General features: G+C 34.3%; 2 protein-coding genes across 2 annotated transcripts; one reads left to right on the top strand and one right to left on the bottom strand.

Annotated features, from left to right (window-relative positions):
* Positions 1 to 27,087: 27,087 nt before the first annotated feature.
* Positions 27,088 to 68,524, bottom strand: LOC138857524 (nucleolin-like). The gene is made up of 5 exons (XM_070110313.1): positions 68,517 to 68,524; positions 45,174 to 45,321; positions 42,757 to 42,795; positions 27,948 to 28,152; positions 27,088 to 27,290 (listed from the first exon to the last, which is right to left on the bottom strand). The coding sequence occupies exons 1-5, from the start codon at positions 68,522 to 68,524 to the stop codon at positions 27,088 to 27,090; spliced, it is 603 nt and encodes a 200-aa protein (XP_069966414.1).
* Positions 46,113 to 133,895, top strand: LOC106621586 (chondroadherin). The gene is made up of 3 exons (XM_036362446.2): positions 46,113 to 46,741; positions 126,408 to 126,856; positions 132,522 to 133,895. Exons 2-3 carry the CDS (start codon positions 126,740 to 126,742, stop codon positions 133,683 to 133,685), a joined length of 1,281 nt encoding a protein of 426 aa, XP_036218339.2. The 5' UTR covers positions 46,113 to 46,741; positions 126,408 to 126,739; the 3' UTR covers positions 133,686 to 133,895.
* The last annotated feature ends 10,284 nt before the right edge of the window (positions 133,896 to 144,179 follow it).

Below are 144,179 nucleotides of genomic sequence, written 5' to 3'. Positions count from 1 at the left end.
TGCGCAAAACGTCAAGCAGAAGATCGGAATTATTGATATTAGGGATATGAGACCAAAGTCTAGACCAACTCCATTCATTTTCAGCACTAAACCATTACCATAATAAGGTTTGTTAGAATAGCGTAAATTATTATATGTAGTATAATATAATTTATTTCACATATGTTTGGCATTAAACTAAAGTATATCCAATATTATATAATATAAGACGTTCAGTTTTTTTGCCAAAATATCTTACATATTGACCGATTTATACGGTATAAGGTAAAATCTCTTATCTGGGAAATAGGTGTAGTGTATTTTATCAATTTTTGGCATTACTTCATGCTTTTAACAGAAACAGATGCTATCTGAGTTTCATTAAGGAACCCCACATATCATAACCAATATATATGAAGTAAAGTCAGCCGGATATTTGAAAATCCTGATATTAGTTATTTGAGTGCTGGGGCAAGTTTTTACGCTATTTTTTCCATTTTAGGTACAGAGATGTACCGTTAGGAGAAAAATACACTAACTGAATTAAATTAAATTAACTCACATATTGGCCGATATATGCTCCTATAAATCCCGCTCGTGTCGAACTTAATGTCTCTGATGCATTTAATTATTGAAGGTCATGATCATTTATATAATATATACACAATCCTATATCTATCTCGATTAGGTTTAGGTGATGCAAATAACCGATACTTGAACAAAACTATTATTTTCTTGAATATTAAAAATTTTGTCAAAATCTTAACCCTTCGATCTTAATCTGACAAGTATATCTAAGAAGTTTGCGTGAAAATTAAATGTCGAGCGGTGAAGCCGCTCTTCTTAAAAATACGCTCATGCCTCCGAAAGTATTTGCCGGATCAATTAAACATTTTTGAGGAATATTTGAAAATATTGTACACTGTTAGATAACTGAATTAAACTTTTTTTTGAAATACAAAACTGTATATAATTCCTTAATGAAGGCTTTTCTAAGGTAAAATTGTGTGTAATAATCTAAAAATCAGTTACTTACTTAACTTCCCCCACAGCATAGTTTTTTAAAATTTAACTCATAAAAAAGTTATAGCTCAGCCAGTCAGACAGACAACACTAATGATAACAACTGACACAAATATAATAGTAGTAGTACCTGATTTATGGTCATTGAATTTGCTGCCACAATTTTTTATCCACTCTATCCAACCATTGAAATCCAAACCGTACTGTCAGTAACCTTCTTTCACAAACTCCAGAATTGCTCGCACTGACTCATCTTATTACGGAGACTAAAATATGTTGATTTTGTAGTTTTCTTCTTGTTCTGCTCACAGCACTTCACCCAAATATTTATTGTAATTTCTCTGGTTCTCATTGTTATTGTATGTTGTTATATTTTTGTTGTGAAAAATCATTTGCAATACTTGCCGCTCGCGTGCGTGCTCAAAATGCTTTTCTTCAACCAGCTTTTTGCTGTTTTACTTGCTTCTGCCATTATTTGTCTTTTGTTTTTGGTCTTAGCAATCGTCTTGCGAGTGACTTTTTTTTGGGCGCGTTATAATGCAATTAAATATAATTGCAAGTCCAATTTATTTAATTATGCCATTGAAGGTAGAAAGTTATGCTTTTTCCACTTTTATTTTGATTCACTGCCAATTAGGTGAAGTGTACTTCTGGTGAGAGAAAAAATAATATTTTTGACTTCCTCGTTATTTTCAGCATATTTTAATTAGATAATACTGTTATTGTGATTTAAGTTCATCGCCCGCAACAAATTGTCTAAATTCGCCACAACAAAAAATTCGATTAAAACAACAAGTTTTAGGTAAAAATTTCAATGAGAAGAAGTTAAGCTGTTGAGGCAGGTAAGTACACTGAGCACTCTAAAGAGTAAGTGGAAAAGTTTTGCATTTGCAACACATATACCTACACATGTTTGCCTGCGATCGAAGTCATCTGCTGACGTCAGCGGAGGAAGTATTTATTTTTGCTCCTACATATTGTTCTCATTTTACACATACATATATATACATATTCATGCATGTGTAAGTAAATCAAATTGAACTACGTCAAGTAATAATAAAAAGTAACGTCTTGAAAAGTTTTGACATGCATGAGAGTTGCCACTCTGTGGCAGCAGCAATACCTTTGTGCAACTTGACAAATGGTAAGAGTACTTGCAACAAAAAGTTGCTACACTTATATTAACCTTAAGGAGTTTACGTTAAGAAATGATAAGGCAAGCATTGCTTAATTGGGATTTAAAAGAAGATTAAAAGTTTTAGTTGCTCATACGCAGTGTCACCCTTAAAAGGATTGGCGTAAATGTTGCATAGTGGAAATTATTAACCAAAAGTGGCAAGGAAACTAATTTTTGAAACAATTATGCATTTATGTGAAGCCTCCATAAAACGGGTCTGATGTTATAACGCAATTTCTATTCAATAATTTATTCACTTAACCACTTCTAAGCAACTAAATTAAAATTTTTGTTTGGGCCACTAATTTTGAGGGAACGTGAACCTATTTCTTAATTTCGTTTATATATACATAGGTTCATATATTCAACTTCCACCTTATGTGCACTTTCAATTTCAGTCTTAACTTGAACCTCAATTTCGATATTATTTTCAATCGAAAACTTAATTTTAGTCTTATACTTAATCGCATTCTCAACCTCAATCTCAATTTTAATTTCATTCTTAATCTCAATCTCAGTATTAATCTCAGTCTCAATCTCAATCTTAGTCTTATTCTCAATTTCACTCTCAATCTCAATTTTAATATCGATTTCAATCTCAATCTCAATTTCATACCCGATCTCAATCTCAGTCTTACCCTCAATCACAATCTTTATCTCAGTCTTACTGTCAATCTCAATTTCCATCTCAATTTCAGTATCAATCTCAGTCTCTCCCTCAATCTCAATATTAATCACAATATCAATCTCAATCTCAGTCTCAGTCTCACCCTCAATCTCAATCTCAGTCTCAGTCTCACCCTCAATCTCAATCTAAATCTCAGTCTTACTCTCAATCTCAATCTCAATCTTAATTTCAATCTCAATTTCAATTTCATACTCGATCTCAATCTCAATCTCAATCTCTATCTCAATCTCAATTTCAATCTCATTCTCAATCTCAATCTCAATCTCAATCTCAATCTCAACTTCAACCTCAAATGAAGCACTTTTTTCTAACTGTTGCAACTTCGTGCAGTTAAAATGCTTTTCAATTATTACTAACGGTATGTGTTTAAAAGCAAATTTGGTAAACAAAAATATTTAGTTTCCCATTTCATTTTGATGCCAAAAACATGCTTTCTTTGTGGCCATCTATTTATACAACCACATTGCTTTTGTTTTAGGAGAAACATTTTTGCAAGCAGCACTTCGCTTACGTGAAAATTTATTGTTTCGTTAAGTCGACTTTTTCGGTCAACATGTTTGATAAATATGTGCTTTTGTTGGCCATTTGTTTGTCGTTGCTCGTACGCATCGAGAACATCCGTTATGTGACACACAACCAACTACAACTACAACAACTGCGGCAACTGCAATTTCGGAATAAGTTTTCAAGCAATTTAATCATTTTTAAAGCTTTTACTTCTTGCGTTGCACGTTGTTTGTTTTGGTTGCTCTTACTTTTAGCGTTGTTGCTGTTATTGTTGTTGCAACCACTTGGGCCAAAGTCAAAGAAATAGGAGATAAATATTTTATTTAATCACAGTTGTTGTTTCTACGGTTATTTCGGACAAAAAGGTAAAAAGCGTGATTTTGTTGTTGCTGTTGTAATAATATGTGTGTGAAGCTGAGTGAGCGTTCATGTACACCGTTGCATATATGTATATAGGCACCTGCACTCAGGTTTATAAATATATGCCATGCACTCCAGCATTCACTCTCGGATTCACCGATTCACTTTCAAACTCAATTTCTTGCCCACTTGCCGGCTCATTGCTCGCTACTGCTGCATGCCACATATTAACTGTACTCGGAGTGCTTAGCTTTTGCCACGGGCAGTCAAGCGTATAATATCCTGACAACACTTGAGCTGAGGCAATTGTAGCAGTCGCCTACCAGTTCAAGCGACAGTCGATACTAAGTAGTTGCAGTTGTGGTTGTTGTTGTTGCACAAGCATATGTAGGCTATCAAATAGTTTCCATTGCAGTGAACTTCATCGCCACAGGTCACTAGCAAGAACTCTTGATATATATTTGATACATTCTCGGCCACACATACTTATTCGTTCTCTCCGTCTCTCTCGTTCTAATGCCTATTTGTCATGTTTATACTTTTGGCTGCGTATACGCTATGTTGGCCCGCTTTGTATTTTTTGTATATTCTTTTAATTGGTAAAACACAGTGGCCAATAAATAAAATTAGGTTTCATCCCGAAAATAAATCTTCTGGCGCTTTTACACTATCGAATTTGATGTCCAAGCACTTTTCGTACAGACGGTGCATTAGTGTGCATATATATATTAATTTGAATGTTGGAAAAGTGGCAGTGCGACAGCTTGTTTACATTGCTTGCTTGCTATGCAAAATACATTAGTTGCTGCTTTTACTTAATTTTATTGAGGCGTGAGTGTGTGCTTTCATTGAAAATTTACTTAGAAAATCTCCTCCTTTCGAACATTCTCTCTGCTCTTATTTGTGCGTTCTTTCATTCATGTGAGTATGGCATCAATTAAAATAATTAAACATCGAAAAACTATTTTAATTGCAAATGCAAATTGCCAAGTGTTTAAATTATTTAGAAATGTTATTGCATTCGTAGTACTATACTCATATATATTATAATTGGATAAAAATAATTTGTATAAAATTAAGACATCGTGATTCTGGGCACTTTTCGGAGGTCGGTACTCTAGATGTGCGTAGTTGTACCATTTTCACGCCCACAAAATGCCATCAAAAACTTATAAAGCTTCACATATATCACAATTTTAAATTCCATATGATTCTTTTACTTTACAGTATTTAAATCGAGAGTTAATAGCTTAATCGAAATAAAGCTTTGCATAAAGAGTGGCTTTAAGAGACTCCACTTCACTTCTAAAAATTGTCCAAATCGGCTTCCTTTATTCTCTAGCGCACTTTAGTTATATATCAAAGGTAAATGCTCAGCTTAAACCCTTCCCTCGCCTAAATACACCTTTTAAAGTGATTTTCTACTTTCTGGTTGACTTTAAACTGTTTATGTTGAACAATAAGTTTGATATTTTAATGAATTTAATTGAGTATGTTTTCTTAAGCATAAAGTAGTCTAGCGCTAAATGCGAAAAAATCGCACTAGCCCCCATAGACCCCATAGCTCAATTATGATTATTATCGATTTTTATCGTCCTCCTGGTTGACTTATATACAATATATAAAATTTCGCCCCTATGGATGTATATCAGATTATGAAAGCAAAAATAAGCAAAAAGAGGTGAGCTCTTGTTACACTAACTCTCTAAGAAGAAAACAACTTCCCCATTAAAGAGATAGGGCAAGGCAATAGCTTCAGTTTTTTGAAATGCCGAAGGACCAAAAGTAGTGAGCGGCAAATAAATACTAAATAAATGCCGAGCATAGCGAATATAACCGTACTTGCGCTGGGCCATCGAGAGGCGATAGTGAATGCCAACATCTGCTGTTGCGCACGCAATACAATAAATTCGTATAAAAACATATGTACATATATACAATACTACGTACATATTATCGCCATTTGCCGATATGTTTCATTCATATTCGCATATGAATATTAAGAATAGTCGAGACTAAAGTGGTGAGTCGGAGGTCCATTTAGGGAATGTGTCTGCATGTGCGCTTTCCAAAAATGGCCACAGCAATATGTGCCACTAACCGTTTACGATGAAAGCGCACTTAACGGCTTGGCTGGGCCTGTGGGCTCTCATCAATGCTCATCAACGGCATAAAATTGAGCAGCAGAAAATTGAATTTTTATGAGTAGAAATTGCCAAAAAATTGCCGCTCGCACACATGAGTACACACACACATATGTATAGACATAACGGTGGTGCACTGCCGGCTAGTGGCCATAAAAGTGAAATGAGTTTTCCTCAAGTGTGAATAGGCATATTCATTATTGGCTATTAGGCGTGCAAAAGTGCCGCAAATGTGAGACTATTTTTCGGACCATAGTTTTCGTTTATTTATTTATTTTTTTTTTGGAGCGCAAATTTTTTCAATTGCTGGAGAGCGTGACTCAATGAGAGCTGAGACGGTGCAAATTTAGTTTATTGCTTGGGGCCGTTAGTCCTGGGTTTAATTTATTAAATTGGCTCTCGATGGTGCGGTGACAGCTGCGTCTGAGTGTCTGCGAAAAGGGTATTTTTGTTATCTATCACATACATATATATATATATATATATATTAAATAAAAATATTTTTAGTAAAACACACTTTCTACTTGAGTTTTATTTATTGCATCTCAAAGATGCGCTATTTTGATTTCGTGTACACCTTTCGTCGACACTATAAGCATGTTAACTCAGCGGGGAAAAATATGTATGCTGTAGGATTTTTACGAAATAATTTCCTTTCTGATTTGTTTAGAAAAGAAGTACTCACATGATTTTAAAATGGCTTCTTGGAGAGCAACTGGTTTTGAAAAAGCTTTTTAATTTAAATGGTTTTCCGTAATTGTTCCTATCGAAATTTGATCTTACATCTCTTTTAGTGGAAGTTATGTGCTCAGAGCATACTTAATTTAGATCAAACATAATTTTTTTAATAGAAACGAGTTCATTTTCAGAAAAAAACAGATATTAATAACTGTAAAGTTTAAATCTTCATGTTTCATATGGCGTGTTCTAACAAGGTCACACTCCTAAATTAGCGAAGTTTCACACCTCAAACTCTGATTCTAGACTTTGTTATGAAATAATGTAGTAACACATACATATATATTGATATTATTGTATACTATATTGTTGGCTTAACTTAGAATAAATACCATTTTTATTATATTACCGCTCAAATTAATTTAGAACAAATACCGTTTTTTATTATATTACCGCTCAAATGTTAGTATACTAAATACGCTTCAACATTTATTTATTTGAAATTTTATTTTAAATCTCATTTTATTTACTTATAGTAAATTATAAAAGGGTGTGCTATATTTAATATAAATATTCCATCTGATCAAATTTAACCCGAACTGCGTTGAAAATGTTTACAGAAGTATCTATTTACATTATCACGAACACAAGCTTGTATTGCCTCATGAGCCTATTTTGAAGGCGACAGATAAAGAATAGTATTAAAATACGTGAAAATATAGGTTTTTCTCAGTCCGGCTTATATTTGCTCAGATGGCATAAGTTTGATATTAACTAAACAATTAAGTTGAAGGTAGTATTATAAGTAGAATATTTTTTCAAATGAGTTCCAAGCATTTCCAAAGTGTATTCAAGTACATAGAAACTATATTATACAAATATATAGCTTGATTGCCACCATTTTGTATTCATTTTAATACAAATTTTATTGTTTAAAATTTCTAGAAATGTGGCAACCCTTTATTAAAATATTCATAAATTTTTATCTTTGAAACTAAAATTCAAGCCAATAGTCGTTTAAATGAGTTATAGTGACATGTGCGATAGTTTGCTTCAGGCGCGATCGGTCAAACTTTCAACTGTAGAGTATATTGGTAGAGCTCGCGTTTTTATATTGAAGGATTATTTATTTTAAATTGGATATTTGTATTTTAAAGAGTTGCCTCCTGTCTGAAAAAAAAAATTCACTTTAATTGTAAGTAAATTATAGATATTAAATTTGAGAAATATATCTCGAACATTTATTTTAACAAATATTTTCAGAGCAGTTGACATATTTTTAAAAAAGCGAATTTAACTAATATACTTTTTAATTCCACGCTTCTGTTGACTTAAATTAAGTTTTACAACTCTACAAGTTTATGAAACCAGGCGTACACGTTATTTGGAGAAATGGTTGTATTTATAAAGAGATCAAAAAAACAAATTTTTATGCAAGCTATGATAAATTAGCTTTTCATACTTTTTATAGACAAAAGCGATAATTTTCAACATCCATTAAAATATCACTATATTCATGCTTACGAAAAATTAATATCAGTTGTATAATCGCTGGCCATTTTCGGCTAATTAAGCTGTAATTAGCACACGCTTTATTAAGTAGCCTCAAATATACTATGTCTGTGTATGTATATATATGTGTGTGTGTGTTTAAAATAACAAAAAGCGCCAATAAATATTGCAAAGAAAAGCAAATTTGAAATTATTAACTATCAGGAAAGCCAGCAAAGGCCACACATACACACACACACACACACAAACCGAAACTTAAACGTATACATTAAAGGCGAACACAAACGGCAACTTAACCGCTTTTATGCATTTGCAAGTTATATTGAGCGCAAAATGTGCTAATAAGCCATCCGGTTTATGAGATACACAGCAAGCCTTCTCTATAACCAGGAACAATGGAGCGCGTATAAAGAAAATGTTAAAAACACAGAACTAAAGAGATGGCGGAATGAAGGGGTAGTGAGTAAAGCGGCATGTTGGCTGGTCTTAAAAGTCTTCAATTGCATAATTAAGAAAAAGAATTGAATGCATAACAAATTCTTGTGTGGAATATAGTGGAGAATGCATAGAAAAAGTAGATTAAGAGTGATAAAGCGGATAAAAAATGCAGGCTAGATTAAACTTAGAGAAGGCAAGACAATAGTGTACGCTGGAAAGCCACTAGAAAAGTGTTTGCTTGTTTGCATATGTATGAGTGTGTGTGTATCAGTGTTTGTATTTGTTTTTGTGTGGGGGGAATTAACATAGAAAATGCATTGCGATTGAATATTCATGTCGTGTTTGGTTTATTATACGCCTTTGTTTGACGAGCTTATGTTCATTCTGCTTTCTACACATGTGTTACATAATAGTTCTTTATGAAAAATCATTTTTTCTTTGTGTATAAAGATCTCTCATAAATTTAAGAATCTTTTGTAATGAAGTTTATCTTATATATGGAATCAGAACTTATTAATAGTGCTATTAGTAGACCTGGGTATTTTAAGACCATGTAGATTACGAATTAAAGTTAGAGCAGCTAATGTATCATAATTAAAATATAATAGTTTTGTAATAATCAGCTTTTCGGTTAACCTATTTCATGCCCTCAACTTCATTTTTAGCTCATTTTGTATTAACTTTTCCAGTCTCGTTCAAGGTAATATAAAATTGGTTGGAATGAAATGCTTAAATATTCGAAGATCAGCATTTAGATTAAAGATAGCAGTTGGATAAAAAATAACATCAAATTTAGTAGTAGAAGGTAGCAGCTACGAAATGAAAAAAGACAAGATTTGAGAATTGCATTTCATAGTTCTTTTAAAACTTTCTTATATGAGATTTGGTTTTCTTGAGAGACTTGAATGAGACTTCTTCCTCTTATCTCAATTGATACTTATACTTAAGCAAACAAACTTTAAAAGCAGTTTGCTTTCATAACATTTCGTTTTTTATATCGAGATTATATAAATATATCTGTGATCTATTAGAGTTTCGCCATGGGAAATTAAAAAGCATCTTGCAGGTTTAGCGCTTCTAGTAACATGAAAACTATCATGCAAACGGAATATCGAAAATATAAAATTTCTCATTTACTTCATTTACAAATCGCAAATCCAAGTAAATACTTAGAAAAACAAAATTACATGAGATCATAGACATCTCAATTAAAAGATAGCAGAAAAACAGTATGTTACGAAAATTTATATATTTTTTGTAATAATTAATAGAACAGTGGATAAATTTAACCATTTTAAACACTGAAAAATATTACATGAACCAAATCCTAACGCAAACCCGATTTTGATTAACAATTCGACTTATCAAATAAGCAATACATAATTTAAATATAGGCGAAATATAATAATAAAATAGTATGCTATTTCTTATTTTATAATTATTTGACCTCAGCACCATCTAGCGGGCGAAAGCTCCAAAGAAACATTCTTCTTGTATCAAACAAATTTGATTCGAAATTTCCAACTAGCACAGTTCAGCAGTTTTTTAGTATAAACTCTTACTCTTATATACATATATATATTTATATTTTGAAAAAAAAAGTCAGAAAATAAAGCTAAAAATCCCGCGAAGTGCCTCAAGAGATCGACTGCCACGGCGGCCATATTAAAAAAAAAAATTTAAAAAAATCGGATTTTCATATTTTAATATCTACTTAATAAACGTGCCGAGTTTCATTATCATACATTTATTTTTTCCGTTTCAAATATGCCTCTAAAAATTGGCCTAAATTAAGCCGTTTACATGTATCGCCCCACATAAGTGAAAAGATAATCGATTTTTTGTTTGACCAGCTCTAATATTTATATATTGCATATATTGTAAATCGCTGTTTATACAATTCATATATTGTTTTCATTGTATTATTATGGATTGTCTAGTTTAATCACATATAGCTCTTACCAGAAGTAAATTATTATATACGCTGTCGCTACAGAGAGAAAATTCTATTCACCACTTCTCTACTCTCCTTTAAAAAAATTATTAATAAGAGTAACAACCAAGTTTTACAGTATAATTTGAGTCAAGTATTATTCGACACATTTTAAATTATGAAATTTAATTGTTCTATTCGTCACTCTTCAAAAAAACTCTTATATATTACGAACTCCTTGAAAGGCAGAGAGTGTTATTCAAATACGCCACATACTGTGATGTTGTCTAATTATATCTTCGTACCCATTACAGCTTGTCTAAGCAGCCTTCCAAATAATAATTGCTCTTCTCATTAAGAAAAAAATTTAATTTCCTTGCTTAAGTGTTCAAATTTGCAAAAAAAATCTCAAAACCTGCAATTATTAACATTCAATATTACAATATAATAAATTATGTTGCACACATAAAATGTTTAATCTTCGCCTTTATTATTTATTTCAAATTCCTGCTCTTGCCACATTGCCACGCTGCTGCAAGTGTAATGGACTGCAAGTCCTTTACTAGCTGATGGCCTCTAAATTTTTATTGCATATAACTTTTTATTAGCTGCAATACATTGCCACAACAGCAGCAACAACACACTAGCACATAAAATGGCGGATTAGTGCAACGGCGACGGCTTCATCAGCATTTGCGTTTATTTGAATGCGCGAATTATGCCGTTGTTGCAACGAATTTGTGAAAAAGTTCTCTGCCTTCATTTTACAGCGTCTGCAGCATTCGGGGCGGCCTGTGTCGCGCATATAAAGCAGCTCATTTGCAGTAATTCTTTTCGTTTCGTTTTCACAAGCGAGACTCTTTGTTTGTCTATAATAAGCGTAGTATTTCAGTTTTATTTTATTTTATACCTTGTTGTTGTTGCCTTTTTACAAAATATAATATAAAATTATACTCTGCACATATACTTCGTTTTGCGTACGTTTTATGAGGCCGACGCGTGACGAGCGATTCGATGACAAGCGCGCAATACGTGCATTTGTTACTCATACGCCGTGTCGCACTTGATACTCAGCCAAAATTTAACTGTGTATATTTGCTTTAAATAAATTTTCTTTGTTTTCTTAGTGTTTTTTTTGTCATGTCAATTGTCATACGATACTTCCACAATACTCTTTTCTATTATCGCCTCTTTCGCCTCATTCGCTACTTGGCTGGCTCTCGCTCATATGATTAGCATAATCGAATGATGCGCCGTGCGGCAGGTACGCTACGCAAAATGCGCATTATGCGCTGTCATTTTCCCTAAACTCATTTTTCCACATTTCTTCGAAGCTGAGGACACTACCCCAGCTGCATATGTGTGTTTATAGTTGTAGTTGTTTGTGTGGGTACGATATATTTGTAAGCTGTGATGCAATGAGTTGCGACTTCGTTGTAGAATCAATTTATATCGTAACGCCTGATTAACTGCATAGCAATAGAAGCAGAACAAGAGTGAAAAGTATACTCACGTTTCAACCAATCAAGGTGCTTGGAACGTGTATTCAGTTGCAAATATTTGTATAATATTTTTATGCAACTTCACGGAGGTATCTCAGATGTGAGGAATATTTAAAATTCGGAGTTCAAATGGAACAACAAATATTTGCCGAAAGTAATTTTATTTTTTAAATACAACTCAAACTATAAAACTATAGGGACTTAATAATGCCTATCTTTATAGATATTTTATAAGGAGTTTGCCACCAATTTGAAAATTAACAACAAAGTTTTGGAGAAACATGACAATATCGACATCAAACTAAAAAGCTTTAGGAATGCTAACAATTGAACATAATTTCTGAGAAGAAATACCCCTCTTTTAAGCCTAAGATTTTTTGTTAAGCTCGGATGATTAGAAAGTAAGAAGGTTGCCACCTGCCTGCATTTTTTTGATTTTCTATAACATTAAATTTTTAGGACTAATGACTAATGGAGATAAATTTAGGGTTATATATATATAAATGATCAGCACTGCCTCGGATCACTGTCGAAAATATCGACAAATATGTGAGGTCTAGCATTTAAATGCGGGGAGAATATTTTTGTGATAAGAGGTATTTCCCGGCTGTATTTACATGCTGATCATCATTTATATGCGTAACGTAACGAGTTTCAGAGGGGCACTTTTATACAACGGTGACACAACTTCGCATATCTACTTCCCTTAACCAAAAAAGGTCTCACCGTGAATTGAAAACTGTTATCGATGCGTGCACAAGGCTCTTGCAGCTAACTTCGTTTGCATTCAACTTTTATTACTTTTATTTAACAATAAGTAGCAGATTGTTTAAATTTATTTCAAAGAAATAACGGTTAAATATCTCCTTTCATCACTTTGTCTATGAACCATAGAGCAGAAATTGAGGTAATAAATAGATAGAGTTCCTGAGTCTTGTTTTTTGTTGTTATTGTTTTTGTACCTTCTTCTATGTAAATTCATGTATCAGCTTGAGCGCATTTCCATTTTGCCATTAAGTGTTTGGCTGTAATTTCGGCACTTTGCAGCAATTCAGTTCGATTATCTCGTTAACAAAGCGTTGCTGTGTTTTTTTTCCTTTTGCATTTCTGGTATTTACACCTATGAGGTAAGCAAGGTGCTCGTTTTGTTTTGTCGTTGTTTCGACCATTTTGCTTTCATTTACTTCATTCAATTTTCCTTCTCTTTAGATTCTCCCTTTCAAGTGGCTTTTCTTTCAAACTTCTTTCAGATTTCCTTGGCATTGTTCGCATTTTTTCGGTTTTCAATCACAAATTCCCAATTGGCAGCATTGAATACGATTACTTTTCGTCACGCAAGTGTGACATGTCGCTTTTTTGTCTCCGCTTGCTTAGCGATAACAATGGGTTTTGGGTTATACAATGGCAAAGCGAGATCTCTTTCATAAAAGTTGACGTATTTACATACATACATATATATACATACATGGTTGTAGCAAATGACGAACAGCTTTCACTTTCATTCAGGTAAATAACTATTCAAGCGTATTTTCGACTTATTATGTACGAAAGTGTGAAATTGAAGCCGGTAAGGGACGAGTAAAGTACCTCAGGGCTTCGCTCGTTAAAGTGAGTATATTATTTTTTTTCTCACTTAACATCTCTTACGTTTTACTTCAATACATTTTAATTGACGTCGATGACAGATTCGTATTAAAATTTTTTTTATTTTTCGAAAATGAAAGTGTAAAAAGCCGCGAATGGGCCCGCTAACTCTTTGTTACTTTCGGCTATTCTCAAAATTCCAAAACCTGCACAGATGTGAGTCCATCGAAAACATGAAAGTAAGTTTTCTGTAAGAATTAATGCCAAGCTCTATGAAGCTCTATATTAACTATTTTAGAATGACATTAAATGTTTGCTCTTGTAGAATTTTCGACCGTGAATGAGAAGGCGTTCACACTGGCTTACTTTAAGCGTTTCTTTACCATTATTTGGCTGAGGACTAAATATTTAAGCTGACGACAACGAAAACCAAATTTCTTAAATTTTTAATAAAAAGCTGAAATTGGCGGAGGGCAACACTTTTGAAAGTAATTCGTACAAAAGCTTCCTATAGTATCAAAAATCATTTAATTCGCACTTCTAGATATACGTTGTTTTAACTAATTAAACAAAGTCCAATAGTTGCGCTAGCTGGCAACAACATTCAAAGTGCTCTTCAATATGAACAGCATAACATTTTTTGTACATAAATGTTGGAATATATGGCAACCTTTTTTACAAAATAATCAACTTTTGTAGATATTTACGTTTGAATTATAAATATGTGGCAGCCTAGCAAATAAAAAATATCTTGAATGTGCAATTCATGTATGATGATTATGAATTATAGTGTTTTTGTGGGTAAAATGTTTTAAATATACTTTTTTTAAAATGTGGCATCTTTATTTTAGTTAGTATCTTTATTTTTTAATATAAGCTCTACTAAATGCACTTTATTCAATACTTTACAATTTTATTAAAATTTGGTGTGTTATATATTTTTTATAATTAGGTGGCAACAACATTATTACGAAATTGTTTCTAGTATAAATTGTCATTTAATGGCACTTACATATCTGTCTCTTGAGGTATGCTTAATATTAAAAAAAATATTTTTCAGCAATGTGGCAACATTATTAAAAGAAAAATTCTTAAACTTTTTTTTTGTCATTCATATCGTTATTGTAACTGAAGTGTTTTAGTAAATCTTATAACTCCGAATTTTTTATATTTCTGCATCCATAAATACACATAAATATACAATACGAATATTCAATATGGCAACATTATCATGAGCTTTTAAAATGAAATGTCCCAAATTTTTCTTTTGACTCAAGAAATTCAGAATCATAAGTATAATCAACAAAAAAATATATGATAAAATCTTTGCTTTTACTAAAATTTTCAGTTAGGTGGCAGCATTACTTCATATAAAGCATCTATGTTTCAGAATTTTGAATATTTTTACGCTTCCTAATAATACTGTGAAATTTTCATGAAGCCGTATGTAGTTTCATAAATATAACTTCGAAATAATTGACAACACTCTCCTTAAATGTAAATATAATATATATACTTGTATGTGCAATTATTAAATTTGCTCCAAAACCCGTAAAAATCTAATACTCTTAATATATTTAAATTCAGTTCTCAGCTACTAACAGCATTTACACTGAACAAAAAAAAAAACCACCACTTCTAAAAAAGTGAGGTTAACACAGAGCACCTGCTCACAGTGCCTTAATCTGCTGCTGCAGTAGCGCAAAACCGTTGTGGGACATTTCAGTCGGAATAAATACCACAAGTAATGCATGGAGAGAGAGAGGGGAGTAGTAGGAATTTGTATAGCAACAACAATAAGCAAGACGTAGCGATAAACAAAAACGAAAACGTAAACTGAAGGAAAGCAAGAAGGTGAAGAGCAGCTGCAAGCGACGCAACTGTGCCGTCAATGCCTCAGCTACAATACAATCCGAACCCAGCTCAGCACACAGCTCTGAAGAAGACCACTGCATAGCTGAGCTCTGGCAGCGGTGACAATTTAATACCGCAAAGCGTCTGAAATTCAACTGACATTTTTCCCAACACCCAACGAATACCTTGCGAGCTACCGCAACACCTACAGCTCTAGAGTTTAAGCACGCTGTTAGGTTTGAGTGTGTGCGTGTGAGTGTGTATGCGAGCAGGTGTGTGTGCCGGTCAAGCCAATGACTTGAACTGCCAGAGTTTGATAGGTGAGCGTCAAAATTTCACTTCATATGATCTAGGCGTCCTTGCGCCCGAAGTGACGTGCATGTAAGCATATGTGTATACGGTATGTGTATGTGTATATATGTATTAGAGGCTCGTTTAGAATTGAGTTGTTTTGGCAGTATATAAATAGTTTTGTGTGCAAGTTCTTATTTTGGCCGCTGACCTTAAATCACCTCTATACAGACACGATCAAACATACATAAAGTTTTTTTTTCGATTTTTTCAGAATTTATAGCCATGCAGATGTTGCTCGTTCTCACGTATGGTAATATAAGCTTATTCACCCACATACATATATGAATTTGTATGCGCGCTCAATTGCCTAGATAATGGTAACCCTCACACTTTTGGTCAACTGCTGGCGATTTTTTTTTGGCGGAAAAGAAAGTGGTGGCCAACACTTTCAGACATGAGATTAAACGTGGAGTTACGGAAGACTCACTTCCTACCTTCGATTATTTTTTTTCTTCTTGCTTTATTTTATTGCTTTCGCATTTTTCTTTTTCGCTTACGTAAGAAAATTTTACACCTGACGTTTTTCCATTTGAATGAATTAAGCATTTTGGATTAATTCTAGATTATTTAGCAGGGCTTATTACAGGTGACATTTAGAAGCTTTTTTGCGAATACTTTTTATTTCTTTAACCTAAAATTTTTATACATTGAACAGGGTAAATTAATTTTGCGACGAAATGTGTAACAACCAGAAGGAAAAATTGTGTTAAAAGAGTTGTCTAGAAGAGTTCCGGTCTTCACCATGGTGACTTTTGTTTACTTTTGAATTATCTAGGATTATAAATAATTTTGGAAATTGTCGCAAACATTACAAGAGAATACTCTCTGAGTATAGTACCTTTTGATCATTGATATTTCCTCTCGTATTTATTGAGAATGGATAGCTACGGTATTTTCGGAGAATTGTGCCGTGAGAAGTTTTTTCAGTCGTTCTGTGCATCTTTAGTTTATTTGTAGAGGGATCGAGATTTAGTCCTCCAACTGTTCCAAAGGGGCGATGTTCTCCTAGCAGCTAAACAGTTTTCTCTTTCTCTATGTGTCTCTCTCTCTCTCTCTATCTCTCATCCACTTAACTTTGCTAGTATGCTCAAAGAGTAGGGTTTGACGTACTATTATGAAGCACTAATGAACAAGCGGGGAAAAATGGGAAGCAGTATTCCAGAAACTAATATTGTCATGACTACTAAATGTTGCTTTGATCTGTGAGTGAGTAAAGAGATATATTGGTTATAGGATTTCTTAATCACAAGGATGCTGATGGACTGTCCAATATTGAGCGACCTTAAAGTATCTCAAGGGAAACGTTCGCTCTGAAGTATTAGAAGAAAGCGAGCAACAGAAAACTACACTAAGAGAGATAGGAAAGATTAGGTGAGGTTAAGAGGTCGATCCTAATACGAATCTCACTTGAACAACTTAGAACGTCGCTTTATTGTGGTACTTAAAACACTTATATAATTGATCATAAATAAAATGCTTGATAGATATTAGCTTGATAAAAACAATACACCGTTGCCATGAATTTTTGACCGCCTAAAGATTTTTCTCCAAAATTACCATATTTGACCATAACAACAACAGAAATAAGGATAGTGCGTTAAAACGACACTGCAGTTGGATCTTGGGGTTCCGAATCTCACACAGTTCTCATAAGAATCACACAGTATGGTAGCTTCTGCGATGTAAAAAGCGCCGAACTTAGAGTAGAAAGCAATATGAATTTTAGATATTTTCAAATAATGAGGCAGTAAAGCCCAAGTGGCAATTCAAAATTCTCGTCATCAATCCCATCACAATGCTTTAAATCACTTAAGATGCCGATACCGTTAGACTCTCTTGTTTTTTAACATTTTATTAAGCGAAGCAATTTCAAGCTGCACATTATATGTGTACTTAACGCTTAACTTCGATGTGCATGTATGTGTACCGATGGAACCGTCGCCATTGCTGCCGGGAGGCTCAAAAATGCCGGCATTTGCTATTCGCACACTCATTGAAACTTATTAGTTTACATACATGCACACACGCACACAGCGGTACATACTAACACACGCTCAGATAACCGTTATGTTGCTTATGACCGCTTTTATTTTATTACCCGGCATTAAATTGTCTTCATAGCGAAAACGTGACGCGAATACATCAATGTCGCGACCGCCGCTTATGAAGCTGTCATATTTGCACACATACATACACACGCTTGTATTTGCTAGTATGTGAAAATTGGCATGTATCACTTGTAAGCGAGATGGCGTTGTCCTGTAAGCTGTTGATGCCGAGTACTTAGCGAAAGCTGTCAAATCAATTGAAATAGCCAGCGTTGGTAGCTTTCGAAGCCGATTTCAACGGCGAAACGTGCGATGAGCAGAAGGTGAAGGGAATCATTGCTTGGCGCTGATGGTTGCGATGAAAAATTTTTAATTGAAATTGACTGTCGTGACGTGAATTAGTCAAGCTTGAGTGCTCATTTCCTAGTTATTGTTTTCCCGATAAGGAAGTGGCGTTTATGGGCTTGGTCTTCGTTTAGGTGAAGAGGTTGTGTAGAAGGGTTGACCTTGTTAATGACATATTATTTAGTATTTTATTTTTTTTTGCCTGCTTAACTTTTAAAGTTGGATAGTACTAAATGCAGCTTTGTGGGTACTTTAAATATAGTTGTTTGTTAAAAAAAAGCCAACAAAAATCATATTTTGAAAAATAGTTTTCAGAGTGAAAACTTGTAAATATTTGTTCGCTTAACGATACTAGGAAGATTTTATTTTAAAGGATTTCCTCTTTATTAATTGAACAAGTATAATAGTTTTCTAAAATTAAACTAAAAATTCAAAAATGTTAAATATGAACTTGAATCTTTCTCTTTCCAGTCGCTTGCTTAGTTGATCACCTTGCTTGGGTACATCACACCTATCCGTTACTAAGTTTGCGAACAATTTGTTTGGTATTAAAATAAGGTCAATTAACTTATGACGCGTTCTCCGAAGCGGATTTATCAGTTTCGAAAACAAAGAAAAGTTACAGGAAGCCACATCTGACAAGTATGGTGGCTGAGAGACGACTCACGTTTCATGTTTGACCAAAAAGTCGTTCACAATCATACTAGAATATAACGGCGCATTCACGTCTTTAGGTACGAGTGTAGCAATGACCAGACCAGTCTGAGTAATTTTTGATCTTGACTGTAAACCAATTAACTTCACCTGTACGCTATGAAATATCAGCTACTTGAGATTTGTTCTCGCTCCTGACAGTGATCGCCTTATTGCCGTGACATATTGATGAATACTGATGATACCTCACTCCTTTTGCCTAAATTTCTATCAAAAAAGTATATTTTAGCTGTGTTTTGAACCTTATAAGAGTAATTATGCAATAAGAAGGTGCCTGATCTATATTGATATTTAAAAATTTAAGACCTTTACGCTTGGAATATCAAAGTTTGATTGTCTTCATCAACTGTGTTACGTGACGAATCGCTTCAAAGGAGGAAACGGTGTAGAGCAACAACAGCAAGTGCACATGTTTAAATTTCTTCGTTGTTTGATTTGAAGCTAGTTCCGTCGGTGGTAAGTTATGCTGTTTAGAACTTTACTTTTAAGCATGTTTCAGGTTTTCCAACTGCTACTGCCCAAACCGTTTCCGTAGCTGTCTGTAAGCAAGCAGTGGATTGTCTAGAGTATATATATTTTACTTTAAAGTGCTTGAATTTCCAATGCTCATATATTTTCTAGTCTTGGGTCGACACACAGTAATTACAGAAACTTATAAAGTTGCCTTTCGCAAGCTCTAGTCTTCAATTGGTACTTGTGTGGTGTGTATTAACAGGTATCATAATATACTCCATGCTTAGAAAATCTAAATGGATCTCATTAAAGAGAACCAGTCCAACGGGACTATGTGGGACTTAATTGTTAAGTAATTATTCACTGATAGATCACATTCTTAGGATGAAGTCTGAGCGTGACTTAGTCTTAAAAAATTCGACGGAGAGAGGAACTATGACTAAATTAAACCACTGTTCGGTGAGCAGATGTAAAATTTGTTGCTTAAAGGATACAAAATTTTCAAAATTTTAAATTAAATTCAACGAAACGAAAAAATAGTTGCAATTAAGTTTGCTTGCATAAAACTTTTTTTCATGACAAAATGGTGAAGGAGAGAATGCAAAAGCAAAAATTATTTGCATAAAAAAAAAAGGTTTGATACTATCGACATTTGACGGACAGCTTCATTAACCAGCTGATTGACGACTTCATACTTTGCACAGCCGATTGCACTTATTGTGCCAAATGAGAAATAAGCAGAGAGGACAATACGCTAGGGACGAGGAGCTGCTCATTGACGCTGCTGATTATTGATTCGATGATTAAATGAATGAATACTCGAATTTATTTCGATTATGAATTGCCAATTGTCTGCTGCAGGTATTGGATTTTTACAGTAATTTATTACTCACGCTTCACTCACACCTATTTTTTTTTTCTCTCTGAATGTGTGTTAGTGTGTGAGTGCGATTGTTTGTTGGCAAATTGTGGCGCAGCGAGCGAGTGAATGCGAAAAATGCAAACTTTTTAATGAACACTTCAATTTATGAGTGGCGAGTGGCGCATAAATTACGCAGGACGGAGGGAATAGTAAAAGTGGGAATAAAGAAGGAAGGTAATAAAACAATACCAACAACAAATATCACTAGATTATTGTTCTTGGTCTAAGTAATGGAGAATTGCTTTGGATATAAAATTTATGATACGAATATGCTCTCATCATCGTCTCTTTGATTTGCACTATTTCTCACTCTCATATCTGTAATTCAATTTTCTTTGCATTTTATTATATTTTAGTACATTGTGTTTGATTGTTTACATACTGTTTCGAATTTATAAATTATTTTATCAATTATATTTGTGGTGTTCACTTAGATAACTGTATTTTGTTCATGTTATTTATTGTGTTGCTGTTGCCAACTTTATCTACCACAAATCACTCACACTCACAAACACAGGCGGCCACACTCGCATACCTGCCTTTAGTTTCGAAATCAACAAGTTTTCTGTGGGTCATCATTAAAAGTTTCTTAATGATTTAGAATAAATTTTTCTGTCGATTGCAACTTCTGAATTTGTGGAGTGTTTGGGAAAAATTGTGAGGTTATGTGCATGAATGGCATGTGTAAAAATTTACTGGTTACTTTTATTGGTGCAGAAGTGCACTTAGAGGAAATGCTGGGATTTTGTTAAATTAAAAAATTACAAAATAAAATTGATCGACTGCAACGAAATTGCGTGACGTAACAGAATTTCGTCACGATTACGGTATATGCACTATAGCGAGTGTTGAAGCGGGTTGAACATTTTTTCCCGATAGAACGCTATAATATTAAGGTGGCTTTAAAAAAAAGAGGTGGAAGGTTGCCAGCTGTTCGAAAATGTAGAGTCAAAAAGGCATTTAAAGTTAGTAGGATAAAGGTGTTATAAAAACTGTAGATTTTATCGAAAAGTTAGAAGTATTATATACGTTCATATGAAGAGGGCTGCCAACTGATAAATAATATTTGTAATTAAAAATTTAGAATATTGGCGTGTTATTACAATATGGGTACATAATAGAACATTTAAAATTTTTTTATGTAGGCTTGCCATACATTAAATTATTTTTATTCGTTTAAGCAAAAACACTGCCTGTATAAAAGTAAAGAGATTTAAAAGTGTTGTTTCGAAAATTTGGTTTAAGCAAGTGTTTTGAGGTAAAGGTATAGAAAAGAGTTAAATTAAAGAGATTAATGAAAGAAAATATTTTTGAGTAGGGTAGCCACATGTTCACAAATTTTTATTCAAATAAATTATTTGAAAAAGTAGGAATACAAACTAAATTTCAAATAAAAGTTAGAGAGGAGTTGTCACCTGTTTTAAGGACATTCCAAAGAACTTGAAAAATAAACAAATTATTACAATATAGGGTCATACTAACGAAAAAAATTGTTAATATTAAACGTTTGAAAAGCTTAGAATGCACCAAGAGAAGTTTTACTTCGGTTGAGCTTATCTCGACCACAATTTAATTTCTTGTTTTATTCCAAGTTTTTGTAAGTATAATATATACTTATAGAATAGGAGCACACTGGGCCTAATGATGGTCTAAGTGCGGACGCCTATGGTCCAGCGCTCATGCGCCTCTCTTTTCAACCAACCAACCAACCATAATATATATAAAGTTGTCAAGTCATGCACTCCTAACCTCTAAAACTAAAAATCAGCTCTCTTAGCGCTGATTCAAAATATGCACACAATAATATATTTATTTCGCTCAGTGCACTGCCATCCAGTAATTTGTGAATTTATTCAATGTTTTGAATTTTAGCAATTTGCGAGTGTTTCCCCCTGAATATATGGCATAGAAAACAAGTTAACTAACAATTGTAGCAAAAACTCTCCAGAGCCACATTTCAACAACAACAACAATAACAGCAACAACAAATAGTGAATAAACTCAACTGAGCAGCGCAAGGGAAATGCAACACAACGTAGTTGAATGCAACAAAGTGTGCAAAGTGCAATATGCAACGTGCAACATGAGGCATACAAGCTCCAATGAATAAAAGTGTCTACCTTTAAGTAAATACGTAGCTACGAATATATACTTATATACGGAAGGAAACTGGGCAAGTTAGGCGATTTATGGAACTAGTCTCTAGTTGGTCCATTTTTGTTGCAATGAACATTGTTTTTGATTGGGGTCATTGGAGTATCCATATAAACAAGTGGTTGCTTTAGAAATCCTCTATAGGAGAGTTTATAAATAGTTCCAAAGTAATACAAAATTCGACTTTCCTTAAATAAAACTTTAGTCACTTGGCAGCCACAGCCTAAAAATCGATAGATCTTTAGGCTCTAGTTCGAAGATTTGACCAGACTGCTAACATGTGATTTATTAGCAAACCTTAACTAGAATTTTTGGGTTCTTACACACCGACATTTTAGCATATCATATTTGTCGATTTTCAATTGATCCTTAAGTTTATCTTTAACTTCTGATACCTTTCTTTCTGTGTACTTTTTAGGATCCATAATCGCTTCTATCACCGCTCGATTTATAGCCTTAATTCTTCTATTTCGATTAGTTGTGTGAAACATAATCACTATAATGGGCGGAAAGTTCTTATGGGATGTTCTTTCTCACAGTCAAATTAACAATTAATTTCCGGACCCAAAGCAAGTGTTTCGGAAGAAAAATACGTGACAGTGTCTGTCGAAGATTGCGAAGAGTATAGTATTTTCTTCAGTAAAATTCCATTTATGGACTTCTCAGCTGACTTAGAATTGTTCATTGAAGAAGTGTTCCATATCTGATTCAAAATATAACAGTTCTGAAGCTAAAACATAGATGCAGACTACTGGTTTTTCACACCGGGGAGAGAGTTCCATTCCTCCAACAACCATCCTAACATATACATATCTATGTAGATGTGTTTATATATTTAGATATCTAATAGCATTTAGGTGTTGATGTGTGTCAACAGTTTAATTGCTTTTCGACTACTTTTCATGTTGTTATTGTTGATTTTAGTTTTCGTTTTTGTTTTTGTTTTTATACGCTGACCGTTCGGGTTGTTCCAACAGTTACTTTACTGCTTTGTTACCCATTATTGTTATTACGCTTTCAAATGCCACACACTCGTATTTGCCTATGTTGTTGTTTTTGTTTTTGATTTTCTTTTGTATTTTCGCTTACTCTTTTGTTTTGATGTTATTCTGTCTGTTATTAGCAGAACTGCAAATTGGTGCAAAAAGTCAGTAACTAACTGCAGAGATACTCGAACGCACCTAAAAACAATACACTTTTAGTTTGGGTAAATTCCTAGGAAAACAAACCGGTTATTTGCGAAATTTGTGGTGGCGAGCAAAGTTAATAGACAAATTTGAAAAAATATACATATCTGTGTGGGCATGCATATATATATGGTACGTACTTACATACATACATACATATATACTATTTGCTGTGGTCTATGGTTGTGAATATGAAGTGAAGTAGAGTTGCTAGTAGTCCTTTTTTGATTCTCATTGCGGCTAATTATTTTTCTAATTTAAGTAATAATTAGATTGTATATTTAGAATAATTAAATATTTGATAAGCGCACTACTTCGCCATCGTGCTTTTTAAGACCGCAGGACTATTTTTGTGGGGTTATATAAAGCTGCTTGTCCGATACGATTGACGCTTTTGAGGAGAATATTCGGCGTGTTATGGCTGACAGACGGCCCCAACTGTTTTATTCGAGTCCGCCGCGGTTGTCACTTGCCCTTAATTATTTATAAATCAAAATGGTAATCATATTTACAATAAAGCTAAATTCTTGATCGTTATCTTCTTTTTGAAAATTACATATTTAAAACTAATATCCTTTATAGTTATCATATACGATAAATAATCACTTGACAAAGTTTTGGTCTGAAATCCAAACTATGACAGGCGTCAAATATGTTTTAGAATAAAGTAAAGTAAAAGTAAAAGTTCTTCTTGATTGATTTTAAACTATTTACAAATATTTGTTTTGAAATGCCTTATGTAAGAACGCTAACTGTACTCTTCATAACAGCCCGTTGTCGAATTATAGTTGGAGGAATATTTTTCTCAGAATAAGGAAGATAATAGGTTAAAAGAACGGCGTTCTAGAGAAAATGCGTATACGTTTTTCAATAATACATATAGGGTTTTGGAACGAATTCGATGAGCCCAATTTTCCAGTACTTTTCCCACTAAATCAGGTGGTATGTCATGAATAGCACGTTCAATATTGACTTCTAAAGCTTGAAGAGAGACTGGTTTATTGCCAAAGACCAATGACTTCAAATAACGCCACTAGAATTAGTCTAATGGTGTTAAATCGATGAAATGCCCGATATTTTTAAATCTAAGAAATGAAAAATTCTTGAAAAGACAGATGATTTGTTTATAGTTGGCTTAATTTTGAACTAAAAGCGATACTTATAAACGCATTATTCCATTTGAATCATTTAAACAAGATTAAATTTTGTATTTTATGCAAAACACCATGAATTTAATAAAATACGATTTCATCGAAAATAAGATAAACAGGTAAAATGAAACCGTTTCTATCAAAATGTATTCAAAAATTTCGACTAATGAAATTTCACAAATATGAGCATTGAAAATTCCAAAAGCGCAACGCCGAATTCATATCAAAATCCCAGCGATTTCATTTCATTGCATTTTCGCGTTCGCATTGTGTTCGCCCGATTGATGGGCGATTTAAATTTCGCATTTGTCGGCGCATTAGTTTTCATTTCATTATAGTGCGTATTTATTTTCAAATATTCAGCATCATCAATAATTCGCGCACAGCAACACCGCTGCTCGCCCTCACCTCGGCGCCCTTTAAGCCGCTTACCGCCGCTACAATCGGAATGCAATTCATTAATTTGCAAAGGAAACGCTTTTCAATGCTTTAGCCGTCACGCTGTCGCAATTATTACTCATAATATAATTTACCGTATTTATGAAATTTTGTTAAAATGTAAATTAAAATACAAAATAAACTGAATAATCATGAAACCGAATTCAATATTTCGAATTACATAAACAAAAAAAGTTGGAAAATTAATCAAATTTCAGTTATTTGCGCTTCGTAACGGACTTTCATCAAATTCGTTTGATAGTCACACAAATTGAGTGGCAGTGTTGCCATAGTTGTGTATTGTTTGAAATTGTGATGATTTCGATATTGGCAATGAAGCGTTCAGTAAAGGAATGAAAGCACTAATGTTTGTATTTTTATATCCTCGCAACATGTTGCAATAGAATATGATAGTTTTGTTCACCTAACGGTTGTTTGTAACACCTAAAATTATTCGGGAAAGAAATATATTTAAATGATCAGAATGTTGAGACAAGTTTAGGGTGACTGTTTGTCCGTCCGTCTACTAAATAAATACGTCATAAGTACTCATCCAAAAGGACGCAGAAAAATTACCCGACCTATTTCAATTTCGTTTGGTTAACTTTGCAAGGCCCCAGATACAGAATATGTGGACCTCAGCGCTTCTAGCTGATTTTTTACTGCAAATATCGCTAAACCTCTGAGATATTTTATTGAAATTCAGAGATAATTGTGTGCTTAAAATATGTAAAATCGGGTCAACACTTCTCTTAGTCCTCATATACCAAATATAACAATTACGAACTTCCGGTTAGCGGATTTAAAATTCACAGTAAATCACTTTTTAATGGTTTCGGTATTCTATGTCTACATAATTCATACACACATCCACACAATCATTATGCACATGATCTGTGGGTCTCTGCAGTGAGACTTGTTTACAGTCGACCGTCGTAAGTTTTTTCAAAGCTCATTACAATTCATCATAAGGGTGAATAGAAGACATGTGTACGTGAGTTAAATGTTAAGCAACTCTTACCGGATCGAACAAGATATAACACATTGTTAACCGCAAGTAACTGCCTTGAAAACTTTTTAAGCTCAAGCTTTGATCTAGCTAATATAGCTATTGCGACCGATTATTTTTTTAACTATAAATAAAAGCACGTTTTATCATTAGTTCAAACCATTTCACATGAGCTTTTAAGCTTTACGGCTCCGCCGTTTTAAAAATATGCGCTCTTTAATGAAGACATGTAAACCGGCAGTCAATGGCAGAAAGAACTTTAAAGTATTAAACCTTTTAACAAATAGCAGACATTCAACAGTATCTGTATATTTTCATAAAAATGGAAAAAAAAACGGCGAAGTTTTTATAGCGCATAAAGTTGTAAGTGCTTTCGTTTCAATTCAGCGTTTATGCTCTCTCAATTTTCTTTTCATTTTTAAATACATTATTTACATAATAATTCACTTTCTTGGTGAGACGGTTTTACCACCACAAAAACAACAACAACAAAAATAAATACATCAGCAGCAGCAACATATGCAAGTTGATTATATGCCAGCAGCATTGTTATTGTTTGTTATTTTACTCGCTGATGACCCTTGAAGCTGGTAATTTAATTTCAGCATTTCAATTAAGTGCCAATGACAGTCAACAATGTGGACATCAACCAACATAATAAGCATGTGCGAAAAACACCAACAACAATAATAACATGAATATGTACGAATGTTGAAGTACTCTTTGCCAGTTGCAGCTGTATGTCAGCAACAAAATGTATATTTGCAGTGAAGTCGGAAAAGTGGGAAATGCTAATGAGTAGATGCGCATATTTTCGAGCATTAGGGTAGCCCTCGTGAATGTTGATAACCAAGACAAGCTGTTAACCGCTAATAGAAAGTAACAGTTATAAAAGCCTGTCGAGAAATTACAATATAGGTATGCTCAAAATATTTATAGGTCTCGTGTGGAGGCGTACTCAATTATGACTTTAATCAGTATTTTATTAGAAATAAAATATTTATCTGTATCTTTATTCTCATGATTATTGTTATCCTTATTTTTATCCCTATCCTTATCCTTATCCTTATCCTTGTCCTTATCCTTATCCTTATCCGTATCCTTATCCTTATCCTTGTCCTTATATTTATCCTTATCTTATCCTTTTTTGAGATATCGATCGGGAATTTTGCACTCCTCCCTACCTCCCAAGAAGCTGCTTATTTGTCGGAACTGCCGATATCGGACCACTATAGTATATAGCTGCCATACAAACTGGTCGATTAAAATCCAAATGAAGATCGTTTTGTACCCTTTCATGATAAAAAAAATGCACCCGTGCAGGGTATTATAACATCGGTGAAAAAATGTAGCACCACCCTAATGGTAAAAACTACTGCTGCATTATAAAGTGTGCGTTGCATTTAAGCATTTCCAGCCGCCAGCAAGTTGGAACTGAAGCGGCTGACATCAGTTTATCCTACTATTGTTTGAAGCTTTTGTTGTTATTATTGTTGTTGTTAAGGCTATTGTGCGAGCCACTTACTAGCCTCGGTATATAAATGCGTACAACCCAACACTGAACTGTTGCGTATGATATTAAAACTGACAACTGCTCACGCACACACACACATATATATATATAAGTATTAATGTATGTTTGTATGCATGTATGTGTATAGCTCACCAACACATCTACAATGATACGCATACATTAACCAATTATTGTACAGTTCCGTATGTCATTCAACAGGCAATCTCATTCATTCGCCACACATACACAGATACACACTCTCACACATGTACATATTCACCGAACATCACTGCTTCGTCTGCCTTGACGAAGGCGCTGGCGAAATAATTCCAACCACATGCAGCGTCGTCAGCCAAAATGTCCCCCGTAGCCATCTGTTTGACGCTCTTTATGTCCAGCTGTCCGTCCGAATCTGCTGGTTCGTCTGTTTGGCACTCATTTGTTGTTTGTTGTTGTTGTGGTTGTTGTTGGTATTGAGTTAATAACTTGTAATGCGAGTAAGTGGCCTTTATACAGGCCACTTTACAACACCCGCATGCGACAGCAACAAATATCACAACAACAACAGCAACAAGAATAGCAACAACAGCCCAAATACATTAACAACAAAGTTGCTTGAATTGCGATTCTTCAGCAGCAATTGTTGTTGGTTGGTCTGTTTATAAACCTGCGCTTGTGTGCGTGTGTGTCTTTACGCACATACATACATACATATTTGAGTGCGTATAATTTGTAAGCGTGTTTATGGTCATTGTTCCTCCGTGTTTCAACCGTTTAACGCAATAAATACTCACATTACTTGTGTGTACGCTTATCGTAACGGTACTTTCTTGCTTCGTCTTTTATATGTATAACTTTCTGCTTTCACCTTATATACGTCTTCATTAAGTCCAAGCGACACATTATTGTCGTGGCAGCTTCACAGAGTGGATTCGTGAGAAATTTATTTAATATAATGCTTACCGTTATTTCACTCGTGGGTAGGCCATGAGACTTCAGAAAAAATATTAACGATTCTAAAGGTAAGTGTTATTCATTCCAGAAAATATAGTTTATGCGTAATTCTCTAGGCTATCAATATTCTTCGATTTAGAAATATTAGTTAGATTAATAAATTTCATTTTATTGTAACGGTATATAAATAAGTACATTTCCGGGCATTATGTTTTGGTCGAATGTTTCAGAAATGAGTACCAAACGAAAGTTCAATAATATTTCTTCTGTCGTTAGTATATGAGAGAAACTACTCCAAATAATTTGTTAAGATTCCAAACTTATGTTACTTATATAAAAAAAAAGATAAGATTACTTTGTAAAACTATATCTAAGTCGCTATAGAATAAGCAGTAGCTTATACGAAATAAGAGAGTTTTTCTCTACACCTTGGTCGACAGTCTGATATCATTTAGTGTACATAAGAGTTTAAAAATTGTGGCCGGTTAGAAACTCGGCGAGTAATCACATTATATGATTCAGAAAATATACCTAGTTTTCTCAAAATGTATAAAATGAGGGGCTTATCAGCTCGTTTCATAAATTTCGGTACATTATTTTGACAATTTCTGTGGACCTCCCGTACCATAGCAAGTGCAGGCCAATAACCAAAACTTCTGCGGTCCAATAGGCTAACACATGGTCAGGTTTTTGTCAGACTGAGATTGAAATATTACGGTAAACACACCTGCATCAAACCTGCCGAAGTGATTGGGATTGATATTAGTCGCCTTAACAAATTTATGGTACGCTCAGATTTGGTGATCCATTTTGAGAAGTTTTTGGATATCATAAAGAGCCTATCAACGCTTACAATCTTCCAAGTTAGACGAACCAGATGATGTGGGCAGCGATTCTTCGACCTAACCTAACCTGACATTGAACTGACATTTCATCATTTATCATCTCCATTTACCAGTAAGTGGGTGGCGGTAATTACAACAATGGATCAATTACGATTTCATTGGTCAAGAGCTTTAAGTCCTGCCAAAAAACGAGAACATTTATCAAATTTTTTTTTTTGTAAACAAACAGAACACCATTCTCCAAAATGGTTTAAAATTTTGAATGTCAGAACTTCATTAACTGTATTTTTGTTAAAGGATTGTATTTATATTTGTATAAAGTTCGAAAATCGAAAAATTGTGGCAACCCAAAGACTTAATTTGAAAGCATTACTCTTAGCTTAGGCTGAACTTCAAAGAAATTTTTCATAGGAAATTCGCTGGGTGTCTTGAAAAGTCAAAGGAATATATTCATAAGGAAGCCCAAAAACACCTGTCGAGCTGTCTTTCAAGTGCAACAAGGTTTAGAGCAAAACAATAACCTAAAGTTACCTTATTTGCCTACAAACCGAGTATTAAATGTATGTGTAAATATTTAGCAATATCTGCATACTAAAACAAATGCATACAGCCAGAATATGTAATTTATTTCAAATGTCACTGTGCTCTTGGGTAACAAAGCGAAGCTGAAATGTGGCGGAACGCATGCATTTTTCAATTTGGAAAATATTTTGGCAGAAAAAAATACAGCACAACACTTTGAAATATAATAACCACAACACACAGTTCTTTGTAAGAGTACTTAGGTGTGTGGAAATGTTAAAAAATAGATAAAAGCTTCTGTCAAACGGTGGCTAATATAGCGTTAGGTAGCAATGCGTGTAATTGAAAAGAAAATGAAATGAATGAATTAAAATAACTTTTTTCTTCACGGACAACACTTTGTTCTGACGCGTTGGTTGTAAGCTTATATTTAAAATTACGCTATTATCACGAAAAACGCTTCTGGTTGCGAATACTTTGGTATTTTTTAATTTTATAATTATTGGTGTGCGACATGGATAAAATATTTCCAATACTCCTAAAAGTCTACTAAATTTTATATTATTTAAAATGGTAGAACTGTTATATGTTAACATACTTTAGACGATTATACTCTTAAGGAAGTATTTTAGAAGATACTTTTAATGTACTGAGGTAGGTACTTCTAGGAAGAGTTGAAAACGATTTAAAGCGACTTGGAATGAAAAAGTTGTCTCAAAGTTAACAAAAAGCTTTTGGTGTAAAATAATATTGCCCAAATTTGCCTAACTGAAACTATAACATTTTCCCATCTTTCTGGCAATTTGTGGTTTCCATCGTGGTTGCCAGAATTGCGCTGGCTTAGCGGCCAAGAGTTAATCAAACCAATTTTGTGATACCCTGTTCTGATGTGTACCGTATCCCAGTGAGGGCGTTCAGCATCGACCGAAACAAATCGTAGTCATAAGAGACAAGGTTTGGCCTATATGATATGTGAGACAAAACTTTCCAGTGTTCCAAATAGTTTTTAACCGGTCTTGCAACATGAGGCCGAGCTTGGCATGGTAGAAAATTATTGCCTCGTCCCCAGTCGCAATTTCCAGTCCTTTTCCGGCAATCGCTCGTTTCAATTTGATGGCTTCACGTATGTTTTTTTGCTGAATGGCTTGTTGTAATGGATTCATATTTCATCACCAGTTTCAATGCGATGCAAAAATAACTTCGTTTGTGGTGTTTAAATAGCATTTCTATCATGCAAAACATCCTTCAACGTGTCTTGGTTTCATTTCATATGGCAATCACGTTCATGGCTTTTGAGTGCATTCGGCTGCTTTTAAGCGTTTTGAAATGGCCACTTGATTAACTTGCAAAGAGTCTGCGAGGTTTTCTTGAGTTACACAAATGCTGTCACTTCATTATCTTCAAACTTTCTTGGCCGCTCAGGACGTTCTTCGTCTTCCAAGCCAAAATCACCAAAAGAATGACATATGCTGAAAAAGACGCAAAAGAGGAGTAGCTTTCCAATGCATGTGCGGAGTATTAGAAAAATGGTATAATAATTAAATTGCGCCATCTCTTGGCAAACCGCACGAATATAATTATGGTTCTAGAAATATAAATTGATCTATATTTCTTATAAGCATTAAAAGAATGTTGAAAATCCTTATTCGATTCAACAACTACAAGCATCATTGGTTTACGTTCACCACCAATGACCTTCAACCAAGGGTACGCACCACTTCACCTATTATAAACCTATTATCGCATCAATAGAAATGACATTTCATTTCATCATAACCTCCATTTCCACATACTATTATCTAAATACACCCATGTACACAATATATAACCGTCACTGATAACGGTAAATTGCATGACGGCAAATTTAACACTCCTTTCATACAAAAGTATTGCAGTGGCTTGCGAATAACTGTGAGTTTGTGTGTATTGAAATAAAATTAAATCGGAAAGCGGAAATGGTTGTAGGAGAACATTTTTTTATAGTAATTCATGGCCAATTTCCGGCAATGCCGAGCGCAGTGCAGTTATGAATGTCGCACTAAACGCCGGCATTGTTATGTGAGCGAGACACCGTTTGGCGGATGGGCGTGTAAGTATGTGAGTTTGTTTTTGTGTGGGTGTGTCTGTGAGGGCGTATGGGTGAGCAGAGTGTTGTGAAGGAAGTTTTAAATTCGAGTATGTGTGTGCTCGTGTGGGAAATCAATCGACATGAATTCACATCACGTATTCATACACTCGATTGCCTAAGTGCCCTCTCGCACACATACCTATGTTATACACAGGAAGCCTACACTTTATATATAAGCTATATATAGTATTTGTGTCTATCTTTATATGTTAAAGTACAATATTTGAAAAAATTGTAATACTGACACTTCTATGAATATATCCAAATAACTTCTGAGAATAAGATGCTTTACAGTTCTTACCAAGAATTCTTGTTGAAGCCGCTATTTAGCATTAAGATGTTGGTAATGACATTTATTGCTTCATTAGAACTATTGTTGCTTTATTTGAATGTACAAGTATGCAGGTGTGCTCTTTGTGTTTTCATAAAATAATTTACAAGCGGTCTCTCGAATATATATAAAACGTATTTAAAAGGTGCTCTAAATTTTGTTTCAAGTTCACTAAATATATATGTATATCCAACAGAGGTCGCTGTTACTGAATTTTTTTCCAGAACTTAATTTCTTATTGCAGTCTTTAGTAATTACTCTAAGTATTTAAATAAATATTGATATTTCATTGGGTTTTCGGCTATAAGGCCTTTTAAAAATCATATATTTTTGTACGAAACCTACCTAAGTAGAGTTAAGAAAAATTTTATTTTTTACTTTTGATTATAATATACTAATTAGAAAATTTACAGAGAAAACTCTTGACTAAGATCCATCAGCCATTTCCTTAGTCGATTCATCATGCCGTCACTTTCTCTTGCTGAAAGTCAAGTTTTGGCATCGTAAGACGGACAAAGGTCTGCAGGTGAGTTCTCCGACCTACATATTCGTTTTAGGTATTAATATAGTATCTAGTGATTAGGGCTTTACTGGAAGTCAGAAATGACCAAGGAGAGGAGAAGGTTAGATTTTTATCCGCTATTCAAGATTTTACCGTTACCTAGTTGAAAATTTGTCAACCTACTACAACCCTTTTACCTACTTCAAAACACAGTTTATAATTAAGTGCAGTGCTTAGCCTTAAAACTAGAGTTTGCTGTTGAATATTTGAGGCTATTAATAAAAATCGATCCTGTAGTCTTATATCGAGTAAATAAGGGTTACGTAACTGAAGAGAACCTTAGTCTTTAACCGACCAAAGACAAATTATTGAGCAGATCTCTCCAAAACTATTTGGGAATGGGGTTTGAAGTACAACAACAGCAAAAAAATGGCATTTAAGTTAAGATGTCGTTTACACTATATCTATTTATCAATCCATAAAATGAAGCAAGCTTGACAAAGAGGTTCAATAAGCGGTAAACTATAGCTATGACTATATCATTCAAAGGTCTAGACTGTGGATAATGTACATGCGCAAGCGTCGATGTAACATTTATGCATTGAGTGCCTAAAATAAACTAATATAACGGTTTTTTGTTTCTTAAATAACTTCTTTAATACTTAATTGTAGGGAAAAGAGTGCTTCAAGGCCTTTTCTGACTTTCATCATTTGCTTCAACGTTTCGAATGTCGGGAATGGCCAATCAGTTTGCAGGCATAAAATCCGATTAAGCTGGTTCTACGTGCTTCAGGACACCGCTAGAGTAAATTTGAGACCCAAAGTCATATTGTCTTATATCAAGATTCCTTTATCTTTAGTACTACACGAGTTATGGCTTTGGGAGTCTTGCCACAAATTAGCAAAGCTTCGAGAACACTTTGAAAGCTTCATAAAAAGCTGATACTTAACCAACCCTTGCAATGCTGTAGTAAATATCAAGCCTTATATAATGGGAAACTAATAACAGCATTAAAAATTATTATTTTATATACCTACAAGCACATGAATACAGATGTCTATGTATAAGTAAAAAGAGATGGGAAACCAATGAAATACAATAAATATGAAAATCGATGACCTCACTTGACAATAAGTCATGATGGGCCACTTTTTACTGCGGCAGCTTACTTCAAATGACCGCTAAATAAACAATACAACAATGTATGGAGAGAGCATACAACAATAATAACAACAACAATAATGATAAAATAATTTACAAATACGAATACACAGAACAACAAAAACAACAGTGCGCAGTTTGCAAGCAAGAATATGATGATTGCAAAGAGCCGCCGCTGATCTCTCCGAAATCCATAAAAAACCCAAAGAAAGCCGAGAGCGACAGTGGGGCACGCTGGTAGGGACGACGAACGAAGTTTATGTGCAAATATTGCAGCAAATCCGCATTTATTGTGCACTTCAGTCGCAAATGCGGCAGAGCAAATAAAAAACGGCAGAAAAATGTGCAGAAAAGAGGCGAATAAATAAACGAAAGCGGAAAGTCAGCAACAAAATGACAGGGGAATATAACAAAAAGCGGGGGAAAATATAGAAAATCGGAAATAAAAATGTTACACAAATACTATTTGGTAGATATAGATAAAAAAGTGACAACAAAAGCAAAGGCGAAATTTAGAAGTTATAGAAAAGCAATAAAATGCATACAATGCATGTTGCAACAACTGGGCCAACGAGGGCAGTGCAGCGCGACAGCGCAGAGAGCAATTGCCACAAGCAAACACACGCGCAAATGTGATAGTTTTATATATGTGTGTGTGTTGAATTCAATATTTGTATATGTGTGTGTGTGTGTGCGCTTGGATAATCGCAACGAAAGCCACAGATGTTGCAACCGAATTTGTAGCGGTAAACACACAGCGTCGCTTACCACGTTCGATGTTGCCACCAATGCAGTCGCTATTTATTGCCGTTACTCGAATGGCTTTGCTTAGCGGCGATAGCAGCCGAGCAACCTTTCAATGCCCACTCAGCGGCGACGACATATTTGAGGCCAATGAAATGTATACGCACACACGCACAACTGCATATACAAGACATATACATATATATATATGTATATACATACTCGTCTATGATATGCCTTCATATATACATATGTGGTAAGTTCAGCGGCATGTGTCCCATTCTGTGTTTGTGTTGCATGCCGCTAAAAAAACTCTGCAAATGCACGAATGAATATTGAATAGTACCGTTCAATGCTGGCTGGCTGTCAGCTCAAAGGCGCAAAATTGTAGTTTCACTTCAAAAATCCACTTATCGAGCGGTTGTAAAGTTGCTGATGTGTCGAAATGCTGCAACAGCTCAGCCAGCTATGCAGCACTAAGCGAAAAAGTTCAACTAAAAACTTGCCAAAGTACTTTATTTCTGCACTTTTCTTACACTACTTCACTTCTTTTGCTGCTCAAATAGACAAAAAATAGTATTAAAGAAGTAAGACAAAATATAAAATATAAAAAAATGAAAGGTTTGAATAGCAACGTTTGAACACTCTTTTTTGTGCACCAAAAACTCTCATGACAGTGTTCGAAAATTAAAATCAATTTAGAATCTAATAATATGATCATTGGCTAATATTAGCAATACTTTAAATATGTTTGGAAAATACCGGAAAATTATTGTTCTGCCACCTTTTTTTGATACAATGCATTAATTATAGTTAATAGCACATAAAGCAAGCTTAGTTGAAGTAACAAAAACCCTTGTGAACTTATGGAACAGTTAAAAGACTACTAATGCCAAGGAGAGTTAGTCTGTGCAGATATGATCCAGAATTAACAATCAAAAAGGATTTAGCATACATTTGTGGATAATGCAGCTGCTATTGTGTTCTTATTCATCTGGCCATTCTATCTCAAGTTTGTTAAGGGCTTATATTCAATTGTAAATTGAAACAAGAAAAATTGTATCACATTTAAATAATGTATACATATTTGAAAAATTCTTGGAAAACTTGAAGTTTATCCGGTAAATAGTTTCGGTGATAGGAGCGTATTTGTATGAACTCTTTAACTTAGGGTGATCGGTTCCCAAAACTTTTTTTCTCAAAACCTGTTTTCAGAGTTGGTGAGGCAAATTTTTGGCAAACGGCTGGAAGAATCGGCTTGCAAATTTTCACCAGACCTTTTTAAACTTTTTTTTTATTGAGGAAAAAGATTTTGACAAGAATTTTAACTTTTTACGACACTCTAAAGTATAAGTATGGTGTTAATGGTGGGAGGAATATGGTAAGAGCAAGAGAGGCAACCGTTTGTTAGAGAGGTATATACCCTTATTATTTATGTTGAATCGAAAATGGTCTGTGAGGTCAGTATCTCTATTTTTGTCTTTCGACAAAGACAAAGCTCTGTTAACATTTTTTAAGCCGACTGAGAAGAGCGCAGGGGTTCTTTCGAATAAAACTAGCTCTTTTTACGCGTTCTTATATTTTACAATATTTTGCGTAGTCGCCATTTTGACAAATAAACAAAATTTTGACTAGTTCTACGATCATTAACTGTATTCGCGTATAATAATAATAGTAATCTTTTGATTTTTGGCTTTGGTATAATTTCAATCACGAAAATCTTCCTGACCACCAGACACCTGTTTTCGTAGATCCTCCTGTAGACGGGAATCCAAAATTATTTAAAATTCGTCGTTTATTATATTTTGTAAATTTTTTTATGAAATAAAATGCCTCTTTAAAGAACAAACTTTATCACTTTTCAGAGAACACCAAAGAAGAATTAGTATACTAAATGCTCGAAGAAAATGTAGACGTGGAATTTGTTTCTATTTTAATCTATTAAAAGGTTATACAATTTTGTAAATTTATTTGTTACTAAATGGGTCAATGTGGTGAGCTTAGCTCAATCAACAATAATGTTAAAATAAAAGCTCATAAGCTTAACAACATTCAATTGCACTACAGTGGAAGCTGACTTATGGACCTAGTATGAAATTAAAAAAATCCTATTTCGATAGCTTATTCAAATCTATATCAAAAATAGTTTTTGAGTTACAGCCATTTAAAGGGTAGCCGCTCATTCCAATCCAGTTAATTTTTCGTTGCCTACATTTTGGCGCGGATTTTAAAAATCATATTGAATCGTAATTGAGTAATAAAATGTGTTTTCAACTAAAAGCATTTTACTAAACCCTTGTATGCCTTCAATGCAGTGATATGCCTTTAAAAATAATTCAGCTATCGAATTTCTGGAATAAATCTGATTTTTAATGCACTATTTAAATAAAATCTCAACGGCAAAGAAGATCGGTAATAGGTTGACAGCAATGCTTTAATTTGCTGAACTTTGAGTTCGACTAACAGTAAAAAAATGTACAACAAAAGAGATGTTTTAATGTAGATATGCGTATATGTGTCTGCTAAACAAATAATTAACACATACATATATTTAACTTGCGCCAAACCGAGAGTAGTCGCCACTTCACGGACACTTCAACTTTATGTTCACAGATCGTTACTGGCCTTAGTGTTTGCTTTTTTTCACTATACCCTGGCATACCTCAATTTTTTCAAGCTGCTTATACAGTGAAGAGAAAACTGCCGCTCACAAGAGACTGACTTTAATGTTTTCATTTAGTTGAAAAAATGCCCGACTGCACCATAGGGGCTCTTGAGAAAAAAAGGTAGGCGTGCAATTTGTTGTTTTTATTATCTTTTTCGCTATTGTTATGACAGTAACGAGCTGCCTATGCGCCACCTTACCCGATTGCTCAACCTTACTACTAATACAGCCCCTGCTTCGTTCGCTTATTAAGCCGTAGTAGGGCTGAGAGCGGCCGGTGTGTAAAGCCAGCAATTAATTTGGAAATTCCGCTCACGTTCACCGGCCATCACTAAACAATTTCATAGCTATTAGTACTGTCTCAGCACGCAGCACACATCAACTCATGTACCTACACACACTCACCCATGCAAGTTCTTATATGCGAGCACACACACTGGTGCGTAGCAGTTGATGAGCAGAATCCAGCGCCTAGCACGCACCTTCGGAGAATAGTGTGGAAAAGTGCAAAGAAAAGGCGAAATAATGAACAAATGAAGGCATATTGAAAGTCGGATAGTCACGCGTACAAGTTCACAAACAACAACAACACACACACACTCCATAAAGAGATTCACGCATTTGGCCGCATACATCGCCGTAGTTGAAAAGTGAGCTGATGAAACTCAATTTGAGCAAAGGCAGCTCGCATTTGACCGACCCAACGGTCATTTGGTTAGACGCCCGGTAACCTGTTTGCCAATTTTCTTCGCACCTTAGACCCTAGCGCGCGACCCACCGTATGTGTGTTGGCGCGTTGTTGCGTTGTGTGGGCTTGTGTGGTGTTGCTGGTGTTTCAAGTGTAGACGTCTGCTGCCACATGAGCATCCTTTGGGATTTCACATTACATTTCGATTGTATCATTAGTGTGCTCCTCGCTTATATTTACACATATTTAGTGTATATACAGTATATACATATACTTGTATAGCATATAAACATATACATATGATAGAATAGCTTAATAGAAACATATTTGTATTAATGAATGTGCATATTTACATACAAACAGCAGTGTGTTGCACAAAGAGGCGGCAGAACTAGCTTATTGGATGTGAAAAAGAGGGAAATTAAATGAAAAAAAAAAATTTTAAAATAATTTTTAAAAAATTCTGCTAAATAACATATATTGTACAAAATTTCAATATTATATATGAATGCTATAATGAAGTCTTTTTTCTAGTTTCAGTGCTATACGTGATATATGAAAATATCTGCTATTATTTAAAAGTAGCATGATAGTATTAAGAATTTTTTAAATATCGCATGCAATTAAAAAGAAAAATATATATTTTTTTTGATGTTTGGTTTATGGATATTGTACCAATCAAGAGATTAAGTCATAGTAAATACGAAACTTCTCCATTTTTCCAAGTTACAATATTTGACAAAGATCTACATATACTTGGAGCTGCCACATTAGAAACATCTACTTAAGTAATACTTAAGCTTGCTTGCTGTAATCAGACGGAGGAAGATATATTATATTGCAGTAGTATGAAGTGCAAAGGCAATGACATTGATAACACCTGTTGGCATTTTTATAACGAAATCATCGCTGCTGAGTGAATACTAAGGCGAGTGATAAGCGTAGCACGAATGTCGAATGAGGATACCATGAGGTTATTTTTATGTTACTGAAATGCAGACTATATCAAGTACATAAGGTAGACAGATAAGATGTATTTGCGTACATTTAATAGATTTCCTGCGATTGCACATGCATGCCTCAAAAAGGATAATAACTGCCTGTCTGTATGCTCGATGATCTGTGTGTCGAAAGACTGACTTGTACTTTGAGCAGTTCGTACTTACACTTCATTGTTCACTATTTTCTTGTTCTGCTTCATACATATTTTCCATTGGTATTGCATACATAGCAGCCACTGAATGCCAGTCTGACCCTGCATTTCTTTCCTGGGGTTTTTTTTTTACAATTTTGCCCCTGTCATGTTGACCAGCAACGCACAACGTGAGAAATGAAAACGAACTCAATTTGCTTACCAAGCGCTAGTGGCAGCATGAGCATGTTAATGTGTGCGATGGAAGCCAGAAAAATGTGTAAAGTTTATACCTATGTACATGTAGTATATATAACTGGTTCACTTATACTCGTATGCTCAAAGATAATGGACAGGAGGAAGTTCTGGTGCAGAGTTTCATGAGCAGATTTAAAGATTGTGCTATTGCAACGTTAAAGTATATTTGTTGCAAGTTTTTGTGTGGTGACTCTGTCGTTTTTTATAGCAAATAGGCATCATTCGTCTTTAGTTTATGTGCACTCTTTTTTATCTAATCAGCTTTTTTCTAATTTTTTAAGGGGTTACATGTGTTTCGTTGAGAAAAAACGCACTATTTTCAATAATTTTTTTTCATATAAAAATGAAATATTTTTTACAGTTCCAAAGATACGTATTTTACAAAGACTTTGTGAAATTTTCAAAAGAAAATATTCAAAACTCGGTACTTACGACCTCATTTCCGGCTGTCTCCCAGAGCTTTTGACAGGATCATCAATAGTAAAAAGAAAAAAAATCGTGTTTGAATTAAGACCATAAACTAGGTAGTGGATGAAGGAAAAACGAAAAAGTGAAATCTGCATTTTTGGCAGACGTTTTTACAAAAAATGCCAAATTTTGGTGAAAGTTACTCGCCAGTTTTTGTTTTTCAAATAGTGTAAATTAATCAAAATAAATTTTTCTTTTAAGACCTTGTAAATTATATCTCAAAGACCTGTGTATAATTTCATTAGGATTGGTTGGGTAGCTCGTGAGAAATCTTGATAACCGACTTTGAAAACACAGTTTCGAGAAAAACGCGTTTAAAATTTTAAGTGACTATATAGCTGACCTCGAGCGCGTAACATTTCAGAGCTGTACCTCCAAAACTATTACTGGGATCAACTGGAGAATTTTCAATTTGTTTTATTTTTGTTAAAGCCATGAAACCGTTGTAAGCCCTTAAGTTATTAGTAAAACTATTAAAAAATTCCTGTTCGCAATATTTAAAACTGAAATCTTTTTGAAAATTTGCTATTACTGTCGTCATAGTATTGCGAACCTAGAATCGGAAAACCAAGTTAACTTCGGTTGCATTTCTTACAAGAACTTGATACTGATTGTTCGTTTTAAATGGCAGATATAAGCTATACTGATCCAATCTGAATAATCTCTTCGGAGATTGCACTGTCGTCTTTGATAATGAACTGTGTAAAATTTTGTGAAGATATCTCTTCAAATGAAAAAGTTTTTCATACAAGCAATTGATTTTGATCGATCAATTTGTATAACAGCTATTGTATATGTTATGGATGGACCGGTACGAAATTTCAGCTCGATATATCAAAAACTGAGAGACTACTTTGCGTATATAGAAACAGACGGACATGGCTAAATCGACTCAACTCGACAAGCAGATCATTTATATATACCATATACTTAATAGAGTCTCTGGCGTTTTTTTGGGCGTTTATAGAAGTTATTATATTTTTAAGTTTTTTTGGCATCGATAGCGAAACGTATTCCTTTACCACAAGATAACCATACAAAATTCTAAAGAGACAAGCCATTCTAAGGTTCAAAGATGTCTCTACTTCTCGGTATATAAAATCTTAGTAATTTTTATATTTTTACTGTCTAGAATAGGAAAAAAATACAAAAATTAAACTAAAAACCGCCACAGATAAATTTTTTTTATAAAATGCGAACTAAAATTCAGGTAAACAACAAAAATCATCTTCTTAAGCAAATCACAACTGCAGACCGCCTTGGCGTATGAGTAACTTATAATTTCTCTAGCAACAAGCATGCCGGTTAATGAGCAACTACAGGGAAAATAACATTAAAAACCGCAACTAATGTACTTGTAATAAAGTAACAGTAAAAAATTCAAAGCGACAGACAACAGCATGTCGGCAGTCAGTACATTTTAACAAAACAACAACAATAACAATACTACGACGCCTAAACAACTGGTCAGCTGCGCATGTGTATGTGTGTCGTTGCGTGTGTCTTTGTTGCAGTCATAAAACAAGGGATTTTGTTCATTATCGCACAGGGAAATGCGGCCTCAAACACACACACACATACCTACTAACCCACTCATACATAATTACATACCGGAATGTAATGCTGCTGGTTGCTACTAGTGCGGCAAGTAGATAGCAAGAGCAAGCAACAACAACAATAAAACAAATACAGCAATACATTTGCTGGCAACTAACGGCATTTTATACTGTTGCATATTCACTTTGTGTGCTTGCGTCAGTGTGTTAGTGTGTTGCAAGCAGATAAAGCATTCGCTCGGCAGTCGGGTGAAGAAACCCCAAAATCTAATTTACTCTAATCTACTGTGCGTACTTAGGTAATGCCCTTGCATCCTGTAGGAGAGAGCGGGGTGAGGTCTCTGGGTGAAAGTTTGTGGGTCAAAGGACTCTTCGGATTCACTTATCCACCAGAGTTGTACAAGCTTGTAGTGACACACAAGTTACAATCATATATTTTTCGGGGCTCTCAGGCGACGTCACATTTGATGTTTGTTCATTGTGCCACCATTTTCCTCCAGTTTGTGGGCCTCATACAGTTTTTCCATTTTCAGTTTGACGAAAATGTTGTGGTGCAGGTTTTTTGTGATATATAAGATGAGCACTGGAGGGTATACTTGCAACTCCAGTTTTCTAGTGCCATTGTGGTAAACATGTGTGTGTGTGTGTGTGTGTGAGTTTGTAGTAGCTCCCATGATGCTTGCTTTGTACTGAAATCCGTAGCATTTATCTGTAAGCTTATAAGCCATCGATTTTATAAAAGTGCAGTCGGATATACTACAGATAACAACAACAAGAAAAAAGAACGAAATCAAAAACAACAACAACAACAACGAAAATAAATGTGAAAAGTGACCAGCGTCAGTGGCATTGCATCGGCACATTTCTGTTATGGATTTACTTTAGTTAAATAGTATTACTGTTGTTATTGTTTTTGTTGCAGTTACCAGTTAACGTTTTCCGCCTTCTATATGCAACATCAATTCACGCTGCCGCTTTACTCATACTTAATGTTGTTGTTTTTACATAAATTTTTGTTGCTTTTAAGTTGTTTTATCATTGCTGTTGTTTTTGTTATTGCAGTTGCTACTATCGTTGTCATCCGACACAAAAGGGAAATTGTGGAAAAGCGTAAAAGCGTAAATTTGAAATTACCGGCAAATGAAATGTATCCTCGACATTCGGAAAACCTGCCTGTGGGGAGAGAGAGAGAAAGAGAGTGTGAGTGTGAGATGTAGCAAGCAGCATTTATTGTGTACAAGTGTGTGGGAGCTGGGTTTGAGAGCGTAATGCTTTAACTGGAGTCAAAATGCATATCTCTTCTCTTCAAAAAGCTTTTTGAAAGAGAATCAGAGCAGAACTGCATGTGGGAATGATGCCAAGCTATTTTATTAAATTCCAAAAGGGGATTTTTTATATTCAAATTAAAAAACAATAAAAAAATTTATACATTAATTTATGAACGTAAAACTTACAGGATCTACTCTCAATAGATTTCTAGATGTCAATATTCTCATTACTACAGCTTTAACAAGCTGAGTTATGTCAGAAAGAAAGGAAATGCATATGCTATTTTTAGACCCTGAAGAGAGTACATTAAGTTCGGCAGGAAGTTTGTAATACCCAGAAGGAAACGTCAGAGACACTATAAAATATATATACTCGTATAAATGATCAGCGTGACGAACTGAGTCGATTTAGACATATCCGTCAGTCTGTCTGTATATACGTAAACTAGTTCCTCAGTTTTCGTGATATCGACATTTTACACACGTCTTTCTCTTGCCTTTCATTTGTCAGAACCTTCGATATCGGACCTCTATTGCATAAAGCGGCCATAAAAAATCAACGATCAAAATCAGGTCCTTATATAGAAAACTTTTTTAATTGTGAAGGGAATTATAGCACACACGAAGCCAACTTTTTTTTTCTTGTTTTGATAATGAATGCATCTGCTACAAAAAATTATCACAAATATTTTGGACATTTATAGACACCATAAATCCGAAAACGTTGAATGATATTTAGTAATTTGTCTTTGTACAGAAAAATAAAAGACAATTTGCAAAATGAAAAAAATGAAGTAAGTAATAGCCAAGTTCGGATGTAACCAAATATTTTATAATTCTCACATTATAACAACCCTTTCGGAAGTCAAGGATCTTTGGGGACATTGTCACTTTTAATTGCTCTTAGCGAGGTCAACAACCTGAGGTTAATGATCTGTTGTTTAATGACCCTATTGTTTATCTGTAGCGAGGACGCCAACTGTTTGAAGAGAACTTTAGGGAGGTCAATAACCCTTTTGTTTGCTTTAAGTGAAGTCAAAAACTCAATGAACGTTTTGTTTACATTTTACGAAGACACCAACAGTTTCGTATGTCAATGGGGCTTACGGTTACTGACTTGACTAAAGATCATTGACGATTAATATAAATTTTTTAATTTTGCAATGATGTCGCAATTGAATGAAATAAATAAGTAAAAAAAAATTAAGTATTTGTTCGATTAGACGCAGCCGAACCAGTTTGGAGGCCGAGTCAATAAAATGTCTATATCTTCGAAGATAATTTTAATTTTCAAAAATCCTCGCGTAAACATATTCTTAAATAGTTCAACTTTGAAAGCATAAAAAAAAACGAATTTTTTGAAATTCTGCACTAGAATACCCCCTTTAAGGTTATGAGGTTTAGACCGATTTAATTCATATTCAGCGCTAAATACCTGTTAACGAAAATTTGTTCACTTAGTTTGATTAAAACATCAAACATTTTGAGCAATTTAAACGGTTTTAAGTTAGAAGAAAACTCGAAAATCTTGATATAGATTATATTGATGTTAGAAGAAGGTCTGGATTGATTGTATTTACTTTTGACATTATAATGTATATAGATGCTTAAAGACTTTGTTCTATCTAACTGTTATTTCAGTGCTGTTAACAGAAATCCACGCATGCTGTTATGGACCTTTAACATGCCACACGCCAAACAACTGTAACGAAAAAAGCTTTATGGAAGAGAGCACTTAAGCAAAATGAGCACGAGAATAGTGAGAAAGAGTAAACCCGAGAGCAAATTTATTGGGACAAAAAAAGTGGGAGAGAGTAAACGAGCTGGGAATGCCACAAATGCCGCATAACAAAACAACAAAGACGAGGAATGCAAGCAAAGCCGCACAACAACGAAATGCGAGGCATATCCCAAGGTGCGACAGACAAACTGCATAACTTGAGTAGACAATGCCGATATTGTTGTTAATATTATTATTGTTGTTGTTGTAATGCAGCATTTGTGAGCACAGTTTTTGTTGTATTTCGTGGACATTTGTTGTTGTTGTTGTTTTAATATGTGCTTTGTGTTGTTTTTTTAACTATGATATTGCTGTTGTTGTTGTTGCGCTGCTCGCTGTTATCATCATTAGCCGAGGTCACCAACCAATATGCCTGCCCTCTTCGTTGCCGACGTCAACTTCGCGCAGCAAAACCACCTTGTCGTAGTCACTCGTTAGCTAATCCGAGCGCCTCCAATACGAAGCACGCAATGCACGAGTGTCAACTGTTTGGCGTTGCTTGCCACACAGCGGCTCAGCTCATCGTCTTGCCCAGCCTTGACTTCGGCGGTGTCACCACCGTCGTCGTCGTCGTCGTCATCGTCGTTGTCGTCATCATCATCATCATCATCGGCCTGCGCATCGGCGGCATCGTCGGAAGTAATCCGTTTGCTGGATTTGAATTAGTTGCAATTTGTAGCTTGTTGACATCGGTCGCCGATGCGGACGGATGTGTGTAAGAGACCCTGTATTGTGCGTTGCGCTTGAATAGTTAAAACGGTGCTGTGCGTTTCAGTGCTGTCGCGTGTGTCTGTTGGATTGCAAGTCGGCCGATTTCGTCATAGTCAGTGTGACACATATTTACATACAACAAACGCATATGTGTGTGTGTGAGTGACTGCAACACTAAGCTGTGCATAAATGTTGCACGATTGCTACAACTGTTGCAACATTGACAATATCGCGCTTATCTGCCCGTGTGCATGTGCTCAAACACGTCCGCGCGTTTGCAGCGCATTCTGGCCGTCAATAGATTAAATGTGGCAAACTGGTTGGTGAAATCGCAGCTTTTGAGGCAAATTCGTGTTTATTGGTTTTGGGCGAGCGCAAATGCGGTTAACGGCAAATCGTGTTGCATTTTACCGTTGCTCATGTTGTGGTTGCATTTGGAAAGTCGCGCAACGCGTTAAATAAACGAAAAAGAAACAACAACAACACATACAACTCAAAAAAAAAAGAAAGGAGAAGCAAACAAACAATCCGAAATATTTTTATTTTCACTTTGCAACCGGCAACGTGCCACATTACGCTGTAGTGTTGTTGCGTAAAATTGTGCAGTCAACCGGCAACTAAACGGCTTTGCGGTTCTCAGCAGCAAACGGTGAACGTTGCGCCGCACATCACTCACCCTGCTACAAGCGCGCCAAGCGCACCCCACTGTCAGCGCATCAAATTGCCTCTAATGCAACTGCAATAATTCGTGCGCGTGTGTGTGTGTAATTTTTGCATTGCGGTGCGCGCTTTGAACTTCCGCTTCCGCTGCCATTTCAACAGTCAAGTGCAACTGTGTTGGCAGCGCAGTGGTGTTGAGTGCGCGCTGCTTGTTGGAAGTGTCAAATTATTCAGTGCGCCTATATACGCAAACCGCCACACACAACGTTTTACCGTTGCAATTGTGTCGCGCGCTTATTTGGCTGGTTTTTCGAATTCGCTAGCGCCGCGTGTGGCTTTGTTGTTTAGTGCCGCGTCGCGTTGCATTGCTCGGCGTTGCGTTTTTTGCGGTCGTTCGCGCGGTTTCGACAATTTATTGTGATTATGTTGCACACACAATAATGTGGCGGCATCAGTGGTTGCATTGAAAAATATTTACACACATAGTTACATATTAATACAAGTGTGTGTGTGTGTGTGCGCTGTGCTGTTGTGCAAAAGTGCAAATACCGTTATTCGTAATTGTAGCGCATTTTTCTGTGACGCTTGTGCCGCGCGCATTTTAACTAATACAGGAAAACGAGCGAAAATCACGTGCGTCACACCGCAACGCATTGTGTTTATGAATATTTATGAAGTCGAAATTGGCGCCACAAAAAAGGTAGGAAATTTTCTATTTGGTGCACACTACTGCAATTACATGAGTGCGCATTGTATTTTTCAAATGAAATGTGCAGGTTTATTGTTCGCAGTTTTTGTTCATGCAGTAATATGAAACTATTTTAGAAAATTATTATAGAAAATACATCTAGTTAATATTCAAAAAAATTTTTGTGTAATAAAATGAATCAAGCTCCCTATATGAAGAATTTATTGGGTACGGAAGACATCGAGGTTTAATAAGCCATTTACGAATATTTTTATTTAATGTAACTCTGATGATATATTCTTCAACTACTGGCCTTTTCCTACTTATGTGAATTAATATATATTTTTATCTATTAGGGTGTGTTATTTATCAAGATGATTGGCTTTTTGCAAACGTCTCCTGAAGTTTCAGTTTTTGCCTTAAAAAAATAGTATCTAACACAAACAACTTTATTTTTAATTTAAACCGCGACTAGATCATTTGACTTTTCTTCTGTATTTAAGATGGGATTTTTCGATCTTTTGCATTAAATTTTGTGTTTGAAAAAAAAAAATACCTACAATACTGAAAAGGTTCACAAAAGAGATTTCAGAAAACATTAATTTAAAATTTAAACGAAGCTAAAGTGTTAAAGGTTTGCACTAAATGTACTGGGTATTAATAAAAGTGTCTTATAATTCTGTGTTGCCATATAACATGGTACAGTATGCATTAATTGTTGAGCTTCGGTGAACTTGTTGAATAATTTCAACTACGTATAACTTTTAAAGGAATGTTTTTATGAAAAAAAAAATCTCTAAGAAAAATCTGTATTCGTAAATATTTGATACAATTATAAGCTGGGGTTCAAGTTAAGCCTGTTTTGGAAAAACTTTTGTAGAAAGTCTAAGATACCGCTTTGCATTTGAACAAGTTAACAATTAATCTACTCTAATCATAGATCTGACTGAGCTGAGTTGAATTTTTATACTAAAACGGCAACGCTGTTCTCCTTGAGTCTGTAACGACTGTTCCCCAGTACGAGAAGGAGGGAGAAAAAAATGCACTGGTGAAGAGTTGGCTTTAAGCTATTTTTAAACAAGGCAAATCGAATTTTCGAGGCTGCTGTAAAGTCTGAAACTTCGTGTTATTTGTAATTTGGATCTTACTATTTTCATTGGTGTTTTGAAATTTATTTATTTAAGACAAAGTTTTTTTTATTTTTAATTTAGGCTGAAATCAATTCCAATATAACTAAAAATGAAAAAAATATAACAATAATTAAGTTTTGTAAATGCACCAAAACTCTCTTTTATTTATTAAAGTATTATAAAGAAATAGGCTTTTTTTTTGGAAACTAAATACTATAGTAATTTAATCTGGTACATAGACACCTGTATATTACGAAAGCAGTCTTAATTAAATAAAAGTCAGATGTAAAGTGAAAAATGAAAGAAATAATTTCTTTTTAAATATGCTGTTGAACAGTTGGAGCATCTGCTGGACTTACTTTTATTGACTAAGTACACATTATTATTCTAAAGAAACTTTAAATTATGCAGAGCTCTCATGCTCATTGCTAAAGTATAACTACTAGTTAGTTTCAATGACTAAGGAAAAAGTTCCTAGTTATAGCTGCAGAGTATATCTATGCTATTTGGACTAAATACCAGTTATTCTACCAACTTCTTCTGTCAACAAATATTTAAACATTTTACTCACTGCTGAAATGAAATTATAAAAAGATACAACAAAAAATCTTAGTGTGTGCACACAAGTATTAAAAGAGCTGTTAGCATAAATTTCTTAAATATACAAGGTGCAATTCAAAAGTTTCAGAACTTTTATTAAAAAACGAATATTATTATTTTTTTTTTTTTGAAAAATTTATTGGTCGCCTTCAAAATAGTCTCCTTCCGCCTGAATACAACGTTTTGCACGTTCAAGATATGTAAGGATAATACATGAAAATGTCAGCGAAAAATTCGAAACCAAAAGGGGTCGAATTAAAGGCCTGTATTTTAAAGTGAATACTCCGAGTTTCGGTGTTTTCGAATTTTGTTTCGAATATTAATTATTTCGTATTTAAAAGTAAGTTTTTATGTTGTGTAATATTTCTATAACATTTTCTAACAATTTCGGAAACTAAAAAGCATACTAATATTTTTTAAAAATTTTTGATTTTTTTACCGAATTTCGGCCAGTATAAGAAAAAATTAAAACATTGTTTCTTTCAACGACGAATGACAACTTGTAATATGTAATTTTTTTATGCTTTAGAAAAATAAACTAATTAAAGGGATTTGGAAAATTTTGCAGTGAACGACTGCTTAGAAATTTAGTGTAGACAGAACTTTGACACTGGATACCACCTATCGGATAATATCATTATGTTCATAGAATAAGTGAGAAGTTGTTTATAAAAGTTATAAACTAAATTTCATATTCCTCAATTCTTTGACCCTACCACAAAAGAATTTTTACGACTCTGAAAATTTTAGACAAACCTTCAATACCACTTTTATATAACGCAGTCGACAATTAGAGTTTTAGTGAAAGCAATATATAATTTTGTGACCAAAAATTATTATCTTCGAAGAATATGAATTGCTAATATAAATACGCTGATTACTTGGTATGTCCAAGACACCATTAGCAGAGTTCAGTTGTTATCACTTGAGTGTTTGCTATATTCAGCCAAAAGATTATATATTACAGAAATCATGAAAATAATCAATAAAGTAATATTAAATAATCTTTAGGCGAGATATCCTTAACAATTTCTACATAAATTAATATTTCAATATAATTTTCAACAATCTGACCACAGAAAGTACCATTAAGCATAGAGAATTAATCATCGCTTGAATGGAAGTAAGCGGCCTTGAGTCACCTACACCAGTCGTCAGCTACAAATACATCTAGCTCACCTTTCCCACCACACCTCGGGAACATACTCTGCAATATATTTTAACTTAGCAATCAACACCTACTTTTGGCCACTTATATTATAATACCGATTTATTTATGCACAGATTCCTGTACAAACACACTTCGCTTCCAAAGAAATGCACATTTGTATGTGTATTGGTTGGCTGTTGTTGTTGCTGGTGTGTGGTCATGCAATTAGGTGATGATTTATGATGTTGCCACGGTGTACCACCAAATCGAGCGAATGTCACAAATTTTCATAATTTATGTGTGTATTTGCATAGTAGGCTACTAAAGCATTCGAATTTATTACAAACATATACACATTCATAAGCGCTTAATATGTATATACATATACATGTGTATGTATGTGTGTGTGAAAATAGTGTATGAGCTCCAAACATGAGTTGCATATTTATTCGTAAACTTACGCCTTCATGCAGTTATCACAAATGTATAGCAAATATATATATATAGTTTGTATATAATATGTGCGTGTTTTTATGTTTTATCAGTATGTGTGTGTTCGTGATTGATTTGAATTGGCTAGCAAATTTCACCGCAAAATGATTATGTTAAAATGGCCAACACATTTTGGTGACCAATTATGCGTGGTTAGTTTGTATATATGTGTGTGTGTGCGGTTATATAATCGTATATGTGGAGTAGGGTTCATGGAGTGAATGAAACACTTCTATAATGCATTTCTACACATGTACTTGTATACCAAACCAAAATAACTGGTTTGAAACTGAGAAAATGAAATGAAATGAAATTATGAAATATATCGGACGCAGGGAGTGGTAAGAATACACGATTTTCATGTGAAAAGAGTATGTCGACAGGTGGCGCAGTTGTCGAACTACTTGAATATATGATGTTTATGGCCCAATTTGGCTCAAATTCAGAACAGCCGTTAAAAGAGTAATATTTTATTTAAAAATTTGTGCTTTTTGGTCGACATTTTTTACTTTAAATCTAATAATCTTCTGTGTCCTCCAATTACAAGGATTCTAAGTAAAACACATGCTCATTTTTACCGATTTGATAACATATGTGTTGAAAACGTGTGTTTCTCGCATGGTCATTAAATCTCGAATGCTTAATTGTCAATGGATGACGATGATGATAGTCAAATCACAAAAAACTAAAATACCCTTCACAGGTGCGCTTTTTATAGCATAAAAGGGTATCAAAAAATATTTTTCTTGATTTTGATCGATCAGTTTGTATGGCAGCTATATGTTATAGTGATGTGATCAGAACAATTTGTTAGAATATTGTATCATTTCCTTGGATAATAACCTGTCCCAAATTGCGTGAAGATATCTTGTCAAATAAAAAAGTTGTCCATACAAAGACTTGATTGTAACCGAATAGTTTGTATGGCAGCTATATCCTATAATGGCCCGATATCAGCGGCTCCGCCAATTGAGCAGCCTCATAAGAAGAAAAAAATGTATGCAAAATTTCAGATCGATATCTCAAAAACTGAGTGACTAGTTCGGGTATATACATACGGGCATAGCTAAACCGACACAGCAAGGTAGGATCTCCGACATTTCCTCATGGTTGTTGCAGACTTTGCATAAGTATTAGTGTCCCCTGCCTATTAAGGGTATATACTTGTATATACACTAATCTTACAAAGACAAATATTTGCCGAAACAGCAAAAAATTTTAATGAATTTTTTAACTGAAATCCGAATTATAGAGTCTTCTGTTTGGAGCTCTCCATCAACTCTAGTTTCAGACTACCAAATCACTGTAGCGTCTTTCAAGCGGATGTGGCAATGTAGCAGTAACTGTACTGCTCCCAAGTGCAGTTGTGCATTCACTCTGTTAGCCGAGCGGCTATATTGTATTGGCTTTGAGATCGCTAACTGTATGCTTAAAACTAGTCAAGGACTGCAAGACATCGTGAGTAACAGCATTAAGCTTTTTCCATATTTGTACGGATGCTCAGTTACAGCGGTATCGCCGAAAACTGCAAAGCCGATGAGCCTGCTGGGGAGGTCACCTTTACCTAAATTTTATCCGATTGGAAGGGAGTCGGATTTCTGATGTTCTCTTGCGCTCTAGCGCTGATCAACAGCTAGAATTTGTGCGAGTTCTAGATTATTTTGACCAAGAGTGAACCGCAAGAGTTCCTCCGAACTACTTGCTCTGAGCAAAGTCAATCTCGTCGCAATTGTAGGTGTTATGAGTGGACACTGTCCAACAGGTTCACACGCGATGCGGCAACATATTTTTTGGTTTCTTTTTGCCAAAGCTGTATGGAGGGAAGCGAGGTGGAATCACTTTATTTCTTTCCCTTCGATTACCCAGATTGAGATTGAAATGTCTTGGTAGATACTACTTCAACGAACCTAACGAGGTGACTTTTATTGATATTAACCGTCTTAACAAATTAGTGGTAAGCTCAAAGCGCTTCGTCGATCTTTGAGGTGCTAATGACCCATTTTTAGGAGCTTGTGATTAACACAAAGGACGAACATCTGATCCATAGATTAGAATCAACCCTACGACATAACCTAACCTTACTTAAGTAGTTGAAATGTCAAAAAGAGAAAGAAACAATTTGGTAGATTTTCCATTGATGAATGAAGGGTTATAGAGCATACCCTAACTGAACAATTTGCACTGTTAACCCAAACTTTCTCTTGTGAGTTGCAATAGGTTCACTTACACCATATCGTCAAGCCTAAAATCTGTTTGGAAACTAAGCCAACGGTATGTGCAAAATTTTGCCCATCACAATTCTCTACCAATTCCATACAGCATATGTCTTCATCTGTAGAAACCTATCAATATGCATATGTGCACCATTAACGTCACACTCAAACACCTTTGAGCCATTTAATATCGTTGCAAAGCTTTTATTAACAATAAGGTTTCAAAAACACAACAGCCGATTTAGTTTGGTCGCATGAATTTGCCTTTTGCCATTTCGCATAGTTGCCACTGATTCCCATTTCGATTATGGAGTGGTGGTCGGCTGTGTGTGGCAGGCGGCGCTCATTTGAATCTATAAAAGCACCGATGAAGCACTTGACATCAACGGCCATGCAAATGTCCGGCTGCTGCTGCACAATGGTCCACCCAAGCAACAACATAAATGCAGTGCATGCAAACAATGCAGCGCACACACACACACGCGCAACATACAGCATTGCAACAACCCATTTGTGTGTGCGATTGTTTGCCGAGCTTACAACACGTACAAAATTGATGGGAATTCTCGGTCGACATGCCACACACACTCACCAACACACCAACTAGACTCGTAGGATTGTCAAAGGGGGCCGCCTGGTCAATGGCTTCGCAGGGCTTGGCAGGCATTACGGCGCGGATCGGGCAGCATTCAATAAATGAGCTCTTGAAACCGCACAATGACCGGATTTCAGACGTCGAATTCGATCAGCAGCAACAAAAGGAGACGAGTTAAAATCATGCAACAGCATCGACAACGACGACAGCGACAACGGCAACTGCAATGCCAATAACAACAACAACAAAAGTTATGCATGTGGAATGTTTAACATGTACTTTGTGTGGACTTGCAGGAGTATTGCTGAGCAACGGGCGGTAAGCTGCACAATCTGCTTTACAGTGTGTTCGAGGAAGTTTAACGCATTTTGATATTTTCCTAGCCGATTTTGTTTGAGAGCCCTCAGCCAACACGTTAAAGTTTGGTATGATTAAGTTTTATTCTTCGCTGAAAATATCTGCTTCATTCAGAAATTCATCGACAATTTAGTCAATCATTAATTTCTAACAGAGCAAAAACCTCGATATTTGCGGGTAATATTACTCTACTATAAATGTCATTTATATAAACATTTTATTTTAATAGTGTTGCTGTTACCTGCTTGGATACGTTGGGTTAAGAAGTAGTCACGGTATACTGAAAATTTGCAATAAACATGCACAGCAAAAACTCTTTCATTTGCAGCAAGTTAATTAGTACAAAGAGTACCTATACTACCTATACTACCTACCTACCAACCGAGCAACCTATCTAAGATACTATAATGTGATGTACAGGTACTGAAGCTTTGTCCGGTTAATATCAAAAACAGGCCATCAGAGGTAATTAGTGTTCACTGAATATATCAAATAGGGCACGCTTTGCTTTGCTCTTGCGGAAATCTAATTGAGATCTGGTGGTAGTAGAATTGAAAAAACAAAATAAGGATATGCTGCTGAAACTCAAAACTCATCGACATTTCTTACTTAACACTTCTTCACACTAAAATTATGACGACCCTCTGGAGCGGCTGGATTAGTGAAGTGAATGACCTTAGATATCCAAGATCAAAATAGTTTACACTTCTTCAACTTACATATTATATTTGACGTAAACACAATGTAAATTTTTAAGGCAGCGGCCCATACAGCCACAGCTGACTTGATCTATATTAAGATTTTGGTTTTACTTGTTCACTATCTAAACAATATTTTTTGCTCTACCAGTCAAAAGGGATAGCCATAAGCTCTTTAAATAGTTCTTCTGAGAGTTTTTACGCCGAAATCACCATTTTCATATAGCAGAACCACTTTCGGGAAGTATCAATCGGAAATTTGTCGATATCAGCCCATCATATATAAAGCAAACATAAGCCACGGTATTCAATGAATAAAATCGAAGCTTATTACAGTTAATAAATCAACAGCTTCCTCAAGTCTCTTCATTTCATTGCCAATTTGTCAAACCACGAAGAATTTCCAACCGCAGGGGGAGGCAGTCTTGGCAGACTTAACATATCTAAAATACTTTCAATAATCCAGACTTCACTTAGAAATATTGCAGGTGTCTTCAATGTAATAAGTCCACATATAGCTAATAGCCATCCCATTGTGAAGCAAGTCAAAACGAAAACTATCCCTTTCACTATTTTGAGCGATTAGCATTCAGATATCTTCCTGCGATTTTTACACCAACTATTTGAGTGTTGAGTGACGAATTCAAAGCATTTATCCAAACTATTAACATTGAAAATTTTGAAATTCTGAACCATTAAAGAGTTTTTTCGGAGTATACATATCGGAAACCAATAAGCGATGACGTAGTATTAGCACTCTGTACGATATCGCTATCTATCTATCACTAACTCATTTTGTTCTGGTTTTCGAAAAACTTATCCTGATTTGCTTGGGGAAGCGAGTTGTATAATTTTGATATATAATCTGATCTACTCTGAAATTTACCTGCTCTAGCACGATTCATAAACCCGCCTTTCGTCACCAGCAATAATGTTTTTGATGGATGTAGAGTTCCGACGTTACCAAGCTTCTCTTTTGTGACCTCTACTGGACGTGATTTTTGCAAAAAAGTTGGATTTTTTCTTACGAGTCTAGCATAGACACACTTTATACCCAAAATATTAACCAAATATTGTTGAGTTCATTCACATGAGTTATTGAAATGATGTCAACACGACGATTTTCAAGCACTGTTTCTTCGATGGTAAAGTGGACTCTCGCTCATGATAAAGTGGACTCTCCAAAACCCTTCTGCAACATTTGCAACGATTCCTTTCCAAACACAAAATTTCTTGCACACTCGATGTTAAAATTTTTTCCATAGTTCCATAAACAAACAGCTGTCAAAAACACATTGATCAACATATGGAGATGAAACTCCACATGAACATAAAAATGGTTGTACCAATTTAGGAAAAAAATTTATATCGATTCATTGCGCGCGCGCTGTTTAAATGAACCAGTACGGGTCAAATTTGATCAGATGTTATATACCTTTAGATACACCAAATCGTAGAAGAGACTTGATCAAAAATCTGTATCGCATCATGCTCTATTCTGAACTCTCCAGAAGCTAATATATGACACTGTTAACACCATACACCTACACACCCACATACAAATGCATAGACCTTCGCTACAAGTTGAGCTGGTGCACTTTATTGACAGCAAGCAAATTTAATTCCAAGCATGAAAAATGAGTAAACCGATGTTACTGGCTGGCGGCGTACAGAGCAAACAACAACAACAACTAGTACAGTACTAACACTAACTGCAACTGCAACTATTGTACTTACCAACAAACTATCGTTGTGCGCGCTCTCTCTTCTCCCAATTCGGAGGAGCATCTAAAATATGTGCGCCGCCCGTGGTGTCTCGGCCGGCTGCAAGCGAGCTAACGGAGAAAAGCAAACGGTTGAAGGATTGACTGCTGGTTAAATGCTGTTGGCACTTTTGACTATGCCAGCAACAACAACAAGTACAACAACCACTGCAAGAATAAACATCGTAATAACAAATGAGTTGGGGAGGCCGACGATTGGCAGTTGGCAGGCGCTAAGGCTGGCAATGTGAGCGCTAACAACAACAGCAACAACAAAAACTGTCTAATACATATCTGTTTGTTGTTGTAGGCGCTGTTTGAAAGCATATTATTAATTTATTGCTCATTGTTGTTAATATTGTTGTATGTAGAGTTGCAAGCAGCATGTTGCATGCCACAAGCATACCGACGTCACTTAATTTATATACAATATATAATATATATGTAAAATATATATATTTTCGTACACTAACTTATATACATATGTGTGCATAAAAATTTTCAAATGTATGGATGTGTGTGTGCGTATGTGTCTGTGTCACGGCTTGCTGGATTTTCACCACGTTTGCGGTTGTTGTTGTAGGCGACGAATTACCGCTGACAGCAGGTGGTTTTTAGTTGTCTCTTCCGCTTGTCAACAAAATGCGCAAAATAAATAATTTTATGTAAAATAAACGGCACAAAAAACAACAACAACCGTAAATTGATTCGCTTGAATATGGCGGTGTCTGTCTTTGGCAATATTTAAAGCTAACGCTCGAATGTAATTTGAATTATGCAGCGGTTGAACCGAACGGCCCTCACTTTCACCAGCTCCCTCCTTCCAACAACAACCACAACAACAACAAAACAAAATTAAATAAATTAATGCAAAAGCGAAACGTTTTAAAGCCAGCAGTCCATTTCTATACCTCTACATATGTATGTAATGTGGCAGCATATGTACATATAAAAACACACAACTCATTTGCCGTTATTCGCTAGCCGAACATGCCCGCTCGCTAACCGGATGCTTTGGGACGATTTAATTAAAGTCAATACGATATACTCATTATTTTTAAATATGTTCGCACAAATGTACATCACTGCTGTGGCTGTGTTATTGTTGTTGTAATTATCGATATTGTTGCTGTTACGTATTGCCCGTGCAACCGATAATCGATGCGGTCATAAATTACATGTAATTATAAATAGCTGCGCGTCAAAATACTCTGAAACAGTAAACGAGTGCACACACACTAAAGTACACTCACACATAACCGTAAATATGAGTCCACATAAGCGCACTTACAAAGCATATATTTTGCTGCACATTGTATTTATTCTATATTTATATCCAATATGTGTTCGTGTGTGTGTGTGTGTGGCCACATTTCTCACATATCAATGGCAATAATTAATGCTTAGCGCCTACATGTATGCTACGACTGCCGCATTGTTCTGCTTATCTACCGCATATGTGTATGTGTGTGCGCTCATTTGCGCGTGTGGGTGTAATTTTGTAATTTTACGGGTTCCCTTGCGGATTGTTAACAATTTGCATAATGTTTGGTGAAAATCCATAAAAGAATGTTCAGTGAAATTTTAAATAAATTGTTGAGTACGTTAATTCGAAAATGCAAAAGAAATATTGAATTTTACTTTTTTTACTGAATATACATCATTTTATAATATAAATGTTGGTGTTCACTGCGAGGGTTAGATTCAAAATGTACGAAGAGGGTTGCCACTTTTTTGTATATTTGATGTCAAAACATATGTAAATAAAGTATAACGCCGTTTATGCTCACAGCGCGTACACATTTTTGAAGCAAAGTTGCCACTTATTTAGAGTGTCGTGAATACGTTTTGTTGCAAGGTTGCCACTGTTGTTTAAAAATTAAATTTTTAGAAAATAATAAATTTAAAAAAAAACCTGAAAAGTTTCTGCATGTTGAACTAAAAACTTGAGGAACGTTGCCACCTTTTTTAATTTTTAATTAAGTTAATTTTATTAAATTTGTGTTAATTCACTTTTAGTTCAAAGTTTTTTAAAAGTAAAATAAAAACAGATTGAGGAACGCTGCCACTTTATATGCACAATCATGGCTCTCGAAATTTACTGGCATCTTTAAATAAGTCTCCAATGAACCAGATGAGAATTTTCATTACTACTTCTTTTCATTATGGATCTTTTAAATTTTTTTTAAAGTGTTGAATCAAACACGTCAGTAAAAATATTTAGTAAGGCTACCAGTATGGTAATTTATGAAAAATATATTATACTGTTTATTCGAAACTAAAAAAAAAATACTTTTAGGTGCTCATAAAAAATAGTGGTGTTTAAAAATCTTTAAATAATCGAATTGTTGGACTTGGTTACCACACACGAGCAGGAAGTAGATGAGCATCACAAACTTGACATGCTCTTTCGGGTATTAATCAATTTTTAGCGCTTTATTCATTAAATTATAACAAACCCACTACCCGAGTCCGGTCACATTCACGAATAGTCCAGCTCATGAGTATAGCGTTAGCAGCCATTCCCTTTTATTGGCTATAAACGATGTTGGGTACTCAAAAAATGGCACGAGCCTATAGGTACTAATATTTTTATCTCAAACAAAATGTGTTGAGTCGATTTGTAAGAAACGTTAAGAGTCCCTGTTATCTCTCAAAATCACGACGATTTCCAAGCATATTTTTTCACATTCATTAAATGAGTTCAATGCATGTCAAGTATACTCAAACGATAAAGCAAAATCCAGGACCAATATAATCGAAAGTTGATCCATTTTGAACAACTTAAACTTAAAGGAACAGATTCGTTTCAGCTCGAAATCATGATACGAGGAAAGATAATGGTTTTCATCTCTATTATTTTACAACAATGTCAACCGTGGCTCCGTCTTTCAAAATTATACATTTATCTGAAATACTAAAACAAAACGAATTTTATTATCATAAACTCACGGCCTCCCTTGTGAAATAAAACTAATGCGGAAGTATTTAATTCACTTTTTGGCTTCTGCAACCGTCAGAACAAGATTATAAATAAGCTACAAGTAAAAGGGTACCAAAACATATTAAACCAAGAGCCAGCAGATGCCATTTCCAGTGGTGCAAAGTGACTTTATTGTTGTTGTTACAATGAAAAACTAACACACACAAATATTTTTAAATAAAAGTCAACAAGCAACAACAACGCGTGCTAAGTGGGAACGACAGCCAGCAAGCGCCACGGGAGACGCTTGAGTGCCACAGACATTTCGAGGTTGCGCAACAGTCCACGACGAGCCGAAAGCGCCGCGGCAGGACCGCAAGTTGGAAGTTTCGGGCAGCCGAAAACACTAGTTGTGCTCAAGAGCCTATTCGCGGTGAAGTATTTGTGGCAGTTGGCAGACAAAAACAACAACAACAGAGAAGAAAAAAATGTGTTTGGCACTTCTGTTTTGGCGATTATCAGATTGCACTGCCATTGTTTTGGCAAAGCGAGGGGCAGCGGCGATAGAGAGGGTGAGTTCAGGCGTTGAGTGGACAATGGCTTGTTGTGATATTGCTTGTAGTTCAGATGGTGAGTGCGATAAAATCGTGCTTAAAACGAAACTGCACAGATAAACAACTAGCGAAAGCAGATTGAAGAGCAAACAAAAAAGGAAAGATCGAAAAATGGGAAAGAAAAAAAAAAACAAATATGTGCCAGAATATCCATTTCGCCCGGCAGCCATAAACAAATGCAGAAGTTGCACGCAACAAACGGCAGCGTTACACAATTGTGGGGAAGAGGGTGAAGAGAGCTAGCAGCAAGTAGACGTTCGTAGACGAAGACAAAGTAAAGAGCTGAAGTGATAGCGACGCTGCCGTTGCCGCAAAATGTGGCAGCCAAAGCATTAAAATGCAGCTTCCCTTTACTTCGGTTGTTGTTGTTACTTTAATGCTACAACTTCCGCTTCTCAATTTCCATTGCTGCTTTTACCGTTGTTTCTATTATTATTTTGTTGCCTTTTGCGCATTTGCTCGCCGTAAACACGTTGTTGCTGCAGCCATTCACGAAATGCATAACAGCCAACTTAAAAGCAACAACAACTTTAGTGCATTTCTTTACAGTTTTTATTTAAGTCCGAAATTATAATAACAATATAAACAGGTTGTAAAAGGGAATCGAAAAGTAATGAGGTGAAAGCTATTCCAAAAGTCGTCGTCATGTTGCCGCTTTGCATTCGCAAACAATTGAATTGAATTGGGTTTTGAAGAGAAAAGTGTATTCGTATAGTAGGAATTGTAGCAGTGTTGGTTATTGGTGGGAAGAAAGGTGAAATATGAGTGTCATTTGGACACATATATTAGACATTAAACCAGCTTCCAATATATTATAGAAAGGCTACGATCACGTTGTGGGATATATAAAGAGTTTATGAGAGAGAGAGAGAGAGAGAGAGAGAGAGAGTGAGAGAGAGAGAGTAAAGCCTCTAGTGATTTTCCTTAATATAGTATATTTTTTTATTATAAAGGTTTGTTGAATGAAATTTGTTAGTATTTTTATACCCTGAACAGGGTATATTATTTGCCATCGCCATCACTGAGCTGTTTCTTAGAACATACGAGTATAAGTGATTATAAAATTAGAAAACAAGACATAGTTGCGACTTCTTTCGTGGTAACCTTATATGTGTATGAAATCAACACGTTTATACTTAGAATGAGACTGCTTAAGTAGAAGCTAAGAGTCTAGTGAAATTCTAAGTCTCTTTAAAATTATGAATAACTCACTTGCTAGCTTCTTGATATTCGATATTCGTTTATGTTAGAAAAAAATCAATATTTTTTTAAAGAGGAATCAATTCTTTATAAAAAAAAATTGCCTTTAAATTTAATTTTCCTAAATCCCTTTACTTTGACATTTATATTGTACAGTTTGTAAATCTGTCTCAAAAGTATTTCCGACGGGAGCTCTTAGAAGTTCTTCATATTGATACGTGAATTTTTTCTTTCCTAGAAATAATTCAATATAAATTTTTTAACAGTTGGCAAAATATTACTATACTTAAAATTGAGATTTTAAATAGATGGGCAACCTTGTTTATAAACTTTTTCAAATGTAAACTTTCTGAAACCTTTTCAATGTGGCATCCATATTCTGTAGTGTCACTTTAACTAATACATTTTTTGACGAAACTTTTTTAACAGATGGCAACACATAAAAAAACTGCAACTTCAACCCCTCTTGGAATAAAAATTCGAAAGAAATGTGAACTCTATTTTAAAAAAATTAAGTTTATATTGGTGGCAACAATTAAAAAAAGGCAACTGCCACCTCTCTTCGAATTTAAATTTTAAAGATATATAAACTGTATTTTTGAAAAAAAAAAAATTTTAAATAGTTTAACTAAATTTGAATCTCTCTCTTGCAATTAAAATTCTAAACCAAAATAAATTCTATTCTTCGATTCTAAAAAAATGTATACATGCACACATAAGTGGCAACACTTCAAAAATTGACTTACTAACATCTGCTGAGGATGTCAGTAAGTAATGTGGTGTTATTTATATTTTTTTGGAATTTCCAAATAGGTGGCAATATTTAAATTTCTCCGTTTTAAACCTTTCGAACAAATTAAATACATTTTCTAAATGATCTGAAACTTCACTTTGGTAACGTCGCATTAAATCTGGGCGTGATAAACCTTTGTTGCGTTACAGAAATTTGTTGCAGTCGATAAATATTACTACAGTGTCCAAAAAGTTCCACTACACAATTTCCAGATTTTGCCTCCTAAAATTTTGTTTTTTGTTGAAAGAAAATATATTCGGCACTTTTATATTAAAGCTTTATAAAACTATAGCGGTTATTAGTAGAATACGGCAAATTTATATTTTATAACAAAAGTGTTAAAATGGTGAACAAAATTTTAAACAATTAAAAATACAAATCAGATTTTGTAGTAAGTTTCGGTGCAAGAATAACTTTCATGCCATGCTTTATTTGCAGCAAAGCTCATCAAGTTAATGGGCGCAACTGTTGCCCTTTAATTCAATTTTTTTTAAAATATATTTTCTAGTTTTTTTGTTTCTATTTCGCATACGTGTCAGTTCATAAATTTTTAACGAGTCACTTTTTCTGCAACGAACACAACCTGCAACTGGCTGCGTCAGCACGTCAGCACCACCAATAGCCGGTGAGGCCGCTGCGCATAAATTTCATGGCATTTTGTAAATAAATACATTCGTTAGCGGCGCTTTTTTCTCAGTGTCAACGCTTACATTATTTTTATAAAATGTTTACAGTTCGCCGCGACAGTGCTTGCCACAAATTTGTTTTGTTTTAGCACACTTTGCTTTTTACCGTTATTTGCATTTATTTTCGTTATTATGTTGAATGTTTTTATTTTCTGTTGCCTATTTTGCGCGCCGCAACACGGCGAGGCGAGGCGGTAATTAATGTTGCTCATACGTCATGGCGCACGCAGACGCCGATATTGAGCGGCGCATGTCAGCTCTAACGAATGGCCGCGCAAAATGTGCAAAAAAACAGTGAATGAATGAATGAAAAAAAATAATACACAACACACATATTTGCATGTGCGTGTGTGTGTGTGTGTGTGTGTATATTATATACCCGCTGCCATAATGCTAACAAAGACTGACAACTATTTGCGGCATTTCATTGAGTTGACGTTTGACAATGCTGATGCATTTGCACGCTTTAAACTATACAAATTGCCGCTATCTGTGTGGCAGTGTAGTCGCTGCGGCAGCGGGTCATTGTTGACAGCGTGTGGCACTGATTGAATTGACTGCTTTATTTACTACGCGTCATGTGACATGTAGCTTTTCATTTTTTATGCGCAAAGCAGTTTTTGTTATTTTTGTATTTTTTTTTTTTTGTATGTTTTTTATATTATATTTATATTTTTTATTATTTTTTCTTTCATCTTCGCTTTGCTCTCCGATTTCCACTGGTTTTTTCAGCTTTGATAGCTCTTGACACTCTCACTTTAGCTACAATTTCTTTTTGGTTTCAGTTTTTGCTTTTCATGTGTTGCATGTGTTTATGCATTCTTCATGCTCGCTAAATAAATTATTTACATAAAACATTTTATGCTTCGACACTCCGCGTTAATGGAAATATTATTTTAATGTCCATTTAATTTTAGCGTTCAGTGGAAAACGCATTTTTTCACCGTTATTTACTTTCTACTTCCAGTTTGAGTTCATATTTATCATATGTGTGTATGTATGTACGCTTAAGCGCTCATGTCATTCATTATAATCCTAATTAAGCCCGTTATTTGGTGGTATAATTCCAGATTTAACTAAAAGTTTGCAGCTCGTCTGTTGTTGTTGCTTGTCACGTTGCTGTGCAACATTTAATTTGCCACATTAATATTGTGAAAATATTTCCGTTTTATTTTTAGCTTTTCTCGCGCCAAATAAGCAGCTAGAAATTAAGTAAAAAATAGCAACAACTTCATAGTCCTTCGCATTAGTTGCCTTGAATTAAGCGTATTTGCAACAAAAGTTTATCGTTGGTGTGCTGACGTATAATTGGTATAGTGTTACACACACTTTTATAATTTTAGGTATGCATTTGCTTATCTATAAAATAACTTTGATAAGTAGCGATTTCCTCTATCCACTTAACAAATAACTCTTAAAAAATGGTGTAAGATTCATATAACTTCTGCTTTTAACTAGGCTTTAGCTCCTTTTCAGGTTTTACTGAAAGAATGTAAGGATTATATGCACCCTTGAGAGGTTGGTTGGTAGATTTGAAGAGATGCGGGAAAGATCGTCTGACCACAAACTACCGCACTTAAGGACGTTTCCACTTTTAAGTCATAAAAAATAACATATTATTTTGTAAATTTGTATTAAAAAGCATTTTGTTTAGTAAATAAGTAAATATAATGTGTATTTAGAGAATTTAATCTGCTTTGATAGTTAGTGATTCATTGTGAAAATTTTGAAATTTCCTTTCCCTCAACCGATTTATAGGATGACCTCCGAAAAAAGGTGTCTGGCGGTGAAGGAGATTTTTCTGCTTAAATTTGAGTACAGGTAATGATCGAAAAACTAGTTAAAATTTTATAGTAATAAAATATTAGTGGTTTTTTTTTGAAAAAATCTGACAACACCCAAGAAGGTTAGGTTAAGTTAGAGTTGATTCAAAATCGTTGAATCTCATTTGGACAGATATTCGCCCTTTGTGCTACCCATAAACTCCTAAAAGATACATCGCCAGATTCTCATCGATCGACGAGTCGTTTTATTCTTATCACAAATCTGTTAAGGCGGTTAATATCATTCCCAGAAACTAGGTTCGCCACAGGTTTGTCTACCGAGATAACTCAATCTTAATCTGACAAAAGCTGGGCAGTAGAGAAGGAAGTGACAAGATGATTCCAACTCGCCTTTCTCCATACAGCTTTGGCAAAGAGCGTCCGAAAAAAGATTTAACCGCACCGTGTGTAGTTCGGATTAGCTCTTACGGTTCACTCTGGGCCACAAGGATCTCACAGTCGCACAAGTTCCGGTCGTTGACCAGCGCCTAAAATTGATGTAGAGCTCCCGACCGAAAACTCCACCACCTACATTCCTCTTTAAATTCCATCCGTTCGTGAAGAAGCTCACTACACCCCTTCTCCAACGGTTTCGCCCCGCCCACAAAACCATCGCAGTTGTGTAAGCCGAGAAGGAACAGTTCGAAGCCGTAAAGAATTTCATATACCCAGCTTCTCGAAGTCTAATAACAGCCTTCGCCGCCAAGCACCTACCAGCTATGTCTTGAGGTGCAACATGGTGAATGGAATTAAGTGCCATTGCTGGGGTAGTTCTTATTCAACTACTAGCTAGAATTGTAAGTTCTTTTAGATTTAAGATGGAAGATATTACGTCTCAACCGATTACGATTTTCGTAAAGTAGTTTATGGGTCTGTAAGAGAATTTTCGAAAGTATAGATAATTCTTAATCAGCGCTTTCTTAGCAGACGCATACTATTTCTATTACTTTCCTGAGCAGCACCACCGATATTGAATTACATGCCCTTCCTTAAATTTTACCAATCTTTTAAAATTATTGTATCATCTACCTAACTCAATTATCTATCCTCATTGGCACCTAATTGTAGGCAATATTTTTAATATTTACATATTATATTATAAAAGAGTAAGAGTGTTCGAATTTTTATTATTTCTTCTTATAATAATTCTTTCATTCCACTCGTAACACTTAAAACTCAAAATTTTTTAAAAAAGTCTAAAATATACTGTATTTATTAGATTTGTATTTGTAAGTGTAAGCTTTTTGGCAAAGAACAGATATGCACATAAATTAATTTTATCGCATACATTTGTATATTTATTATTGGAGGAAATCGAAATTTTTCTTTCAAAGCAACCGAAGTTCGAACTACAAAATATCGTACACGGATAACATATAAATTTTGTGGCATACTCTAAGCCTTAAGCTTTTCTGTCACAAACATACGTTACTGGTATTTTGAAATCTAGCAAAAAGAAAAAAAAATCTAAGAAAAAGTGAAAATAAAACAAGCAATGTAAATTAAAATTAAACTCCCAAAAATGCAGCTAAAGTCCAGTGTGTAGTTTTGATTTTAATTTTGCTCGTGCGACACAGGCTGAGTTCAACATTCCTATATCTTGAATGGTTTGACTAAAAGAGGAGAATAAGTCATTTGTACCTTGTACGGTTTCTTCGGGTTGTGTATATTGACTATGTAACTAGCAATAGCTTCGATATAGATACATTAACATACAAAGCTCAGCCTCAAAAGCGATAGCCAAAAATATGTAAGATAGTAAAAATTTTTATGTTTATTAAATTCTATTCTGTTTTAATTGATTTGAATTTATTCATATCAGCTGATTAGTGTCAAAGTCATAAAATACCAAATGTATGTCGCTATTCTTGTACATGATTTTCTGAGTTTTCATAATACAACTGGTAGCACGGAAATCATATGTCTGTCTATGGTATAATAAAATAAAATAAAAATATAAAATGCTAAAATAAACTGACGTACAGAAAAGCAACAAAAGTTCTTGGAGAAGCTGAAAAAGTACATTATTGATTTTATTTGCCTTATTCGAAGGTTGTCTTTTATATTAATAACTCACAACTTTATCGTAAAGTTTGACATTTTTGATGTTATATGTACATACTCAGAACGTTTTGACATACGAGCGATATTTTTGTTGATTAAGTGAGTAACTTAAAATATCATCTCAGCTAGAAAATGGAATTAAATCACGAAAATTTTTGCGCGATTATTTTTTACAACTTTCGGCGTGGATTAACTCAGCAACAGTGCGCCGATGAACTTAATTGAATGTTTGACGATGAAGCTCCATCAAGCGCGAGTATTTAACTATGACATGGTGAATTCAATCGAGGTGGTAGATGCCTCCCAGACGAATTTTGTGAAAGTCGTCCCGAATCAGTTTTTTTGAAAACTATGTGCCCAAACTGGTATTGCAAGATCGTCATGTGACCTATTGTGAGGTTGAGACAACTATAGACATTAGTGGGACCAGCATACTTTCAATATTGCATGAACATTTGACTTAAAAAAAAATTTGTTCAGGTTAGACCATTATTGTCGTATCGAAAAAAAAGGTTCGTTTCAACTTTTATATAAGTTTCGGGTTCGCAGCACTTGATTCTGGTCGGGATTGTAATACAACCCCTTTATGAGCATGAAACATGTTTTGTTTTGAAAGTTCTGTTGTGGTGTATTTAGAAGAAAATTGTGGTCATTATAACTCACTTTAAAAGGCTGATGAATCTAATAAAAAGTTTTTATACAAGAACTATGTTAGAAGATTTTTCTTGAAGACTCCACAGTGTAGTGATATACTTCCATTTTCTGTAAAAAGATGCCGTAAAAAATGGATTTCAATATAAATTTGGAATATTCTTAATACAGGTTACCAAAAAGGTCACCAGTAGACGCTGCCGTCTATATGCTATAATTCTAGAATAAAGTTTAGTAACCACTACAACTTACAAATAAAATTTAATTTCAAAAAATGTATTTCCAAATATTTTTGTCACAAAAGGTAGCCAATTTTCAAAGCTATAAATTTCAATTCCATTTCATTTTCATCAAAATAAATCCAACTTTACAGATTAGCTTTCTTTATAGCAACTAAAGATATGGAAGCTGAAACTTGAACGAGCATTTAATGCGTTTACCACCAATAGGTTTATTAGGAGGCCAAATGAAGTTGACGAGCAACACACGAGCGCGTAAAAAGTTGAAAGTGCATTTTTGGATTTATGAATTGGCGGGGAGGCGAGGGCTAAAGCGGCAGTTACCAAAGATTTGCTGCCCACAACAAGCACAGGTGCAATAAAAAGTGGAAGAAGGGATGCGGGGGAGAGTAAGTAGCTTACAGGGAGGCAATAAAGCTGCGCTGCTGTAGTGTGCGTCGCGTATTAACGACGAATTATGAGCGTTTGCGGGCATTTTCGGTGCGATTGCGCGCATTCGCTGGAGTTATAGCAGTAATAACGGCCATAGCGGCAGGGAGTGAGTGAGCAAGCAACGCGAATAACGCGCATGTGTAGGTGTGTGTAAATAAGAAATTACAAGCAAGTGCAGATATTTATGCAAGTGTATGAGTATGTGTGTGTGTGTGTGGGTGGGTATGTGCGTGCAATAAAAGTGTGTTTTAATATCGGCAACAACTATTTTACGAGCGTATGTAAAAATGCGCCACTAAAGTGTGGCAACTACCTACTTAAAAATGTGAAATAGTGTGGCAGCACAAACAATAAAAAATTTAAGTGCATGAAGAAAAGAGCACAGATGAAGAAACTGTCAGAAAATAATTGCTAGGTTAATAGCCAGCAGCAAATCCTTTAAATACTGGCCACAGTCGTAAAGAAAAATATTGCAATAAAAAACCTAAAGCAAGCCGACAAAGAATAACAAGACAAAACGTTAACTTCGGTTGCACCGAAGCTGGAATACCCTTCACAAATAACAAACTTTCCATAAAATAACTTGATTTTTATCGTTCAGTTTGTATGGCAGCACTATGCTATAGTAGGCCGATCTAGAAAGTTTATTCAGGTCTTGTAGCGTTGTTATAGAAAATATTCTACACCAAATATCGTAAAGATATCTCGTCAAATACAAGAGATGTTACAAACATCGTGGCAAACTTAATATACCCTGTCCAGGGTATACAAATTGGAGAAAAAACTAAATCAAATGAAAGTGAGAAACTACTACAGATTTTTTGCGCATGTACAAGTACGTACGTATGTTTGAGTAAAAATTTTACGAGCGCATTTATAGGTTTGTATATACATTTATATAAGAATCTGTGTGTGTTTGTGTGCGTGAAAGAATTTGTGGAAGAACGCAGTTTAATCCAAAGAGTAAGCAAAGAAGGAGCCGATAGTGCTGAGCGGAAAACCCAAGTTCAACTTTTGTAATATCAATGCAGACTGGAGAGCGAGGACGTTCGGTAGTTACAAGAGCGAAATAGAGCAATGGGAAGGTAAAAAGTGTCACTGTGCATAGGAATCTCAGCGAAAGTTCGAAGTGTCACGTGAGCGCTCCGCTGCACTCTTCCTTTACCTTTAGTTTAAGTAGCCGCCATACTGTGCAGGAATATACCCCCCGACCACCGCCAAACCGCCAGAATTATTTACGACCAGCGAAAATATTTAAATAATTTGCACATAAATTAATGTCGCGACGCCAGAGCGTGGGCGCACACAATCCGGTCTTCGCTTTTTACCTGCTCCCCCTCTTCCTTCCTTTCAAACCCACTCACCGCTTCATAGTGTCCGCACCAATTCATTCGAACGAATTCAACTATTCGCCGCAAAGGCAGACTTTCCGCAATTATTTGCTTTGTCCATTTTGAGTTTGCTTTTCCAATCCGCGATTCGATGCGAAAGCAAATTTACCATACATTAAAATGGTTAAATAAAAAACAAATCGTGATTTTCGGTTCATTCGGCAAATATTTGCTTTTCAAATATTTTGTGGAATTCGCGTTTGTCGGCATTTGACAGGGAGAAATGAAAGCTGAAAGGAAAGTTTGAAAATTAAACGCGTATACATTTAAATACAATTTATTTTATTGTTTTATTTTTCATTAAAAAAAACTTAAAATCTGAATTTTTGTAAATATTTTACATGTTTATAGAAAACTAAACGCATTAAATTGAAATATTGTTTTAAAATATTGTACATATGTATATTCATACATTAAGAAATCCATTATTTTCAAAATTGATTTTTTATTAAAATTTACTAATTTTATATTAAAATTTACTATTTTTAAAAAAATCTACAAGCTAAATCTCCAGCTATTAACCACTTGTACTACCTATGAAAGAATTATTTCAGAATTAGTCTTTTTGACAAAAAAAAAATAACCTAGGCTGATGAACCCATGCGACACTCGTGCCGAACTTTACGCCGTTGCACTCAATATTATTGACTTATGTTTTCCAAATTTTGGGAAATTTCCAAATTTGGAGAACACTTTAGCATTAAAAATGTTTGCACTGATACCATATATATTAAAAATCGTCTCACGGTCTTCATAGCAATTCTAAATCTCAGAGCATATCGTGAATCGTTTGAAAAGTAGGTTAGATCAGGTTTATATAATGGTAGTGGTTTTAGAAAGTAATTCATTTTAGAAGTATAAATTACATGGATATGATTAGTGGCGAATTCTATTGAACAAAGGACAAATTACAAGCAACACAAATAATATTGCCGATCGATCGATGACAAAAATGAACACACATTTTCACAATATTTTATTTCTGAAAATTCTAAAAAAATTTTACACCATAATTCTTGTTTACTAAAAGCCCACAGAATGCACTCGATGGCGCCGCATCATTTTGAGTTTACATAATTACATATACTCGTATATATAATAATTCAAATCTGCACTTTGCAATTTGCTCTTTTTTTGTTTAGAAAGAGTGGCAAAAATTCTTTTAATTGAATTTGAATTATGCAAAGGCCAATATACTGCTCAGCACATACACACACGCACATATACTTATATGTATATGTAGTTGTATGCTGGCATTTGGCGGAATTTACTTGCAACGGCGTATTTGTTGTGTGTTTTCTGTTAAACAACTAACTGTAAATACCGCACCACAATAAGCGCAGAGTAAATTTGTATGCGGGCATACTCTTCCTAAATATAAACTCACTCGTGTGAACACTTGGTGTTTGCCCTGCACACACGCATAACTATACATTCATACATAATACAAACTGTACTACTGTAACGTCATTAAATTATAAACCGAATTATGTTAGCCAGATATTGATTTGAAGTATATATCTATAATTAAAAGCGCATCTTCTGGGAAGTCGAGCTTTCAGGGAAACCTCTGTTCGGTTCCCCTGAATAGTATGTTTTCCGTATCAATATTGATGAGCGTTAATACAATTTATTATAATACGAATTATCCTTTCCGCTGGACAAAAGTCAGAGAATTTAGTAAATATTAATTTATTAATTTATATCTTTTAATATTATTTCAATGATTTTTCAAATTTTCCTGAGTTTAAAATTGTATTCACAACAAGTTCTCTTTATTAATTTACAATATATTGCATTCGGATGTTCGCTTTACGCATTTTTTGTTATAGAGCCGAATATGGAGATATTTGATTAATCAGGATAATTTTTCCCGAATGATGAATTATTCGCTTCATTCTAACAGTTGTCCAATTATGCGGTCTTTTCGCTTAAATCTTCGAATAAAGCAATTTTTAGTTTATGCGGATAGTTCTTCTCGCTTGATGTTTCCAAAACTTTATTTGAGTTTTTAGTTCAATGCAGGTTTAAAGACCACACTGAACCTGAGTTCATTATTAATATAATTACAAATATTCCAAGTCATAATCTTGGGCTTTAGTGTTAGCAAAGAACATAAAATCCGTTTTTGTCGGTATTTCTAGCCAGAAATTCTGAAAGCAGCATTGACTATTTTTGTTACTAAAAAAGCTGCATTGTGTAAATTATGCGTTCAAGATTTTGATTAAAAATCAAATACTTAATGTGAAACTGTGGTAGGTGCAGGTTTTACAGCCTTTTCTCAGAGTTCGTTAGGAGCAGTCGATATGGGTGCAGTTGCACTGCAAAATATCTAGAAAAGTATAAGTGTCGTATTTCACAGAAAAGGATAGACAAGTATTGGGATTCCTGTTGGGCTAAAGGAAAAACGAGCTTTTGTGTTTATGAACAACTCTGAGTTAAGTCTTTTTACTCATAGTGTTTACGAAACTCTGAGTTTAATATTAAATTTAATGTGTTTTTAGTCTTCGATTTATGTTAGTGTAGATTTTTGTCAACAATAGTAAAAAATGGTGTTTAAGGTTGATTATTGAATTTTTTCTATATGAAAAAGTACTTGTAGTGTTTAATATTAAACACCACAATATCCCCTCAATTATAGTTGATGACATGGTTTTGCAAAAGAAAAACAAAAAAAAAGCGTTGTATGACAGCTATATGCTATAGAGGTCCGATTTGAAATATCTTTTCGGAGTTGGTATTAATATTTTAGGCAATACCCAGTGCAAAATTTCGTGAAGATATCTTGGCAAATAAAAAACTTTCCATACAAGCATATCATTCCGATCCGACAAATGCGCAGCTTCTTGGGGAGAAAAGGACGTGTTAAAAATTTTACATCGATATTCCAAAAACTGTTCGTGTACTATATACGGGCAGACAGATGGACAGACGTGCAAACGGACATGGCTAAAACATCTGAGTTTGTCACGCTCATCATTTATATGTATATAATATATACTTAATGGGGTCTCTGACGTCTCCTTCTGGGTGTTACAGCATTCGTTGCAAACTTAATATACCCTGTTTAGGTTGTATTAAAAGAAACGGTTCGCTAGGTAATATTTTCACGAACCGAATGTTAGAATGTATTGTATCTTTGTTAGTGTTTTGAATGAAATTTGTCGGGTCAACTCAGTCTAGTGGTAGAAATTTTCTACAAAAATTTCAATACCAACTTGAATGTAATATATTTTCAATTATTATTTGCGTAAATGCAAATTAATAGTTTGTTTAACACACATTTTTTTTTGTATAAAATAATATATTAGAGCGAATAAAAGCATATTTGTAGACAATGGCGCAATTTTATTCATGTAGAATACTTTTGTGAGCTTAAAAAATCAAATCCATTCTATTAAAGCGGATTACAGATTGAAATTTAGAAATGTATATGCATGCATGGATTACTGATTTAATGCAGTTGTCTGAGCTTTGAGCTCAATAAAATGCTCAAATATTTTAAATCAAATGTTTGTTGGAAGTGAAAAAGAATCAAAATTAAAAAAATAAATGAAAACCTATAATAGAAACGAAAATCAATTTGAAAAATAAAAGAAATTTAGAAACGAAATTCGCTTTGTAAAAAATAGTGAAAAGTATAACAATTTTAGTATTAGCATTTTAGAAATTTAAGACATTTCACATTTTCCACTTTGTCGCCTTAATTTTAGAACGCCACCTCGCTCTGCCGCAGCGTCCGCCATAAACTATTTGCAACAAAACATCTAATTTTCCTTAACGCGTTAATGCCCTTCACTTAGACGACAGCCAGCACAAAGCTGCAGCCGACAGCGACACGGACACGAATAATTTGTTAAGCTAAATAAAAGCTTTAGCTGCACAATAAGACAGGCTAAGCAGCGCCGGCTTACGCTTACACGGACACAAGACATCTTCGTGACGCGTTGTTGTTGTTGTTATGTAGTGAGTGCACTTGAGCGCTTTAGCTATTTTCGCGACTTCTTTTCACCTCGTTTTACCCTGGGTCATTGTTAGTTTTGCGTTATTCCTTTTATGCAGTGACTTTCGCTTTATAATAATTTAGTCTGCAGACGTAAAGCAGAACGTAAATTTTTTTTGCAAAATTTTAGGGTAAAACAAATAAAAAATGCTAAGTTCGGGTGTAACTGAACATTTCACACTCTTGCAATTTGCAAAGGTCAAAGCCGGTGAAATATTGTACCTTCAGGTGTTCGATGAAATCGTGAATGGATTACAAGCAAATTTGGTATCATATTAATTTATTTTGAAGGTCATAGACTCACTTAGTTTTATTGCTATATTTTACTTCCCGTCAGCGAAAATTGTACTAAAATCATTGGGGGCATAGAAATGGAAACGCTGATTGCATTAAATTTTGACATTGCTCAGGTATACTTGAGAACATATTTTCAAGCAATTTTATAAATATGTATATAAATATAAACATATATGTGGAATGAATTTAGACCGACGTTTAAAATCGTGAATATCAGTTATGTGGGTGCTAAGGCAAGTTTCCGCCCGATTTTATCCGTTTTAAGCACAAAGATATAACTATATTACAAAAACATACTCTCTCAATTTCATTAAAGTATCTCCCGTATTGCCCTAAATATGTGGCATAAAGTCAGCCGGAAGTGCGAAAATCTTTATATCAAGTTTATGGGAGCTAAGGTCAATACTTTCGACCCGATTCAATCCATTTTTGATATAAATATATTATTATCAAAGTAACATTTTCCCCGAATTTCAATGTAATAAAAAGTCAGCCATACTCATGGGGATCCACATTTGGCGTTTTTGGGTTCTTGAGAATTCATGGTCTGACTATGACAATTTTTGGGCGTACGGTGAAATACCTTGAAAAATCGCTAAAATGTAATATAAACCCTTATATATCGACATTTCGATATGACAAATTTCACAATAAATATATTCGAACACTCAGTCAACGAAGTGGTCGTTACAATACCAAAACCCAAGAGAATACGAATAGGTAATGTTAGTTATTCAAACTATGGGAAGTGTGGAACTAAAACTTGATATTATGAAGTATGTATATGACCAATATTTTGAGTTAAACAGTAATGTGCACAAACAACAATCTTTAGGAGCTATATTATGGACCTGCTCTCAGGTTCTGAAAAATGTTATCTGCAGAAGCCTGGAAGAGCGTATATGATTTTCGTCATAAACTAGGAGAAACCCAGAATTCTTACATGCGAAATGGATACTCTCTTGGCTTTCTAATCTCAAAAATAATTTGGATGCCATTTTTCGACGGCATTTAACATTCTTTAACTTAATTAACTTCGAAGTATTGAATGAAAAATTCCGTAATTCCTTTATATAAAATTATGTATTCAAAGCTTCCTCACAATGATTTTCAGTTCAGATACGAACCCTCTGGTGGGTATCGACTTTAATACCTAACGTAATCTAATCTAAATGAATTCTGGTCTAAACATGTAAAACGATCTTCTTTTGCGGTTGCTTCTTCTCTCTACCTATTAGCATCTTAGAGTAACTCACTCTGCTTCCTTTATTATTACAAACATATTCTACCGAAGCATATACACAGGCGATTCGAAGAAATCAAGAGACCGAAGCCACTATTCCAATACTGCATAGCGATGTATACATATTAGAGCCAAACTTATAGAACTCAATCGAGGTTCCCTTCAAAATTTATTAGAGAATAAAAAAAGTTTTGCCTGTAATTTGGTAGCGCTGAAAATTAGCCGAAAATTATGCAAACTCCATTTTTGGCAACAACCGTCATGCCAGCAACAACAAAACCAACAAACTCTAAAAAGGCAGCTCACATAAAATTTGCCTGTCCAGACACATAAACATTTGCATTTTATATATGCTTCCATATGCGTGGTTATATATGCATGACTGTGTGTGTGAAAGACACTCGCTTGTTCAAATGTTCACATGGCAAAGTGGCGGCCAGAAAAGTTACTAGCGGTTACATGCTTTTTTTTTTGCATAGCGTTGAATGAGTGTACTCGATTGTAACTCAACTCGAGCATGACTTGTGGCTTTTGGCTGCGCATACCCCTTGGTTTAGACTAACAAGTGTACGAGTATGTGTGTGTATTTGTCATAAGTTACTTAACAACATTTTTTATACATTTCATTCGCCGCATTTTGGCTGATGCTTTAATTTTACGAATATGTGTGCGTTACTTGCAGTGAATTTGGCGCCTTTGGATATTGAAGCTGACTATTGACCCATATTATCCGCACTGTTTCTTATAGATGTATTGTTTGTTGTTGTTACGAATGTGCAGAAACTCATAGAACTACGATTAAGAGTTTGAGGTGCTAGTGTCTAGAATTAGGTGATCATATTTGTCCCGGCAATATCCCTGACAGTTTTTCTTAGTCATCGATTCTTTCCATATAACGATTTACTAAAAGTCGCGACATATAATGGGTGAGAGAGCAACACAGCTTTATTCAAATCATTCTTTTTTTTTTGCTCAGAATCCGGACTGTCACGACCAAACCGGGACGAAAGCTCAACGATGTCTACTGGCCTACGAGTAAAATTTTTAGAGAAGAAAGAAATGCAAACATGTTTAGGCCTCCCATATGTAGGACCAACTAGCGAATAATTTTAGTTTCGGCTATAAAAATGATACGACTATTCTATATCTTTAGAAAATCAGTGAATCTTATTGAACTTCATAGCAGATAAGCGATGAAATTGGAGGTGAAACAATGGTTTACTTCAGAATAACATTGCCCAGTACATATTCAAGTCCAATATTAACTTACGGCAGCGTCGACTAGGCGATGCAAACCCCAGTGAGGTCTTTTGTTAGTGGTGCTACTTTATTGAAAAAAATTTGGTATTAAATGTAAACGGCTTGGCATTTCGTATAACGGATGAGCTTTAGTTTCGAGAGGACTTCAAGTTAATTTTGTATGCCGATTCCGCATTATGGATATAATAGGTCCAAGTATATAGTTTTGCAAGGTGTGGACAGTGGAATAAGGAGTAATTGGATAATTTTATTTTTGCTGGGGTCATGAAACATTATTGACTGTAAGAAGATCAAGTTCAGTGCTAACTATTATAGTTTTAGAAGATCCACATTTTTTGCTGCTTTTTATATAATTTGAAAATATTTTAGGATAGAGTTTGAGCACTTGAATTCTTATTTGGATATCTAATTCATTCTGCTTACAATTTTTTGTTAAATGGGTTCCAAATAGATTGAAATGAAATGATAAAAACATATAATTGGTTCTTCACCGATTATTATCACTCACCGGTGGCAGGATCTTCACATAATGCTCCAGATCACAATTAATTTTAGTTCGAAAGAGATGCTTGAAGGGGACACTTACATTTTACAGTTTTATTTTTAAAGTACATAGCCATTGATAATATATTTCCCTTAAAATTCTCTTTTTTTTATTGGAGTTTATCAATATGCTTGGGCTAGATGTGTCGATGTGACTTAGGGGAGGGCTCAATAGACCATAGGTTTACCTCTACTATATCTATCTATTTATTGTACCTATAAAAAATTTCAATTAAAACTCAAAGATTTTTAAACACTCACGTGAGAAGACTTTACAGTTCTTCATTAGTACAAAGCTCTACAACGCGAGTTTGTCGTACAACCTATTATTCGTGAGAATTGTCATGAAACTGTCATTCTCACTAAATATGGGTCTACGAAAAGAATAAGTAAATGGTTGTAAACTTAGCTAAAATAAGTAGAATAAATTTAATAAGAGTAAAGACGGATTTCTAGAGTGAATAATTTATAAACCATTTTTTTTTACTAGTTCCTACTTGCTTTTCTTCGCAAAATACTTGACATTTTTTAAGTTCGAAAAGCTTATCGCGCTTATCGTCCCAATTAACTTACTCGAAAGCGGTCACTTTCGGCACTTTTTATACCTTCTGTTTGTGATTGTTTTGTATTTTCCTTTACCTGCATCCCAAATGGCCAATAAATGGTGCCGTCTCGTATCCGAGTGAAGTAATTTAAGGACATTATTTTAAGTGGCCGTAAATTAAGGCGACTCAAGGCAAACTTGAAGGCTGGACAAAGGAATATAAATAGCAGCGGGTTGGAGTGTGGCAAAACGGAAAAGTTGTGAGGCGTAAAATAAGAAATGTACATAAAAACATGTGTAACGGTACATTTGTATATTAACATTTTATTTATATGCTTTTGTTGTTGCTTTGGCATGACCAGACGAAAAGTGCTGCGCCAACTTTTGCAACTTTCCTTAAAGGATTATAATCCATTTTATGGACTCAAAGTGAAAAAAGCAACAACAAAAAAATATAACCGGACTGAGTGGAAAAGGAAAGTTGTGCAGGCTTAAAAGCAAAAACAAAGGCAAAAAATTGCAAAAATAAAGCAAACGAGAGAGAAAAGCCGCTTTGCTGTGGCAAGCTGGGGGCAGGAAGCTTTTATTGCCATTAGTTAAATGTGATTCCCATTTTGATTCAATTACTGCTGGTACAACAACAACAACAACAGCGATGGCCATCGATACTGCCACTTTGTGTTGCAAATCAGCTAACACGCATAATACTTGCAACAAACAACAATAAAATCAATGCAGCAATAGTGAAAGTTGAAGTTCGAAAAGAATCTGTGATTTGTCGGCAGAGATAAGCAACTTCGGGGTGTTGCAATCCCCACTGGGGAGGCAAAATTTACACGGGTCGTTGGAAACAACAATCAAACAAGATTTAACATTTGTAAATCTGCACGCGTTCACAATTTAACCCGACAAAGCCGAACCTCATTTGTAAGCGTGGGCAGGAAAAGGGTTAATTTTCGCTAGGGGAAGGGCTGCAAGGGCTTGTGAGGATTGCAAAATAGGCTTAGGCGGCTAAATCTTGTTGAATTGCTACACGCTGTGTTGTATTTAGTAATGTCAACGCTTATTGTTGCTGTTGTTGTTGTGTAACTGCTTGTTTACAACCGAGCAATGTTTGTTGGTATTTCAACAGATGCGATTGTATGTGTGCGTTAGTGCGTATTTGCTGTTAAATTACGATAATAAAATTAACTTCACGAGAATCTAATGAAATTATCCAACAACTTTTGTTGAATGCCGTTTACAACAATAATAACGAGTTTAGACTTTTGCGATATTTGACAAGGTAACTTTATTGCATTTACCGCCCACTCGACGCCGCACATCACACCACTCGATGGCTTTTACCTCTACTATCTCTCTACACACTACCCTTGCCCGCGCTTTGCATTTATAATACTGTTATGTTAACACCGACGTTAATTCCTTGACTTGCGTGCGCTTTCAGTCAATCCTCAAGGCTTTGTTTAGTTACAATGTCTGCACGCGTGCTAAGACGTTTACACACACTCGCACTTATATGCATACATAAGTAAATATGTACAGTTATGCCTTTAAACTCTTACACCCACACTCATATGTCAGCTCGTATTTTAATTTACGCATAAATATGTTATTTTGTTTTACCTTGCGCTGAGTTGCCTTAAGTGATCTCGGTTATTAGAAACCGGCTTAAGTTATTTTGACATGCCTCGCGGCGCCTGTAGAGAATTGGGCCCTTTTTGCTAAGTTTAAATCTAAATCTCTTACATATTGGCATAGACATTCATATTGCAATTAACAACCGAACCTGGTAGGAACAATTTACGGTTCTTGACTTGACAATTTATTTGACACTATTGGAAACATAATCTCATTTACAGATAAAAAACAAGAAAAAACGTTAAATTCGGTTGCATCGGAGCTATGTGGTAATACTTTTAACAACTAGAAAAGTTTCCATATACAAACACGATTTTGATCATTCAGTTTGTATGACAGCTAAATGCTATAGTGTTCGGAATTCGGTCCGGACCAATTAGCAGCTTCTTGGGGAAAAAGGACGTGCGCAAAATTTCAGATCGATGTCTCAAAAACTGAGGGATTAGTTCGTGTACCAGATGTATAGACACACAGACGGACATGACTAAATCGACACAGCTCGTCATGCTGATCATTTATTTATATATTTTATATATATTTATATATATATATCAGGGTATAATAAATACTCTAGGTATTCAAGTGGTTCGCTAGTGGCAGGCTGAAATCATGTAATGCATTATTATACAATACTCTAGCAACATATTGCTATACTTGTATATATAAAGTTGTCATATATCTCCCTTCCGCTTTTTTGTCTTTTGAATTTCGCGCCTATGTTTCCGTCTAGATGGAAACAGATCATCGAACAAAACGGCGCATATTTTAACTAAATCCGATCACTGTAACACTTTTTATAAAGCATTGAATGAAGAGCAAAAAAGCGGAAGGGAGATATATGACAACCTTTATATTAGAGACGAGTTGAAATCCGGGTGACTGTCTGTCTGTCCAACCGTGCAAGCGATAACTTAAGTAAAATTGAGATGTCTTGATGTAACTTGGTACCAGAGTTCATAAACAAAAAAGTTAGGACGAATTCGTAGATGGGCGTAATCGCACTACTGCCACGCCCACAAAACGCCATTAATCGAAAAGTGTCATAACTAAGCCATAAATTAAGGTAAAGAAGTCAAATATGACACAAAGAATCACATTAAGGGTGCCCCTTGTTAATGTAATTTGTGGTTTGAAAATCATAAAAAAGTGGACGTGACCCGGCCCCTAACAATTTTAATGTAGGTATATATCTTCCAAACCAATAAAGCTATATTACTCAAATTTGCACAGAACAAATACTCTCTACCCTACTTACGACAGTCTGAAAATAGGTGACATCGGATGATAACCTCGCCCACTCCCCTTATAACGGTTTTGTTTAAAACTACTAAAAAGTGACAAGTCAATAACTAAATACGTCAGAGACATTAAATTTTACAAGCAGAATAACACAAGATGGCTTTATATGCACCATGGTCAAAATTGGACAATAGGCGTGGCACCGCCCACTTTTAGGTAAAAACATATATCTCGTGTCCTGCTCCGACCGATTTTGACCGGATTCGGTATGTATCATTCTCGTGATATTCCCATAGTACTTTGTGAAAATTAGCTTAAGCGCACTACAGCCACGCCTACTTCCGATTTAGCACAATTTTAAATTCCATTTGATTCTATGTGGACCCCCGTGCCTATAGTTGACATTTTACGGAAAATGTCGATCAATGTAAGAATTAGATAAATAAGTGAAATACAAAGAGAATCTTTTCCTGATTATCGTATGTCTGAATGTACAAAATGAGTTGAATCAAGTCAATACTTCCCTAGCCCCTATATACCTAATATAAAGATTTTCGAACTTACGGATGACTTTATATCGCATATATCGGCGGCCAATATGTGAGTTATCTCAATGAAAATTGGAGAATGTGTTTTACCCATAACTGTGTATTTTGCAATAAAATGAATTAAATTGGGCGAAAACTTGAACTAGCCCCCTTATAACTAATATCAAGATTTTCGAACATCCGGCATAGTTCATATGGAGATTGGTGATGATGACTTTGATGAAACCGTGGGGCCATTTTAATAATCTGCGGTATGTTAATAGTATGTGGTATTGACAAAAATTGATAAAATCAGGTCATTAATACTTTTACAAACTTTTTTAGTGGATGACTCATAAAATCGCAAAACTCTTAATTACTCTCTCGCGCTCTTTCGACGTAAAATCAGCAGAAAACCAAATTCCGTTCAGTAATTAAAATCAATTGCGCAGTTTCAAAGCTATTAACTTACAAACTCTTCACAACAAACGAACAGAGCACTTGCCTCGCCGCATATCACCTGCACATGTGTATATGTGTATGTGTTTAAGTGTATGTGTGTGCGTGTGCTCCAACAGCCACAAATGGCATTATATATTACGCTTCACTAACCGCAAATAGCTGCAATGAGTTGATAATTCGCGCTTTGAGTGGCAAAAGGCCGTGGAGCGGTTGGAAGAGGATGGTGTTGCACGGACGAGGGAATGGAGTAATGAATTTGCTGAAACGGCATTGACACAATAGGCGTGAAGTAAGTGCTATTGGCGTATGCCTATTACAAAGTGATACAAACACACACACACATACATATGCACATAAATATTTATATATGAGCACATACATTTATGAATATGGGTATTATGGGGCCTTCATGCTATGCCAACTAGCGCGCATAACTCTGCATATACTCGTGGCATGCACGGCGCCAACACATTTTCCTCGGCATTGTTCAAATAACTTTGCATGTGAGAGCGCAACGAAGTGTGGCTGTGTGTGTTTGTGTGTGTGTGCTTCACTCTGTCATATTCTTCTACGGTCTAATGCGTACAATCACCCTGTGGCCTTGCATATCAGAGGAAGTTACGCAAGTGTTTGTATACGCTTTTGAATAGATGTGTAGGTGTGAATGTGTGCGTGTGTTGATGTGTGAAGGCGTCGGTTACGCAAAATAACTTCCTTCCGCTATTACTAGGCAAACACATGCTGATGTGTTTGTCAAATGCGTATTGCGCTGATTCTATCGTATGCCATGTAGGAACATTTTAAATGTGTGGGGGAAGGCAACGGCCGATTAAGATGTCTCTCTGTATCGGAAATTCATATTGACATAGCTTTACTCGTTTATGAAGTTAAGACTTGAGTTGATTGGTTGACGGAAACCCAAAAACGTTATCCATGTGACCTGGAAAGAAAGCTCTTGGGCCGAACGAAGTTTAAGACGGTTGGTTAAAACTGAAACTCTGGTGTTTGGGGAATTCCTCAGACCTCTTTCTATAACAACTGATATAAGACCGGTTCCATTTTACATATACCATTTTACACATACGAAATATATACTTGTACCTTTACTCGTAGACGTTGAATTAAAGACTTCGAAAGAGCCTTCGATAGTATCCAAAATACCTGTTTGGTTAAAGCACTTTCCGAGCAAACACGAAACTCATTATTTTCGAGCTCATAGCTACTGCAACGGTTGTTGTGGCTGGGTCAAAACTGTTTGGTTATCAAACATTTACATGTGGAGACGCGGTTGGTTTCAGCGAAGTAATGAAATAAAAAGCGGGGTTTTCGGCCGATGGGTCTTCACGAACATTTTGTTGCTTTGGATTTATTAGAACAGGCTGCGCTCCTAACCATTTCACCAACTCTTCTTTTACCATATATGTTCCAATGGTTGGAGGCCCAGATAATGTTGACGAAGACTTGGGCGGTTTGAGATCGTAACTCCAATTGAATATGTGCGTTCGATAGTGAGACATGCGATATCCAATAACGTAAATTCCAGTGCAATAACGTTGCCTAAATATGAGAATAAATCTTGGTTTTTTAATATATATTCTTTCGTTATTCGATTGCGTCTAATGGTCTTTACTATGGTTGGTAATACCGCTTTGGATATATTAGTCGAGTTTAGTAGAAAAAAATTATAGATGTAGAGAAAAATCCTGAGCCTACGTCGGATTTTACCTTGATCTCGTCCTTATAGATTGAGAAAGTGGACACTACTGCGGAAGGGTTCCTTTTCTCCATTCAATATATCTTACCTGTAGGTAAGGCTTTTTTTTTATTATTCTACAATTCAATCTATATACTTGTTTTAAGCTAACGTACTACCAATTTAACGGTTATTTCTGTGGTCTTAGTGGTTGTTGTCCCTACTCAGTAGCCAACAGCAGTGCGAGTGAGGAAATCTCAGCACATTCCACACATTCAACTTAGGCTTCAAGCGAGTTCCACAAGTGCAGCTACGCCAATTGAAAGAATATATTCTCGGTCATAAGATATACATATATGTACTATATGTATATACGTATATACAGATATGTGTGGGCACGTGTTACTATGTAACCAAAGTTATGGAATGTCAGATATTTCTCCCACATACAGACTTTTATTGTTGCAAGTATGACGGATTTGTCATTTCAATGACACATATACACACATACATACATATATTATATAAATATGGGGATACATTCCAAGTAGTGTGATATATATTAGTTGCTTTTGCTCTGTGTTGGCTTTGAATTATAGTGGCATTCTTTTTTGTTTTACTGTCATAACTGTATAGCTTCCCTTGATGCTTGCTTTCCTCTTTCCTGCCGCACTTCCAATTCTGTCCCATCCATGCAAGCGAATTCCTTTTCCGTCTCACGTTCGCACAATGCAAATATTTCTCGGTCTATGTCTGTCTTTCGGTCTGTCGGTTCGTCGGCGAATGTCAACAGGGAATGACGAGCACCGATGCCCGGCAGCATTGCTGAGGACAGCTTTTGTGTAGCTGATGATGTGGAATTCAGCAACAATTGCAACAATATAACGCTGACAATGACAATGGCTTCGTCACTTCGCTTTGCCGGAGACAGCAATGCAAATGAAACGCTGAATCTTGGCAATAATGATGGAAATTGCGATAATAATTATAAGCTTTTGAATTGGAGCAAATGGGAGAGTATAATGTTACTTCAGTTGAGTGTATGCAACTGTGAGTAAATAGAAATGGTTTGAAAAATATCGATATTTTTTTGTCATTTCTCGCCTGGACATTGTATAGTCCTTCGTTCTTTAGTTCCAAATTTAAGGCTCAGTTAGAGGAGTTTAATTCGCTTTTCGTGCTATCGAAAGTTTATACAAATTTTATCTAGATATAGTAATAAAAAATATGCTCTGAATTAATACATATTCGGTTTAGGTTATACGTGAACACTACATAACAAATTCTCCTAAATCTGGTACTTATCTTGCAAAATCATACGTAATCTTATTTTGGTATTTGTATATTAACAAAATTTTCAGTTGTTGTGCTATTTTTTTTCTGTCACTTAATATATATATATAATTATATTACTTAAAGGCTTTTATGCTATTTTGTGTTATGCCATATATGCTGTGTTATGTTATATAATGGTATGTTATTTTATATTATGACATGTTATGTTTCATATTTTATGTTATGTTATGATATGATATGTTATGTTATGTTATGCTATATTATGTTATGTTAAGTTAAGCTAAGTTAAGTTAAGTTAGTTTAAGTTAAGTTAAGACACGTTAAGTTATGTTATGTCATGTTATGTTGTGTTATGCTATGCCATGTTATGTAGAGTTAAGTTAAGATAAGCTAGTGAAAATTAGTATCGACCGAATCAATTTCTAAGAAGGTCCATAAATAATTATTTTTATCGACTAATCTAGACTGCTTTTTAGACTCACCTTAAGTTTGAGTTTACTGATGGCTGTTGTTAAAGCTTTTTTATATAATGACCCAATACACTTTCGAAAGAAGAGAGATTATAGCCAAAAATAAAAAATTCGATGAAAAGTGTCAAAAAATATTATTAGTATGACACTCTTAATGATGGAGGCGGGGTTTCATAGAGTTTCTCTTCTAGACCGAGTAAGTCGATACGTCACTCTTGCAATTTTCTCTGATTTTTGTACAACTTTAAACAAAGTTCTTCATTGTCTCAAAAAACGTAACTATTTTATTTGATGTCCGTATTAAAACTAAGTGAGTTCGTTTACTCTTCGAGCATTTACCATATTTAAAGCCCAACTAGCAACGCATACCACTACGATTTTCAAAGAAAGCTCGGACTAAAAAGCTAATTAAGCATAAGCCAGCTATTTTCTGAGCTAAGATACACCTATTTGCACACGCACATCTAAAAAAAAATAACTAAAAATTAAAAAGAGTAAGAAAAAAAGTTCTCACACACACTCATGCAACAGCGATGAGTACAAATTTAATTCAACTCTTCAACTCATTCATAATTCCACTGGCGCACTCGGCAACATTTCAACGCACGTTCTAGCCAAGCCATGAATGTGCTTATATATACAAGTATATATAGATACACTGTAAATATGTGCACCGCTTCCATGCAAACTGTCATCGTTTTCCATGCTTCGTTTAAAACTTAAACAACTCTCTTGCTCGCTGGCATTTTGCGTAGAGCCACAAAGCTCCCACACGCTTTCGAGTTTCACAATGTGGAGGCCACTTTTTCTGCTACGAAACTAATGGAGATCTATTGTTTGAGGTAACGTGTGTGGTTGGGTGCGTTTACATACTCAACAATGTGTGTGTGTGTGTGTGAATTTTAATGTGATATGTAGTAAAGACCCTGTAGAAAATATTTGATATTAGATTAGATTCTTTAGTAAGATTATTTAATGTAATAAAAATATTAGAATTAGGGGCTTTCGAAGTATTTTATAATAAGGTTGAGGAGGTAGGACCACCTTGATCGAACCTAAGCTCCATAATATGATTTTCTTTAAATATTATTGCCATATATGCTCTTAGTTAAATATTAAACAATATCATGGAATTTACTACTTTCTTAACATACATTTTACCACTCCCAAACTCACATACACATCCACAAGCACATGCGCGCTCTCCTGTGCTCAGCTCCATTTAATATTTCCATTATTTACTTTAAATGCAATCTTTTTTGTGGTCATCCTTCTTCCGGGCTTGTGGCGTTGCTCGTTACAAGAGCATAGCGTTAGAAAAAATAAACACAAAAACAAAAGCAGAAAAATGAATCTTGCAGCTCTTGATTGAGTTACTGACGGCTTGTGGCTTCTAACCACGTCATTAAATAATCAGAGCATTCCATCAAAGCAGCTAAATAATGAGTTTATGCTACATGTTTTCTGCTCACAAAATTAGCTAGGACATAAAAATATGTATGTGAATGTGTACTTGTGTTAGTAAATATGCTTAAGATAGAATGCAAAGCGAGAGAAACAGTGTAATGAAGACACTTTTCAGTGATTTCATTGTTGTAAGGTGTTCATATTAATGACGAGCAGGTGTAATGGATTACTTTTAGCTTCCTGTTGTTGTTGCAGTTGGACAAGAAATATTAATTTTCTTACTCACAGTATTTTTTTCAAATCATATTATAAACAAAAATTGTCAATTTCTTTCAGTAACGAAAGCATTTCGCTCTTCAAAAAAAATTTCGTTTCTATTAAGAAAGCTGCTAGTTCTTAGAGCCGTGTACAGAGTGCAGTGTAGCGAAGTGCAAAGCACTAAAAAAGTATAATTGACATAAAAACATTTTTCGGTATACCCGAAATCAAAGAAATCGTTTACTATTGTAACTTTCAAATTATATAGAAAATAATGGGGTTTGAGATGGGTGACAACATATAATATTTTTAAACTAAAAACCGATAAAGTAAGTAATTATATACATATTAGCCATCAAAAGTTCGTCAGGTTTGCTAACGAAACTGCACCCGAACAACCAAAGTTTTTGCTTCGCAAATGGAGCACAGATAACACAAAATATTGAAAAATCTTTAAATATTACTTGGCTAACGTCTGATAATACAACGTAAAAGTGAAAACAGAAGAAAAATAAATATAGCCTGATATAAGCTGTTAATCTTAACGTCTGTGATGGATCCATGCTCGAAAGAAATTCATAAGACTTTCATCTGCCCAAAAGAAAATCCTTCTTGAACTTCTACCATCGTTATCAGCAAGCATTAATTATATATAAATATAAAAGCATTGGTGCCCAATTCAGCAAACAAATCCGGTAATAATGGTTACAGGTACGGTTCGAAGGAGTAAATATTAAAAATTGAATGAAGCAGTATACTTTCACCTTGAATGGATTCGCAACTATTAAGAAGACTTACATTAATGAAAAGATCCCGCATTTGCAATGTTCTATAAATACAAAAGCATGCTAATATAGGGAGATGCACCTCGAGTCTAAACAAAAGCATTTTGAAATAAAAGTGCTAGAATGTCTAATTGAATTTAGTCGCTTAATGGGGTATTCTCGCATAGAGACATGAATTTTAGGTAATTTTTAAAGTGTCATGAAAAACAGGCAACCAATATTTTTACTACCGATTTTTTTTTACCAGTTTTTTATTAATGTTACAAGAGTACAGAAAAATATTTAAAAAAAAACAGTAAAAAATTTAAAAAACTGGCAGCTGATTAAGTTGGGGGTCTCGAAAAATTGGCACATGAGTATAGCCATGATTTTAAACCTCCTAGTCATCTGATGTTGCAATTGTCTGAACTAGCAATAGTTAAAAAAAAAATTATTGACAAAATGGCGACTGTTATACAAAAAACGATTGGTTTTACTATTTTTTTTTTATTTCTCGTATTTTCTAAAAATATTAAAAAATGAAATTTGAAGATGAGGCTAGTTCATACTCGAGAGAGGTCTATAAAGAAAATTCTTTGAAAATTTAAAATAAATCGTAATCGTAAAGTAATCAAGAAATCATGGTTATCGTGTTGAAAAAGTCTGGTATGAGAAAAACGTATTTAAAGTTTCGCGTAAAGTCTTTGGTTCGATTAGACACAGCCGAACCAGTTTGGAGGCCGAGTCAGTAAAATTTCAATATCTACGAAAATAATTTAAATTTTTAAAAAATCTCTTGACATATTCCTAAATAGTAAAACTTTAAAAATATGAAAAAAAGTTTTTTTTTAATACTAAACTAAAATACCTCCTTAAAACATTTCTGAAATGGTTTCTATAGAAAAATATTCCACAACCTTTCCTCTCTAACGATTTCTTCCATATTGTGTCCTCGGTTTTTGAAAGCACTGATAAATTTCGCCCTAACAAAGTTTTGTTATGTTGTGAGTTTTGCTCTCTCATACTCGTGCTTGGTCTTTGAGAGACTTAAACTCGCTGAATTTGAGTTCAACGGTTGATCAGAAAAACTATATAGCACGCTTTTTTTATGTAGATATTATCCAAATAATCAGTATTCTTCGCCTTCTTTATTAATATTTCCAAGGAATGAAATTTATGGCTGAAGCGCTCTCTCAATCTTGACTCAATTACTTCATCGTTGCATTGTATGTAGTAAAAAATGTTTAGAAAATCAATTTATAAAAATGCCTGAAAAATCGACTCACGGAAAAAAGAAAATTCGTCAGTTATTGCCTAACTTTGCTGTAGCTACTACGAGTATATATAGAGTTTATAGGTACCACTACAAGTACAATAAATGGTATGCTTGAAGATAGTATCGCCTTATAAACTAGAATAAGTTATGGTTTAGCAAGATATTATTAATAAGGATTGCTAAATGAATGAATCTGATTTTCTCCAGTTTTCACCGCTAACGCAAGATATTTTAATGGTCCAAGTTCGCTGTGCCTAAAATCACTAAGGCTTTTCCGCTGAAATTTGGGCTTTTTTTACTATATTTCTTTTAATACATTTGCAATATTTCACTGCTTTAACCACATTCCAAAGAAACGAACTCTCAAACGAACCTTTTCATCATTCAACTAACTATGTTTTGGGATTACTACGAGTGGATTATAAGTTCGATGTGAGCTCACAAGTCTTATTTACTTATGTCAAAGCTTTAAGTCTTAGATTGTGGTTTTCAATTTTCAATTACTCTGAATAAGTAATTGTTTGACACACAACAACTACAACAAACTAATGACACAAATAAGATACATAAAGTTGCAAAAGAAAAATTGTAGATGCGAGATATTTCCTAAGTTCAACTTTGCACTAAACCCTACGGAAAACCCTACTAATAACTACTTTAAGCCGCAAATTCTCGCACACACAAATCTCACGAGCAAATCCCAGCTAAGACACAGCTTTGAATTGTTTGCAGTGGAGTGAGTAAGCGAAGGAAGATTTTATAATTAATGCAACACAGAATGATGCAGAGATGAAATATTAACCAAACAGAGCACACAAGAAGGCGGGGCACAGAGAGAGAGAGTGAGGTAGGGATGTGTCATGCGATAAGGATAAGGAGGAAGGAGCAATGGATTTCGTATGTGAGGCTGGCATGTTGTAATCAAATTAATCATAGTGCGATGCGATAGCAATGACACACGTACACACAAACACTAATTAACCGCTAATATGTATGAGTTTGTGATATTCGCGTCGAGATACTCAACTAGCAAAGAGCATTCTAATGAGCCTTTGAACCGTCAACGAACAATTTTAGCCACAAAAGACGACTGCGGCTGAACCGCAAAAGAAAATACACAGATTTAAGCAAATTATTTTCGCTTTAGTTGCTCTGCGAGCGAGAGCAGCCTGAGGTGTGGAAAAGGGGTCGCTTTCGTCGAAGGAATTCCAAAGCCACTTTAGCACTTAACGGGGTACGCAACAAACAGCTTAAACAGTAAATAAGTGGCATGCAACAATGAGCACAACAAGTGGTGGGAGTAAAGATAAGATGTGAAAGCAAGGAAGAGATAGAGAGAGAGAGGAGAGGGAGGGGGGGGGAGTCAGCAAGCCAAAGCTAAGAGTAGTAATGTTGACTTAAGTGAGCCTATTTTGGCCAGACGAATGTGCCGTTAACGGTAATTAGATGACAGAGTAGAAAGGGGTAACAGCAGCAGGAGTGAAGTCAAGTATGAAGGGAGACAATAACTATAAAAGCGCAATAACTGTAAAGGCGCAATAACGGTAATAAAAATATTTAAAAAAAAATTCGGTTATTCAAAGACTAATTTGGTTCGAAGAGAGTAGGAGTACATTTGATAATAAAGAGGCTTATAGTTATAGAAAGGATAAAGTTGATATTTAAGATCAGACACACCTAGTGTGACAACCTAAAAAAAGGCGGTTTCGGGGAATTCAAAAAAAAACGTTAATCATATTTTATGGATAAACAGTATAAAGTTTTTGAAGAAAAAAGTTATACCTATATAGTTTTCGAGTAACACGCGATCTCTCACGGCGTTAAAAAATGTCTCTCTGGAAGATATTATTTATTTAATGACCTACAGTCGAAACAAATTTCATACATTGAGAAAACGGCGGCGTTTTAAAAGAAAAGTTGAGTTTCACCCAAACTTTTTGTCGTCTGTGGCCTGCCAAAAATTAATTTTTGATCAAATTAGAAAACTTGTAGGTCATTGTAGGAAGAACTATATACAAAAAATGCTGACATTTTTTTAGTGATTGGAATCATTTGTCTTCAAGTAATCACTCAAGCAATTTTAAAAAACCGAGTTAATAGCTAAACTGTTTGAACTGTGTGGTTACATTTTAGAAGCTTGTAACTCAATTTGAATTATATATATAAAATTTTAGTATTTTATATTTACAGGCATAAACTTTCAAAATATGAAAAAGTCTATGTAGCTTTAAATGTCTAATTACACTTCAATTCGCATCAAATTTTAGAGCTGATTTCTATGTAGACAAGTTCGTCAATTAATAATCAGCCGCAATTTACATAAACAATAAAATTAATAACAATAACACAAATGCAGGTCAGGAGCTCGATATATATATAACACAGTGCACCCACACCACTTGCAACGCCTTTGCGCTCATCGTATAAACTGTTATTGTTCAGCGTTGATCCGTATAAGCCAAGAACAAAGCAAAAGCAAGAGCGATGAAAGGCTTATGAACGGAGAGGGCAGGTAGGACGGTGTTGATAGAGTGAGAAATTAAGAACTTATTGTTGCTTGTATGCCTAAGTTAGCCTGTTTGTTTGTGTGCGCTGTTGATGGGCTGAATTCTGATGAGATGCAATCAGATGTGATGAGCCATGTTGATTAAGCATAATGCCAGCTCAAAAGTAAGTAAGCAGCAAAGCACACCTACTATTTATATATGAATGTTTAGACATATGCATGGATGCTTGTAAATATTTATATATATATTTGTACACACATATATACATGTATGTATATATGCTTCTATTAGCTAACTCGCTTACGCTTTAAGAGCAGAAGCGCAAATCAAGTTAACAACTGTTCACATATTATAATACATATAGACATATGTGAGTATTACAAAGGCTTAGATTCACATTTGTGCTCTTGTGCTTCGTATATTTATGCTGCTAATGGATGCCACTCGTACATCCGCTTAGAGGTAAATATTTTCATACACCTAGACACTTAGCCCATTTTCTCGATGAAAGGAAATAAACACACTTATATATCATATATACAAGTATATACCTATATATACATGCGTATACTAGTGTATATACATATGTTAAGTTTTTGTTTAATATACTCCTATGCCTTGGTGCACGTCTTGGTAATTTAAATGCTCTAGTGGCTATTAAATCCATAAAAGCAAAAGGAGCTCATATCTTTGGATAATAGCCATATAATATGTATGTATGAGGTCAGAAGAGCGTGCAAGAAGAATTCAGCTCGCTGTTCGCTTCACTATTCCATGCTTATGTACTTAATTCTGATGAATAAGTTGGCTTCTGGCAGGTTTATCATCTCAAAGATCTTTAGAGCACATCTGGTGTGAAATTTAAAAGAACAAGGCTTTACTTTTAAAACTCACACACTGAAGCCTCAAATCAAAATTTCAAATACTTTTTACAGTTCAATCAGCTCAATTAGTTTATTCTTAAGCGCGTTTTTTTCGAAACCGCCTCTTTCAAATTTGCTTGAGTGATTACTCGGAGTCAAATGAGCACGATTACTATCGAAATTTTTCTATAGCTTTTGTATATAGTTCAACATATAATGACCTACCAGTTTTTTAACTGATCAAAAATCGAATTTTCGCTGCCAAAAAACCGCCAAAATTTTTTATTTTTTTTCGACCGCCAACTAACTTGGCACTTACAAAATTTTAGTAAAAAATATGTGGCAATCTTGCTAAAAAATTTTGAATTATTTGAGGTAATAACGTCGATTTTTTTGTTTTAATTTAAATAGAAACTAAAAAGGTAAAAATATTAATATAAATACAATATTTTGCAGTATAAATTATTTTCCGGAACGCTTGTGTAGATTTGCTTCGAAAATTTGATTTAAAATTATTTTCGAAAAATATAGCAACTACATAGGGAAAGTAGACCAAATTGCATTTATATTTATATTTGCGGTCAAATGTTAGATAAAGTTTTGGAATAAAACTTTGACATATTTAAAACTATTTTTTCAGTAATATTCTCTCCACTAAATATGTTTAATGTTTTATTTAATTATATGTTTAATTATCTGGCAAGTCTTGTATAAACTTATTTTGCGAATAAATATCTAATCGGGTGTTAACGAAATTAAAGCACTCGCACAATTTTTATATAAATAAATTTTTGTCCAAATGTGGCAACCACAGTTTAAATAAAAAGCATTCCGATTAAAATCTGATTTATTTAAAATAATAAAATGTGGCAACGCTTGTATTAAGAAAGATAAAAATAATTGGTTTGAGTTTTTTCTCCTTACTTAAATTTATTTTCATACAAGTTTATTTTATAAAAACAAGTATATTAATAAAATGTGGCAACTATTAGTAATACATATAACGAATTTAAAGCACATACAAAAAATTAATATTATTCCAAAATTTTGATATACATTTATTTACTGTAAAGGTGGCAAGCACAATGTAAGTAAAATTAATCTAAATTAAACCCTGATTTATCTTTTTACGATTTTTTTCATTTACTAAAATAAATATTAAATAAATTTTTTTATCCGAAAAAGTTAAATAGTAAAATCTGGCAACGCTAGTAATGAGAAAAAAATGTGTTTAGCGTGGTTTTTTCTTTTAATTTTTATTTGTATACTGATCAATTATCCAAACAAACAAAATAAGAAAATATGGCAACCCTAGTAATGAAAGAAAGCAAATAAAAATTGGAGCTATGTAAGAGTGTATAACTTTTACATGTATAAAATATTTAATCACTGAACATCTAAGTGATGTTCACGTAATTGTGCATAAGAAATTAATTAGGGTTGCCAAATTTTAATTGCGTACTTGACATTCGTTGAAAACTCTTCAATTTGGAATCTAAATTTTGCTTTGGTCTTTAATTCAAGCAAACTATTGAGTGCCACCAAGCCAACTGTGTTCACTTACATACATACATACATAGTATGTAATCACTGAGTATGCGGCGCTTACCGCCACTCATATCACGTAACTTAAACACCACTCGAAGTGCTCCATATGCTGACGCTCAAGAAGCCAATCAAAAAGCCACTTAGAAACTAAATTGTAAAAGCAATCGAATTCTTTCACACAAAGAAGCGAAGCGATTAAAGCACGCAGCGGCTATGTGGCACTAAAAACGCTTAATGAGAACTTAATATTATTGCTGCCAGTGAGGGTCTTTGTGTTTGTGTGTGTGTGTGGCGCGTGTGCACTCATATACAAATAAAGCGATTTATTGCACGTCAATAAGGTTACTCATACGCCACGGCGCACGTGAGGCTGCTTCACAAGCAAGCGAGTCAAAAACACACATATGTATATGAGCGCACATGTATATGTGTTTGTGGTTGTGGAAATTTATTTGTATATTACGCATTATGAGACATACAATGTTGTTATTATTGTTGTTATTGGCTTCATCAATCGTCGACAATTTGCGGTTGCACACGCCACAGCAAGGCGACGCTTCAATATAACTAAAGAGGTAGAGAGCGTCGAAGAAGATATTTTATATGCATTATTATTGTTGTTGTTATGTTTTTTGTACCTTTGTTTTTGCTTTCATTGTGACTAAGTAACAGGCGTCACATTATAATAATGCTGCTGATGATCATAATAATATGGAGATTAAGTAATCAGCATGTGTTGGCGGCGTTGCCTGTTGAAGCAACAGTCGGTGGCGTTGACAGCGCACTTCCGAGAGTAAGAAGTATGTATGTGTGTGTGTGTGCATGTGTAGTGAGGTTACCTGGCGGCGTTTAAGACGCCTTGGGGCATTGTTGCAGAGTAACGTCATCTTTACTTGACTTAGTTGCCACATACATAACAGTATATATGTATGTATATATGTAGCTCAAGTGGCTGAAATTTGTTTGTCATGCTGTGCGACGGAAGCTGTGCGTAATTAAGGTTTATGAATATTTTAGCTAGCTTGCCGTCTGTTTTCGGTACTTCAGGCTTTTCGCCAGACTCCCAACAACAATGCATGTCAACAGTTGACTAAGAGCCTGTACTTTGGAGCCTCTATAATTGTATGTGCTCTAGTGTCTATACACAATAAAAGCACAGAAAGTTCAGCGCTAATAATGCGTATGTTGACAAGGGCTTACTTTGAGTTCTACATTGTGTGCCCCAATAAAATGTTAATCTCAGGTGAGTGCCATGCGTATCGGTGTTACATAAGTATTTATGCTGAGGAGTTTTTGCTTTTGTTATTACAACCAAGTATTTTGGCTATAAAGCAAACAATAATGTAATACTAAATGAACATGTGTAGTGGATACCCAGTAGGAAATTGAAGTCATTTACCTTAATAGGATTCACAGTAAATGTAAATGAGTTGAAAATGTTTTTACACTCACAAGTTATTTGGCAATCCTTAAAGGTATAAAAATAGAAAAGATATACTAATGAATAAAAAAAATATTTTCTATTTTGGGGTTAACTCCTTTGTGTAATCTTTTCGAAGCTTTTGTCGTCTAATTTTTCAAATATTTATAGATTATACACTACAACCATAAAGAAAAATATTTTTTGTATATTTCATGGCAAGCTTAGAGCTCGTTTTTAACTCATTTTTATAACGAAGAAGGTCGTTAAGTTTTAAGCCGTCTAAAAGCAATTTTAACTCATACTAAAAGTACTATTATCACCTCTGTGGTAACGTTTCTTGTCACCATCCTTTATAAAAAGTGTTCTTTCTGAATGCTTATAAATATAATATTATATATTATTTCTTCATTAGTCATCATTTGACAAGAACAAATGGCAGATTTGAATATTTGAAATCTATGGGTATTTGTAAGAGGCTTCGTGAGTAATACAGGTGCTTTTCAAATTCTTAGCCATTCCTCAAAATATACTTGTAATTCCTCACTATATTTTCGACATTGTGATCTTCAGTAAAGAAATTTCTTAAATGCCGCCGTTTTATTTAAGAATACCATATGTAGATGTCGTTCTTGTCAGGTGAGTACTTATACCAAAATTAGAAACTGTCTCTATAAAAACCATAAGCATCTACTATGTAATACTATTATATACATATACTCGTATATACATACTCGTTTTCTTATATTTTATATACATGGAATACATTTTCGAAGCTGCATTTACATGCAGAAAATACCAAAACATGTTGCCTACACCAAGGCACATAGAGAAAGTAGGTGGTCTTGGCATATTTCGCTCGTAACTTGTTATGGTATGACAAACGTTCGCCTCTTCAATTAAAGTGATTACAATGAAGAGTTTTATATCAGCGTATAAATACGTATTTTTGAATAAATTATATCCCAGTCAACATATGTACCGATCAAAAGCCTTTTGTTAGCGGGCGAGTCTTCATACGCAGTGCGTCCATGCAGTATACGCAAGTTGTTAAAGACAAAAAAGTCACCAGGCGTAGTTTTGAAATCGACAGCTTCGACATATGCCAATTCAATGAATTTATAATAAGCTTCGTACCAATGTGCTTCCTGCTCCAGAGGCACGGTGAAATGACTATCTCGTTTATTGCTGTTCTCATTTATACGATGGTAATGCCCATCCACGTCCAGACTAGAAGAAGCAGGTTAATAAAATTAATTTTAAATATAAAACAAAAATTTGTTTACCAAATCGTGGGTGCGCGCCATATATTATGGAACGACATACCGCCATCCTTCCCAATGTCATACCAGTCTACTGGCGTCTTTACTAATATTTAAAAAAATTTTGGGAATTCTTTGCGTAGTTTACATTTAGCCAATTCAACAACCTGTGTTTACATTTGCGGTCATTGACCCTTTTGTTTACATTTATGGGGTCAATGACCTCTTTATTTACATTTAGCCAAGTCAACAACCTTTGTCTATATTTAGCCAAGTCCACAACCATTCTTTACAGTTGGGGTTAAAGACACACTGTTTTACATTTTATAGGGGAAATGAACCCTTTGTAAATTGTTCAGATCGAATCGCTGGCAGCTATAAATTGGCGGTTCCGACAAATGAGGAGTTTCTTAAGGAAAAAGGGACGTGTGCAAAATTGCAGATCGGTATCTCAAAAACTGAGGAACTAGTTTGTGTATATACAGACAGACAGACGGACAGACAGTTAACCGGATTTTAAGTCGTCTCGTCATTTTGATCATTTATATATGTATATATAGCTCTATATCTATCTCGATTAGTTTAAGTTATACATACATACAATCGTTAGGTGAATAAAACTCTGTAGCAACATGTTGCAATAGTATAAAAATGTTGGAAATCTATAGAACTACTTTATGATAGTATACATACTTACCCATACATCATCGTTCATTTCTTGGAAATTTGACCAAATATCGTCAGGCTTCTTTTTTTAATACATTCCGGTGTACCGAAATGAACGACGTGATGTTAAATTGAAACAAAACGCTCAAATTTGGTCAAATTGGGTTCTGTTTTTTTGTTCTGCAGATAATTTAATGCTATTTATGATTTGAACTAAATCTTTTTCCAAATGGACACCAACGTTAGCATATCTCTACCCATTTTCGCTAATATTCGATGACACTGTGTGCTGAATGTTGTTCTCTGACTGTGTGTCAAATAGAGTTCGTCCGCCTCGATTTCATCAAATTTCGGACAAAAAAGTCAGTCGATATAGTGATACAAATATAATGCTCGCTATTGATAGTAAGGACATTTCCTGCCTCATTTCGACCGAAATAAGTCCCGGCCACGCCGCTATACCACAATCTGCACCAAAAGGTCAATTTCTGGGAATGCAATTGCGCTTCTTGAACCAAACGAGGGTTTGACTCACCCAATAGCGACACTATTTTTCGTTGACGTTCGTTCGTTGAAGTCAATAAGCCTGAAATGAGCCTCAACTGTGAAATTGATTTTTCGATGAATGTTTTATCTCCGTTTTTTTTCGAGAACGTGAAATTTGTGTGATAATCTTGGACAATTTCTAAGCGCTGTACCAAAGTGAAAGGAAACATGACAAAATGGCAAACCTTACTGAACTTACTTATAGCGCTTGCTCCCACCAATCGCATCAATAAACATGCGGGACTTGACAGTAGCACTTTAATTAAAACTTCTTCAATCAGCATGACCATAAAGCCGATGAAAGTTAGACCAAAATTCTACAGAAATTTTGATTGATTATTGGGCAAAAAGATCCAGGAATTAGACTCGGATAATTAAATTTCAAACGAGATGAAATATGTATAATAAACGTCGCTCTGAATTAATAAATTAAGAGAAATATAACTACACCAAAGAAAATTTAGTTTCTTGTGACTTCCATTAAAGACTCATGTTTGCAATGTGCCCAAAATTCAGCATCTTAATTTAAGGTTAGAGAACGTACTATAAACAATTATTACTTATGTTTCACAGTAAAGTACAGTAAGGCACATTTAAGCCATTATAAAAATATTAAGGCCGTAATATCTCTTGAAATAGCAAACATTTTAACCATCTCCTTTCTTTAAAAACTTATGGCAACCTTTTAACACAAAAAAAATTTTTTTTTTTTAAATATCTTACATTAAAAATACAAAAAATCATTTATAAATTTAGTTTTATTAAATCTTGAACTCAATACCTACAGGATCACTACAAAGCGCAGCCAATCCCAGATGCAAAGCTGAGGCTTGAGGCAGTCACAGCCTCAATACTTCAGTGCAACGTTGCTTGCATTTCGTAGATACGCAGCGAAGTGGATCAGCAACTCGATAGTAGTTATTTCTATGCTTCACTAAGTGCATATGTAGTTGTATGCCCTCCCACACACAGAGTGTATGCGCGTGTGTGGGTGTGCTTGCAACATATTTGCATGGAAAATCCCAATTCGTATGCAAATGTTTTGCTTAAGCCAAACTAAAGCCCAAGCGTAAACCAAATACTGCATTGAATTGACAAAGCTCTACAACAGACTAACTCAGCCTTCCGCCTCGTACCCAATGGCCCACCACTTATCCTGCACAATTGTTTATTTGCAGGTGCTTGGAGCCTGCCACATGTGGCATGAGCACACATATTGAGCTGCGTTCATGAAATTCTTTAGCTATTTATTGTTGCTTTTGCTTAACCTTAGCCATCGATTTATGTACGATATTCTCGGCAGCTGGAAAATTCGAATCCTTTTTGTTTCAGGCAATTTTAATTTAAATATTTTTCGGTAGTAATGAGTTTGAGAATTTACCGTAAGCTACTTTTTTTGTCGATTGGCAGTGTTGCAATTAGAAATTCCATTAATTTCATAAATTATTATTCACACACACTGAACTTGTTTGGAGTTTTTAGCTAACTTTATATTCCTATAGCAATGTGTGGTAAGTTACTGAAATTGGTTTAAGTTAAAGTGTGGCTTTTCCGGCTGGAATATACAAATTTGGGTATCGTTTTGTTTGATCACTAAGCAACACTAAGTATTTAATTATTTGCAAATTTGACAGTTATTTTATGAATTTCCATGCATTATTAAACCAGGTGACAACTGTCATCAAAATAGAAAAACTTAGGGAAAAGGATTTCTTAATTTTTTTAGTTTTCGAAAAAATTTTGACATAAAAAGATTAACAGGTGCTAATCCCGCGGTAAACTATGTTCACCTGAAAAACACCTCTGCACAACGATCTCTAAAATTTTTTAGTTTTCGAAAAATTTTGAAATTTTTCATGGCACAAAAACGAAACTGATGGTAATCCTTCGCCCAAATATTTTCAACTGAAAAAAATTTTTGGGAAATGATTTCATAAATCTTTTAGTTTTTGAAAAAATTTTAAAATTTAAAAAACATAAAAAGTTAAGCAGATGGCAATCCTTCGCCAAAATATTTTCAGCAGAACCCTTACTCAAATGGCTAGAGTTTGAAAATAATATTGTAAAAATGTTTCCATTTCATAATTTTTATGAAACTGATTTCTTTAAAGAGCTGGCAACATTTCGATAAATTTTTTTTAATAATAAACATTGTTGAAGTTTTGCAGTCTAGCATCCATATTTTAAAGTTTCTTTGACTTATAAACTTTTTTCGCCTAAAAATATTAAAGCAGTTGGCAACCTTGAAAGTTTTTATTTCATTCTGACAGATAAATGACTTAAAGAAGTAAAGCGTATTTCTACATGATTGTTGCTGGAGGTTATGTATAACGCTATTTATTAAACTAAACTAAGTTTACTTTAAGTTTGGGTACAAATTATTAGGTTTTAAACCACTTATTCGAGACGCGATTTTTTTTCGAATTAAATTAATTTGGACGCAACAGTTTCTATTTGCTACAAGTTACGGTTAAATATCCTTCGTTAAATTTACTGCTAGTAGAAATAACTTCCTTAGCTTAACTCGACTTAAGCATTTTTAACATTTTTAACATTTTTAGCCACATAACCAAATATATTTGTAAGTATTACATACAACATATTCATTGTGACTCCAAATATTTTAAATATTTCCATATTTATTATGTGTCCACTTTGCCTCTTTGCCAATTGCTCTTACCGAAATGCAACCTTGCCACTAAAAGCAAATGTAAAATCATGTTAGATATCCTCATAACCATTAAGGAGAAAATACGACGAATTTTACCGCATACAAATGCACACATACATACAAATCTATTAAAGCTAACAATCTATGCTAATTTTCGTGGTCGATTTGTTTTCCTTTTGTTCTATTTTGAAAGTTAAACTCTTTATTTTTGCTATTTTTTGTTCAGAGTTGCGCAACAAAAATCGACCGCAGCTCCGTTGTCTGTGTTTCAATTTTCTAATGTAAATATTATGACAGGATATTCAGACGAGTGAACATCATTAGGTTACTTTATACTTTTCGAGAGGATTGTGGTTGCCGATATGCCACAAATACACATACAACGGCATGTTTACCATACATATACACATGTATGTGTGTGTGTGTGCGCGTGCGGCTGCGTGACAGCTGTACATTTTTCGGAAACTATCCGACACAGTTTTTTCATTTGTTTATTCCATGCGTTTGTGAGCGCTTTATTTGAATGGAAGCATGTGCATAAGCAAACATTAGGGTGGGTCGAAATAAACATAAGTTTAGAGAAATGACAAAAATTGCAAATTAAGCTTGGCGAAAATGGTGAATAGGCACCATAGAATAGATGAAAAAAATTAATATGAAGTATAAAGAGTAAAATATTTTCGCATTTTTTTTAATCTAAATATGAAAAAAATTTCAAAAAGCAATATTAATATAACATATTTTTATTAAACTCTAAAAATAGAATAATTAATACATTATTTAAAAATTTACAAAAATTAAATTTTGCACAATTTTTTTCGTTTCCATCCTTAAAAATTTACTTATTTATAAAGTCTTATTACTCTTCTTTTGAAATAAATTCTATTGCCTCAACCTAATGCACAGTTACATTCTATCCACCTAGCAATATACTTGTATGAGCATATTCTCATATTCACCACAAATTGGACGTACCAATTTCTAAATTGCAATTACCACATGCGAACAAAAGGCGAAAAAAATTCCAGCAGTAAATGTACCGGCACGTTTAAAAATTAAATTTTCTAAATTGAAAAATTTTCATACTCAAAATTTCATTACGTTTAGCGGCGTCTATTATGGATTTCTTAATTTTTGTTCACAAAAACAAAATAGGTTGTATTCATTATTTCAATTAATATTTTTTATATACGATGAAATATTTTTGTGCTTATAAAATAAATTAAATATTTTACTAATACAATATAAATCGATATATATCACAAAAAAAATTCCTTAGAATATTTCAAATTAGAATATTTGTAAGTTTTTTAAGTTTTATAACAGTTAGCAATATCGCAGAAAACTTTCTATATCATAAATCTGCTAAAACCGACTAAGGTAGATGTCCGCATTGTAAAACTTCAGTTAATTAATTGCTTACACTGGTAATATAAGACATTTTAACCGGTAGCAACACTACTCAAAAATATTTCAGTGTACGGACAGCTCTTAAGTTTAATACCCATGTTGTTGATGCGCTCAGTAAATAACCTTATTCAACTTTATTAAATTTTTTAACAGGTGGCAACTCTTCTAAAATATATTTTTGCGTTAAGAAGCCTTTTTAGTTTAATACCCATATTGTATATATATATTATAGTAATTTGTCTGGCTCAAATTTTAAAAAAGGTGGCAGTACATCTTCAAAATATTTTCAACTGTAAGTCTAGTGGAAGCACTAGGGTATCATTGTACTCGTAGTATTTGTTTAAATTAATTATTTTCAACTGAAAATTTCGAAGCTACTCAGTTTTGTTGTTTTGAGCCGGATTCGCTTTGTTTACTGTGAATGTGAAGGAATTTTTTGAGGCCACGTAATTTTATTACGATACTGAAACAATTTTCACTGCCAAACAATTTAAACAAATGGTTTTTCATCAAAAAATCTTTGTATATTAAATTAGTTATGATTTCAGATTTCAAAACCCTCTTTAGTTAAGTTGCTTGGTAATGAAAGTTGCGGTGTGCGACTTTGCTAAGCAATTGCGATAAGCCCAATTGTAGGCAACATTTTTCACATTAACCTTTTCTGATTTGTATATATTTAGACGTTAAATTATTTTGTCTTAAAATATTATATAACTATAATTAACTACTAGCAACCGCTGGGAATCTAACGCCAAATATTCGATTGTACTTCATGTTCGACGGATACAATTCAATTTGAAAGAACACAACAACTTTTACAAAAAAAATTTTAAATATAAACTTTGGCCGCATATAATTTTATACCCACCGCAGTGTCCAATCTTTGTGTATAAAAACTACTGACTCATTTTTAGGCTCAACGCTTCCTCATTTGTTAATACAAAAACAACACTTCAGTGTTTCCACAGTGCGGCGGATTGCAAGTTAGAACACAAAATACTTGTGCGCATTCTTTCTAGCCAACTATTTAAGCGTTTTGGTTTTTTGCTCCGGCTGAAAAAGTTCAAAATTAACTGGAGCTGGCAAGAGGCCATGGTTGGTAGAATTCGGCTGTCGGCAGTCGCAGACGCCATCATGTAACTGCTACTAATAGACTCTTGTCGTAATTTGTTGGCATGTCAGCGCAGCCAACTTGTCTGTCTCCCAATTTGTGCGTTGGCTCTTCATCTGAAGTAGCAATAAAAAACTTGCCCCATAAGTGCAAGTATTTGCAAACTATTCGCAGTGCAGTGCAGGGTGTCGGAAAATATGGCGGCATGAGTATGTATAAATTTAGGTTACTGAAGTTTTGAACTTGATGGTGCTCGAAATAGCATATTTATGGGGTGACGTTAAAGTGCTGAGAAATATGTTTGGCATTCGCAATAAGTCACAGGTTAGTGCCAGTATACAGAGTATTGCTTTTATGACCTTTTTTTTTTTTGAGCTCAGTTATAGGAAGAGGTTCACTGCATTCAGATTTGTTGGTCTGAATGATTGTACTACTAGGTCCCCATTTCGTAAGCGGATATTAAAAAGCAACAAACCGATTACGAAATGGTTACCAAGGGTTTAGTTTTTTTTTTTTTTGATTTTTTGAAATTGAAAGTAGTAAGAATTAACTTTTCAAGGCTTTTGGGACACAAACGACCCTGCCACCACCATATTTTCTGCACATGTCTACAATATCTCTTTTTGAACAGATGGTAAAGCTAATATATAACTAATCTAAAAGATTATAGCGAGAGTGTTAAGGACATTTTTCTTAAAGCTTTACAGATAGCTCAAAATTTATTGATTTTTTTACAATGGTCTGTCAAAGCCAATCCGAGATATTTTGAGCACAGAATAGGTAGTTGGAATGTCCTCATATTTTTTAACTTTCCTTCCTCTATCAGTATTACAAAAAAGCGGTACTATCGATAATTAATTCTTTTACAACTTAGTCATTCCCCTTGTATATGAATATTAATAATTCACTGAAGATGTAAGTTGAGATTAATATTTTATACACTTTTGCTGAAATTTCCTAAATTCCATAGTCTCAAAATAGTATTATTTATGATTAACAAATATTTTACATAATTTTGTGCAGAGGTCTCTTCGGCAATAGAATTGTCACATGTTTAAAAATTTTAAGAAAAAACAAAAAACTGATATGAAGCAGATGCACTAAAAATCAAAGAGTTTAGCAAAATTTTATGTAAAAATGTTTTAAGATAGTGCTGCCACTTGTTTTAAAAACAATTTTAAAAAATTTTAATCAATATTTTTATTGTTAATTTTTTGTTAAATACTACTTTTAGATTATTAAACAATATCTTTATATGTGATATTTTAAAATAAGATTGCCACATAGTTGAAACTTTTTGTAAAATTTTTTTTCTAATTTGTTGTTAACTGAATTAAATATGTTAAATACTACCTTTTTGCTATCAAAAAATATGATATTTCAATATAGGATTGCCACATAGTTGCAATTTTTATAATTTTTTTTTTGTAATTTGTTTTAAAAAAGGTTGCCATAAAGTTGGAATTTTTTATAAATTTTTTTTGTTGTGAATTATTGCTAACTAAATTAAATATGTTAATTACTACCTTTTTGTTATCAAAAAACATGATATATTTTAAAAGGATTGCCACATAGCCGGAAATGTTTATCAAAATTAATAGAAAAATTATTTAAATAACTTCAACGGAGCTATTTGTATCAAATAACAGGGTTTTAGTGGTGTTGGCAGCTGTTTGAAATTTTTATATAATAAAAGTTTTGATATAACACCAGTAAATCTCTAACCCTTTTTGCGGGTACATAGTTTGAGATCATTCATTCACTAGCAGATATTTATTCAAACTTTCTCGATCAAAACACTTAACTAACACATGCATTCATTCATCAATGTCTAATGTTTTTCAACAATGAAGTTCTGTTACTCGATAACTTCAAAGTTCAACTCTTCTAAAGTCAACCTCAACTCAACTAACAGGCTTCACCGATGGCAACATTTCATCTTCGGTTTTCTCAACAATTCGCATGAAAATTCACAAGTGACCATAGAAGAAAGCAGAAAGTATGCTAACATAAATTCAACACATTCACGTGACTTTGTGTGTGCATGTGTGCACGCCCTCGCTACCTTAACTTGGCTTACTTTGATAGAACTTTGTCGTTGCTGCAAATTATCCACTTGGTTATTACCTCATACCAGCCAAAAAAGAAGCCAGTCAAGTACTTGTTATGCCGCCAACTTAGTCATCGGACGCCTGCGACTATAGCAGCAGACACCAACGAGTGCTTATGTTAGAGACAGTCGAGCAGCGAGGTAGTCAATGTCTCAGTCAGCTGGCCGTCAAACCAAAGTAAATTGAGCTGAAGTGCCCGACGCGCTAAGCTCTGTAGAGGACATTCACCGAACGGACAGTGGATCAACTTTTACGGCAGCTCAAATAGATAAGCGGAAAGCTAAAAGACAGAGGAATTAAAAAGCAGGAAAATAAAGCTGTAAGAAAAGTCGTCAAAAATAGCAGGGCGTATAAAATCGCCAAAAGAAAATACATACATAGTGAAATAAAGTATTTGAAAATTTGTTAAGCGCTTGGCTTGAAAGAAAGTCCAAAAGAAAATGGCAGTAGTTGACAGGTGTTTGTGCATTTGTTAGGGTGCCACTCAAATGCAAAAAAAATAAAATTTGAGATATTTAAGGATGACCTAACCAACTCCATAGTAAATTGGAGTTTGGATGAAAAAAATATGTGCTTTGATCTCCATAAGGTAATGTGAATTTTGACGCTTTGTGGCATACCTTAAAGCCCTCCACTGAGAGTAAATTAACTTGTGGGAGCTCTTCGACTTTAATAATATGTGGATGATATATTAGAGAGAGGTTAGGTTAGGTTAGGTTAGATGGCTGATCTCTTGTACGGGAGATCAGACTTAGACTGTTAAGTGCAGTCCTTCGAAAAACTCCATTAGTTGGATAGGAGCTATCAATAAAGCGCCCTGAACCTATCACAAATCTGGTTAATTTCTATTTTTGCTATTTCACCTGATTGATTCCTTGATCTAACAAAAGCGAGACATTCGAGGCGGAAGTGTTGAGATGTTTCTTTCTTATCTTCTTCGAAACAGCTGACATAACTAAGACAGTGTCCTAGTTAGAACTCCTACAACTATTGAAAGGAGGACTTTGCTGCTAAAAAGCTCATCGACCCTCTCCTCTAGCGAGTCTTTCGCTCCAATACCTCCCTCGAAGGTTTGTGAACCGAAAAGCGACAGCCAGGGCTGGGCTCGGCGAAGGAAGGAAACTGCTTACATTTTTAGCTTTAATAGAGCTAGCTGAACTTTGAACTTTCTGCCAAGGATCCGAACCGTCTTCAATCGAAATCTCACTTTTGTAACGTTACTTTTGATCTAATTAATGTTGATTTCCAAGATAGTCCGTTCTTTGAACTGAAATAGACCCGAATTTTTGCCTTGGCGTGTTCTGTTATCTCCACCTTAACTATTATGGCTTGTTTAAGGTCCCTACAACAACAAAAACTATAATAACATCGACTGAAGGATTTAAACAATATCAAACTTATTTTATTTTATGACCACCCTAATATACAAACTTGCACATGCCAGTGTATATGTCTGTTTTTGTAGCAGCCAAAACTTCGTCTTTGCTGGCCGCACGAGTTTGTTTGACCGTACGCGCAGAGTATAAGGTTAAGTAGCAGCGCCAGAATTATTACCGGCAGCTAATGTAAACTTTGACTTTTGTTGCCGACATGGTCAACTTTTGCCAACTACTCACATACACACGCACGCACTCATAATCAAATTTATATACACACATATACATACATACATGTGGGGTGTGTTGAGCTTGCAGTTTGTCGAGATTTTAAAGCAAACAAGCCGAGCGGCCAACCGGCGCTGCTGTCGATATACGTACACATACATGCGTACACCTCAATTTATATATAAACAAGAAATATGTTGATAATACAACGATATACGACCTAACCATCGACATATATTATATATATATGTGTATGTGTGTGTGTGCATGCATTTAACTGCTTCTCCTTATGACCCATCAAGGGCTAATATTTCCAGCCTGTCCGGCTGCTCAACCGCCAGGGCATAATGTGTCGGCCATTGTTGCGGTTTCTCTTGGCTCTTGCTCTTTGCTGTTAAGCTGTGGCATACTACATATGTATGTACATGTATGTGTGTGTGGTTTTTGGCGCGTATATGTGTGTGTAGCGCCTGTAAATTGATGTTGCTATAAAACTAGCTTAGCCAGTGAGGCGACAAAAATAAAACTAAAATGAAAATAAAAATTTAAATTTAATAAAAAAATGTACAACCAACACACACACACTACCACACTTACATATAAGCTTGCAGATAGTTGATATTTTTAAAGAATTTACCAAAAGTTCATAATGAAAATTAAATTTGATAATGAAATAGTTTTTCTAGTTTTTATAGGTAAAAGATGTTGAATATAACTTTCTAAGTTTACATAATTTACCGTTAACACTAAAGGTCTGGAATTTATTACTGAAGAAAATTTTGAGATTGGATGCTTCACTACTAGAAAATCTCGAAAGCTTTCTAAACCATTATCCACATAACAGCCGTCATGACATTTCTTCATACAAATTTAAGAAATGGTCTTATATGCGCCGCTGAGTACCCGAAAAGCAGTATATTCATCAGGAAATATTGAAAAACAACTATTTAAGTTTATTAAAAAAAATTCAAATATTTTAAAATATTTTGATTTAGACGTTCGAAAATTAGATTTTTCCTGTAAATTTGGCTATTAAATTTTCTAACGGAAATAATGGTTTAGGGTTACCAACTATTAAATATTATACAAAATTTCTATTAAATTTGCTTACAAATTGATGTCTTTAATGTCAGAAAGTCTAATATATTCTAGCATATTTCTAAATTCTTTATAACTATTATTTTAGCCAAGGAGAGTCGCTACCTACCTCAAATACATATATGTATATATATATATATATAATTTTTTATTTATCAGTTTGTACAAATTTAAATTTTGTATACACAAATATGCCTTTTGGGACCTCCAAAACCGAGTGCGTGATCACTATAAAGGTAATACCGGTTTAAGAAAAACCTGATAATATTTTATAATTTGCCAATATATAATATTTTTCATAAGAATAATCTTTTTGGTAATTGTTGTTGCTTCAGAACAGCAGTCTTCATAGCCGAGTGAATAGCGAGATTCAAAACATAGCTTTATGGATTTGTTACTGACAAAACTAGCCTTTTTAAGGCTGTCATACTAGTATGCCCCTTAATATATAATATTTATTAAATAAAATATACAAAAATACTATAATAAGTGAGAGTATATTTCCAATGTTATCTGTTGCATTATTATATTGCTATATTATTTATATTTACAAAACCATTAACATAATTTTTCATATCTTTACAAAACTCAACATTACAAACAATATATATATGTACATACTTTTATATAAACAGGTATACCATTTATATAAAATATATATTTCCGCCTTATGACAGCATAATCCAAACAGTATGTATGCCATACAGCAGATTACAATTTCATACACCACACAAATACACATACACATACAAACATACATGACGCAGAATGTATTAAACAAAATATTGGCTCATGCATCATTTGTATTCTTGGCTTTTTAAGTGCAATTTAAAGCAAATATTTGCATTGGCATCTGCAAACAGCAATTCAGCAGCAACATACTATAAATATCACACACACACATGCGCACAAAATGCATGTGTAGTTGTCTGCATAGCAAATGAGTTTGAACAACTGACGCCTATAATAAATCCCGATAAACCCATTGATGCATTTCACTTAGCTGCATTTCGAATAAATCTCCACTAAAAGTTGTTTATCTTGATTTCCGCTATCTATTTGCTAAGCTCTTTTACTACAGCCTCTCCCCGCTCGCAACCCAGCTCAACCGGCGTGCTTGGCGTCTAATCGAGAGGCAGCAGGGCCACATTGAAATTGACAGCATGCCCAAGGGTGTTAAATGTCAGGAGCAATCACCAGTTATTTACAACTACAGTCACTAACACATACGCATATACTTACATAGATATATATACACAAATATATAAATCTACTTAGATATATACAGTATATGTACAAAATTATAGTCATAGCTGCTTATACAGCTTGCTGCCATCACACATACACAGCAATCGCTCACTTTGTTGGTTATGTTTATTCAATTGCTGCTAATAACTAGCGAAATGCTAAATTGCCAGGCAAAAAACAGCGCTTAAATCAAATTTGTTAGCAAAATTTATATGCACTTTTGTTGATTTATTGGCTATTATGATATTTGGATTTTTCATAAATTAGTTATTGATTGTTGTTGATTGATTGCTTGCATTTGTCGGGCTGTGGTTATTAATTTCTGTTTGTCTATATGTCGACATTTCGTCCAATGGATTAATCCCATAAGCCCAAATTAGAGTCTTCAGATATTTCATGTAATTTACAAATGACATACCTACGGAAACTTTAGCAATTTCGGCTTAAATATTTGATTGAATGTAACGGATATTTACGGTTTGCAAAAATTTGTGGAATGTTGACTCTTAATTTAGCTTTGATTGCTTAGTTTATTACTTTAACTTAAACTTTAACTTTAATTTTAACTACTACTTTCACCTAAAACAATTTTAAGGAATCGGGCTGTTTAAACAAAGCTCCAGCACTGGTCGAACTTTTAGAGAAAATCTGATACATCCATGAAATCGTGGTCAGTATGTGCAGAGAGCAGACAAAGCGATCTTATTCTACTCAATAAAACCGCTATTGGTTAAGGAGTGCATAGAACAACCTATCTAGCTGTAACTCAGTCCACGCCAAATCAATAACGGGACACCCAGGTATAGCTGGCAATGAAATAGCCGATCAGCGAATACCAAGCCATTGGGACCAGAACCCTTGTGAGCAGTGGATCCAACTTACCATAAGAGAATCGTTCCTGATAAAGGAAGGATCAGAAGGAGATAGGCATTAGCAGCAAACATCTGGGTTGCGCCAAACAAAGCTGCTACTGTTTCTGCTCTCTGTTTAATGCTTCGCAGTCCTAAATGTGAATTGAACCATTCAAAATTGTCACACATAATATTTAATATCCTTCACTAAACCAAATAAGAATAAAGAAAGGTTGCACAACCATAAACGCTCATCTCTCTACGCTCTCTGTAAGCTCTTGATAAAGATCTTCAGCAGTCAGTTAACAAGTCAAAAAACCAAAATGCAAATCCAACACTGAATAAGACTTCTCTACACAATTCAATGTACAAAGACAACAACAGCAATAATCACAAAAACAACAGCAATAACTATGAAAAGTTACAAAACAAAAGGTAGAGTAGACGGTCAACTTCATCAAACAAAAGTCAAACAAAGACAAAATGCATGCGATTTTTCATCGAGTTCCCTTTTCTCAGAGCTACAAATAACTCCCCACATTTTTCCTACATCCTAATTTACCACCCTTGACTCATTTTTGAGTGATTTTAGATGCACTTCACTGCACTTCCTGTGGCCAGAAATGGAAGCGAGCAGGCTAAAATAGAGTGAAACCCAATTAAAAATGTTACTGGTGTGCAGAAAATAAAATAAATTTGGACATTTCCAAATTTTGTACTGATGTTGGGGAAGCATGAGATTGGCTTCCAATATTAATGAACTTTTTTTTTTGGTGAAGCTTGCCTTAATTGATATCATAGTAGTTTTCTAGTTTATTAAAAATATCTCAAATAAAGCTGCAGTTATTGAATTTAGTTTTGAATAGTATAATTTTATATTCAATAGTTGAAAGAAAGTATTAATATTTTGACAGCTTTGAATTTAAGAAACCAAACGAAATTTGGCTGTTTAATTTAATTAAAAATGTCGATATAAATTAAATAAAAAATTTTGTGCGGTCACAACATAATCATTGATTTCAAAATAAATAAAAAATATTATTTTATAATCTACACTTTTCAAGAATTTTTTCAAACTCAAGTTCTATAAATTTGGTGCCCAGATTGTGACAATTTGTTTATTCAAACAGTTGGCCACACTTATTTCACAATTCTTTTCAATTACAAGTCTTTTTAAATCACTTTATGAGGTGAACCTCATTGCAATATTTCATGCGTTTCATCAATTTAAATGAAAAAAATATTTCGAACAGATGGCAGCCCTACTATAAATACTACCTCAAGAATAATTCAGTGTCTTTTTCGTATAATATATATGTTCATCAAATATATTATTTGTCTTGTCAACATAATTTATTAGCAAATTTTAAAAATATGGCAACTACTAAAATTATTTTTTGTTCCCAGCATTGTTATTGTTGTGTTGTTGTTATTTTTGTTTCATAGCCAGTTATTTTTTTTAAATTAAATTTTCAGTTTGTAATTGTTTTTGTCTTAACAATTACTTTGGATCTAAAGTTTTCAAACACGTGGCAACTACCTAAATTTTGCTTGATTACATCTTTCCAATAATCCACCACGTAATAAAAAATTATATTTATATTGGTTCAAGCCTCTTTCGATAGCGCTTTCTGTACTCGAGCAAGAAAATTGTTGCAGTTGATCGATATGTTCGTATATTGAGTTTCTTTCTAAAATAAGTAATTGAGAGCACGAAGCAATTTCTTTTGAAAATTTGTGTATTAGTACAAAAATTTGTAGCTTTAAAATTTGCCATGTCTGCCTTTTATTATTCCACGAGAGTTAAATTTTGTACCAAAGCTTCGACAGTTTTCCGTTACATAAATAATGCTATTCAATTTTTAAATGATTTTTCATTGTTTCAGTGCTATAATAGATTATACTTGAGCTGCCGGGATTTTTTTTTTTTTTTGACGATTTTTTTTGTTTCAATAAGCACTTTATGCTTACAATTACTGAATAAGTTGAAAAGCGATTTGCTGATTGATTGATGCAACAATATGAATGAATATGAATATGTACAATAGAATTATATATTTATGTAAGTATGTGTAGTATATATGCTATATAACTATATGTACAGACATTAGGGTGAGCACGTGAAGGAAGATAGCTTTAACTCTCAAATTGAAGTTCTTGCTAAAAACAAAAAATAAATGAGATCAAAAACTAATTTGAAATTTAGTTTTAAAGATTTGGCTTGCATTTTACGCATTTTTAGAATATTATGTATATTTCTCACAAAAATTTTTTAAACCATAAAACAATTTTTTTTTCACGTTTTCCACAAATTTTCGAAAAATATTTTGAATTTTGTTTAACTATTACAAAATTGTTTTTCTTTTACTAAAAGTTAGCTTTGAATATATTTCGATAAAAATATATATTTTTTCAAGTAACCTGGCCCACCATAGCATACGGCAAATACTTAATCTTTCATACAACGCATGTGCACCACGGCGTATACTTAATGTTTAAGCGCTATTATGCGCACTATTAATATGGTTTGCTTCCTCAATTGTGTGTATACACATATGTGTTTGTGTGAGTGTAAATACAATTGTAAAGCCTTACTAACAAGCAAAAGAACCTTAAAACGATAAATGCGATTAATATGATTAAGTATAAAAGGCGGAAAATGTTTAATACGCACAAGCGCTGACGCTTGCAGCAAGAGTACACATGTGCACACATACAATTCATTAGCCACAATGGCGTATTGTAAGCGCAACTTTTTAATGCCGACTTTTTTAACGCTAATTGATTGCATTCAATATTAATTAAACTTGAAAAGTCAAGCAGACGCTGCGAAAAATCAGCTTTTTCGTGCTCATGCATATGTATGTGTGTATTTAAATGTGCGTTTATACAAATGCAGTAACATAAAAGCTTATACAAAAGTGCTTTAAAATATAGAATAACTTTAAAAATAGATTTTTTTTTTAATTTAGAGATTGTCAGAGCTTAAAATATTTTTTACTCGCTTTCTTCTACTCACATAAATGAAGATAGCTGCTTCGTTTAATTTTAAAACGTTAAATAACATTTAATAAAATTAATTATAAGCAATTTTTTTCCACGCTCACAACTCAACACTTCCCTTCGTGCCGCAATTTGCACACCAAAACTCATTAAATTTTCATGAGATTAGCTGGAATTATGCATATCACACACACATAAACACTCACACGCAGCCAGGCAGATGCTCCCGTGTGGTATTTGTTATAATGTTTTGTAACCGCAGCAATGGAAAATTGTGCATGAATATTCAAATTAAGCGGTAAATATGTGAGGTTTATGCATAATTATAGCTTAAAAATGAGCAAGAGGATATATGCGTATATATATATAAATGTTTATCTATGCATATATGTGTGCGTGAGTGAGAATATAGCAAAAATCAAAACACAAAATTGAAAAGCCAAACGGAAAGCATAAAATTTATTAACTTACCGCAAACACTTTTTTTCTCTCTCGCTCGGCCTTTAGCATACTCTGCTCTATGCAGCTCTTTGTTTAGAGATGTACATATTGTTGTTGTTTTAATCCAAATTTGTAATTGTAATTTAATAAAATTAAAATATTGCATTAAACACGGCCATATTTCATAGAGTTTTTATATAATTATTTAAATTTTTGCATTCAATTTGCCGTTATTCATGCGGCTGAGCTTATCAGCTGGCGCACATACATACACATATACACATATCAATATACACAACAACAATCATTTCAAGTGTACACCGCTTCCAGCACACATCAAAAGCACACCTCCCTTTCTTCTTACTCCCTGTCTTCTCTCTCGCTCTCTGTTGTGTGTTAATTTCCACCCGTATTTAAATGCGCCTAATTGTATGCTAAACAATTGGAGCGGCATAGATTTTAATTTGCATTGATTGCGATTTGCTTTATGCTTCGTTCTGTTGATTGTTATCGTTGCATTGTTTTAGTTGTTGTTGTTGCAATAATAAATGCAGTTATTAAATTTGGCTTTGCTGTTCGCTGCAGTTGACAATACCATCATTTAAATGATAAACATATCAAAATTATCTCATTTTGATGCGAGTGATGCGTGTAACGGTTTGAAAGAGTTTTTTCTTTTCTTCAACTTTTCAAAAGACGTTGCCACAAAGCACTGAAAATGCATGATATGCAAATTAGTGTCAGGACAAATGGAAAGTGGTCTTTGTGCATTTGATAGATGGTGACAATAAAATATATATGTATACACTCATAAATATAACTGTGAAATACGCATTCAACTGATGATGACTGATTAGAAGATGACTCTTAGTTTGAAGTATGTGTTAATATTTGTATATTTAACTGTGCATATTAAATGGTTTAAGATAAAAGATATCTCTGAGGAATGCCAAAAAATTAATAAACTACTTCTGTATAGAATTCATTTCATTCTCGATTTACTAGTTTTTAATTTTCATTTCAGCGGTAGTAGTAATAGTTTTCGCAAAACATTGCAAATATTGTATTTAGTAAGAAGAAGTAAAAGTTCTAAGCAGTTGGCAACCCACTTGAACGGTTACACTTGGATATTTTGAATTTTAAAAAATATATATTTGTATCACTTGTTTTAAAATTTTAAGGGTATATAGTAAGTATTTATATATATTTTAAGAATACATAATACAATTTTTAAAGAAACAATTACATATTTTGCGAGTTATATGCGACGCGGCGTTAAAAAGTGATTCCGATTTGTTTTGAATGAATCCTAAAAAAAAATTCTCAACGAGAATATATTGTCCATACAATGACTTACCGGTCGAAACACAAACTTTGGACGTTTTCTGCAAAAATTTCGATTTTCGTTCAGATCAAAAAAACTTAGGTTGTAGGCCATTGTATGGAGAACTATACACAACATATGCGGAAAAAATTTGACATTGCTCAGATTATTTGTCTCTGAGTTATCACTAAATCAAATTTAGGAAATGATGTTTCGAGAGAAACGCGTTTAAAGATAAACTCATAGAGCTGATTCAACTGAGCGACTGCAATGTATTTAGAAGCCTGTAACTCAAAAACTACTTGATATATCTATTTAAAATGTTAGTGTATTATTTTTAAAAGTTAGAGTTGCCCCACAATTTTTTTCATATCTTTGAGACACCAAAATTGTTTAAAAAGATGCCAATACATACCAAATTGTAGTTTTCAATTTTATCACTTTTATAAAAAAAATTATTTGATAGTTCGCAACACTCCCAGAAATATTTTCAGCTATTAGCTTTCTCGTTCTACTCAAGTTTAATTTCCATGTTGTGAACTTTACTTACTTACATTTTTTAACAGGTAGCATCCTTCTAAAAATATTTTCCACTATAATGTTGTAATATATCTCTAAATTAGAATACTCAATGTGAATTGGTTGAAAAATTTAAATAGGTGGCAAGGTGGCTACAAAACACGAACAACAAGACGTCTGAAATAAGAAGAAGCATGGCTTGGCATGAAATACGAAGATAAGAGTTACATCAATTGTCAACTAACATATCGAAATAAAGGTGAACATGACTAGTGCTCCTTGCATGCGGCAACTCTCTTCAAAAACTCGTGGAAATCTGGTATGTTTGTATTATTGGATATGGCATATCAGACACTTTTGAAATATTTTAATATTCGAATCCAACAGTTTCACATAGCATTAAATTATATGGGTCTAAAAATAGACTTAGTCGATTCATACTTTTCTCTATTGGGCATATACCGCATTAATCTTTATCAGTCTGATTGAATTTGGATATCTTCTCTGGAACTTTACACAGAAACTAAATGTGTCTGTTGTCCGAACTCTAAACTAATCTTTTAGCAAAGCTGGACTAATAGTTTTACCGAAATAATAAATCAAAAAGTCGCTAGGAAATCGTAAAATATTTTCCATTTACAAATATTTCTGAAAAACGTAAAAATATTGGTTAAATTTACCGAAAATAGTTTTATGTTTGAAGCGGTACTTATTTTTGAAAAGGTGAACGTGTATTTGATTGCTACTAATTAAAAAAATAATCGCTAAAATACCATGGAAATATCGATAAATGCGCGTTGATACAACATAATTAAGCAAAAAGTCATAATATTTTAAACAAATCAATTTTGTTATCCAAAAAATAAATTATCAAATTATAGCCATAAATTTCTTCAAAGTAAAACAAAATGCATATCATTCAGATCTGAGGCATTATTTAACAAAATTTTAAAACAAGGCACAACAACAACATTTCTTGAGTATTTGAGTCATTTAAAACTTCTCTCAAAACTCTTTCGATCCTCAGAGAGTCTTAATTGTGGGTTGATGACTTGGATGAGATAATAGCAGATGCGCCTGAATGTATGCTTAGAAACAAAATAATTTGTTAAGATGAAACTAAATAAATTTTACCAAGATTAAGAAGTACTTCTGACGAAAGAGAATAACTAACTCAAACTTTTAACTAAACAATTAAATCGCATTGCTTTTAGAATTGAAACATATTGATTCCAGTGTAATCAGTTCATACCACAAAGTATTGCTAAAGCCCACAAAGCCACCTTTCTAACTAAAAGCCAACTAAGCCACAAGCATTAGGAAAAGCATATGATAAATGTATGCGAACAAGCAGAAAAGCCATAAAACGAAATAAATTTCCTTGTATATATTTACCGTTAAATACCTGCACTCTCAAAAATTTCAGAACATATGGGCAATAATGATTTTGAACAGCGGTGCCACCAGGCCTATAATTCAGACATTAATCCAATTGCCTACCGACTACCGCAAATAAAAGACATTTACTCGAAGTTATTTGACAAAACACACACACATGCGCGCAGGCACTTCGCATGAAGAGGAATACTTTCCGAAATAAAAGGTGGCAAATGCCAGAACAACAACAAAGTAACATTATGAAGGGATAAAGCAGGCAAACAGGCAAGCAATGAAGGAAGGAACGACGGAAGAGAGGGTGGAAGGAAGGAAGTGCGTCAGGGAGTGTAAACTTCCGCATGAGCGAGCAGATTGAACCCTAAAAGCAATGGATGTGCGGCAATGCCATTCACCAACGCACACACAGATACACACACGCGGTCGCATGTGAGCACATGAATGTGTGGCTAGGGCAACATTCCACAATTGCGATGAAATGAAAGGCAAACAAGGCAGCACTTGGACGGTTTGTGTCAAGACCGCCAGCAACACCTGCGTGCATGTGCGTGCGTTTGTTGTGGCACTCACCAGTGCACACACACGAGTATCACAACCGAGTGGCACCGCTTGTCAGCACAGTCACCTCAATCGGAATGCAGGAAGGCAGCGCTTATAGCGTTGCCTATGTGGAAATGTGCGGTTCCACTTTCTACCTTCAATTTTTTATATTTGTTTGTGTGAGTTAACCAATGATAGTGGCTGCGTGGCGAAATAGCGCTGCAGCAAACGGTTCATTGGTTACACTATGGGTTTTCATCAAACGGAGAACACGCAATTGGAAAGTAACCCGACAATGAAATTAATTGGCATATTTTGCACTAGTCGGAAACTAGTTACAAACTAATTAGATTTGGTCGAAATTTGTACATAAATTTTATTCTAATTAAGAAATTCTGATTTTTTATAGCATAAATAAGGTTATCTAAACCCTTATCTAAAATTTGATCTATACTAGCTATAAGCTGTGATTATCTAACCTGAACAATATTTTCGGAGATTATAGCGCCTTTCTGGGTAGTAAACTGTTTATCAAAAAATAAGTTTTCCATACAAGAACTTCGTTTTGATCGGTGATATCGGGAGCAAAGTGCGTATCCAAAATTTCAGAGCGATATCTGAAAAACTGACGGACTAGTATCCATATATACAGACAGACAGGTACAAATGAAAACTAGGTTAGAAAAATTAAAGGACTTTGACGGCCGACAAACGAAACTACGAAATTGCAGGTAGGAAATCACCAAGTATTGCTAGAAATATTGAATTTGGATATTTGTGATTATGGGTGTGTGACTTAGATAAATTGGCTGTTAAAGCGTATGTTGTAATAACACAGAGTAATCAATAATCGTCTCAACAATCTAAAATAAAATCTCAAATCGGAAATAAAACATAATTGAAAGCTAAACACTCGTTTTGCTATAAATCTTTTCCATTCTACAATAATTAGCTGCCAAACTTATTCTTGGGTGCGTGACTTAGCTTAGATAACAAGAAATATGCACGAATATATGCTAAAATTCCCCACAACAGTCTCACATTGGAGAAAATAGAAATATTACCTATCTTTAAGAGCATTCCAGGGTAAAACCATAACTTCAGACAGATTGAATGAAATAAATTATTTATTTTAGTAAACAAATACGATAAATCACAATTATAATTTGTTATAAAAAGTTTTAAAATTAAAAATTCCAAATTATAAATTTTATCAATCACGTCTATCAACTACTATCAAACTTTCGTAGTAGTGCCATTTTCTGCCTGATTATCGCATGCAACTCTTTGCATTGCAGAAATGCGCGGATATCTTCACCGCTCTGTCAGTGTTCGATCTGGTAATACGATTTCATTTGGCCATTGTATGCGTGCGATAACCAAATGAGCCAACGGCGGTTTTCACTCTCGTGTTATGCGCCCATGCGAAAATTGTATGAGGCCGTGCTGATAGTTAGTGCTGCGCATATGGCACCCGAGTACAGAGCACAGGCACCGCAGCGCTTGAAATTTGCAAGCGTTCACATGAAATGCCACCTACATGCAGGTGATGCAACACCCGGGGCACTTTGTTAGACGCCAGCAACCAGCATGGATACTCACTACACACTCACACACACACAAGGTTAGAACGCTCAGCCAAATTCACATTCAAAAAAGATTTGATTTTGCTTTTACGCATTTTCACTGCAATTGGCCTCAAGCTGTGCAACACGACTGGCAGCACTTATGCGCAGACACCCAATAGTTATAGTTATATACATAACTACATATACTAGGTGCTTGTATGTATGTAGCAATATCTATATATTTCATGGCACGCTGTTTTAGTTGGAAACTTTATTTCTTTCTCATATCTCCTCTTCTGTTTGCTTATCGGCACTCTTTTGTCCATATATATACATACACATATTACATGTTGCTATTCTCTATCGTATGTAATGGATTCACCGCTTCGGTGATTGCATTAATTCCTCCAAAATATGTTCGATTCGTCCGTATGGGTTCGTTTTGTTTAAACTACAATGGATTATGTGGCCAATATTGGCGTTGGCTTTCGGGTCAATCGAAGTGTGAATTTATCTATGTGCGGTTGTGTATGCTAAATACTGACCCAATTGCTAAGGGCTGCGAGCAATTAGCTATATGAGTCTTATATGTACTAACGAGTAAACTATCGATTTTACGGCTTTTTTTGTTTTCTGATGAAATGGTTTGTGTATGAATTGAAATATAGAATTTACGCGGTTTTAAAGTGTCTTTGGTTTTTTCGTTAGTTAGTTAGTTAAGTGAAAGTTTATGCTTCAGTTTAAATTTTATTAACTCGTTTAGCTGATTGGTGAACCGAGAATAGATTTTTGTATAAGCGAGAGTAGCGATTACATGATTTAAAATTTTTTTATGCTTAATAAATGCAATCTACAAAGTGAGAAATCTATTCTAGAAGTTTGCGTTACTCATACGCCCTGTTGGTACAATAAAATCCTGTAAATTAATAACTTTTGTCTGTCGTTATAAAAATTGAACAAATAAATTACCATCAAATAAAGATACTGTGTTAAGAAAACTGTCCAAACAACTGTAATAGCTAAGCATTAAGATTGATTTTGATTTACACACTACAGCACAGTCGTTTTGGTGATTACAAGAGCGATGGGAAAAACTCTCCACGACTGTTCATATAACTTCATATAAGGCAAATTCGCTTATCTAGGTACTGTTAGGCAAGCAGTCATCTTATTGACTCACCAAAATATTTAATTACTTCAAATTCGCAACTTTAGAAGCTGTCCAAATACACACTCGCCCAGCTTCCTCGCAACTATTGACATATTTGTGAAAGTGAACATCATTTAATCAACAAACAATTTTCCACATAATCCCTTTAAGCTTCCCAGCAGCATCATTCGGCTGACATTACGCTCTTTTAAACTCACACAAAGCACCATTTCCCAGCACAACGATTCATTAGCATCTTATAAACCGTTAAATAATTGATTACAACAATGTCAGCACAATTAACGCTCAGCCAACCACCGGGCTTGCCTCGCCACTCTTACATTTGGCCATAAAAGGCACACACATATACAGAGACACGTTGGCAGGGCGGCGTTGCGCTGTGTTCAAACGCTGGTCCCAAAATGGCGACAAAATAACATTTACTTTATAAGCGATTAAAAATTAAAAACTATTAGTGCTGCATGACTGGCGGCAGTCAAGTTGCAGCTCAGGCGGGAGCGCATCCCCGCACCAACACACACTCACATAAATGCGCGCATATGCAGCCATACATACGTGTTAGTGCATGAACTTGCAGTTGGAGGAAGGTTGTCTGCTGCAGTCATCAATACATCGACGAAGGCAGTCGAATAAGTGCATGGGTTTTAGAATTTCTATCATAAAAACTCGAAATGCAATACCGTATTTTTTTGTATTCCGTTAGTTGTGAGTATAAAGTGATTGTTTTTGTGTGCTATGACCGTCCCTTTCTAACTATAGTTCTTTAGAATTTCAAAACAAAAAACCGGCAATGTAAGAAACTTGAACAAGAAACGAGACAGCTCGTAACAAAATTGAAGACGCGTATACCACAGCACTTAAATATTAGAGTTCTCATGTTCTTCAAAAAATTAAAATAAATTATTTTAGTTTTGTATTAAGTAAACTATTTTACACAGACTTATCACTCCACCTCGTCATATAACTTCGTCCCGTTTTATTTTTGTTCTTGTTTGTGCTCTCTTCGCTGTTGTCGTGTGAGCGTGTGCGCGTTGGTCCAACAAAATGTCAGCATAAATTTTTAATAATATTCATTTCCTGAACTGCTACAAAATGATCACCAAAGATGGACAGACAACTTTTACACATATACATGTATACAAATACTATTTACAGACAAAAATACAGAAAAAGTGCTGCAACGATGTAAACTGTCGAACTAAGTGATGTTAAAGTCATTTACAGAAAAGCAGTCAATATAGCAAAAACCAGCTATAAAATATTACTGAACTCATTTAAAAAAGTGTATGTAATAGTCGATTTATTTTCTTAAAAGCAACATTTATTTATTCTTAATTATAACTACATATATATAAAAAAAATATAACTGCATTCAAAAATCATCTAAAAGAACCACACACAACACAAGAAACCTCACACAAAAGTTGAAGTTAAATTTAACGCATTTGTATTAAGTATTAACCAATATAGACCGCCGGGCGTATGAGTAACATAACTTACTATTGTATTATAACATATTAAAGACTCTGAAGTAATTTTTAGCCTTTAAATGGGCTTCATTATTATATAATATGAACCCTGTCTTTTATTAAGCTTCATGTCACTATTTGGTTCGTTGTTTGAAGAGGGAGGCGCAGAAGCGCCAGAATATTTCGGTGAATGCCTACATTGTAGTCATTTAAATTGAAGCTACCTTCGGCATATGCATTGCTATTAAAGAATCCTGCTCGTGTTTCTATTTCACCTTTTGATGCATCGATGAATTTCGCCGCAGAACCACTAGTCTATTATTATATTTTGTTATGTGGATCCCCTTTTTCGATCACTTTGCCAATTTAGCCCGAGTTGATTAAAAAGGTCGAGTGTAATACCAATGACGCCCAGTCTGGTCAATCATGAACCGCATGGCCTTAAGCATTGAATCATACTTCAACACGGGCAACATATTATTATTTAACTCATTAAATTTTTGACTTATACATTAAAGAAAAGGTTACAGTTCGTTTTTACAGATCATAAGAAGCTTTCTGTTGCTTTTAACATTTATAAGAACTCGGAAAAGAAACAAATCTCAATGTCAGTAAGCTATGGATAGTCTGATGACCTGCCCCTGCCTTGTTGAAGACTGGTTTTCATAATAATTCAAGGTATTCGAAAGAAACTACGACACTAAAATTAAAGAAAACAGACAAATTAAGTCAGGAGTTCCCAAACACTTCTTCTGCCGACATCTAACGAATTTTCCAAAGCAAAAAACATCAAGATCAATGTTTTAAGTTTCAAGTACATGCAAACGCTGCCGAAGCACAAACGCAGAATTGTTAGAAAAAAGCAACAAATCTAAAAACAACAAAACCGGACGGAACCAAAATGGTCACTACTAATGGGCGCATAATAACGGGTTTCTATTGCAATCGCACATACTTACTCATAAGCAAATGTGTGTGTATGCATTAATGTGCATGCAACATGCCACCCGCTTCCGTTGCACAGGTGGCCCCCTTGCAAATATTTGTGATTATGCTTGTTTTGCTGGCCAATGTACTTGTTAGCTGCTTCACTCCACACACACAAGCATGATGTATCCACTGTATGTATGTGTGTGTGTGTTGCGCAAATAAAAATAAACAAGGCAGCAACGAAATACCGGCGAGCAACATCTGCTGCAAATGAAAGCCGTAAAACCCATTATTAGAGCGTCATTTAGAAGGGAGCCGCAGCGTGCGGAGCATTCGGAAATAACGGAGGGTATTAACAAATCCAGGATGCTGATGACGGTGATGATGATTATATGGGGGGGGAGTAGGGTAGAGGAGGGTTAAAGCTAGCGAAAGCTAGGAAAGGGTGTCTCTCCACAGGTAAACTTACAATGCAGTGCAAGGACAACAACACACCGACACACTTGCGGCTTAAACTAGCACTAGTGTGCTTGACCGCCCAAAAGTATGCTTCCAGTTTTGCGCACACTTAATAATAACAAACGGAATGGTGAATGCAGCCACACAGCGCACAGCTAAATTCATATTTTTACAAATACATATGTTTATGTGTGATTGTGTACGTGTGTGATGGCAACAATTTTATGCGACACTGCGCTGCATGTGGCCAAAATGGTCAACTGCACCGTTGGCAGTATGCTCGAACGGAATAAAAGAAATGTGCAGAGAGTTAGAGAGAAAGAAAGTGTGTATGTGTGTAAGAAAGAGCTGCGGAGCAAATGCAATAAGGACACACAAGCCGGGAATTACTGCGACAGCGCACGAAAGTGAAAAACAGAAATATTGCTCGGCTATGTGTAAAGTGTTGCAAAGGACATAAAAACGAAAGAAGTGCAGTGCAGTGTAAGCGGATTTATTTATAATCTCAGCTATTTAATATTTACACCGTACTAATGGTTAGCTGGCGTATATTAAAAAACTGAAATGTATATATTGCACAAGCATAGATACGTGATATGTGATGCATGGTAAATAAATAGTATACATATGTACATACCAGTCTATGTATCCATACGTGAATATATATTGTTTACATCTGAAGTCTTTTGATATTTTTTTGTTAAAAAAGGTGGCAACACTACTGAAAATGTTTTAAGAGGAAAATAAATATAAGTATACAAGTTATTAATTTAATATAATATTTCAAATCAAATTAAGTGGCAACCCACTGTATATTGTCATGAGTATATTTTTTATTTTTCGGCAAGAAAAGTGGTCCAAATCTTACTTTTGAGTGCGCAATAAAATTGATTCTTCTATAAAAATATTTAAAATTAAAGTAAATGGCAACCCTGTTGATATACTTATAAAAAACAAATTCGGTATGAAAAATAACATAAATCTTACTCTTGAACCCACAATAAAATTTATTAATTAAATAAATGTTTCAAATAAAATTAAGTGGCAACCCTATTGAAATAAAATATTTATTTTTTGTAATATTATTTACCAGAGCTCACTCTAACTCTTTGTAATCAAAGTCGCTGTAAATTTTTCTAAATGGCAACTCTATACACATTACTTCAAGGTAAAAATAGTTTAATGCAAGCCGAATTTATTCCAAATGAAGAATAAATTCAAAATGATTGAAAATAATTAATATTTAATTAATAAATATTAAATTAATTCCTACCAAAAATATTTAAAACGAATTATTATTTTTATATGTCATGTATGTATTTATTGTTATACGGCAACTCATTCTTATCTTAAACAAATTAATGTTTTTATATGCATTTAACTATTCAAATACAAATTTTGTTCTCAAAATTATTTCTGAAAATTTCACTTATCAAAATCATTTCATATAATATATATTTTAAAATATTTTTCTGAAAATATTACCATATTTCTTTTAAATATTATGTTTCATTTTATTTACTATATGTATTCAATGGCAATTATTTGCAAAACAAATTTGCTGTGCTGAAGAATTACACACTTTATTGTAATTTCCCTATAAATTATATCTAACAATGAATGAATACATAAAAAAATCCACATACGTGTCAACTCCATTGAAAATTAATTGTAACGCCTAACTTCATTTCTGTAAACTATAATATAGTAATATTTTCATTTAACCGAAGCATTGGTAAATTTTGCACTTGCAGACTGTATGGTAAGGCTGTTGAAACGCTACAAAATGGTTTTAAATAATTTTAAAACGAAAATTGAAGTTTTTGTTTAATTCCAATCCAAGCCTAAAGTAATAAACCAAAAAATTTTTTAAAACATATTTTTTAATAAGTGGCAACTCTAAAAGCCATACGAACTTTTGCGCAAATTGTTTCGAAAAAATCTAAATCACTACTTTCGTGATTTAGAGAGAGCTAAATTTCAATAAAACTTTCTTGAAACATATAATATTTTTTTAATAAATGTCAAGTCCAAAAACCAAGCGAACTACATTAACACGATTTTCACACATTCTCTTTAATTTTCTATAATTTTTTCAAAATGTATAAATGTTTTATTTACATGTATACATTTTTTAGAACGTGGCAACTCCGTTAAATTAACAGATAAAAAGTATTTTTTTAGGTGTTTGCCATTAAATTTTATTTATTTTATTAACATATAAATTTAATTGGTTAACCTCTAATTTCAAAAATGAATGATAATCCTATGAAGAAATTTTTCTAATAAAATGTAAGAGACCATTTGCATGTACTTTTGCAATCCATTAAAAGCTAAGCCTCAGTAAAATTGTTCTTAAATATATTTTTTTAATAAATGGCAACACCAGAAAAAGTAACTTAATAAACACGATTTTTACAAATTTTCTTTGATTTTAGTATAACATTTTCGAAGTATTGAAATAATAATTTATTTGCTTGTATTAATTATTTAGAAGGTGGCAACTACTTGAAATTAACATCTGAAAAAATATTTTTTTTTATGTGTCTCATTCATTTTTATTAACTTTATTTTCAAAAATAATTGGTAACCATAAGCAGAAAATGTTGTGATAAAATATAGTAGAGCATATGAATATACATACATACATATATACCAGCTACAAAAAAATTTATTTTTTTATAGGTATATAATATTTTTGTTTTACAAGTATGCTGCACATACATGTATTTAGTGTACAAATGGCATGTGCTTCACTGCTCAAATGATTTACCTATATTTTTCGTGCAGAAGATTCGTCCAACTGGCCGGCAGGCATTTTATACTCAATTTGTAATGCCCTTGTTACCAATTTACAGCATACGTTGCTGCTGTTGCTGGTATTAGTATAATTTTTCCATGTTTGTTGTTGTTGTTGCTATTAATATCATTTTCCCACTTTTTGTTGTGGTTGCTATTAGTAGCATTTTCCCATTTTAGCTTTCATGCAGCCGTACTATACCTAACCGCCTACCCAGCTCGACTCCCTCCTCACAGTTTCGGGAAATTACGAGTCACAGCTGCCCTTTGCATTAAGTCGGCATTTACCTTTTTCTCCTTTACGTTGGGCGGTGTGTAGTTTTACCTTTTATTGCCCCGCAGCTTCCATTTTCCTATTGTGATTTTTTAATGTTCTAAAATGCGAATCCTTTAAGTCCACATTAGGCGGCTAATAAAAGCTTACCGAGTTGTACAGCATTGCCAATGGAAATAGCAATTTGAGTTGAGTTCAAATGGAGCTTGTTTCATTTACTTTGTTGTTGTGGTTTTTATTTTTACTCGACTTGTTTTGCAATGAAATAAATAAATAAGTAGCGAGGAGAGTCTATTAGATGTTGTAGTTGTTATTGTGTGTGAAATTGCGTTCTTTGAATGAAAATAATTCCTAATTGTGTGCGTATATATAACTATATATGTGTGTATGTATGGATTTTGGTTGGAATGTGGATGGCGAGGAATCTCATTGCTTTAATGCTTTTGTAATTAGAAAGTTATTTTACCGTTAGCATTTCTTATGTATTGAAAAGTAGGTTAGCAGCATATAAAATTCGTTCTGCTCATATTAACCCTAATTCCCATTGCAATAGTTATATAAAAATTTAAACATCAGATCGTAGCACCGCTACTACCAAAATGAAATTCTATGAGCTTTCAAAATGTTATATTAAACTAGTTTTTAGAAAAATGTTCAGCTGTTTAAAACTTAAAATATAAAAAAATATCATACTTATGAAAATAATTCACTGTTAGAATAATGATATAAATGGCGTCCAAAAAATTTTTGATGTTTCAATAACAATTAAAAAATCCCATGCAAAGATATATTCGTAAGACAACTCTATAACGATGTGTTTTTTTGCATTACTGGGTGTACTTTATGAAACAACAAAATATATAATTTTTTATATGGTTAGCTGGCAACTCTATTTATATGATATACATTTTTTAGAGGTATATAGAGAATATAAAACCATAAACTTTTAGAATATATACATTTGGGTGTCTATTATATACCCAGTTAATAGTATATTGCCGAGAAAGATGGTTCTTTCCTTTAAAAATTATACGCAGTTAACATTATACATCAAATAAACTGTATTCATATGGTACGCCATGACGTATGAGCAACAGAGAATGTATATATTACTTGTATGAATGCTCAGTACATTTGATGTGCTGTAACATTTAAAAGAATGTTTTCACGAAAAAAATTAAAAATAAACAAACAACTTAAAAAATAACGAACACCCAAATACACATATACACGTACAAAATAAAAATTACAAAATTTTTTTTTATGAATACTATCATTAATATATACTTCAACAATTTACAGATAATCTGGTAGCGCTGTTATAAATTTAATAATAAAATTAAGACTTTTTTGTGTGTATATTGACAAAAACTAAGATATTTTTTCATGCCACAATAAGCAGCTAACTGGTACCCTCCAAAGCATAAACCCTAATATGTACATATAAACTCGCAGAAATCCTTAAATATATACCGATAAGTTTTAGTAGCAAACCCCCAAAAAAACAAGAACAAATGAGCAAACGAAAATCCGCAAGCAACGAAGGCACTAACAACGTAATCCAAGAATTGTGTGCAACAAAATGTCATTAATTAAATCTCGACTGCTTGTTGTTGCACCCTAACGCCACAACACTATAGCCACAATACACACATACACATAACAACAGTACCTGCTGCAGTTGTTGGCATTGTTGTTGTCGTTTTTTGTGGGATTTCGCTAATTCTTAGCAGTCTTTTCGCTGACATTTGTTTTTGTTGTTGTCCGCACGTTTTTCAGTTGGCTGCAAATTCCTGACGTTGCAAGTAGCCTCACATTGCGTGCCAACCGAAAATTACTCGGACACATTGTTGCTTCGTAAAAACGATGAAGTGATGACCAACCGCCGTGAAATAAAAAAAAAAAAACAACAACAACATAAATAATAATAAAATATTGTACGAAAAAACATCGAGCACAAAATTATGAAAATCCTCTTGCGTATTTTCGCTCTCATATAATTCAATCTGCCTCTATATTCTCGGATTCTCACATTTTAAACTTGTTGTTGCTGTTTTCCTCTTTTTTGCTACCGCATTTTTTTGCGTAAAAATTATTATGTATTCTTTTTTCTCTCTTCTCGTTCCATTGCAGGACTTCAGTATTTCATTAGCGCAACATAACCAACAATAATAACAAGAAAAACACGCAGCGAAGGCAAAGTAACAGAAGCATAGAAGCGCCGAAGGGTGTAAATAAGCAAAAAAGGGCAAGGAGGCAAGGGTGAGAATTTCATTCCAGAAGTCCCTCAGTGCTTGTGAGTGGCGTTGTTGTTATAGCGCGTAGTTTACTCGCTGCTCGAGTCATACCAGCAGTGTAACAATTCTTCGTCTAACGGTATTCGCAGTTGTTGCTGTTGTTGTTCTTGTAGTAGTGGTAGTAGTGCAGCACGTGCCGGCATCATTCCGTGCTCAACACACCGTGAAATGTGCAATTCTTGGCTCCTCATAATTGCGATTACACTGGAATGCTTATGGAACTCGCAGCTGTCCGAAACATCGAAATCATGCCCAGCCGAGTGCATCTGCTTATCACAGACACAAGTAAGTAAAGGGCTCACAAGGGTAAAAACAAAAAATATTTAAATTATAATAATAATAATAAGAAAACCAGAGAGTGTGGGGGGATGTGAACACGGTGGTGAGGCTTGATATTTGCACAAGTTGATTTTCTGTTCTTTTCTTTTATATTTTTACATCGTTATTTAAAATAGCCATATTAATTTTTGAAATAACGAAGTAAGTGCTAAGCTAGGTGTGTGTCTCCGCTTAAATTTAAAATGTTATTGAGAGACGGACAGACAAACAGATTGACATGGCTAAATCGACTCAGCTCGTCAAGCTGATAAGTTATATATTTACTTTATAGCATTTCCGACGTTTCGTCCTGGGGGTGATCTCAGAAAAAAATGGTGCATATAATTATTTTCGCGATGTTCTGTAGAGAGTATTGATTCATAAAAGAGGCCTTGAGAGAAACGTGGTACATTAAACCTCACAAGTGTACCCACAGCAAGGCTCATCAGGTAAAGTTTACCACAGAAAGAAAATCCTCGCAAACTCGCAAGCAGTAATTCAATTCAATTCAAGGAACTGATTATATAACGATAGCCAGCAATCAAACGAAGAAAAATCTTGGAATAAGTGAAATTTTTGATACAAAAATAATTCGACAAAACAAAGTTTTCTCTAAACGAACCATCCAAGCTGTATAAGTAGCCTTGGTAGTAGTATTGGGCTAACTTGTCGTGATATATAACATCGGAATATGGAACATCGAGAGAAAAGTTCTTGTGAAGTGTATACCGTTACTTACGACCCTGTTAAACGTTCTCATAATATAATGACCATGATGATGTGGTAATATTTTAAGTACAGCTTGTTAAGGGAATTATCTGACTAATGAAGACAATATATAGGGCAATGATATTCAGACATAAGACTTCTCATACAAATTACAAAGTCGCAAAGCGACTAAAACCCAAATATAGCATGCTTTTAATTAGCATGAACACAACTCTTTTTATAAAAAAAAAAATCTAGCCAGCATTGTGCTATTAAAATATGGAAAATCAAATCAGCGAAATGCAAAAACAACACAAGCAAATTAATGCAGACCGACTTTCAAGACTATAGAGCTCAAAAACAGAGCAAAAGATTTCCGTTAAGTAAAGTAAAGTGAATGGTGGCGCAAAATAATAAGGACCCACTAAAAACGTAACAACTATACCAAAAATGTAACTGCAAGTTGCAGTTCACAAAGCAACTATAAAGACAACAATGGAAAATAAGAAATTAGTGGCAATGGCAGCGACTAAAGTGTTGTCAACAGCAGACAGAAACATGCCACACAACAGTAAATTCATTAATGCAGACATCCAAAGCAGCAGAGTCCAACAGAGGCAACCAACAACAATAATAATGCAACAAAAACAAAAAATAATAATAAAACAGAATTTTACACAGAAATTAGCAAAAAGGCAAAGCGGATTGAAAAGAATTGAAAATCGCGAAAAAATTATGAGTCCAGGAAGTGGGAAAAGGGTGGCGCACGTAAAGTAACTAATTTAAAGGAGATAATAATTCAAAAATCACGCGATTATTGATAAAATGCGAATAATCGAGGGGAAGAGAAACGAAGGAACGAAGGAACGAATTAGGGGATTAGCGGTTGCAATAAAAAAATATATTTGCATCTTAATTTTTTGGGTTTGGAAATAATGCCAAATTAAGTAAAAGTCAAAACTGTTCAATAATCTAGCGAATGAAGGCTATCCCAGCTCTTTCTCACGAATGAGTTATTTAATTTTCACTTAATAGATCAAACCAGTTAATGGATCACATGAGCCTTGGCTATAAATCAGCCTAATTTATCACAGAAATTGTATTGCTACTATTGAAGTATCGATATATGAAAGTTTATATCTATCTATAATCAAATTTGTATAAAATTTGAAATTTTTTCAAGTTTCTCAGATTAATCTCGAAATACAAATAATCAATCTATAATATAAGTATAACCCTCAGCTCAGCCGTTATTCTTAAAAAGAATGTATCGAATATCGATTTTTTGCGCATGACAGTGTTGCTTTTAAGTTGGTGGTCGTGTTTTCATTTTCAAACTTCAATGTATTCAAAGGCTTTGTACACTTCGACTTCTAGACTTCTAGCGAGAAATAACTGCATCTAGCTTAGATTCACAAATAAAATTTTTTTGCTAGCTTATCAAGCTAGAACATTTTTAATTTAGTAAAATTCGAAAATATAGAAGACGGAACTAAGAAAATATTACGCAACTGCATTAAGAGCAAATGTTATAAGACAGTGTAGATTTAAGCTATCTCAAAGGCAACAACAATTTTTTCGAATCATCTGAACGCACGTACAAGTAAAGCAATACCAAGTGGCTGAAAAGAAAACTAGTATATTAACAAAGATTCTGCATTCGCAGTGTTTGTGTCTCGTGCCTTTTTGCTTTTTATTTGCTTTTCAAATGATTCTCATTTTTTCCTCTCCCTTAACCAGCATGGCAAGAAAATGCTTATTTCCGTGATTTCAATTCGCCAGCGGTTTCTGATTTATCCACTCCATGCAGCTTGCTGCTTTTTGTCTTCATAAAAATCAAGCCCGTGGAGAAGACACTAATAGAACGCGTCCCCAATGGCAACCGCCGCGTTCGCTCATTGTTGTCTGGCATGGCGCTGACATTTACACACACCCACTTGGAAATAGTTGTTGGAAATCGCTTATGGCTGGCACTCATACCCTCCAAATCATCTTTAGCGCCACTCGAGGAAGACCTCAATACGTTTACGCTTACGAATTGCTAGTAAATTGGAAAATTTAAGTAATTTCATTATTCCAGATTAAATATGGGTTGGTGGTTGCGGCTAAAGACAGATCAACCCGCACGCTCAGTGATGCGTCATGAGATGCAACTGGCAAATGAGTCGCCTTGGCTTCAGCCCTTTGCGTCGCTTTATTATATGGTCAATTCCCCACTGTGAAGCCAAAGCGCTGCTCCTTGCTGTGGCTTCAGCTTCGCATTTGCTGTGTGTATAGTGCGACGCTTGCCTCCACAATCAGTTGGTTGCGTCAAACATTCCTATTCTTCTGCACTTCTGCGAGACTGCGTGCTTTCGCTTGGCGTTCCATTTTTCAACAATGATGACGCGACATGAAACTTGCAATTATTGTTCTAATAAAATTGTTAGCGAAATGGCAGTGAAGTGTAAGAATTGCAAAGATGATATGCAAAAAATATGAAAACTAATAACGGGTGTTAGAGGAAAATGGGGGAAAATGGGTGAAGAGAATTTAGATTTCAGTTTACTGTTCGCATGCGAAAGTACTGAGTATTTTACGAAATAAATTTAAATAATCGAAATCATAAAATATGATTATAGAAAATAAGTCGGCACAGCACAGTATAATGAGCACATGCTGCACCATAAGCCAGAGTTTAATGACAATTTTAGTGTTTAGCTTAAACACCACTCATAAAACACTGAGTTCACTACGCAAGAAAATTTCTTCAACTCGCTTTGAATAGCATGTTTTTTGTTGTTTACTCCATCCATTCGAGTTTATTGCTCATTTTGGTGTTTGACTTGAACACGATTAATAAACACGGAGCTTAGCACATAAGAAATGTAATTTAACTCCCTTTGAACACTAGATTACATAATAATATATTCATACTGTTCCACAAACTAGAGTTTAATTGGTGTTTAGCATTAACAACACTTTTAAACACCCTGTTGAGTTCCAAACAAAAAATGTGATAAACTCAGAGTTCATAAATACCTAACAGAGAACTCATATCAGATCCAAAATTTACAGTTGTTTATATATAACAAAACAAAATCGAGACCCGGAGATAAGTTTAAGACACTTAGAGTTTAGCTCCAACATCGATTTTTTTTTTTTGTTTTATAAACTCGAGTTTAAGGTTTCGCGTTTTTAAACAACTGTTAATTTTGAATACACAGATATTTGTATGGCAATAAATAGGGCTAAGACGGTATAATAGTACTTGTTGGATTTTTTTTTTTTTGTTTTTTTGTTAGTGGCTTGTTTTTACTGTAGTTTTATTGTTTATGATATTAGGGTTTAGTAATGAACCTAAATTGCTGCTCGTAAAGCTTCTACAATAAGTTAATACTACAAGATTTCTACCCGGAAAAGTAGAGAGTTTAGAAAACTTTTGTAGAGAATGCGCTTAGACCATTCTTATCAACAGCCATTTTAATTTTTACAGTGATTTTTAAATGACAGATTTTGGTCGATTTTCTTATCAAATTTGTAGAATTTCACACAGTTATTATTTCCACATATTTTCAGCCTCTGATCTGCTTCGATCGCTGAGGAGAGCTTTTTTCTCAAATTTATGCTAACATAACGTTTTGAAAAGCCCAATGTTGAGTAACAATTATCTAAAGAGTCGGCGTTAAACGTTCTAATTCCGAACACTTAGTTCCAGTTTTCAGAGTTTCCCAAATTTTTGGTTGCTCTGAAACCTAAGTATGTATTTGTCAATAAAAAACTTCAGAACCAGTCAATTATGGATTAAATTAAATATTTAAATATTTAAATACATTCAGCTTAAAGCTCAAAAACCTCCAACATAAGCTCACAACCTAAATTTGCAAACGCATTATTTCATTTACACATTCAAAAAGCGAGTTCATCACAATTACAAGTGCGAACAAATGAAATTCGACCATAAAAGTCAACTTTATATTCATTCAACGCCGGGAATGTGAAATTTACTTTCGCACCACTGCAGTCCCCCAGCACCTGGCGTGCGACTGGCTGGCATGCGTGTCTAATTTAATTCAATTTAGTTGAATAAGTTGAAAAGGAAATCAGTCAAAAATCACGCGCATTTAATGGCGCTCATGATTTGGCACTTCCCCATGCAGTAGTGGGGGCACCTATAGAGCGCCGCCACACAGCACACCGAGCACGAGACATAGACGCACGCACTTCAATGTAGCGCCTACACAGCAGGCTCTCGTGTCATATTTGATTCGTGGGAAATGAAGAAAGAGAGGCGTGTGCAGAAATAATCAATTTTCTACGCTATAGAAGACAGAAGTAGAATGGGAGGGGCGTATCTAACGCAAGTCGATTTAATTTAATTTGCTACAATAATGGCGCATATTCAATTTACCCACGAACGCATTTAACGCCATAAAGCGCCACAAAAGCGTACACTGAGAAATGAAGAGAAAGCCGAAGTGAAAACAAAGGCGACGAAAAAAAGCGTTTAGAAATTGTGAAAACAAAATCATAAACATAAACATGAACATTAAGATGCGTGGAAATAGATATGCGGATGAATGTGCAGACAGACGGACAGACAGTTTCGCAATAAAAATCGCGCTTCTGGCGAGAACAAAGTTACGCACAAAGCAATTGCAAACGCGCACACTGCCACGCCACGACAGCGCGGTAGTTCACACCTTGACTTGTCAGAGCAAATACAAAGCGCGACGCAGCTCCCTGGAGTACACTATATAACGTTTTTTTTTTTGTTTTCTTTCTATTTCGTGCTTTTGTTTGTTTAGTTTGTTTTGCGTTGCGCTTTTGGTCCCGCCCTTCTATACGCGTCGAGTATGTACTCAGCCACAACACAACAATTATGCTATTAACGCGACCACTGCTGTAGCTCTCGAACTCACTAATTCTTTGTCTATTCCCACAGGTGCTGTGTAACACTGGCGGTCTGGCGCAGATTCCATTGCGGCAATTACCCTCAACCGTGGAGAATCTCGCATTAACGAAAAACAATTTCCCAGTCATAAAACCGGATTCCTTTGCCGGATTGCGCGCGCTGAAGAAGCTCTCGCTGGACGGCAATAATATAACGCGCATCAAACAGTTCGCCTTTCGCGGTTTGCCGCGTCTCAAAGAGCTCTCCATACAGTACACGCCGTTGCAGACTGTCGCGCAGTTCGCATTTGCTGGTCTGCAAAATCTATCGACCATATTGCTGAGCCACAATCAAATTGCGACCATCGAGGGTAACGCCTTCGCCGGCACATCGAATGTCAAATTGATTTTACTTTCGAACAATCCACTCATACGCATCGACAGCTCGGCCTTCTCGAGCCTCACCAATGTCGGTCATCTGATATTACCGTCCGGCATACGCACCATCGAGCCGGATGCCTTCCTCGGCATGGACACGGTGGGTTTGCTGAAGCTTGCGTATATGGATTTGAAGGAGCTCTCGCCATACACCTTCCGCGGCCTGACAAATGTGCTGCTGCTGACGTTGCAAGAGTCTGATTTGGGCATCATATGCGCCGACGCTTTCACCGGTCTATCGCAGGTGGACAAACTACAGATATTGAACAACAAAATCGATTTGATTGAAGAACTTAACTTTACCTACACAGCGGATATAAAATTGCTAAAGTTTCACGGCAATCATGTGTTGGAGACGCCCGATCCCAACTCCATAATCATCGATGGTGTCTCACAGCTGGAACTGGTGAACAATCATTTTCCCTGCGGCTGTCACATACACACGCTACTCGATGGACCACTTGTCGAAGGTGCCCACAATCTTAGCGAATTTCTGCTGAAGAACTACTGCATTTCGCCGCTGGATGTGAACGGTCGCGCTATGGCTGAGCTGGACATCGATTCGATTGGTCGCTGTCAAGATCAGCTGACGAAGGGCAATCTCGGCTCGTCCGCCGCGTCGATGGCGCTGAGTGTGAATGTGACCTTGCTCATCGCGGCGGCGACAATTGAGCTTCGCATCTTACGCACACTCTCACAACAGCTGATGTTGTTGTGGCAGTATCGTGTGCGTGGTTCGCGTGGTCGGCGGCGCCGTTGGCATCTCATCGCTAGATGAATCCATGGCGGTGGTAGAGACAACGTAGGAGGCTACACTTTTAGTGATATACAAACATACATTTAAGTACGTGTAATTATGGCAAATTTTATTATGCGTCAATTTGCGGCGAATTGATGGCAAATTATGTAAGTAAGTACTGAGATCTATTGTTTAAGTAGCGGCGCACGGTGCGTCTAGCATGATATAACTAATTAATAATTGCTAAGCTTAAGGGAAATGCCACAACTAATTATCATAAATTGCTCATTTAGTTTAGGTATTTCATGTTAGTGATAAATAAATAATCTTTAAAAAAGTTAAAAAAAAGTAATAAAAGAGCTAGACTACTGCGTACAGTATTACGATTTTTTTTACTTTAGTTTAAAAATAAAAAGAGTTTTTTTTTTCTATATTCAGAATATAAATATCACTTTAATTGTATTTATATATATATAAGGTATATATAGGGTGAGCTAATAAGTCCTCTTACTTTTTCCATTCACTATAATTTTTTTCCACTTTAATTGTTATTTATTATATGTACTAATATTTATTATATAAAAATTTTAATAAATTGCTAAATTTGATTACCTATGGCAACCATAGTTTTGAGAACTTGTATTTTATAACAATTTTTTTGATTTTTTTTTTGCGTATACTATTTTTATTTATTAAACATTTTGTGCATCATTGAAGAGTTCTAACAAATATACTTTTCAATAAAAAATACTAACATATGGCAGCCTTGAATTTATATAAATAAAAAAATTTTGAAAGCACTCCTAAATTTCTCCACATGTTAATAAAGTACAGTATATTATTTAAAAATAATTATATAGTTTCGAAATTTTATTTTATTTCAAAAATATTTTAATAAAATTATTAAATATATCATTTCCGCTTCTCGTTACATCTATAGAGATTTTTTTGATGATTTAAAAACCGTATTGAATTGAAAAATTTTACATAAGTGGCAACCCTGCTCACAAAGTTTTTGTACTCAGTGTTTTTAATTATATTTTTCAAATACCCCAAATAATTTCTTTTTGCAGATTGGTAAAATTTTTCTTATTCGCACAGGTGGCAACTCCATTTAAAATCACAAGACAACTCTTTTTAAAAAAATTTCAGATTTTAGCTATGTAAAATATAGTAACGATATAAAACTATAATGCATCATCATTTTAATGATTAAACAAACGTCTGAATATCACATGGCCTCAAATTGGATATAAAGTACTCAATTATCACAAATAGTATAATTTTGGTCTATTTACGAAATCAAAAAAAGATATAAGAGAACTATTTTCTTATATATTGTTCGAACATTTTTTTCTGAAAACATTAACGATTTATCTATCTATATTAGAGTATGGAGTCCATACCGAAAGCTTATATATCAAAACAATTTTTAATATTTGTTGCAAAGAAGAAGATTACAATGGATATAGCTGAGAAGAGTAGTTTTTAATGAAGTGAAACAGTGGTTTGGGTAATTGACTCTAGACCTTATTAGCGAAATCTGAAACACTAACATTTTTATTATTATTTAAAAGAAATTTTATTTTCACAATGTAAAATTTAATGTAGTTAGTTTACAAGCTTTACTCTTGTTCGTGAATCTTAACAGAAAACTTTTACTTTTTCCCTTATAACATATTAACACCAATTGCTGATAGTCAAACAAGTTATACGGTTTCTCTGAGTTATGAATGATTGGAAATTGTCTCCATGGTTAAATAACCCTAAATATAGGTAACCTTTCAGTTATTTATACAATAAACAAAAAAACATAGTATACATTTAGGCACATGTTAACTAAGTAGCTATTTTCATTAGCATGACAGCAAAATTTTATGTCTGAAACTGTGTAAGACATTTTATTATTTATAACACCAAATAGTTCTATCATTCGAATTTAAGTATTTAATATAAGCAATGAGTAAATAATTTAATAGCAACTTTTCAGTTATAAGAACTTATATAAATAGTGACCGCAGTTTATAGTATTTTAGTTTTTGAAACAGTTGGCAACTATTTACCAAAACTTTTTTCAGCTGAGCTTTTTTGAAATTTTTTTTTACTAAAAATCGAAGTTTGGAGTAGAAGCACAAGTACCAGCATATAACCAGTCTATAGCTTCTTTCATGCCACTGTTTCTCTTTCTTACTTTCTTTCATTAACCAATTGCACATGCAAATACCAACACTACGACAATCAAAACTCGTTTGGATATCGAAGCAAATTTTTTACTGAGTAATTATGTGAATTGATTTGCGGCTTTTGGCGTTTAGTTAAGAATTTCTTAAGGTAAAAATTGCCGTAGAGCTGAAGTATAATGATTTTCTTAAATTTATTTTCTTTTCCAAAGAAATATTTCCATAAAATAATTCAGACTGGTAACATTTTTTAATTCCAAAAAAAATTTTAAAAATCCATATTTTCAAAATAATTTGCGTGCAATTCCCTTCCTAACCGTAGGAAGAGAAAAATGCACAAATACAATGACCATTGTTTGTTTTTTTAAGGCAAATAATTCTAATTTCACAATCTCAAAATAATTGGAGGCAATACCCTAAAATTTGTGAACTAAATTGAAACAAATTCAATATTTCTCACTTAAATTGATGTCACTAATTCAGTAACATCTAGCCGTTTTCAGTTATCACACGTCCATGGGCACACATAAAAACGGCAATAAATATATAAAACTACCCCATTACACAATGCAAAATAGATAGGCACAATAATAACAACAATACCTGTTGCTGACCCACCACAAATCTACAAATTTCGCAAATAAGTTAAGTGGCTTCCACTTTGACTGGTTCGGACTATGGAGTCAGCAGAGCGCAAAGCCGAGTTAACCACTATATTTGCTGGAGTGAGAGAGTGTGTATGGCGGGGAGAATACGAGCATAAGTAAGCAGATGAATGGCTAGTACATTCATATAGGAAGATAGTGTGTGAGAGAAGTGAAAAAATCAAGCCTCCGGCTGTTGTAACAGGAAGTGCTTGTGAAAAGGAGTAACGATGCTGCCGGCGGAAGGCTGAATGCTGAAAAGACTGAAAACCTTTTGAGTTACATATGTGCATTTACTGCCGTAGCCACAAGTGCAAATAAACATATTTGTGGTCTGAAGGAAAAGGGGAAGCAAAATTAAGCCTAAATAATAAGCAAGTTTTTCGGGTTTGGTTGGAGAGATTTTCTCCTCTACAAGATAGAAATTTCTTTTCTAAAGTATTTGGAAAGTAAATTCTAGATACAATAGTTTTCTTGGTACTACAAAAGTTTCACCTCATCTCAGTTGCTGACGTCTATCTATCGGACGTAGTTTCTACCCTTTCGTTCTCTCTCTTAAATGGAATCGCTAAGAGCTTGGAGCTTCCACAAAAGCTAACATTTAGTGGAAGCTTATTAGTTTTTGAGCCTGTGCTACTCTGCGTACGACACAATATTACCGATTTCAGACCCAAAATTCAATGTTTCTCCGAGATTCACTTTCAACCTTTTTCAAGACTATTGAATTTGACAGCAACAGTGAATCGTTGTCACTCACTCGAAAATAAGGCTTTTCGACCATCTGAAGGCAATGTATTTCAACATCCCTACGTGGAATACTGCGCCACATACATACATATATGCCTTTAATATGTAGTCCACGCATTGCGATAGTATCATCATGTTGCCGCACATCCGGCTGTCAACTGCCTTTTAACGATTCAATTCAGTTTAACTGTTTTATTTTACTCGTTCATTTTTCGCGGTCAACACGGTGCGAGCATGTCGAACCAGACTTGGCAGATAGACCGCTGTCCAAGGCCTGATGCGCTGACCGCGACACAACAGCTGCTAGCAACCCCCCAAACATTCTCTTTCATTGTCTGGTCTCCTACATCCCATTCGAACTAAATCTATCCCTCGTCAGACGCTTGTCGCTCGCCAACCGCACACACCGTTAACTTAATTGTTCCACTTGAAGTCGACTGCTCACCACTATCTGCTGGACATTCTACAATACGTCGCATTAACGAAGTACTGCCATGTACGCGAGCCGTGAAATGCCGCAAGCAGAAACAGCTGCTGGATAGTGAAAAGTGGATGCCCAGCGAACGACAGACAGCAGACAGCGCTCAGTTGGCGAGACTTAAATTGTCGCATGTAAACTGCGAAAACTGAGGACTGCTCAATGTGTGACAATGTCACTAAGTAATTTTGTAAGTAAGTCGCATATTGCCCGACGCGACAAGTCTCGACCAAATAAATAACCAGTAAAAAATGTTGAATAGGGTCGTAGATTTACATAACCAAACAATCCGACTTCGTTTTCACTTCGCAGTTGTGTGGGAACTACTGAGTCCTAACAACAATAGTCTTTTTAATGGTCTGTGATAAAGTTGGGTTTCTCTCATTGAATTGGGGAATAAGATACTTGTTCACGAAACGTTTTAAAAAACTCTGGGTGTTCTGAAGTCATCGATTTTTCGAAATAGATACTTAACTTCTACTATGGACACGGAATCTACTGAAGCTTCATACTTTCCAAAGAGTATCCTACCTTACTATTATATGCTTGAGAGGCGAGAGCTTTCGTAACACTTACGACAAATATAATATTAATAATGTAGTGCTCGTACTACAAGTATTAATATTTATGTTGCCTATCTCTCTTCGTTTTTGAAGACATTTCACATCAGCTACGAACGTGTTTATCATAAAACTTATTTTACTATTTAAACTTGGCCCCAACACAAACATAATCAATTCATTATTAGTTTTAAGTCGTTTTATAATCCTCTTAAATTCCAATTTTCAATTGATTATTTCCCACTAACGGTAATGCATACCAGCTTATTTTGTATGAGTGTGTTTGAAGTTATTTATCTACTGATAAATGGCATAGTTGCAATATTTTCAATACTTACGCATTTCAAGACTCTTAAGTTGACATTCAGAGTTGAAGAGTAAAAGTATAAAATGCACTGAGCGAATTCTATAGCAATATTTTTTGTTTCATTTCATTTAGATCTATCAACCTAATTGTACGTAGCATTCCGGCTTTCAATGCACTAAATAAGAAAAAATAGCCTACATTTAGGCTGGTCTCGTCAGTGGAATTCTTTTCATTTTTTCCATTGAATTCCTTTCAGAAAATATGCTTTCACCAGTAAAGCTTAAAAATTTTGTCCATAAATTTAATGAAAGTAATTTTTTTTGGTCTTAATTTTAAAATAATCATAGGAAATAAATATATTTATATTTTAAAATATCTGAAAAAGATACTAATTAAATTATGAAGCCTAACTTATACCAAATCGGCCAATTGGCTTTCTTTAAAGAGATAAAACAGTCAAAATTTTCATATCTCAAACGATTCTAGTCGTCTTCTAATATAGATATATTTTTGAAGAGAATTGTTAATTATCGAGAAAATAATTTTGCAAGATATGTATCAAAAATAACTATGACGAAAATATTCACGAATTCAAGTTATCGAACAGAGTTGTTATCTCCTAAAAAATGAACCTAAGTCAAATTAACACAAACACATGATTAATCATTGATGTCATATACCTTATCGATTTCACTCTGGGTCAGTCGTTTGACAGCTCTCTAGCTATAAAAACTTTTCCAATTTTCATTCAAATTGGTATTAAGTTGTTCCTCAGATCTATTTTCTGTTGTGTTTTTCGAGGATTATTTTCCAATGGAAACTCATTTATGGTATATGTATGTATGTCCCAGTAGTAAGTCTTAATAGAGATGTATTATTTATAACACTATTAAATTAAATATATTTACATATTGACAACGTATATACACAGATGAACAGCGCAATTAAAACTTTTATTTTTGAAATATGTGGCAGCTCTGTTCTAAAAGTTTTTCAATTTAAGTTTTCTCAAATATATTACATTTTTTTATTAACTAATCTAAATTATTTGATGTGAAACATTTACTTTTTAACTAGTTTTAATTTTTTAATAAAAGTTGGCAACTCTGCACATCTTGTTTATCTGAAATATCTTTTAAAAGAACCTAAAGTTGGGTACCTTCATATTTGATCAACGTATTGCAGTAAATTTTATTTTTTATGCATACGGCAACTTTCTCGAAATATTCAAATTTCACAAGAACAGGTTCTTGCTAAATCTAATCTTGCTGTAAATGACGAACGCAATTAAGCATTCAATTATTTTTTGAATAAGTGGCAAATCTGCTCTTAAAGTTTTCCAGTCTTAAGCATTTTCAAAAATATTAAATTTATTTATTAACTTATATATTATATAATTTATGTATTATATTTTTGATGTGAAACATATAAATTTTAATTAATATTAATTTTTTATTTAAAGTGGCAACTCTGAATATATTTTTCAGCCAAAGATCTAGCATATCTTTTTATAGTACCTAAGCTTGGACAACTTACTTTTACTTTAATATTGAAATCAAGTTTGTCTTTTATATATAGTAGGTGGCAACTCCTTCGAAAATTTCAAAGCTTGCACGAACAGGTTCCTACTAAAACTAATCTGGCGGTATCGGCCAAATCAATGCAGGTCTTTCAGAGTTTACAGAAAGCATATATTATTACAAACATATTATTTACTTACTATATGTCTTACGCATGTATATTTATATGTATGTATATATATATATATGACAATACATATAATTTCTTATTCAATATCTTTTCTAACTTCTACTAAAGTTTTCCACTGTGTATTGCCTTTATATTTGCATAAAGCTAAGTAAAATTGATTACAAAGCCACAAACATACATACATGAACACATGTACCGTTATGTATGAGCTCAAAGTTATCTATGTTAATGGGTTCATAAATATTCAATCCCATATAATATCTATTACTAGTGCCTAGACAATATTTATGAGTGCCACTTAAATAATTTTCACGACTCAGTGGTTATACGCACACACGCACACATATATACACTAAAACATATATATTCACAAATGCACGTATACACACACTCATACATTTTGACCCATCAAAGCATTGATCCGTCTGCCTTCAAACGATTATGTCTACTTACAAATCTATAAAATGTGCCGTTACAAGGCCAATTTAAGGCCAACAACAACAATAACAACAAATCAAAAAATTTGCAAACATTTTCATGCATAATTAAAATGCCAAACTCAATTCAACTTGACGGCTAAACTTAACAAATCGCATTAAACGAGGTCAACGACGTGTCTCGAAAGGGCGAGTGCGCCACAAAACCGTTATCCTTTATGCGCACATACATTATACATCTGTGTGCGTGCAAGAAGGAGCGCAGCTGGTTGCGCAAATGAAAAGGGTGTCAGCTCAAAGGACACGCCGTCAATTCAACTCACTCACTCGCGCACTGTCTCTAAATACATGCGAGCACTATACTTAACATATGTATGTATGTGTGTGTGTGTCTGCAAGTTCTTGGTCTATCACTGTCACTCTCACATTTGTCCAGCCTCAGCAGAGGCAGTGGCAGCCGGAGTGGTGCCTCGACAAACACTTCTGAGTGACATGAATGACTGTGCCGACGAAGGCATGAAAGCTGCTGACGGCAATAGGCGAGTTGTCGATGTTGGTTGGCTTCGAGCGAAGAACTAGCAGTGTGACAGGTTTGTTGTTAAGAACAAATGGCATTACTGAAGGGCCAATTGAAGTGACGTATATGGGACAAGGACACATGCGATGGCACTTTAATGTACGTATGCATGTGTGCAGCTAACGGTTTAGCTGTCTGTCATGCTGGCTATTATGGCTTTGCAGCAGGAAGCTGCACATACCAAGATTGTATCGCCACTCATGATATATTTATTGTTGGTTTTATATTCAAATGTATTTATATATATATATATATATGTATGTGTTGGTGTAAGTCCAAGGCGTCATAGCTTACAATTCAACTGTCTTGTTGACTTAGACGCCTCACTTGAAAATTAATCTAACTTGAAATTTGCCACACACATACAACTTCGTTTATGTAGCGCCATTAATGGCTGTGTCTTGCTGATGTTGCTGCAAAGCAACGGCAGCAAAAAAGTACAAATATAAATATCAAAGCGATGATGCAGGCTATTTTACAGTTAAATATTTATATGTTTTTCTAAACACATTCGTTTCTAAGTGAAATATTCTTCACAAATCCGTTAGGCTTTAATTTTTTTTACGTCTTTATGGCGTTGATTTTTGCCTTGAATTTGTTTACATGGCTTTCGCTTTGCTTTCTTCTTCACCCTTGCTGATTATTTCCTTCCTCTCTCCCTGTTCACTTCATACACATTTGCATAGTTAAATAAATATTAGTAAAATTAACTTTTTATGGTTATGGGCGAGGTGGCCTCAAAGAAATAACATGCTGTATTCCTGATATGTACAGTTTGTTATAAGAAAATTCAGACAACTTTGAAACAGACTAAAAGCTAGTTAAAAAGATATTATATACCCGAATTTCTTACTTCACCTTTTAGTACTTCAGTTCTTCATACTTTAAGGCAAAACACATATTTTTGCAAACATTTCATTCCGCATGGCTCATAACACATAATTTTCAAACGGTTCTTAAAACAGTGTGCATGGCTTAAAATATTCAGCTTGATGTTTAAATTTTGTCCTGAAAGCAGGACTCTGTTACTGTTGGTGTAGCGGTTATACTTGTATGAACCCTGTTTGGTGACCACATTTGGTCAGAAACGTCTTTTAAAAAGAGGTTCAAGAAGAGAACTGTTTCGACGTGGTTTCACCATAAGGTTGGAGTTGCTGGATAACGTACAATATGTATAATTTTAACCTGTTATAGTTTCCAGTATGAAATTAAGCGAGGGCCACACTTAACTTACAATATCATCGAAATAAAAGCTCGATGCATAAAACGACATCTTCAGCCGCAATTTTGTATCTAAGCACTTAAACGAGTTGACTTTATATGAATCTGCTGGTCCCGAAACTTGATGATGGCGCTAAAAATATTCAGTGTAGCGTTCAAAGCACCTAAAATTAATTGCGATTAGCTGGAGCTAAGATCGAAATTTTCCACAAGCACATTTTAAGCTTTTAATATTTGCCTGGGCACTAACCGTATTCTTACGAATGTGCTTCTTCAATATTTGCCTATTTATAAACAGTATTCGGATACTTATTTTACACACTCTGTAGAAATAGAGCAGATTCAATTTATTCATTGCTACAAAACGTTTTCCCCCCAACCAAATTTTATGTTGTTGTCAACAGTGCTGGCTTCGTTAGCCATGTCAACCCTTACGTTGCATAACGACATACTTATATATAAATGGGTATAGTATTTATTTATTATGCAAAAACATTCATACACTCCTACAAAAACAGTGTGGGGCATGTATAAATATTTTCTGAATAGAATTTGCTTAGATTTCCCCAAATCCTTTTGAATGTAACCTTTTTTATTCTCAAGTGCAGTAACTGGCAGTTAAAATGTTTTCGCAATACTCAAGGGCAAGAGACGACAACTCTTTTACGCTGTGTGGCGCAAACCCTCATGCCACACATGAGGGCCAGCGCAAGCCAAGGCGGAAGGGTGAATGTGTCTATAAAATTTTCGCTTGTTTGTGTTAGAATAAGGAAGTTATGTGATGTAATGGGGATATATTTATACATTTATATATGTGTTTTTTGTATTTTTAGCTATATGTATGTATTTATATAACGATTATGTGCTAACATAATTTTCAAGTTATTTAATACAATTTATGTTTGTGCTTAAAGCGATGACATGTTGACAAAAATGTATAAAATAAACATACATACTTACTAATGTATATGTATGTATGTGTATACATACATCCGTATATATATTTATAAAAAGAAGGAATTACTTTGTTGACCCCAATTTGAATAATTAAAAAAGTTAAAAAGTAATTATATATATAGGGACTATAAATATTTCTTTGATAAAAGCAAACATTCTCCACACGGCGAGACCAGTTAAAATTTATAAAAAAATTGGTAGCTTGATGAAAGCTTTAATGTTAAACGAAGAATTTTGTATTTAAACTAGAAAAGCTTAAATGAACCCGATTAAATTGTCGAGAGGGCTTTCACAAATTTAAAATTCGTTTTATACTTCAAAGTTGCGCTATGGACTTTAAAACCCTATCTGTTCAAGTGTAGACTACAGCTGTTTAGTAGATTTTTTCTCTATTCGTGGTCCCCAAATGATTTTGGTATTACTGTTTCGCAAAACAATTTTTTTCTGACTCTAAATTTCTTTTACAAATAATAGTAAGAATTTTATATAAAATGTACAAGAACCGCCTTCGATATGTAACTTCTCGTTTGTTCTTATTATTAAATTGGCGTTAGATAACATTCGATAACTCAATAAAACGGTATAACCACTTACTATACTATCTTTATTTATTTGATTATACCACTAAATGTGATGTATACCAGTTGTTTGCTCTATGTCACACTTTCTAAGTTCCATTATCTCGAAAAAATCTCTTAAACTATATGATATATAT

This window comes from Bactrocera oleae, chromosome 5 (genome assembly GCF_042242935.1).
Source record: "Bactrocera oleae isolate idBacOlea1 chromosome 5, idBacOlea1, whole genome shotgun sequence".
NCBI classification, from domain to species: Eukaryota; Metazoa; Arthropoda; class Insecta; order Diptera; family Tephritidae; genus Bactrocera; species Bactrocera oleae.
This window is presented reverse-complemented; position numbering and strand designations above follow the sequence as displayed.

Excerpts from the sequence above, each read along its gene's own strand:
- LOC106621586 (XM_036362446.2), top strand. The coding sequence starts at position 126,740 with ATGTGCAATTCTTGGCTCCTCATAATTGCGATTACACTGGAATGCTTA. Across the intron at positions 126,857-132,521 it reads TCTGCTTATCACAGACACAA|GTGCTGTGTAACACTGGCGG; the intron begins GTAAGTAAAGGG and ends CTATTCCCACAG.
- LOC138857524 (XM_070110313.1), bottom strand. Across the intron at positions 42,796-45,173 it reads ATGAGCTGAGCCGCTGTGTG|GCAGGTTTTCCGAATGTCGA; the intron begins GCAAGCAACGCC and ends CTCTCCCCACAG. Across the intron at positions 28,153-42,756 it reads AGGATACATTTCATTTGCCG|TTATTAACTCAATACCAACA; the intron begins GTAATTTCAAAT and ends TCGCATTACAAG.